The sequence below is a fragment of the Triturus cristatus genome, chromosome 4_2 (genome assembly GCF_964204655.1).
Source record: "Triturus cristatus chromosome 4_2, aTriCri1.1, whole genome shotgun sequence".
In the NCBI taxonomy this organism is placed as follows: domain Eukaryota; kingdom Metazoa; phylum Chordata; class Amphibia; order Caudata; family Salamandridae; genus Triturus; species Triturus cristatus.
The window spans coordinates 124115419-124259597 of record NC_140586.1 but is presented as its reverse complement, the minus strand read 5'-3'; the positions used below and the strand labels follow the sequence as shown (position 1 = coordinate 124259597).

General features: G+C 42.9%; 1 pseudogene; it reads right to left on the bottom strand.

Moving 5' to 3' along the window:
• Nucleotides 1-90818: 90818 nt before the first annotated feature.
• Nucleotides 90819-143667, bottom strand: LOC146833136 (butyrophilin subfamily 3 member A3-like; annotated as a pseudogene).
• Between the last annotated feature and the right edge of the window lie 512 nt (nt 143668-144179).

Genomic DNA, 144179 nt, shown 5'->3' with positions numbered 1-144179 from the left:
TTGTTGGGTGTCTTAACTAGAGTGACCCCCCCTGGCATCTTATGCTTCCCTATATTGTCCTAATTTTTTTTAGCTCTACTCACCTGCCTTAAGTTACGAGCCACCGCCACCACCTCCACCCACAGCCCGATTTTAGTACTCACAGATACTCACAGCTGGCTATTGCTTCACTATTGCTCAACCTGCTCCACTTGCTGTGCCTTACTGTGCCTTGGGGTGGCTCTTCAACTCTCATAAACCTCTCCCATCACCATCCGATATCCGCCGCTCTAGACACGAATGGCACAGCTGGTATAGTGACACAGCACCAAACATAACCAAAGTCACAAACCCCACTGGGTTTTTCACAGATCCCACAGCCATTGGGAATCAATGTGAGTCTTGAGATGAACAAACGCTTCAAAGCTTTTAAATGCTTTAAACCAGAGACTAGGGGCTGGGAGGAAGAAGCTCACTTCTATGACCCTCCCCTATACGTTAGAGCCATACAGAACTCCTGAAAAAGGGAAAGCACACTCTAGGACAAACCCTGCCACACCGCTCTGCCGCACGTTTCTCGCCCTGACTATCTTTGGAAGAAAACTGTAGCAGTGCAACCCTAGGGCACTTGCCAGCACGCTGCTCCTTCCTCCTGACGTTTCCTATGCCTTCAGCCGCCATCTCCCTGACCAACCCCCTGGAGATAAGGCAACCCCGTCAAACCGTTGTGGTTCTTTTACGCCAGCATATCGGCTCCTTGTGATCTCCTCGCAATGCCTGTGGGCAATTCACTCAACGCCTGTGGGCGCCAACAAGCACGACAGAGCAGGGGAGGGAGACAGCTTATATGTCATAATGCCATAGTGTATTATTGTTTTACCATTCCAAGGTGGCCATTACGTTTAGAAGCATTATTGTGGCCACGTTGGCTCAGCACAACAGTGAGAAATTATACACTTTGGCAAACAAAGATGGCAGCCAACTGCAAAGTTTGCAGAACAGCCATCTGGAATGGTATTGTGCAAAGTGTATCGTTATTTTTACCACTCCAAGATGGCCAACAAGTTCCTTCTAAATGTGGCCTCTACACTGGAACTTAAAAAAACAATGATACACTATGTAGAGTGCCATTGCAACACAGCCACTCCTTGCTATGTTTACTTTTATTTTTGTACTGCACACATATACTAGCCAAGTTTAGGTGGTTGCATGTTTTCTTTTTTCTACTTGTATTCTTTTGATTTATTTTCCATATGGTAATTGAGTTTGTGTATCTTTTTCTATTGTGGATGGGTAATCAGAAGAATGTAAGAATGAGTAAGTGGGTGGATGAATGTATGTATGAGTGAAAGTAAGAGTCACAGAGTGCTTATACAATAATTTATTGCATACCTAAACTCACCATAAACAGAAGAGACATTTCCTGTTCCAAGCCAGACCTACTGGCATTGCCAATGCTTGTTTACAATATGTGTCAGGGTGCTTCTTCACTGTATATACAAAAAGCACAGGTGCACCACAAGTGAACTCAGACACAGAAGAAAACAGATCTTTAAATTCGTGTCCACATGCATTCTTCAAGTATCTTCTTTATTATGGTAATGATTAAAATACGATCAGGGTGATCAAAACACGGCCAACGCGTTTTGTCCTTTACAAAAGGACTTCTTCAGGGCTGTTTTAACAAAAACATATGTACAAACATACGTATATACAAAAGGAATATATACAAGCAATGACAGTTTGACAGGAATACAATATTAAGAAAGAGGGAAACAATCAGAGAGCAATTGATCCTATACGTTATGGTTATATGCAACGCATAGGCAATAATTAAACTCAAATCTTAAAATTTTAAAATTCTGAATGTTGGATTGCATTACATTATTTCTTTTGCCAGTGACTTATGTAAACTTAGCTCTTATATTTCTATAATGGCAATAATAACTTATGGTTTGTCACTTACTCTCTAACAATAGCAGTGAACAAGCGTTGTATATAACTATAACTTATTGAATCAATTGCTCTCTGATTGTTTCCCTCTTTCTTAATATTGTATTCCTGGCAAACTGTCCTTGTTTTTATATATTCCTTTTGTATATACTTATGTATGTACATATGTTCTTGTTAAAACAGCCCTGAAGAAGTCCTTTTGTAAAGGACGAAACGCGTCGGCTGTGTTTTGATCACCCTGATCGTATTTTAATCATTACCATAATAAAGAAGATACTTGAAGAATACATTTGGACACAAATTTAAAGATCTGTTTTCCTTCCGTGTCTGAGTTCACTTGTGGTGCACCTGTGCTTTTTGTTCAAACTGTGATATTCCAGTATTGGAATTACATTGTGACAGTGGGTGTTTGTTTCGGTGTGCACACAATATGCTGGGTAGTTCCAGAATCTTTGTATAATAGATAGGGATAGCAAACCAGGTGCTGTGGCCTACAGGGTTCCACTGTCTAGCTTTTCCCCCTTTGCTTCTTCACTGTATTTTGAAACTTTACCAGGGGTGGTATTTAGGCATCATCGGCGCCATTGACCAACCATGATCTATTGGTTTGGATGATGGGCATGAGCCACTTATTCAGCACTAGTTACCGTCCCAACATCTGAACTTCTATTACGTTGAAAAAAGTTAGGTTTACACATTACTCATAATGGTGTTTTTACAGTGTCAGTAAGTGCTACAGAATAGGCTCCCTTTGGTGATAGATTTGCAACTGCTAGACGCATAAGGTTAGAGAAGTGCCTCTTTGACTAAACTTTTTGGGCCTTAAGAGTTTTGGGATTGTTCAAATGGGTGATTTGAGGTTGAGACTGGGACCGCAAACCAGCCCTGGCTATTACGTTGGACCGGTCCCCACGGGTGGGTTGCTGGTGGAAAACACTGCTGCTGCGCTTTTGTTACCAGGGGGGCAATTTTGCAGTGTCCCCTGTAAAAAAATGGCCCCCAATCCATACGGCCAGTCCGGCCCTGGGACAGGCAATAAGATATTAACCCAGTCCTGCCAGGAGACTCTACCAACCCAACAGGGATAAAAGGCGCACAGGTTTAAGAAACCCTAATCAGAATGAGGCAGGCCAAAGATCTGGTCCACAAGAGGCCTTTTTCGCACGTCATCCTATAGTAATGGGCCTAGACGTAGAAGCAACAGGATAATACCAACAAGGAACTGAGAAAAACGGGAACATATGCACGTTTTTCAGAACGGGGTTGTATATTGCTTTGCCAACTTTAATTTGGTACATGTTTTCTAATTGTTTGACTCTATACTTGAAGGTTGCCTTGTAGGAAAGCACAAGGTCCATGCAGTAGGCCTAAGTTGGGAATGGTGACAAGCCACTGATAAAGGCTACAGGCATGATTGGTTCTCTAGGGTTGCCTGGAAGCAGAAGCCACACGACAGAGCAAATGAGTAACAGAGAAATACGTGGAAATATGCAGGCTCCGCGAGGTTGAAGCTTAACTGAAATAAAATGCCTGGGGCACGAAAACTTCCAGGTCCGCAAATGAGTAAGGGACTAGTGACCAGTGCTATATTAAATTTAGAACAAATGAAATATGTTACATTGAAGGCCTTTGAACATAGAACAGAATTAAATTAGAGGTTTTAAAAATGCTTGTCCTCAGCAAAAGTTGTTGAGTTAGCAGGGAAAGGTAAGGCACTAAATGTAAGGCCAATGAAAGGTGTGGGATTGAATGTAAGGCCAATGAAAGGTGTAGGAGTGAATTTAAGGCCGATGAAAGGTGTGGGGTTGAATTTAGGGTCAATGAAAGGTGTGGGAGTGAATTTAAGGCCAATTAAAGGTGTGGGGCTGAATTTAAGGCCATTGAAAGGCGTGGGATTGAATTAAGGTTAATGAAAGACATTGTGTTGAGTTAAAGGTGGATGAAAGGTACCCGGTTGAATTTAGAGTCAAGAAACGGAGCGTAGATCTTAATTTAGAGGCAATCAAATGTGTTGGACTGAATTTTGATGGACGGCGTGGGGATGAATAGAGTTGATGAAAGATGTGGGAATTGCTGCATTTCAGGACGTGGAACAATATAAGGTATCATTTAGAGTCAATGAAAGGTGTTGATTGAATTTCATGATGGAACAAGGAGGGGAACTGATTTCAGAAACATCAAGGATATGGTATTAAACTGATGGCTCAGCAAACTCTGTGACATACATTTATTGACAGTGATAAGTGAAGCATTCCAATAGGAATACAAAAACTGTTGGACTGAATAGAGTAACAGTGCTGGGTTGCCTTGGGATAATAAATTGCATTTTCAGTTAACAAAAGGGAAGAGAAAATGTGAAAAGGCGCGCCAAAACAACAATGCTTCTTCTGTGTACCAGTGGATGACTATAAAATGCTGTAGCATAAAAAACTGTTACCTCACAAAGTAAAAAATAGGGAGTGAAATTGGAGTTCTGATAATAAAAAAATGTGTAATATAATTTTTGTGGGATAACCCATAAGACTCAAAAAGATAAGCATTCTAGAAACTGCGATGTTGAAGTGAAGATTTTTTTCAAAATTGTTGTGGCTTTTCTGTAACAATGAAATGTTTCAGATGAAGAACTTCTCATAGAGGTCACTCAAGGAAAAATCAGATGTAGACTATACAAAGTGTCTCCTATATGGGGAATCATGGGCAAAAATGTGATCTGCTGACAAAGCCTGTATCTCTCTGGTGAAACGTCTAGTGTATCCTCTTGAACTGTAAGAAAACTAACAATAAATTGGTGCATAGCTTTTGAGATATTGAGTACCCTCTTTGCCCCCACTAGGCTTCCATCCAGCTTGGTTGGCCAGTCACACAAAAGTAGACACAGTCTAGTCAATATTTCACTCTGTGAACTAGACTTATCACTGGCAGTAATCCTGGCATTATTCAGCAATATTCACAGCACTGCATTCCCTCTCTGATTAAACTAGCGCACAATGAGATATTGTGTGGCTGTCTTCAAGCCCGTATCAAATGGACTATTCTTAGTAAAACGTTTTGAGAGAGTAGTATGTACTCAACTCTATACCTTTACAGAATATTATAACTTAATGTTAGACCAACAGTCCGGCTTCAGACCAAAATGGATTGCTGTTTGTCTCACAGACCAGACAGAAAAAGTGTAATCTACCTACCACCTCTCACATCACCACCTCACACACAATACTGTGGTGTTCGTCAGGGGTCCATCATATCTCCCCTGTTCTTCAACATCTACCTAGCCCCCCCTTACCAAATCTCATTAAATTGTACAACCTCGACTGTTACAACTAAGCAGATGTCACCTAAATCATTTTAAAAATGGATAGACCGAAGATCTCTACAATTCAAAACTTGATGACTGCCTCTGTGCCATACACACAAGGATGATGGATAGCCATAAAGCTCAATACTTCAAAGACAGAGATTATGACTTGTGGACAATGGCAAAAGTATCAGTCTACTGACATATAGTCTAAGTCACTTCAAACCACTCAAACAACCATGAATCCAGACCTATCCTTAACGCCACATGTTAACAAAATCACAAAAAGTGCTTTTCACACAATGAAAAAAACTAAGTTGCATTTTCTCATGCCTTGCATAGCAGCATAAACTGCAAGCCATCCTCACACGAGTAACCATCTCCAACGTTGACTATGCCAACACCTTATACCATGGTGCACCCACATTCATCATATGCAAAATACAACTCAACCAAAATACTGCTGTAAGACTTCTTCTCTGTTCTCGCCCAAGAAAAAGCATTGTTCCAAATCCTACAATCGCTCCATTGGCTACCAGTAGCTAAAAGGTCTCCTAAGGAAAAGGGCCGCCATGCCTACAAGTTAAATTCAAGCAATACAAACCAAACAGAACGCTGCGCTCCAGACTTGCACCACTTATCAGCACACCCCATAGAAGGCAGTGCTGTCTCAGTCCAAGCTGCCAAGCTTTCGAACTCACTACCAGGCAACACTGGAAGCACTCAAGAGCATATATACTTCCGAAGACAGTTGAAATAAAAAGATGGCTATTTCCTAGATAACATAAAAAAACAGGGGAGATACCCTTGTGCTAAGAAAAGGGATAGGGTGAATACATAGGAAAAACAGAGGTCCCCAATCAGTATGCATGACTCTACAAAAGACATGTACACATGCATATGTAGAGTCAGATACATATTGAAAATGAGGAATGGTATAGGACAAATTCAATGGGGACAAGCCATATGAGAATGTAAATAACATAATGTTTCTGTTCTGCAGAAAACTGTGCTGAAGAAGGTGAATGATTACCAACTCACCGAAACGCAGCGTCTATTTTCTGTTTTCTTGTATAATGTATTATATATGATTGTAAATTGTATTTTAACATGAAATGTTTTTAATCGTATCTGTATATATATATGGAATACATTTTTATATGTCCCATATAGTTTGTCAATAATTTTCATTTGATACTGACTCTTACAATTGAAGACTGTATGATTGCATGTAATTTTTGTTTTTTAATTTTTGATTCTAATCTTAAATCATAGTATTGATTCTTGTTATTGAAGAGTATATGATTATAGGTATTCCTGACTCTAACTTAAGCCAAAATACTGTATAATTTACATGATCCAAATTAGTTTGCATACTGATTAGGGACCTCTGTTTTTCCTGCGTATTCACCATGCCCCTTTTCTTAGCACAAGGGTATCTCCCCTGTTATTTTTACTTTACGTACAGCTTGTCAGCTGGAGAGTTTTTACGTCTCTCCACCCATGAACGTGGGACTAAATGGAAGGATTGAAAACCTATGGTTTTTCGGAAGATCAATTTAATAAGATCATAAATGGTACCTCCAAGAATATCTCCACTATTACATTAGACAATAGTGATGAGGAGCAATGGAGAACATTATGGAACCTTAAAAAGAAAATAATAAGAACTGAACTGCATGCAGACTTTCTTATTGAATATTGCAAAAAGGGCATCATACCCAAGGGTTTACAGGTGACTAATGAACCTGGTGTTTTTATTAAAAATCAAAAATTTATAGAGAACTGGACATTCATAGCTAACAAATGTAGCCGTAATTGGATGTTACTGATAATAGAAACAGCCCATGAAGTTTTAATTATAGAAAGAACAGAAATTGAGGCAATGGAGCTGAAATTAAAAGAAAATACAGCTTTAGAAGAAGCCAAAAAAAAAGTTGGATGAAATTCAGAACGATGTCTCTTGATATAGGGAATATCTAGTTAATAAAAAATCAAATAAATTGAGGAAAGACATTTCCAAATACAACTTTGAATATGTCTACCCATATCTTCAAAAAGACTTTTATGATAGACCTAGAGAAGAAATTCCTAATAGGAGACCATGGCAACAACCAACAAGAAATTTTCCTAAAAAGAATGTTCGGTTTTTTGATACCTCATACACCAGTTCGGACTCGGACAGTGAAATTCAACAGGAGACTCCACCCCTAGCTCAAGTAGAGAAACATTATCTTTTTTAGAACAACGGCAAAAGAATTAGGGGAGAGGGTTTGGCCTAACGGCTATGTCGCTCGACCTCGGACCTGGGGAACGGGGTTCGAGTCTCGGTAATGACGCTGAACATCCTGTGATTCTGGGCAAATCACTTAATCTCCCCGTGCCTAACAAAGAATGAATGTGTGTCCTAATGTAACTGGTGCTATGTAAAGCGCTCTGATACCTGATTCGATTCGGGTCAAGTTTGCGCCATATAAAACTCTACAAAAAATAAAAAAATAAAATTACACACCAGCAAGGGGAAGAGGCCGGGGGAGAGGGAACTTTCATGTACAAAATCAGTTCCAACATCGTCCCTACACAAGGAGCCAGAAAAAATGGGACTAGAAGATAAGGCCCCAATTATAAATCTCTCACAGAGGACACTATCACAGGATGAGGTTAATGTTTTGGAGAAAGGGTTGGAATACGCCATTGCCTCTCAAGTTGATAGATATAACCTAGAGAGAGTTTTTCAAAGTTTTGTTAGGGAAATTAGATTGAATGCCTTCTTTGAAGGCAAAGAAAGATTACCTACAGAGAGTCAGGTCTAAAACCTAAATCAACCTGGACACCCCAAATACATCTTGTTAATAAAGATATAGAGGTGTTTGAACGGGTGGTAGAAAAAAGTATAGACGGTCTACGTAATAAGAAAATTTGGGTTAACAATAACCTCAATTCATGTGAACGTTTAGCACTTAAAAATTTGGAACAATGCCATAGCCTTACCATTAAACTGGCTGATAAGGGCGGGAGTATTGTGGTGATGGAAACTGCACATTATAACAGTAGAATGCATACACTTCTTAATAACAATCAGAAATATAAAAAATCGAATAGAGGTGAGTGGAACGCTTTGATCCTTAAAGTCAACAACCCTTTGAGTTTTGCAAGGGAAGATTGCATTATCTGTAGTGATGAATTCAACTTCCTTAACGAAGACAACCATATTATTCCTGCTCTATATGGGCTCCCCAAAGTGCACAAAAATATAGACAATACCCCTATGAGACCCATTGTCTCCAGCATTGATTCCCTTACCGAACCGCTAAGCAAATACGTGGATATCTTTTTACAGCCCTTAGTGGTACAACAAAAAGCGTATATCAAAGATACGACCTCTATGATTCAGAAACATGGAAAACTTGGAATACAATCCTGCAATACAGTGTCTCGTGACTTTGGACATAGAGGCACTGTATACTAATATCCCCCAAGATAACACTATACAGATGATTGAAAAAATCTTTAGGTACGAAGAAGAGGACTTGTCTCCGCATGCAACCTTCACCGTTGAATGCGTGACCATTATATTAAAAAATAATATCTTTTTATTTGGAAAAGACTTTTATAAACAAATCAAGGGGACCAGCATGGGAGCGACCAGTGCTCCTAGTCTGGCCTGTCTATATGTAGCCCAATTTGAAGAGAAACACATCTTCAATGTATCGGCCTCTTTCTTTGAGAACATTTCTCATTGGTCCCGATACATTGACAATGTGTTTTTCATATGGACAGGTACTTGTGAAATGTTGGTAGAATTCGTCGATTGGATAAATCTTGGAGATGCCAATCTGAAATTCACCTCCACTGTGAATAAACATGACTGCAAATTTCTGGATATCAAAAGTAAAAATGCAGATGAGTTATTGAATGTGGAACTTTTTACTAAACCCACTGACCGAAACACGATGCTTCACTATAACAGCAATCACCCTGCCTGTCAAAAGGACAATATTCCATTTGGACAATTTTTACATTTAAAACACAATTGTACAAGTATCAAAGACTATGACAAACATGCTGACAATTTAACGAAAAAAAGATTTGAGCAGAGGTTACCCTAGGAAATTAGTGAAGCATGCATATAAAAGAGCTAAATACTTTAATAGGGATTCTTTCTTTGAGAGTAATCCCAAAAAACAGGCCTGAGACAAATTGCCCCTAATCTTTGTCACTAACCACAGTAATGTGAGTAACAAAATCAAAAATATTGTGAACAGAAACTGGCATCTTATTACGAACCTAAGGAAAGAGATCTTGCCTAAACCTATGTTTTCATTCAGGCTTAACCGCACTATTAGGGACTGCTTGGTGCATACGCATAGAGACATTAATGATAACAAACAGCCCTGCTTACAAAATGCCTCTTTGCCAACGGGCACATTTGCATGTAGTGGCTGTAACAACTGCAACAATATTATAAAAGGACCCACTATGTCTCATAATGGTGTCAACCACAAATTTAAAAACTTCATTAATTGCCACACTAAAAACCTGATATATCTCATCACGTGCCCTTGTCACCTAGCTTAAGTAAGCGAAACATCAAGAGAAATAAGGATTCGAATTAACGAGCATAAATCAGCAATAAGAACAAACAAAAAAACTGCCCTCCTGGTAGAACATTGATTGGATAAACACCACAAAATTGAAGATCTGAGGTGGTGTACAATAGATGTCTCGTTTTAATACCTTCAGAGAAGGACTGAACAGTAAGGAAGATTGGGAGTGACTCATTTGACTTCTCCTTCAAATTCAATAGTCTTGTAAATTTCAGTCACTGTGGTGTAATAATAAAATATGTGTACCAATTAAGATACCAAGACTATCGGATAAGTGAACAATAGATGGTACCCTATATCTTTTTGGATGAAACGCACCTTCTTCCTAGATGGCCGATTTTTTCTTACGGCCGACTATGGAGTACATAACGTCTTTAGATCAGGAGAAGACACAACTAATTAAATACTCTAGATCCCCTTCCTATTAAAAGGAGAATATCTGAGACTAGTAGGGGATGTCTTAAATAAGGTTTTAATTAATATGGTATTCCTTCAATGCATACGATTTGTTTTTTTAAATATGGTTTTTCATATATCGTGTTAATTATTTTTCTCTCCAATTATTTACCAATTCCGCGATTTTATTTAGGAATTCCGTGATTACGTTAGCACAATATGTAGACTTTGAACCTCAGACGAGTAGGTATGCAATGGATGAATGGTACTGCATACTTTCCAGGCTTGAACGTATATTGCTCCAAGATGGCCGATCCATTCACGGTCTTTTGCAGTGATATCACTCTTCTGTTTATATATAAACGTAATTAATTAAATGTTTTAATTGTGGTCCCCAAAAGAAAATCCTGATTCTCTCAAATTAAACTGTAATATGAGATAATATTCTGCTGAGACAGGAGATAAAATTAACATACATACTGAAACTGGAAATCGCCCGGTTTAATTGATGCCACGTGACCTAAAGGAACTCTGAATCTGACACAAATGTGTATCCTGACCCGGAAGTTGTTAGTTGGTGCAGGGAGGTCAGAGTATTTTTAACAGGTAAGTGTGATGGCTTTACGGCGTTTTGTGACGCACAGCACGAGCTAAAATATATTGCTATAGATAACGATTAAATGTGCAGATAACTCTCGGGCTAGTGCTTATTTTAAAATAGTGTAAAATGATAAACAAAAATGAGGGAATAGTTTACATCTTTAATAAATTGTATAACATGGTAAACAATACCGCTTATACTGATTAAACAAGCGGGACATAAGTAAGACACATAACTTTCTGACAAATCAAGATGTGTCAGGATACTGGCTGAGCAAACACATGAGTTTCTCAGTAGGGTCATTAAAGCATAGATACCTGTCTGAAACTAAAGTAAATGTACGCATTGTGGGCTATAAAGGCTTTACACGTACACAACGCCAAGAATGGCTGAGTGAACACATGATCACTCGAGTAAGGTTTTCAAATTGCAGACATGGATTTGCCATTGCCTATAACTAAAGCGAATGTACACGTACCTGGGCTAAATAGAACCTCAAAGAATGAATCCATGATGCAAATTTTCCGACCTTGCACCACATTGAATAGTAACATAGCGCCTTTCTTTTATAGGTTTTAAATCTATTTGTTGCATGAATATTACAGCAACGCTATCAGGTAAAATCACAGATTCTTTACAAAGCATTAGTTGCAGCTGGTTGAGAGAATTAGTGTCATTATGTTTCTCCTTCCTCTATCCCTCTCTCCACTATAACAGCTCACCATCCGTATCTATGAGAAACCGGAGGATGATTTTGGTTTTAAACTAATACCTCCAATCACGGCACATCTGTTGGTATGCATGTACCAGTTTTCCTATCCTTGGGTAAGCCTATTAACAATAGATCTATTATATCTGGCCAAACTGTATAGTCAACTAGGGAGTAATGTTCTTTTACTAATTACCCCCATTAGATATCGTTTTTAACCCATGAATAACAATACATCGGTGGCACCAACGAACCTAATAAATGTCTGTTGATCTGTAGATTGAGGTATGTATAAGCACAGATGGATGCCAGGATGGGGGAAGACATATATATATATATATATATACTTATATTACCAACTGGCGGTCGCCAGTAGGTAGTTATAGTTAGGACCAATTTTCCATAGGAAATCCGCAACATTCTAGTTGGAATAACTTTGGCGCCCGTTGACGAATCTTCGCGAAAGTTTCAAAACTTTTGGCCAGCTCCGGTCCGCTCCTATCCTGAAAGTCTCGGGATGATTCATGTAGTGGGGGCTGAGAAAAAAGGGGTGTCCCAAAACATGTTTGCCCCATGCAATTTCCCATAGGACCTTTAGCCTCAGCTACAGCCCGGACTGCTGAACGGAATTACACCAAATTTGGCATAAAGGTAGACCTTGGTTTAGAGTCGTGCCTTTTGCTTAAATGCTATAAATCCGTTCAGTAGTTCCTGAGAAAATCAAAAGTAAAATCACATATATATCTGGGCGGAGCCTAACCACAAATCTCATTGTGAGATCTGATTGGCTGTCAGCACTTCATCCAAGAAGTGTTGGCAGCCATCTTGGGACCAATATGCATGATAGCACCTCATTAAAAAGCATTGCAGTTCATAGAAGGTTCTAAGAATTTAGTTACATTATAAATCATTTGTTGATGGTACCATACTCATTTTAGGAATTGTGGTATGTTCTAAGGTGATTTTACCATGTGAAAAAGCCTTCTGCTGGGATATCATGAATCATGTTTGAGAGAAAACTATTTTCTCATGCTTTTCCCACAGAGGTTTGGAAGGTGATCTATAAGCTAAACTGAGAGCATATTTTCTTTAAATTCACATTATCTTTCTCAGTCATGGGAGAATGAAGTCTGACATTCTCAGTAAAACATGTACATCCAACAAGGGCAGAGACTGTCAGTTGATTCCTTTGTGTTCTACTGCAGCTTCCCAGAGTGTTCCAAAGTACAACTAGAGCGCTAACAATCCTACTTATGATAAACGTATGGCACACCTGAAGCCATCTTGATTGGAATAAAGTGGTAACTCTTAAAACATTTAATTTAAAAAGGAACAAAATGAGGGGGTTCATTTTGCCATAGAAAGTATGATTAGTGCTGCAGAAAGAAAAATTAGGGCACATTTTGAGTGACTTCTCAAATCCTCTTCTATTTCATAAAAAAATTCTGACATGCAGACTGAAACATGCACTTTCAATACCAGCAGCAGACTTCCCTGGTGAGCAGTAGCTTTACTACAGTGATCTAATGAGCAACTAGAGTGCTAACATTCTGAATTTATGGCAAATGTGTGACACATTTGAATGCCTTCTTGATGGAATCAAAGTAAAAAACTGAAAGTATTCCTACTGAGGAGACTGTAGTAAATGAGGAAATTAGGAAACTTCATAACAAATAAGTCTCCCAAGATGGCCACCAGAGACAAAAGAGCCCAAATGTAGCACAAATATCACCCAGATGTAGCCCAAGCATAGCCCAATGACAGAATGTCCCAGAGTGTTTTAAAGAACAACCAGAGCGCTAACAGTCTTACTTATGACAAAAGTATGGCACACCTGAAGCCATCTTGATTGGAATAAAGTGGTAACACTTAAAACATTTAATTTGCAAAGGAACAAAATGATGGGGTTCATTTTGCCATAGACATTATGATAAGTGCTGCAGAAAGAAAAATTAGGGCACATTTTGACTTCTCAAATCCTCTTCTATTTCATAAACAAATTCTGACATGCAGACTGAAACATGCACTTTGAATACCAGCAGCACACTTCCCTGGTGAGCAGTAGCTTTACTACAGTGATCTAATGAGGAACTAGAGTGCTACCATTCAGAATTTATGGCAAATGTGTGACACATCTGAATGCCTTCTTGATGGAACCAAAGTAAACAAGCATTGAAAATGCAATAGGTCTCGCCCTCGTTTAAGTTAAAGCAATTCTGTTTGTAATTAGGTGGCTTTTTAGCTTTGCTTTTATTAGTGTTTTTCAAACTTTCAAGTACATAACATGCATATATGTATATGCTTACATCTTTGGCTCAGTATATTTTGCCTACAAACATTGTCAAAATACGGTTTAAGGGTTGAATGACAATCAATGCAATAGCCATCTCGTATGAAGGACAGCGATATACCCACTAGCCAGGGTGTCATACAACAACTTTGCCTTTTTTATGGATATATTCTTATATTGTTATACAATGTGATTGCCACGGTGAGATAGATTGCACACTCAGTCTAGCACCTACACGATAGGACGCACTTTAATATGATAGTATTACCCACTAACCAGGGGAGTTTGAGCATAATTCCACAAGGATACATAATGCTAACATGTTAGAATGCACAGGACAGCTCCTATACAAATTAATGAATTATTGTTGGATTGATGAATATGTACTTGTATACATCTACAATGTATAAAAACAGCAGTGCAATGTTACGATGTGATAAGACGCTACAAGATGGCGCACGAAATGCGGCAACTTTGCCTTTGTATGGATACATTTTATATTCTTATATTGTTATATAATTTGATTGCCACTGTGAGATAGATTGCACACTCAGTCCAGCACCTACACGATAGGTTGCACTTTAGTACGATAGTTTTACCCACTAACCAGGGGAGTACGAGCATAATTCCACAGGGATACATTACGCTAACACGCTAGAATGCACAGGACATCTCCTAGATAAATTAATGAATGAATTTTTGGATTGATGAATATGTACTTGTATACATTTACAATGTATAAGAACAGTAGTGCAATGTTACGATGTGATGAGACGCTACAAGATGGCGCACGAAATGCGGTAACTCGCTGTACAAACTGTGAAGTCCTCTTTCTATGTTTATGAACTACGAACACGGAAGTATATGTATTGGCATACTTTATTGAAAATCACTGTGTGAACAAGCCACTACGGTGGCGAAACGCGTCACGGTGGGTTTATGAAAAGAATAAACTCCCACTTGGATATGAACTAAGGCCTGGTTTACTGTGTCAGAAGTTTTTGAGAGCACGAGTGGGATCCCGTTCTGGAAACATATGTATATGTATATGTATGCATGCATTTATATTTGTATTTATATAGATATGCAGATTATATATATGTTTATATATGTATGTATATATATATATATATACACATACATATATATAAATGCATATGCATATATATATATGTGCATATGTGTGGTGTAGAGAGAGGTAGACAGGTAGAGGTGTAGAGGTAGAGCGGTAGAGGTAGAGAGGTAGAGAGTAGTAGAGAGAGAGGTAGAGAGGTAGAGAGTAGAGGATGAGTAATAGAGAGTAGGGAGTAGAGAGTGAGTAGGAGAGAGTAGTAGAGTGAGTAGTAAAGAGTGAGTAGTAGAGAGTAGTAGAGAGTGAGTAGTAGAGAGAAGTAGAAAGCGGGTAATTGAGAGTGAGTAGTAGAGAGTAGTAGAGAGTGAGTAGTAGAGTGAGTGGTAGAGAGTAGTAGAGAGTTAGTAGTAGAGAGTGAGTAGTAGAGAGTAGTAGAGAGTGAGTAGTGTAGAGTGAGTAGCAGAGAGAGAGTAGTAGAGAGTAGTAGAGAATGAGTAGTAGAGTGAGTAATAGAGAGTAGTAGAGAGAGTAGTAGAGAGTGAGTAGTAGAGTGTAGCAGAGAGTGAGTAGTAGAGAGTGAATAGTAGAGTGAGTAGTAGAGAGTAGTAGAGAGTGAGTAGTAGAGAGTGAGTAGTAGAGAGAGAGAGTAGTCAAGAGTGAGTAGTAGAGAGTAGTAGAGAGTGAGTAGTAGAGAGTGAGTAGAAGAGAGAGAGTAGTAGGGAGTAGTAGAGTGTGAGTAGTAGAGAGTAGTGGAGTAGTAGAGAGTGAGTAGTAGAGAGTAGTAGAGTGAGTAGTAGGGAGTAGTAGAGAGTGAGTAGTAGAGTGAGTAGTATAGTGAGTAGTAGAGAGCAAGTAGTAGAGAGTGTGTAGTAGAGAGTGAGTAGTAGAGAGTAGTAGAGAGTGAGTAGTAGAGAGAGTAGTAGAGAGTGAGTAGTAGAGAGAGTAGTAGAGAGTAGTAGAGTAGTAGAGTGAGTAGTAGAGAGTGTGTAGTAGAGAATGAGTAGTAGAGAGTGAGTAGTAGAGAGAGTAGTAGAGAGTGAGTAGTAGAGAGAGTAGTCGAGTAGCATAGAGTGAGTAGTAGAGTGAGTAGTAGAGAGTAGTAGAGAGCGAGTAGTAGAGAGTGAGTCCTGGAGAGTGAGTAGTAGAGAGTAGTAGAGAGTGAATAGTAGAGAGTGAGCAGTAGAGAGTAGTAGAGTGAGTAGTAGAGAGTGAGTAGTAGAGAGAGAGTAGTAGATAATGAGTAGTAGAGTAGTGGAGAGTGAGTGGTAGAGAGTAGTAGAGAGTAGTAAAGTGAGTAGTAGAGAGTAGTAGAGAGTGAGTAGTAGAGAGAGTAGTAGAGAGTAGTAGAGTAGTAGAGAGTGAGTAGTAGAGAGTGAGTAGTAGAGAGTGAGTAGTAGAGAGAGTAGTAGAGAGTAAGTAGTAGAGACTGAGTAGTAGAGAGTAGTAGAGAGTGAGTAGTAGAGAGTGAGTAGTGGAGAGTGAGTAGTAGAGAGTAGTCGAGAGTGAGTAGTAGAGAGTGAGTAGTAGATAGTGAGTAGTAGAGAGTGAGTAGTAGAGAGTAGTAGAATGAGTAGTAGATAGGGAGTAGTAGAGAGAGTAGTAGAGAGTAGTAGAGAGTGAGTATTAGAGTAGTAGAGAGTGAGTGGTAGAGAGTAGTAGAGAGTAGTAGAGTGAGTAGTAGAGAGTAGTAGAGAGTGAGTAGTAGAGAGTGAGTAGTAGAGAGTAGTAGAGAATGAGTAGTAGAGTAGTAGAGAGTGAGTGGTAGAGAGTATTGGAGAATAGTAGAGTGAGTAGTAGAGAGTAGTAGAGAGTGAGTAGTAGAGAGAGTAGAGAGAGAGTAGTAGAGAGTGAGAAGTAGAGAGGGAGTAGTTTAATTTAAAAGGAACACAATGAGGGGGTTCATTTTGCCATAGAAATTATGATTAGTGCGAAAAAAAGAAAAATTAGTGCACATTTTGAGTGACTTCTCAAATCCACTTCTATTTCATTAAAAATTTCTGACATGCAGACTGAAACATGCACTTTCAATACCAGCAGCAGACATCCCAGGTGAGCAGTGACTTCTCTACAGTGATGTAATGAGCAACTAGAGTGCTAACATTCTAAATTTATGGCAAATGTGTGACACATCTCAATGCTTTCTTGATGGAATCAAATTAAAAAACTGAAAGTATTTTCTGCTGAGGAGACTGTAGTAAATTAGGAAATTAGGAAACTTCATAACAAATATGTCTCCCAAGATGGCCACCAGAGACAAAAGAGCCCAAATGTAGCACAAATATCACCAAGATGCAGCCCAAGTATAGCCCAATGACAGAATGTCCCAGAGTGTTCTAAAGAACAACTAGGGCACTAACTACTTATGACAAAAGCATGGCACACCTGAAACCATCTTGATTGGAATAAAGTGGTAACACTTAAAACATTTAATTTGCAAAGGAACAAAATGAGGGGGTTCATTTTGCCATAGAAAATATGATTAGTGCTGCAGAAAGAAAAATTAGGGCACATTTTGACTTCTCAAATCCTCTTCTATTTCATTAAAAAATTCTGACTTGCAGACTGAAAGATGCACTTTGAATACCAGCAGCAGACTTCCCTGGTGAGCAGTAACTTTACTACAGTGATCTAATGAGCAACTAGAGTGCTACCATTCAGAATTTATGGCAAATGCGTGACACATCTGAATGCCTTCTTGATGGAACCAAAGTAAACAAGCATTGAAAATGCAATAGGTCTCGCCCTCGTTTAAGTCAAAGCAATTCTGTTTGTAATTAGGTGTTTTTTTAGCTTTGCTTGTATTAGTGTTTTTCAAAACTTTCATGTACATAACATGCATATGTATGCATATATGTATATGTATATGTAAGCATGCATTTATATTTATATAGATATGCAGATTATTATCTACTGGCGGTCGCCAGTAGATAGTTATAGTTAGGACCGAGTTTCCATAGGAAATCTGAAAATTCTATTTTGAATAACTTTGGCGCCGGTTGACTTATCTTCGTGAAATTTTCAAAACTAATGGGGCGCTCCGCTCAGCTCCTACCCTGAAAGTCTCGGGGTGATTCGTCAAGCGGGGGCTGAGCAAAAAGGGGGGTCCCAAAACGCGTTTTCCCCATGCATTTTCCCATAGGACCTTTAGTCGAAGGTACAGCCCGAACGGCTGAACAGAATTACTTGAAATTTGGCAAAGAGGTAGTCCTCAGGTCAGGCATGTGCCTTTTGCATATATGGTGTCAATCTATTCAGTAGTTCCTGAGAAAATAGCAGTTAAAAGCATATAAATATCTATAGCCGCGCACCGTGCTCGCACCGTGCCGTGCGCGAGCATAATTCTGATTGGTGGATTCATGTCAGTCAACATTCGAATCGGTCGAAATCAGGAAGTGTCAACCGCCATTTTGTGTGTGACAGTGAAAAAGAAAGGTGGAAAATGTGAAAAGGGGGCAGGGTACAGAGTTCCTGAGCCCCTAGCTTTTGTCAGGGGGTCCCTGAAGGACCATGAAGGGTGAAAAAATCGCGGGGTGCGCGTATGGTGCGCGCACCGTACGCGCACCGTCACGAGGTGCGCGCACGGTGCGCGCACGGCAGAATCATAAAAAATAGAATTAAAAATCAAATTTAAGTGTTTAGATGTTAGGTGGCTCTAAAAAGAGCCGTTGTGTTAATTGAGGGACAGAGGGAAAAAAAACATGGCAAAAATGATAGGGTGCCGCACGTGTGCTGCTGTATCTTGCTCTCTATTAGGGGAATGCTAGTGTCCCCATAAGAGAGAAGAGCATTACATGCATTGCACCATATATGCACCCTCTTAAACAGAGGGTGTATATCCAGAGGAACCGAAGCAGGTGAAGCTGCCGCCGCAAATGAAGTGCTCGGCTGAGCTGCTGCGGATGTGCTCGGCTGAGCTGCTGGAGGGTTTTCTCTAGCAGCTCGAGCATAAGCCACAGGATGTACATCTCTAACGTGCCTGATCATAGTGAAGATACTAAAAGAGTATTTCTTTTTAGGATCTCCTCTTGATAAGACACGATCACAAAGAGTGCAGGTGACTTTTTAGAGCATTCACCTTCTTCTGCCCATCTGGAAATGTAAAAAATTGCCATATAAAAGAGTCTTTCTGTTTCCTTTTTCTCTGTCTCACAAGAGTCTCCTGCTCACTCCCTGAAGATGACTGCTGCTCTGCCATTCTCAAGTACTGGAGTACTGGAAAAGCTGCTCAGCTCCTTCTCCCAGGGAATCAGAAGTAATAATGAGGGGAGTGGGTGTGGTGTTGGAAGTTTCTGGAACTGAAACTACTATAAACCAATGAAAAGTGTTGTTTCTTAATCACATGACCTGAAACTACTATAAACCAATGAAAAGTGTTGTTTCTAAATCACATGACTTGCCGTGCGCGCACGGTGAGCGCACGGTGCGCGCACGGAGCACGCATGCATGCGCGTACGGAGCATGCGCGCATGCGCGTATGCGCACGGAGCACGCACGCATGCGCGAACGGATGAAGCGTGCATGTGCGTACGCGCACGGAGCACACACGCATGCGCGTACTGAGCACGCGCTCATGCGCTTACGCGCACGGAGCACGCGCGCATGCCCGTACGGAGCACGCGCGTACAGAGCGCGCGCGCATGCGCGTAAGGAGCACACGTGCATGCGCGTACGGAGCACACGTGTACGGAGCACACGCGTAGGGAGCACGCACGACGTACGCATGCGCACGTGGAGCACGTACGCATGCGCACACGGAGTACGTACGCATGCGCGCACAGTGCTCGCACGGACAAAAACCCTTAAAAAAAAATAAATAAATTTTAAAGTGTTTATAAGTTTATAGAAGATATTAACTATGCTGTTCAACTCTTTCCAAATCAAAAAAAAAAAATGAGCCATTCCATATTACAGGATAAAGTTAATCTATAACTATATATATAGGTAGCTTATTGTAAAATAAATATTTAAAAAATATAATAATACATTCATAAATTAGCATTGAAAAAACCTTGCAAATTCACTTAAAAAAACCATAGGTTTCACACACGTTATAGTTAGGAATTAGCATTTAAAAAACCCTCCAAATTCACTAAAAACACCATAGGTTTCACACACGTTATAGTTAGGAATTAGCATTTAAAAAACCTTGCAAATTCACTGAAAAAACCATAGGTTTCACACATGTTATAGTTAGGAATTAGCATTTAAAAAACCTTGCAAATTCACTGAAAAAAACATAGGTTTCACACATGTTATAGTTAGCTGGACATTTCACTCGTAAAAAAACAATGAAATTCCCCCGTTATAGTTAGTTCAGCTAACTATAACTCGTGCGCCCGCAATCCACTGCTGATGACGTCACATATTACATCACTCATGACATGGTCAGTGACATCACTCATGACATCACTGATGACATCTCAAATGACATCACTGATGACATCACTGATGACGTCATCCATGTGATAAATTACCACATCTTCTCACACCCTAATATAACCTTTGATACACCGACTCAAAAGTTCCATTCTCAAAACCATACATACTGCAATACCAATAACTACGTACCCACTTATTAACTCTTAGGTCTACATACACCTCCACTCATTCACCTGTACAGTCACTCATACTTACAGTCACAACATGCAAAACTATCATATGCATTTATACACCTGACCTGGTTCTCTGGCTCTAGAGCAGCTCTGCTGGCCTAGTTCTTAGGCTACAGAGCAGCTCTGCTGATCTGGTTCTCTGGCTCTACAACAGCTCTGCTGACCTGGTTCTCTGGCTCTAAAGCAGCTCTGCTGACCCGGTTCTATGGCTCCAAAGCAGTTCTGCAGACATGGTTCTCTGGCTCTAGAGCAGCTCTGCTGACCTGGTTCTCTCCCTCTAGAGCAGCTCTGCTGACCTGGTTCTCTCCCTCTAAAGCAGCTCTACTGACATGGTTTCTCTGGCTCTACAGCAGCTCTGCTGACCTGGTTCTCTGGCTCTAGAGCAGCTCTGCTGACCTGGTTCTTAGGCTCTAGAGCAGCTCTGCTGACCTGGTTCTCTCCCTCTAGAGTAGCTCTGCTGACCTGGTTCTCTCCCTCTAAAGCAGCTCTACTGACCTGGTTCTTAGGCTCTAGAGCAGCTCTGCTGACCTGGTTCTCTGGTTCTAAAGCAGCTCTGCTGACCTGGTTCTATGGCTCTAAAGCAGTTCTGCTGACTTGGTTCTCTGACTCTAAAGCAGCTCTGCTGGCCTGGTTCTCTGGCTCTAAAGCAGCTCTGCTGACCTGGTTCTCTCCCTCTCAAGCAGCTCTGCTGACCTGGTTTCTCTGGCTCTAAAGCAGCTCTGCTGACCTGGTTCTCTGGCTCTAAAGCAGCTCTGCCGGCCTGGTTCTCTGGCTCTAAAGCAGCTCTGCTGACCTGGTTCTCTCCCTCCAAAGCAGCTCTGCTGACCTGGTTTCTCTGGCTCTACAGCAGGTCTGCTGACCTGATTCTCTGGCACTAGAGCAGCTCTGCTGACCTAGTTCTTAGGCTCTAGAGCAGCTCTGCTGACCTGGTTCTCTGGCTCTACAGCAGCTCTGCTGACCTGGTTTTCTGCACTCACAATGCACGCACCCGACTTCGCGAAAATATATTTAAAAATAATATGTTTATTATAAGTACATATATATTATTTTTATGAATATCTAACATAATCTCTTGCCCTAATATGTATATTAAATCATATCATTTTGGAACATAAATTTTTTTTGCGGGAGTCACGCACCCAGCACGCCCCAGCACGTATATGACGTCACACGGGACCCGCAACCGCGCAAACATCTCGTACCGTAATGCGCATGTATCGCGAATGCGCGGGAGCAGGAGTCACGGACTGGTCGCATACCAATCGCGCACATCACCTGATATTAAATGTATATGATGTAACTGAAAAACACGCAGCGTTTACACACCATACGCAGATCCTTCATGACTTTTCTAAAATGGCGGCTAGAATGCGCCCACCCACCATGATGTGTACGCTTTCAGTGAAATTTTTTAAAGAAAATAATATAAATATATTAAAATAAAAAGTTAAAACAAGAAAATTAATCAATATTTCAGTTTTCATTTTTTAATTTTTTTTGTGTGCAATTTTCAGAAAAATATATGTTATTTAATGAATAAAATATTTCTAAATAAACAGTTAAAAAACTGTCAAAAATCAGTACAAAAAAATAGGTATAACTACTATCACACTTAAAAATTAGCATTTAAAAAACCTTTGAAATTTACTGAAAATAACATAGGTTTCAGAGACGTTATAGTTAGAAATTAGCATTTAAAAAATCTTTGAAATTCACTGAAAAAAACATAGGTTTCAGAGACGTTATAGTTAGAAATTAGCATTTAAAAAACCCTAGAAATTCACAGAAAAAACCATAGGTTTCAGGGGTGTTATAGTTAGCTGGCCATTTCACTCGTACAAAACCATAGAAATTCCTCTGTTATGGTTAGTTCTGCTAACTATAACTCGTGCGCCCGCAATGCACTGCTGATGATGTCACATATTGCATCATTCATGACATGGTCAGTGACATCACTGATGACATCACTGATGACATCTCAAATGACAAGGGGGTTCTGTAGGGTATACAATGAGTTATTTCATATATGTACAAAGTATCTTGAACACAAATTATTCATGAGACATGAATATCGCCCACGCCTCTATATATGCATCTGGAGATCGTAATTAATCACGTAAAGGCCTTGAATATATATCCACTTTATATTTATAGCAGAATTTATACATTCAGATATGCTTATTTGATGAGGTTTAGAGACAATAATTGTGAACAATAGGTGAAAATTGTGACATATGTGCTCAAGTTCGTGCAATATGTACAGAGTGATTCAAGCTTTATATACAGGGGATAGGACAAGATAATTTATACAATGGCCAGCCTAATAACCATAGGCCCTGGATGCTAATGATGCTTTTTTGTGTAGGGCCGTGGTTGGTCTGAGCCTAGGTGTAGCGTCAACGTTTTTAACACTGTATGGAAATGATATAGGAATAGAGTTTTGTACTGATTGGTATATACATGTCTTTTGTAGAGTCAGATACATATTGAAAATGAGGAATGGTATAGGACAAATTCAATGGGGACAAGCCATATTAGAATGTAAATAATATAATGTTTCTGTTATGCAGAAAACTGTCCTGAAGAAGGTGAATGATTACCAACTCACCGTAAAGCAGCGTCGACTTTCTGTTTTCTTGTATAATGTATTATATATGATTGTAAATTGTATTTTAACATGAAATGTTTTTAATCGTATCTGTATATATCTATGGAATACATTTTTATATGTCCCATATAGTTTGTCAATAATTTTCATTTGGAACTGACTCTTACAATTGAAGACTGTATGATTGCATGTAATTATTTTTTTCTTTTTTTAAATTTTTTGATTCTAATCTTAAGTCATAGTATTGATTCTTGTTATTGAAGCGTATATGATTATATGTATTCCTAACTCTAACTTAAGCCAAAATACTGTATAATTTACATGAACCAAATTAGTTTGCATACTGATTAGAGACCTCTGTTTTTCCTGTATTTCCTAGATAACTGCACCACCCACACCCCGGCAACAGAACCCAGAAAACAGTTGAACCCTCCAGCACAATCCTCAGGTTACAATCTACGAATTGGAAACAACTCAACAAGCAAATTGTTTTTGATATTATTATTATTATTAAGTTTGATATAGCGCCAGCTAGACCCAGAGGCATCAGAGCGCTTTACATAAGAAGAAACAGCAAATGAAGCTAAGATGGGCTGACCTATGGTTTGCCTTGGCATTATATAGTTATGCACCATCATATATAACGGAAATTGGCCACAATAATACTAAGACTATAATAGCAGAGGTCGGCAGCAAACTGAGACCGGAGTAGGTTGAGGAGTTGGGGTGACAGGAAGCAAAGTGATTTGGAAGTACAGGCTGAAGATATGTTGCTTTAAGAGAATGAGACTTGAGCTCTAAAACAGAGCATTGTGGTGTGGGACCATACTCTCATAATCAGAATATCTTCTGACATAAATGCCATGTCCTAAATATTGCTTACAAAAATACCATCCTGTTGGAGCTATTAACAGATTCTCCACACCCACTGGGACATTTAGGACACAATAGTTATGTTAGACAATACGTTTATATAAAATATTCTGACACAACCGTATTGATTACATTTGAATGGCCCGGCCATGCTTCGTCAGCCATCAAATTCCTCCACTAGATGGCAGCAAGGCAGAGTATAACATTTAAGACACACCCCACAGTGCATCCACCGAATCGCCATTGAGACTCCTGAAGTGATGATTCAGCTGAGATCAGGTTAACCTTTTTATTAAAATAAATATATGTCTAGGTTTTTGAGAGAAGGCCAGGTGAGCTAGCACATTAACCACAATGCTGTGCAGTTTCTCACGTTTACAACAGCCGTCTCATCAAGCCAGGGACAGGAGGTCACTTGCTTAGAGTCACCTCCTGTGCTGCCGCCCTTCATTCAAGCAGCTGGCAGGATTTAATGAGGAGTGAATCATCGTCTGGGCAGCCTATCACTCACTTCTGGGATCAATGCATCCTGCTCCTGGAACCCATCACAGCAAGGGGGAGAACTATATGTATGTATATATTTATATCTATATGCAAATATATATATATATATATATATATATATATATATATATATATATATATATATATATATATATATATATATATATATATATATATATATATTCACCGCCGTTGGAGGATACAAGGAATCTATCCTTAATGAGGCAATCTCTAAAGTAGATTTAAAACCCAGAACTACACTTTTATCTTCCAAGAGCCAGTCGAAAGACAAGGATAACTTGAATAATATTCCTAGACTCATTACGGCGTACAACAGGCAGGAAAGACAGATCAAGGCAATTGTCAAGCGCAATTGGCCTATCATTTTGACAGATGGTGTATTAGCTCCTGTGATGCCAGCATATCCCACGATTACCCATAGGAAGGGCCCTTCCATGAGGGCACAGATCGTGAAACCATTCCCTGAACTAGCTGCTGTGAGTCCTTGGCTACAACCTAAATTGGGGTTCATTAAATGTTCCTCTTGTAGAGCCTGTAAATTCGGAGTGAATACAGACACTTATTCTACTCCTTTTAGCCCTAATTCACTTGTAAAACAGAATTTGCAGTGTATGTACTGACGTGCACCTGTGGGCTTAGATATGTGGGCAGTACTAAGCTGCAGGTGCACGTCAGAATCCTACAACATTTACGAGCCATAGTCAACAATGATTCCTCCTACCCAGTGGCTAGGCACTTCAAAATGGTACACAATAACGATCTAAAGTGTTTGACATACTATGTTATAGCAAATGTACCCAAACTGCGACGTGGGGGAAACAGGGAAAGAATCCTAAGGCAACTGGAATCTAAAATGATTATTGAATTAGATAGTAAGGCCCCGAACGGATTAAACAACACAGATGAGATGTATCATTTTCTGTAAATACTAGAGAGTTACGTTTTTGGGCTTACTCAGTATAGAAGACACATTGTTTCTGGAATATAAATAACAATAATAATAATTTTTATCTAATTGTTTACTAGTCTTTTTTCTTTTTAATTAATCTTTAGGAACTCCCGGAAACATGATTTAGGGTATATGATCTTCGATAATATAGTTAAGATGATTATAATCCCCTTTCCCCTTTTCACTTTGCACATGAAAACATCAAATGGTTTTAGTTAGGTGTTTAGCCCGTATTTTAACTCTGTTGAATGTGGGTTTTAGCCTTCTTTTACTTGATATCATGTTGCTGTGATATGTTTACATGCACACATTTTTTACAGTTGAGTATGGCACTTGCACTTTATGGTGATTCATGGATGGATTAGATAGTTAGTATTTTTAACTTAGATGTGTAACACTGCACTGATCAGTCTGTTCACATAAGATGTAGTTAAATAACACAGCATTTAGGCTGACATGTTTTATTACGACCATAAGATGAATACTGATCTATCCTCTTAAATTGTTGCATTATGGTTATATATTTATATACCTAAGGGCTAAACAATTTTAACATACCTTGAGGGTCAAATATATGTTTTTTATTATATAAATAACTTTTTATGGAACGAAACTTTATTTATTAAACATATTTATTAGCTTTTAGAATTAAGTTTTTAAAATGATTTCTTAATACTAATTTCTCTATTTGGTCGTATATTGTAACATAATTGTTAATTCACAAGCATTTAAGCAGTAATGTTTTAACATGTGTGAAGAAAACAGACTTTTCGCATTACCAGTGTTGTGAAGTAATTTGTTCCACCTTCCATGTCTATGCACCATGTGGTGTGGTCACTCCTATCACTGTTGAGCATTTAAAAATAATGACGAGAGTGCTTCAAGTTGACTTGTGAGCAAGGGCTTCTGTAGCCCGAAACGCGTCAGGTTCGAGGTCGAGAGAATAATAAACGCCATCTAACCTCATTCGACTGGGTCTGCTGTCTCTGTTCGCCATTTCTGGAGGTGCAGGGAAATCTTCTTTGTATATATATATATATATATATATATATATATATATATATATATATATATATATATATATATATATATATATATATATATATATATATATATATATATATATATATATATATATATATATATATATATATATATATATATATATATATATATAATCTACTGCGGTCGCCAGTAGATAGTTATAGTTAGGACCGTGTTTCCATAGGAAATCTGAAAATTCTATTTTGAATAACTTTGGCGCCGGTTGACGAATCTTCGCGAAATTTTCAAAACTAATGGGGCGCTCCGCTCAGCTCCTACCCTGAAAGTCTTGGGGGGATTCGTCAAGCGGGGGCCGAGAAAAAAGAGGGGGGCCCAAAACGCGTTTCCCCCATGCATTTTCCCATAGGACCTTTAGTCGAAGGTACAGCCCGAACGGCTGAACAGAATTACTTGAAATTTGGCAAAGAGGTAGTCCTCAGGTCAGGGAAGTGCCTTTTGCATATATGGAGTCAATCTGTTCAGTAGTTCCTGAGAAAATTGAATTAAGAGCACATAAATATCCATAGCCTCGCACCGTGCGCGCACAGTGCGCGCACCCTAACTTGTGCGAGCGTAATTCTGATTGGTGGTTACATGTCAGTCAACGTTCGAATTGGTCGAAATCAGGAAGTGTCGGCCGCCATTTTGTTTGTTTTGAGTGCGACAGTGAAAAAGGAAGGAGGCGAACGTGAAAAGGGGGCAGGGTAGAGAGTTCCTGACCCCCTAGCATGAGTTATAGTTATCTCAACTAACTATAACGGGAGAATTTCATTGGTTTTTTACGAGTGAAATGTTCACCTAACTATAACATGTGTGAAACCTATGGTTTTTTAAGTGAATTTGCAAGGTTTTTTAAATGCTAATTCCTAACTATAACGTGTGTGAAACCTATGGTTTTTTCAGTGAATTTATATATATATATATATATATATATATATATATACATATATATATATATATATATATTCACTTAAAAAACCAACGGTTTCACACACGTTATACGGCTGAAACGCGTTGTTGTTGGTGAGCGATTAAATACCTAAAACATCAGGGCAGTGTGCCGCCTCATTCCTATCGGATTGATTTACTTTCAAATTTGTGGTTACCGCTATCACGGCAGGCACCGGCATTGTGTGCAGGCGTGCGGCGTTCAGCGGACATTTCCTTGGAAAATTCATTGCAGCCGCCCCAGCCGCTTCGGATTGGATTTCCCGAGAATCAGTGAGATCTTGGAGGATATCGGGCTGTGGCGGTGAGTGGCAGCGGTGTTTTCGTGGGAGGGTGGAACGTTTTCACACCGGTCGGAGGGCTTGTGGGTTTTCGTTTGCTTTTCTCATGTTCACCGCTTTGCTTTCTGATGCCCGCCCGTAATATCAATTCCTCTTTGGACTATCCTGGAGCTTTGTCACGTTGCAGCCGAGATTAAGGCTGTTTCGTTGTCCTACCGTTTTAGGTGTGAATATCGCTTTAAATTATGGACATTTGGGAAACAGAGCTTCTAGCTGTAGCTCTTTCTCTGTTTGACGAAAATGTGGATTCCAACACTACCACATTAAATATTGGAGTCACTACTAATGTTACTGAACCCACCCTAAAACAAAATCTCAATCTTTTGGAAAAGTTGCGCAAAAGGGAGTTAAATAAATGGTGGGAAGTCACCTCTCTCACTAATTACGTGGAAGTTGGGCGAGTACCCAGAGGTTTACGTATCTCAATTATACCTACCTATGAGAATCCAAATCAGGAACTATTGGAGGAATGGGCTTCCTTCATGGTCAAAACATGCAGAGGCATGTTAGAGATGCTTATTAAGTATGCCAAAATCGACTTGGACAAAACAAGGCAAGAATTAGTAGCACTAAGGATTGAAATCGATAAACATAAAGAAGAAAAGTTGGTGATAGAGTTCCTAAAGGCATTAGAGGGGCGATTGAAAATTTATGAAGAAAGCATCAAAGTAAAAAAACATCGAAAATTCCTCTGAGACAAAAAAGATTATGCAGAAGGCAGAATCCTAACATATGCAAAACGTTTCGACTGGGTGGAAAGAGATCAACAGCTTTTCCAAAGAGAAAAATCGAATACAGTTTCAACAGACTCCAGTTCTGAACTAAGCTCCGATATTGAACATCAAACCATCCCTGCCCCTTTGGCGACACGACCACTGACTTTTTTACACGAATTTCAAATCCTCAAACAACAGAAGGATCAAGTGAGCCCCTTCGAGGGGGAGGGAAGAGGAAGAGGAAAAAGCCATGGAAGACCAAGAGGAAGACCAAAAACCAAAAAATAAGATCAAGAATAACTAGAAGGGGTGCTCGTAAGAAATTCTGGCACAAGAACACAGCACATATTGATACTTGTGAAAAAACCATCATCAATCTAACGACACGCACCCTAACATCAGACGAAGAAACACTTCTAAAATTGGGTCTTTCCTTCTGCCCCACAACTGATTGGAACTATGTGGATACAAGAATCGACCTCTTCCTATATATACGAAAATTAAAACTAATGAAACTGTACCTCTTATCCAAACGAGGTGAGCAACGTCCCATTACTATGGTTGGCACACAAGCATCACCCTCTCCATCCTCAAATTTCACTATGAATGATATTGGCAACATCTTAGAACTATACGAACTAGAGATAAATAATTCACAAATCAGTGATGAATCTGAAGGAATCCAATTACAATCCCTAGGATTCTCAGTAGACACTAAACGGAGAAGTGGATTCAAAATGAAATTTAAATTCAATCCCAACCCAGTACATGACAACATCGAATCATTTCATTCAGTATTGATGCATGAACTTATTAGAATGAGGGACAATCAAGATCATCGCATTCGGGATAATCTCACTAGAGGACAAAGACAAGCATTGAAAAATCTACTACAAGATCCTACCTTAACGATTAAACCTTCGGATAAAGGTGGGAATGTTGTTTTAATGAACACTGAGGACTACAAGAATGAGGCTTTGCTTCAGTTGAATGATAAAGACTGTTAGGAAGTTATCAGTTGGAAATACTATGATGAAACGATAACTAGATATCATAATCTCCTGGTGAATTGGTGGCAACAAGATCTTCTTGATGATGATGAATACAAATTCCTAAGGAATGAGAATCCGAAGGTACCATGTTTGTATCTATTGCCAAAGGTACATAAAAGCCTCAAAAAACCACCTGGAAGGCCCATCGTGTCCTCCAATGATGGCCTACTTGTAAATACTTCTATGTTTTTGGATCATTTCCTTAGCTGCATATGTTAGAGACCTTAGATCCTATTGTAAGGACACTATTGCTTTTCTAAAACGTATTCATGACATAAGATGGGAAGAGGGTTTTGTTATGATCTCCCTTGATGTGTGCTCTTTGTACACATGTATTGACCAACAGAAGGGAGTCCAAGCTGTATGTATTATTTGCAATGTCAACCTTTGGAAATGTTAAATCATTCACTAATGCTCAAAGAGATGATGCTTTTCTGTTTACAGGAAAATATTTTCTTATTTGATACTACACTGTACAGACAAAGATCGGGCCCTGCGATGGGCACCTGCTTCGCCCCAAGCCTGGCAAACCTTTTCCTGGGCTGGTGGGAGGAGCTGGTGGTCTGGAGCGACGCATTTGAAAAATTCACTGATCATGTTCCCCTATGGCTAAGATACATCGACGATTTATTTATCATTTGGGACGGAGGTGTAGACTTGGCCAGGGAGTTCATTGATGCTTTATCTGTCAATGATCTGAATTTAAGCTTTACTCATTCAATTAGTCAAACCTCATGCAATTTCCTTGATGTAAAAGTCACCATTGATAACATTAACAATAGATTGACCACTGCTCTTTTCAGAAAAGAAACATCAGGAAATCCACTGTTACATGCCCGCAGTCATCACCCCCCTTCACTGATCAGTAGTATTCCCTACGGAGAGATCTTAAGAGCCCGTAGAAATTGCAATACAGATAGGGGGTTAAATGCTGAGAAAAACACTATGGTCATGAGATTCAAACAACGTGGTTATAGTGATAAAGTTTTGAAACAAGCCACTGATAAATTGGGAACTATTGAACACAGTGAGGTCTTATTTCGCAAAAAGGAAACTAACCCGAATAGGGAGGAGAACATTAGTGATCCCCGTATGATAACAACATACAGTGTGAAATCTGGCAATTTGAAAGCTCTGATGACTAATCACTGGGGCCTCATCAAAGTTGATCCAGTCATTGGAGACAAAGTGGGGAAAGTCCCATTAATGACTTATAGACGACCCCCATCTCTCAAAGACAAATTGGTAAAAAGTTATCAACAAATGGAATCGACCCAAACTTGGTTACATGCTAAGGATGGCTTCCACAAGTGCAATTCCTGCAAAGCCTGTAGAAATACTGTCAGCTGCAGAAGTTACAAGATGCAAGATGGCAGGGAGAAATCTATCAGAAAATTTATTACGTGCACCACGGACCATGTAGTATATCTTTTGGAATGTCCGTGTAATATGCGTTATGTTGGAAGTACCAAACATCAATTAAAAAAGCGCATTCTTGAACATTTAAGGGCTATAACCAATTTGGATTTTAACTACCCCACAGCACGACATTTCTACAATGTACATAACAGCAATAACACATTACTAAAGTTGTGTGGAATTGATAGAGTAATTAAACATATACGTGGTGGTGACAGAGAGCAACAATTGCGTACCTTGGAATCAAGGTACATAATTGACCTGAACACCAGGGCCCCTTATGGATTAAACAGAGAGGAAGAACTTAACACTCATATTGGCCAATAGCTCAGACTGGAATTATTCTGTAACCCAACTGTATGTCCCTAAGTGATTTTATCTTTTTTCTATATTGCTTACATTATGTTTCGTTATATTGGATTCACATTTACTAATATGTCACTTTGGGATACACATTCACATTGGTTAAGACTAGCATTGAGGTTAGGTGGCTATTATGGACATGGATCCTTGATTGTTATGCCTGGTATTATGATATTGTTTTCTGTGGCTTGGTTCTGTTACTGTAATAGTACATATTTGGGCATTTGTCCTATATTTCCTCCCATTTGGGTCATATCTATCACAGTCTATACCTACAGGAGTAGATTTTGAATCCTCCTTAGCCTTGCAGATAAGTGATGCCATTATTGTTTAAGGGCAACATGAGACCAATGCCTCTTTTTGCATATGTCCTTTCCTTTATTCTTCACACTCTATTCATATATATTTTTTTCAAAATATAGAACTTTATTTACAAAGCGTTCCCGTTATGTGATCATGTATCGCACTCAAGTCTATCATGTGTGGAATTGGAAATGGTGGGACTATTTCAATGGCAATGCATTGTATTTCTTCATTTCTAAATGGAGAACCATGGTTAATGAAATTGAAAAATAGCATCCTCGATTATTTGTATGCTCTATGGTTGTTTCTTTTTTTTTTTTTTTTTTTTTTTGTTGAAAATTTTATTGAACAATAAATCAATTACAAGCATGGGCCTACAACCACCGGGGCCGGCCGCTAGATTCAGAAAGGCTCATACAGTACTTAAGGCAGTAGTCGACTCCCGGGGCCCAGTCCCGTACACGGCTCCGGATAGTCCTAGGGAAGCAGGATACATAGGTTTAACATAAATAACAAATAAAAAACAAAAGGCGAGGCATAAGGACAAAAAAGTGTGGGTCAGGCTACCTCCGGGGGACTCTACTTCAGACCTTCAAATAGCTATCAGGAGGAAGGAGTACTGATAGGCCGGGGGGTCACGGGAGAGGAACGTCTATAGTCGGTTATTCCAAAAGTCGCAAGGAACCATCAAGGGTCAGGGGGACAAAGCAATATCGGTGTCCACTAGGGGGGGAGTACAGATACCTCCACGATACGCGTTCCATTGCCCCCAGATTCTACCCCATGCCCCCGGTTTACCACGAGCCACATACACAGTCTTCTCCCTGAACATGCACCAGTCCATGTTCTCCTTCCATACGGACACGGTGGGAGGCCGCTGGGAACCCCATAGCTGCGCTATATCTCTCTTGGCAATCATGTTCCCCAGGGCCGCCCACCGAGTCTGAGCCGCGTTATAATCATTGGGCTCCCACACATTCAGGACACAGCGACGCACCTCTGGCAACAGCGCAACCCCGGTGACTTGTCCCATGACCTCATGAACCCGGCGCCAGTATTCAGCCACCTCGCGGCACTCCCAAAGGATATGGAGAAAGGTGGCACTGAGCCCACATCCCCGCTTACAGAGCCCGTCTTCAGAAAATCCCATCGAGACCAAACGGGGACCCGTCACATACACCCGGTGGAGAATCTTAAGCTGGACCAGGCGGAGACGGGCTGGAATGGCCACTTCCTTGGGGGACGACAGTGCGGACTGCCAGTCCTCGTCGTCCAGTTCCACCCCATCCCCCGTCCACGCCTCCCGGAGGCGCACCAAGAGGTCAGCCCGATTATTGATAAGTTTTTTATAAATTAAAGAGATAGTACTGTCGGGGACATGACCATCAAGTATGCGGTCCTCGAGGGGCGAAGAAGCCGGGATCTTGGTCCCCTCCCCAAAAACCGAGAGCAGGGCATGCCGAACCTGGGCGTAGCGAAAGAACTCCCTTTCCGTAAGTTCGTATTCGCTCTGGAGCGCCGCGAATGTTTTAACCGCACCCTTTATCCATAAGTCTCCCACTCTACTAATACCAATCGTGTCCCAACGTTCAAACCCCTTCGTTGTCCAGAGGCTTCCCAGTCGGTCGGAGGCAAACAGGGGAGTAGCACATGTTAATCGCTCACTCCAGCCCATGGCTGCATTGGCCGCCCTCCAGATCCGTACCGCAATCTTAGTAGGGCCCGTAAGGGTCCGTCCAGCCGAGCTGGAGTAAAGTGCCCTGTTATAATTTCCGCCGGGAAGCAGGAATTTATCCATCTCATACGCCGGATTCAAGCCAGGCGCATACGTGGCATGGTTAATGGCCGATAGCTGTGAGGCCCAATAATACCTGCGAATGTCGGGAAGCGCGATGCCCCCGTCATACCAGGGGAGAGTAAGTTTTGCCAGAGCGATACGAGCCCGTCCGTCCCACACCAGTCTCCTCTGCAGGCTCTCCACCTCCCGAAAGTAGGACACAGGAATGACATCGAAGGAGTTCTGAAGTGCATAGAGGAATCTGGGAAGGGACATCATTTTAAACAGCGCTGCCCGACCCAGCGGGGACAAGGGCAGCTTACACCACCGAGCCGTGTCCTCCCTCAAACGCCGAAGTGGAAGCAGGAGATTCTGCTCATAGCGAGCCACCGGGTCCATCGAGACGTATATTCCCAGGTATTTAAAGCCGGACAGAGATAATTGGATCGGAAGCCGAGGCGGCAAGAGAGGAGGGTCGCCGGAGATAGGATAGACACAGGATTTAGACCAGTTGATCGTTAGACCCGAATTTCTCCCAAAGGAAGTCAGAACATCGAAGAGAACATTAAGCGACTGCCGCGGCGAGGTGAGATACAGGAGAATATCGTCTGCATACAACGAGACCCGATCCTCGAAGCCCGGGGCCCACCGAATCCCTCTGAGCGAGGGCTCCCAGCGGAGCCAAGCAGCGAGCGGCTCCAAGGCAAGAGCAAAGAGCAGAGGGGACAACGGGCACCCCTGCCTCCTACCCCTACCGAGAGCGAAGGGCCGAGAGACCCGACCATTAACCACCACCTGAGCCATGGGTCCCGTGTAAAGAAGCTTCACCCAGCCAAGAAATCCTTCCCCAAAGCCGAATTTGGTCAAAACAGCCCAGAGGAATGGCCACTCGATGGTATCAAAGGCCATCGTGGCGTCTAAAGAAACCAGCACGGCCGGTTCGGAGAGGTACGCCGCCCTGGCGAGGGCGCCGTGAAGACGCCGCAAGTTAAGAGCGGTGTTACGGTGAGGGATGAAGCCGCATTGATCAGGATGAATCAGATCGCAGATAACGCTCAACAAACGATTGGCAAGGACTTTGGCCAGGATTTTAGGCTCTGCGTTTAGCAGTGAAATAGGCCTATAGGAGGCACAGCGGTCTCGTGGCTTACCGTCCTTGGGGATCACGACTATCGTAGCCAGACGCTGGTGGTGAGGAAGGGAGCCTGCCTCAAGGGATTCCTGAAACATACGACGGAGGAAGGGAGCGAGTTTATCCGGGCGCAACTTATATAGTTCAATAGGCAGACCGTTGGGACCCATCGCCTTGCCCGAACGAAGGGACCGAATCGCAGATGCAATTTCATCTACAGACAAGGGGGCGTCCAGCTGCTCACGGTCTTCGACGGACAGGCAGGGCAAAGCAATATCCCTCAGCAGAAGGCAAGAGTCTTCCTCGTCCCTATCAGTCACCGGGGAGTACACGGCCCGGAGGTGGTCAGCAAAACATTCCACAATCTCGCCAGGCTCAGTCAGACACACTCCATCCGAGACACGCAGCTCCGGGACCACACGATTCACTCTCTCCTTCTTATCCAGCCACGCAATCAACTTTCCCGCCTTGTCCCCGGCATCATACAATCGACCCTGCTGCTCCCTATACATCTTTTTGGCAGCGTCAGTGACAAGATACCTGTATTCAAACTGTTTCAGGCTGAGGGCATGGAGCCCGTCCGGAGTGACACCCGTCTCCAAGGCCGACTCCAGCCCCGAGATGTCAGTCTCCAGCTTCACCACTGCCTCACTCTTATGCTTCTTAGCCACCACTATCTGGGAGAGGGCGTGTCCGCGGATTATGGTTTTAAAGGCTTCCCACAGGGACCTTGCGGACGACACCGACCCCTCGTTTTCAAGGAAGTATTGGTCCATAGCCTTAACCAGACTGTCGCGAGTCGTAGGGTCTCGCAGGTACCACGGGTTGATGGGAGCGATCCGCCCTGCAGACCGCGACTCGGTGTCAAAGAGCAACCACAGCGGGGAATGATCGGAGATACCCCGCGCCAGGTGCCTAATCTCTCGTATCCGACCAGTCTGTGCCGCGGGCATAAGGAAATAGTCTAACCTAGAAAGACTCCCATGCGCCCCGGAGTGAAAGGTGTACTGACATTGGTTCGGATGCATTAATCTCCAACTATCTACCAGACCGAAGGTCTCCAGCAGTCCACCAAGCCATGCCTGGGCAGCGGGGAGGGCCCTGGGTGGGTGACGATCCAGGTCACCCGAAACCACCGAATTAAAGTCCCCGCCCATAAGCAAAAGACTATCCGGAAGTTCAAGCAGCATTCGACCCAAGTCCGCAAAGGTGGAGTTCTGGAGGCCCGGGGGAACGTAAACTGAGACCAAGGAAAGGGGCTGCCCCTCCCACCTTCCAGTCAGACACACATAGCGCCCTCTGTCATCCGAGATTACCCTAGTGATATCCAACGGAAGTGAGGATCGCAGGAGAATGCCCACCCCCCTGGAACCAGTTGTGAAACCAGAATGGGCCACGAGGCGGTATCCCCCCCTGTTCATTGCATGACAAACATTACCAACCAGATGCGTCTCCTGGATAAACACCACATCAGGAGTCAGACGGCGCAAATACTGCAGTACTACACCCCGTTTGATACGGTCCCCCAACCCATTGACGTTCCATGACATCAGCCTCAACCCGTCCCCCCCCATCCCCTCCGATAGATCAAAGGCCCCCCATTCAGTAGCACAGTTCCCGAATCTGGACAAAAATCAGTACCTCGCCCTGCAAACGAAAAAAACACAGCAAAACAACCCCTCCCTCCCCCCAACCCCCCCCCAAATCCAACTCCCCCCACCCTGCACCCCTGCGGGCCAGAAAACCCCCCCAACTTGCAGTGTGCCTGTCGCCCTCCTAACCCCATTCTACGAAAAGACCCCGGAGGAGGAAAGGGACCCGTCCCCGCCCGCCCCCCACACAGGTCCTAGCGAAACAAAATGAACAAAAGAAGTAAAACCCAGCTGAACAGTGCAAAATGGCAGATTCAAGGACCAAAAGTCACTCCAAAGGGGACCCGTCACCTTCGGCGCCTGCAGAGGGCCCGGGACGGCCACCTCTGTCCGGCAGCGAGTCCAGCCAGTCACTCACGGCCACAGGAGAGTCAAAAAAGGCAGTCCGATCCTCATGTTCCACTCGGAGTTTTGCAGGGTAGAGCATAGAGTACTTTAGGCCCAGTTCACGGAGACGACGCTTCACCCCCTGGAATCCCATCCGCTGTTTCTGGACAAGTTGGGTAAAGTCCGTATAAAAGTTAATGGATGAGTTCTCATGACGAACCGGGCCGTGGACCCGTGAGGCCTGCAGAATCGCATCTCGGTCTCTATAGTGGAACAGTTTGGCCACGATAGGCCTCGGGGGGGCCCCCGGCCGCGGCCGACCGCCCGGAACTCGATGGGCCCGCTCCACGGCAAAGAACTTGCTTAGGCCTGCAGGGGCCAACTGTTGGAGGATGAGTTCCTCGACCAGGAGGTCAACCGGGCGGTCGTCAGAGGACTCCGGTACGCCTATGACACGGATGTTGTTGCGTCGGGCCCGTCCCTCGAAGTCCTCCAGCCGCCGAGCCATCTGGTCGTTGACCGCCTTAATGTCACCCAGCGCGGCCTGCAGGTCCGACACATCCGCACCAAGGGTGGAGGTCCGCACATCGAGAGCCTGAACCCTCTCGTTAGTTTTGGAGAGGTCTGCCCGAATTAAGGTGACATCGATTGCCACCGTGTCGATTTTACGGGCCAGGGCCTCGTATTGCGTGGCGATGGTTTCCCTGATGCCATCAATGGCGCCCATGATGTCCTGCAGGGAAAGCTCCGGAGAGACGGTCGTGCCACCGCCGGCGGCATCCGGGGGGGGCCGGTCGCTCCAGGGGACCCTCTGCCCTGAGTGTAGCGGTCCATGTTGTTGGCCTGGACCGGTCCCCCGCGGAGGGAGGCCTTAGTCTTACGCCCCTCGGGGCCCCCCTTGCCCCCCATGTGGTCACGGATAACGAAGGGGACCGCCGATCAAGAGTCGTAGGGGCACCGGCACCGCAGACCAGCGCCTCACCAGGGACCACAAGATAGCGGTGCGGGGGGACCCAAGGCGATGGGCACACTAGTGGCAGGTGGAGACAAGGCCTCGTGCAGAGGCCAAGGAAACACCCCGCCACAACAAGCGCCCTCGCAGGCCAGCCCCCTGAAGTCCGAAAGTGAAACCGAAAGTGGTAGGGCGGCCACTGGCACCGTACTGCAGCCGCTGTTGTTCAATTACGACACGGCTCCACGGTTCACCTTCGCCCCGGGCACCTCCGTCGGGTGGGTCCCAAAAGTTCGAACAACGACAACTCAGGATTCCCAGGTCCGATTCGAGTTCTGAAAAGAGATACGTGCTCAGCCGGTCTTCATCTACCAGATTCCATAAACCACATCAGGATATTCTCAGGATAAATTCCGAGGAGCAGCAAGGGTCCGGGGAGCCCTGTGCTCACGCGACCATCTTGGATGCGCGCTAGGCTCCTCCCCTATGGTTGTTTCTTATACGATACTTACGAAGTAACTGGTCTATGCCTATATGTTCGCAATTGTGCGTTACAACCCTTTTCTATTTCCATGATCTGACATATAAGAATATGGAGGATGTTAAAAATACAATTATGCATTTAGAATGAAAGGTATTATTCTTTCACCTTTAATTTTCTTTTCACCGTGTCTCACTCTCTATCTTTAAATTGAGAATTATGGTTGAAAAAACTAAAATAAGTGTTTTCGATTATATGTTTTGTGTTTGACTTCTGTGCGATACTTACAAAGTAACTCGTCCATGTCTATCATGACGTTGATTGTTTAAAAATGCCTATTTGGTAACGCTTTGGCAACTTGACAAAGGCTGTTTTACGGCTGAAACGCGTTGTTGTTGGTGAGCGATTAAATACCTAAAACATCAGGACGGTGTGGCGCCTCATTCCTATCGGATTGATTTACTTTCAAATTTGTGGTTACCGCTACCACGGCAGGCACCGGCATTGTGTGCAGGCGTGCGGCGTTCAGCGGACATTTCCTTGGAAAATATATATATATATATATTCACTGAAAAAACCATAGGTTTCAGGGGCGTTATAGTTAGCTGGACTTTTCACTCGTACAAAACCATTGAAATTCACCCGTTATAGTTAGTTCAGATAACTATAACTCGCGTGCCCACAATGCACTGCTGATGACGTCACATATTACATCACTCATGACATGGTCAGTGACATCACTGATGACATCACTGATGACATCTCAAATGACATCACTGATGACATCACTGATGACATCATCCAGTGAATGTGTGTTTTTCTGAATATTACATATGTTTTATATATGTATATCTCAAGGTCGATGGAAGAATAAATGGGTATATAAGTGTCTAAATCAGTGCTTTCCAAAGTGTGTGTCCCGAGACAGTGCTGTGTCACCTCTAGTGTGTGGGTGTATCGCGCTGCGATGACGTCGGCCGGCATATTCAGGCTAATCCAGCTTGCATGCAGTGACGCAGTGCAGTACAGCGACGACGTACGGAGAGGAAGGAGAAGCGTTAGGCGAGCGTGAGGCCTTGTTCCCTTTTTCACAGAGACACCACGGAGCTGCCTCTGTTCCCCAGGCACTCGGTAAGTGAAATCTTTGTTATTTTGAAACTCCATTTAGGCCTCCCGGGATTGCAAGTGGGTCGGATTTCAGAACACCCTGTAATTATAGTTGATTTAAAGACCGAACGACCCCCACCCCCTCCAGCGTAGATTTATGCAGGTCAAAGCTGCTTGGCTCCTGGGTATTTTATCATTCTCGAGCTAACGATGCAAATCCAGCTTTTTTAGCCTTTGAAATGTAATTGTAAAGCCACAAATAAAATACATAACGAGTCTCCGGGAATTTTCTACATTCTTCCGATTTTTACTTGAAGTGTGAAAGGGAGCCCAGCAGGGCCGGCTTTAGGGCGGTGCGACCGGTGCCACCGCACCGGGTGCTGGCTTCCTAGGGGCGCCTTATTGGAAAGTTTATTCTGCTTTTGAAGCACCTGTTGCAGCGTTTCTTTCCACCGGCAATTACCAGGCCTCACATAAATGTCAAGAAAACTCGTGATTAATTATCTTCCTGGAGAGAGATCAGCATTTTGTATAGTTGAGGTTTTGACCTATGTGAAGTTAGTGCAGAGGGTTAATATGCCTGCTGCAAAGAACGTGTACCAAGTAGATTACAGAGTGCTTATGATGTATACAGATCAGCAGGTTACTGCTTTCAAAAGAGGCATCCTTTGGTTACTTGCAATTTATAACATAAAGTCCTAATATAGAATAGTGAGCTATTAACTTTCATCCTAGAACTGCATACAGACTGCAAAGTATACATTATTAGAACATTGATTAATGTAGCAAAAAGGGTTAATTTGGCGAGAAATCGATTTCATATTATTAAACAAAAACTCCTAACTATGCTGTTTCTTTTTCGACTGTGCGTTTGTGCTTCTCCACACCAAGCACTCTTTTTTTAAGTTTAGAAAGCTTTATTAAATATCATAAACCAAGTAAAACATCAGTACAAAAAAAAAATAGACCAAGGCAATGTAATAGAACAATGGGAAAAAAAAACGTAATCGTACAATCTGAAAAAAGTGCCATAGAAAGATAGAGAATATACATATGTAAAAAGCATTTTAAGGTTTTGAGTAATGGGTAGGGAGGGTAGAGAAGAAAGGAGGAAAAAAGGAGGGGGAGGGGGGAATAATGTAACCATTATACAGAATAAACATCATATAAGTATAGTAAGCTAATAAATGAATAAACATATTAGGAGAAGCTGTATCAATAACATGTGCAAATGAAAAAAAAGGAATAAAAACAGCTATTTAAGGAACAGTTTGGGAAAGAAAATTAGTTAATGGCAACCATAACAAATCCTTTTTGATCAAAAGGGGTACAGTAGTGGCAAAAGCACGATCCATTCGGTGGTGATGACATAATAGATTCCACCATGCATTATATGAGATCTTGGAGGCATCTTTCCAATTGGTCGTAATTATCTGTAGAGTAATGGCTATATACAAGTCAATAAATTTACGAACATTAGCAGAAACATTCCATATAGGAGCCATACCACCTAAAAAGATATGAACAATCTCAAAAGTGTGGTCAGTAGCTAAGATATCGTTCAGTTTAGACCAAACACGGGACCAGAGGGATTTAACCAACGGGCAGTGAAAAAACATATGCAAAAAGTCACTATTCTCAGAGGGGCAAGACCAACATTTTTTAGAGTCAATCAATTTAAAGCTATATAAATCAGAAGGGGTAAAAAAAAGTTTATTATAAAAAAAATACAGAGTCTGTGTGGTACTGGCAGAACGTGAAGCAGTGTGCAACTTTAACCATAAAGAGTTCCAAACTTGGAGAGGAAACTCTTGGGCTAGGTCCAATTCCCAGGAGAGTTCAAGCTTGGACTTAATTCTTGCTACAGGAGAACAAAAAAGTAACTTGTAAATAGCAGCAGCTTTAAGGGGAATAGAGAAGTCCGGGAGAGGGAAAATGGTTGAACCAGCAGTGGAAAGTGAAGCGCCCTGAGAAATAAAAAGATCTAAAGAGTTCTTGAGCAAGGAATACTGAGAGGAATGAACATTAGAGAGGTGAAAAGAATCTCGAATATCGGAAAAGTCACGCAGGGAGTTATTAATAAGTAAAGAATCGAAAGTAATGATGCCTTTATCTATCCATTCTTTCCAGAAAAGTGCTCTGTGATTAATCATAATGGATTTGTTGTACCAAATTGGGATTGAGGAATGGAATTCCAACTGCGAAAGGGAAGAGCGAAAGACAGAGAGGGAGAGTGCCTTAGAGTGTCTAAAGATAGGAGTAAGAAAACGTTGTGGAGGACGAGATAACCGGGTAGCCGTAACGAATGAAAAAGGCGAGAGCTGGGCAAGTTCTATAGCGCTCCAGGCTGTTAGAGGGGGGTCAGACAAGTCAGATAGAAAAGGCCAAATCTGTTTCAGAGTAAAAGCTGAGTGAAACCGAACAATGTTGGGGAAATTCACTCCACCCAGATCTTTAGGTTGCTGAAGACGAGAAAGAGAAATCCTTGCCTTACGTTTATTCCATAAAAAGGAGGTAAAAATACGATTAATAGTTTTAAAAAAATAGAGTGGAAGGGAGATTGGAAGCATTGAAAGGTAAAAATTGACTATAGGGAGGAGCATCATTTTAATAGTGGCGAGCCTCCCCCACCAGGATAAAAAAAGGGGAGACCAACGTTCTATAAGGGAAGAGAGTTTTTTGACAATATCCTTCTGGTTAAGCTTTACCGTATCTCTAATGGTGCTGGCATACAGAATACCTAGACATTTAATGTTAGCTGAGTTCCATTCAAAACCCGAACCCTGAAACATATGAGGAAGGCAAAATTTATTAAGTGGCAAAACCTCAGATTTATCTATATTAAGTTTATATCCAGAAACCAGAGAGTACTCTTGTAACAGAGAAAAGAGTGCGGGCAAAGAGGTGGACGGGTTAGAAATATAAAGCAAAATATCGTCAGCATAGGCCGTAAACTTAATATCCATGTTACGAAATTTGAAGCCAGCATACAAAGATGAACGACTAATTTTTTCTAAAAAAGGCTCTAGCGCAAGAATGAAAAGAAGAGGAGAGAGAGGACAACCCTGTCTAGTGCCTCTATGCAAAGAAAAATAAGAGGATTGAGACCCGTTAACCCAAATAGAGGTGGAGGGAGCAGAATATAGTAGCTTAACATAACGAATAAAGGGAGGACTAAAGCCATGCCAACGCAAAGCACCAAACATAAAATCCCAACAGACTCTATCGAACGCTTTCTCAGCATCTAAGGTAATGGCAGCGATTGGGAAGTCCATCTTTGAGGCCAGGTGAATGATGTTAAGGAAGGTTCTCGAGTTGTCAGTGATGGATCTACCTTTCACAAACCCAGATTGATAGATATTGATAAGATCAGGGATAACCTTGTTAATACGAGAGGCCAAAACGTTAGCATAAATTTTACAGTCCGTATTAATCAAGGAGATGGGTCGATGATTTTTGCAGAGGGAGGGATCTTTATCTTTTTTAGGGATTAAGCATAGCATAGCCTGAGTGAAAGAACCTTGAGATCTCCCTTGAGCCGCAAAGGAAGTAATCAAAGAAAATAAATGAGGTAAAAGAATATCCTTAAAATGGAGATAAAAACGAACCGTGAAACCATCTGGGCCCGGGGTTTTATCCTTGGGAAGAAGAATAATAGCATTAAGTGGCTCCTTTTCTGAAGGAGGAACGTCGAGTGAAGAGAGATCCACAGACCTATCCGAAGGCCAGGGGAGGTACTGAAAAAAGGAGTCTATTTGAGAAGGCGAGGGAACAGATTCGGGCGTATAAAGTGTAGAATAATATTGAACAAAACAATCAAGAATTTTGTCATCAGTATGCTGAGAAACTCCATGCGAATCGGTAATAGTTATTATTTTAGATTTTTGTTTTTTAATTTTTAGATAGTTAGCGAGAGACTTACCAGCTTTATTGCGCCTGCCATACATTTTGGAATGAAAATTGAGGAGGGTGGTACTCGCAGAGTCCCAAGAGTGCTTGTTAAACTGCATTTTTGCTTTGATGAGAGAAGAGAGTGATTCTGAGGAATTAGTGGTGAAATAGAGATGCTCTAGGTCTTTAATTTGTTTAAGAATTTGGGCTGACTTAGAAAGAGCTGCTTTCTTTTTTCGTGAGACAAAAGCAATAATAAAACCTCTGGCAGCAGCCTTGAAGGAGTCCCAAATAGAGTGAAAGTGAGGAGTGGAGTGAAGATTATTTATAAAAAAATCCTTTGCAAAAAATGTAAATTGCTCAACAAACTGTGAATCTAGGAGGAGCGAGTTATTGAAGCGCCACCGCCTAGAGGTGGGAGTAGGTGAGGGAAAGTCCAGATCAGTAATAACCGGAGCATGGTCAGATATAAGAATTGAGCCTATTTCTGAATTAGTCATAAATTGGAATGAATGCTGTGTGAGAAAAATATAGTTTATACGGGAATGTGAGGAGTGTACTGGAGAAAAAAAGGAAAATTCTAAGGTATCGGGATGGGAAAGTCTCCATGAGTCAATAAGACCTCTGGAGGAGATAGCATTAAAAAAGGACTTTTGCATTTTGTTGGGGACATATCTGGTGTGTGATTTGCGATCTAAAAATGGGTCCATTAGTTGGTTACAATCACCACCTACAATCAAATTATCACTCGCATGAGAGGATAGAAGTTTAGAGAAGTCCCTCCAAAAGGTCAAATCTACCCCGTTAGGGCCATAAACATTACAAAAGGAAAATTGTGTATTATTAACAGTAACATCTAAGAATAGCCATCTACCACAAGTGTCATGGGATTCATTGTGCAATTGAACAGATAAGGACTTATGAAACAAAATAAGAACACCATTTTTACCATTTGCTGCTGGAGAACAAAATGCCTCTCCAACCCATTGTCTACGCAATGACGATAAGTCTTGAGAATTAAGGTGGGTCTCTTGTAACAGTGCAACATGACATTTCAACCTTGCTAAATGAGATAAGACACGTTGTTTTTTAACAGGGTTGCGAACTCCTTTAACATTCCAAGAAATGACACGAAGACCATTCATTTGTGCAAAGAAAGTAAGGATAAGCCGAAAGGAGTATGGAATTTAGGACAGACAAGAGAAAGAGAAGCAAACTGAGAAAAAAAATGAAATGCACAGGTGCCTGAATAAATAGTAAGGGACAGAAAAATTGGAGCAGACAACAGCCGCAAATACGTAGGTGAAGATATAAAAGAGAAGAAGGAAAAAGGAGTACCATGAACAGAAAAAGAGAAGAGGAAAATATGGTGTGTATCAGATAGTGAAGAGGTTGCCAGACGAATAGAGATGACAGGAATAAAGAGGTATGAGGAATGGGAGGACAAACAGCAAAAGGAGGGAAAAAGCGAAAAGGAGGGGGGAAAGGATAGGGAGAAGGGTGCAGGGGTACAGAAACCCCCAAAAAGCATCAAAAGGAGGGTGGCAAAAAGCCAACAAACTTTAGCCACGGAAAACAGTTGAACAAAAAACATTACTGTGAGAGGGGGGCGACGAAGACCAAAACAGCCGCGCAAGAGAAGCATATAAGAGAACAAACCACCGTAGAAGTATAAAAAGAAACTGATAGACAAAAGACTATAAATCGGAAAACTAGAACAATATAGAAATCAAATAGGACAAGCGAAGGAACTTACCAAACATCTAGGGAAAGAGACGGCAACAGAAGGGGTAGACACTGTAAACGGCGGGATGGGACAAAAGGATGACCATGACAAGAAAACCACAAAGGGGAATCCTGCAAAACAAAGGAAAAAACAAGGAATGAGCACAAAAAGTACAGGAACTAACCAACTTCTAAGTAAACATTTGAGCAACACAGGATAATCCTATACTTTTAAGAAGAAAAAGAAACAACTAGGATTTGCTCAGTTCCATAAGTTCTCCCTTGTGGGTATGAATAAACTTCCGCAGGTCAGCAGGATCCTCAAAGCTATAAGTTCTTTCCTTATAGGTCACTTTGAAAAAACAAGGGTGTATTAAACCATAGCGTGCGTTCATAGATCTCAAAGCCGGTCTGAGGTCCAAGAATTCCTTTCGGCGGGAAGCCGTAGGCTTGGAGACATCCTGAGTGAAAAAGACCTTGTGCCCAGACCAGATCATTTGCTTATGTTGCTTGGCGGCCTGGAGAATCATCATAAGATCTGAGTAGAGGAGGAAATATGCTATGATTCCACGAGGTTTAGATGCAGAAGATGCATTTCTTGGCCCCAGACGATGAGCACGTTGTATATTAAAATCTGAGGATTTCGGGAGGCCAACAATTTGAAGAACTTGGGATTTAAGGAATTGAATCATGTCCGACCCCTCTGATCCCTCAGGAATACCATAAATGCGCAGGTTGTTGCGCCTATTGCGGTTTTCCAAATCTTCCGCCACTTTCTTGAGCTGGCCAACTTCTTTGGTGAGAGCGTCAACTTTAGTGACAACATCCTGTGCATCACTAATCCTCTGCTCCACCTCAGACAGTCTCGTATCCATACTAGACCACTTATCATCTAACCTCTGAAGCGTGGCAGCAGTGTCCGTGATAAAAGGACGAATAAGGCGCAACTCCTCCATAATATCCTCAAGAGTGAGAGGCAGTGGAGATTTATTTGGGGAAGGCAGGTCTTTTTTGGTGCGTTTAACCGAAGGGTTGCTTGAGTCCTTCCTTCCCCCAGAAGAGCCTCCGTGAGGCTTGGTAGAGTGTACGCCCTCCATACTGACAGTGCCGCAACCAATTATGGCAGAAATAAACAATGGCGGAATACAGGCAGGACCGCAGAAAAATTGCGTAGTCAGCAGCAAGAGGAGGAGTAGCAGACGATGATAATATCAAGGTTTAACACAGCGGAGGGTATTGGGACACCTGAGACACCACTGGCTCCCTCTTAGACAATCTGAGGAATCCACAAAGGCCACCAGAGAGACCAGGCGCCAACAGATAATTGCTCAGAAAGAAGGCAGAGGGTGAGCAAACGCAGCCACCGCCGCAATACCACCAAAAAACATCAGGAACCAGGCTTAAAGATTTAGTGGCAGCGAAAAAATAGCAAACAAAACGCTGAAGAAAAAAAAAAAAAAATGGCGGCCGTCATCTGAGGGAAGCAGAAAGAACGCAATTATGGTAACGAAAAGACCGCATTTCGGTCAACAAAACTTGCCAAGGCAGTCCCTGCAATGTCCCAAAGCCGAATCCATGCTCAAAACGGAGCTTCGTTGCCTGGAAGAGGTGCCTTCATGCTCGAATCGGCGTTTCTCGAGCGGAGCTTCTCACCCGGCGGCCATCTTAGATCGTCGCGCCGCGCGCTCCCAAGCACTCTTAAACTATACTGCCTACCAGTATGGATGACATGTGACTCCTACACTTTTAGTCCTTTGGCTTATGTAACATTTCCTATGCACTGATTTACACACGTTTGAATGAGTGTCTCTGTGTTATGTGTGTGTGATGCAAAGTGCTCGGACACCCTACACTGGTATGAGTGGCGCTATATAACTAATTCAATGCATCTGAGAGAGTGTGGTTATGGAGGCTTGATCACTGTTAAAGGGTGCTAGTGAGAGAATCCGTGGTGGAGGTGGTCATTGGGGGGGCGCCAACAAACATTGTTGCACAGGGCGCCACCAGCACTAAAGCCGGCCCTGGAGCCCAGAAGACTTGACATAAAATATTTATAAGTGCCATAATCTGGTCTGTCCAGAAAGTTACATTTTGTGCATGGTCGGCGTTTTTCCCAGAAAAGTGTTTCAACCCTCTCTCCGTAATCAAAGGATGGAGCCTGGCAGGGTGTTCTGATAAAGTCAACGAGAGAGACTAATCACGGCGGTAATTGTGCAGGGATGTAAAGTTACTTGCCATTGGAGTTTAGGGCTGTGAGATGAATGAGATCATTGCCATTGTTTTTAAATTGCAGCATTTATATTTGATTTGATAAACAAAACCAAGACTCTTACTATGCAAAGCGGCAATATCACTTTTAACAACAGAACATTGCATATTACAGTAACGTGGTTTTTTTTCACATTCGTGCTGGCAGCACCTTAGTACAGGTCAAATTTAAAGAAATGGACCATGAGTTTGACTCAGAGTAGCTAATGCTTAGTATTCCTAAGTGTTTGGTAGCATACGTAATGAGCATATTTTGAATGCTAAAAACAAACACTGTAATTATATTTGTTTCCTGAGCCGCTCGTGGTGTGTTTCAGTTCTGAACAGCTCCTGACAAAGCACTGTATTTTATTTGCCACTTCATAGTCTTTTCCCCCCCCCAAAACAGATGTTTAACACATGAACTTTATTCCCTTAACACGTGCCCTTTCCTTGTGTACTTGATTTTAATTTAGGTGGTTTGCTGATATTGCACGAAATTAACAGCCCCCCTCCATGAGCACAAATGAATATGGGTCAGTGGAGCCTCTGGTCTAAAACCATGGCTGCCCTGAAGCCACTGTAACCCAGCAGTAAGTAATTAGCCACCTTTCAGAAAATAAAGTCCTTGCGTTGCGCAGTGGGAGACATGCCCCACTGCCAAGAAATACACTCTTCTGCGTGGCACTTTGCTGTAGCGAAATCACTTCTGCGTGTGCTTCCTGGAGCCCAGAATGGAAAACGAGGAGCATTTCGAATTTAATTCAGTGGATAAGTTTAATTTAATTTTCTGTGCTACTGAAGTAAACTTCATGCAACTGCAACAGGGGAAATAGAGTTTATTCACAACCAACCACATACATGAAGCTCCCTTGCCTGGAGAGCTGCCACCATAGTTGAATGCAGGATTGCAATCACTAATCAAAATCCTGGGCACAATGGCAACAATCACTGAGCAACCTGCCAGCTCACATAACTTTTCTTCTCTCTTTACACAATAAACCGTAGAAAATTAATATTAAAACTAACAAAACCCACCACATTAAATATCCCCCCATAACACCTTCCTCCTACATAATAAACGAAACACATCATTTAATTACACAATCTTGAAACCTGGCAGGCGCATGATGTTGGCTGCATCCAATATCCCACGAATCACCAGCTTAATGTTTCTCCCTTTCCACACTTCTCATCATGCCCTCCATCACTCTGCCATCCACTCCATTCTTACAACACCCCGCTTTTGCCATTTCTGTATCATCCATCAACATAAATCTGCTGCATCTCTGTTCCCCTCATCCCTACCGTCCCATTTTTTCCTCACTACATCATTTCTTTCACAGTACAGTGCCACCCTTCTTATATTCCTTCATAGCGGTGCAGTTCCATGCACACACAACAGCCGGGTCGGACTGGGCCCGAAAATAGTCCTGGCATCAAATAAAAGTGGCCCCCCATCAGGCCCGGCCCCAGGACTTTTTATTTGGGTGGGCCAAGGGTGCATTCGGGTGAGCCTAGCAAACACTAACAGACCTGGGGCTGACCAGGCTTCTCTAATTTTCAGAAGATACTTTACCATTAGTGTGGATCATGTAGTCACAGAAGCAAGCTGCCTCAGTTCAACTTCTCTAATTCTAATCTAGATATTCATTTGTAAAGCTGCGCACGTGAAAAACCATGTTCAAATAACCTGTGTTACATGCTTACCATCCTATGACTGCTCTGTTACTTGTGCACTAAAGTGAGCCTTACTGTATGCTGGATTGTGATGTTTGTGTATATAACTGTAAAACTAGAGTTGGTCAGTTAGCCATCAAGGTAGTGTTGCACTCTGGTTGTTTGTACATTCCGAAAGTCACGTTTCAAGCAAGCTGTTTTTGTTTTTTTTGCTGTTAAGTAAATGCTTTGTTTATATTTCTGACTTTCAAAATTGGTTGAGATTCCAGCTTTGTGTTTACTGCTTGCTCTTCCAGTGTAAATTCATTGTCATATAGCTGGGTCTGAACTGAGGTGGCACAGTGAGCTAAAGAATGATTATGGATTAAACCCAGATCTGTGACTGGGGGTCAGTGTCTGTAAAGTTTCAGCGGTCCGTCCATCATCTCCTTGTGTTTGCTTTGTTGTTTTCTAGACCAATCTTAAGTCCTTTGATATTATTGACTAGATTAGAACTAGATTATTGAAAGATGACAACACAGCTCGGGCAACAGTTTGATTTCCTAACCATTTTTGAGGTTTCGGAAACATGGTTCTCCAACTTAATTACAATTTCCCGTGGGCAATGTTGGCGTGGCTCTTCCACCTTCAATGTCATGTTGTCCGCGTGCCGCACTGCTACCTCATTTAGTTTGACTGTCTCTGATCCAGTCAAAAAGGCTTCAGGATCATAGCGGAAGAATATGTGGTTGTTTATGTGATTATCTCTTGATTGCTTCCTGTTCAAATAGGTAGATTAAAAATGAGACAAATTGTTTTTTAGGAAAGTAAGCAATCTAGTTTGGCGGGGAAGACCATGGCATGGAAATGTAAGGGCCTTCTGATAAAGGATGGAATATAATTGTGGGTTCGGGACAGCTCACTTGGCATCCTGAGTCTCTCAAAGCCAGCGTCAATGCAGTTATTACTTCTGTCACCCCTATGCTGTGAGCTCTGATTTCACATGATTGTCTACTACTCAAGGATACTAGAGAGAATGAGGACTGTAAGCAAGGCGTAAGAATGTTAAACTCCGTGTCTCATGTTCTTCCTATCTCTAGATTTCCACGTTTCTTCATATTCCCGGAAGGCAAACAAACTCCAAATGGATAAGTTTATAATTAGGAAGCGAAAAGCTGGTGAAGATGGCGTTTGCGAAGAACAACATGTAGCAGCTATTGAACAAAGTACCCAAGAATCAACTGAGCGGTCTGTCTCAGCACGTAAGAAGTGTAAGGGGAAAATCTCCAATCCTCGTTTATATAACAAAGCTTATATGAAACTGGGGTTCACATTTTCTGGTAATGAAAACCATCCTTGCCCCCAGTGTTTAGTTTGTGGGGAAATACTTGCAAATGAAAGTATGGTACCAAATAAGTTAAAACGACATTTTACCACAAAACACAGCCATTTGTCAGAAAAACCAGAAGAATACTTTATTGAGCTTTCTAAATCTACAAGGAAGCAGTCTGCATCATTCACAAAGAGAATGAAGACCTCAGAGAAAGCTCAAAAGGCAAGTTCCTTGGTTGCTCAAATAATTGCCAAAAACAAGGAACCACACACTGTTGCCGAAACCACCATAAGGCAATCTTGCTGTGCTATTGTTCGAACAATGTTTGGGCCAGAATTTGAGATAGAAGTTAATAAAATCCCTTTGGCAGATAACACAATTGGAAGACGTATTCAAGATATGTCTGCTAACGTTAAGTTACAAATGAAGGATATTTTCCAAGACGATAATATGGTCTTTGCATTGCAATTAGACGAATCTATGGATGTCAGTGGGTTAGCTCAATTACTGGTTTTTATACGTTTCATTCATAGTGACAGAATTATTGAGCAATTCCTGTGTTGCCTAGAACTTCCCTTGAGAACTAGAGGTGAGGATATATTTGCATCTTTAGATTGCTTCATGATGGAAAATAATTTGCGCTGGTTAAATTGTGTCGGGATATGCACGGATGGTGCACCCTCAATGGTCGGCTCAACAAAAGGTTTTATAGCTTTAGCAAAGAAAGAAAATGCAAATATCATATTTACTCATTGCTTTTTACATCGTGAGGCACTAGTCGCGCAAACCATTGGAAATGAATTAAGAAAAGTTATGGACAAAGTGATTCAAATGGTCAATTACATTAAAAGCAGACCTCTTAAATCACGAATATTTGCTCATATTTGTGAACAAATGGGGGCAAGGTTTAAAAAGCTCCTACTGCACACAGACGTTCGTTGGCTCTCAAGAGGTCGCGTGCTTTGTCGTGTATACGAATTGCGGGAAATTATGCTGAAGCTTTTTGAGGAAAATCAGCAACACGAATTCTGCGATCTAATTCAAGACAAACTTTGGTGCACAAAATTGGCATATCTTGCTGACATATTTGAACATTTGAATAAAATTAACACCAGTATGCAAGGAATAGGAGAAAATATCTTAACAGCAGTAGATAAAATTTGTGCTTTCAGAGACAAAATAAAAATTTGGGAAAGGAAAGTGAAAGAAGGCAGTTTTGAAATGTTTTCCAAAACTGATGAGTGCCAGCTGAAAAATGAGATCAGCCCGCTGATTGTTGACCATTTAACATTGCTCGGAGAGAAAGTTTCTCATTACTTTCCAAATGTTGAAATCCAAGACTATGATTGGATCAGAAATCCATTTCTTGCAACTGGGAACTTTTCACTAATTGAAGAAGAAGAATTAGCTGAAATAAAAAATGATCGAAGTATGTTCATGATGCATGCAGAGGGTGATTTAGACAGCTTTTGGATTCGTGTTACAAAAATGCATCCAAACATAGGTAAAAAAGCGTTACATATTCTCTTGCAGTTTTCTACTACATACATTTGTGAAGTATCCTTTTCAACAATGACAAACTTAAAGACACTGAAATGTGGGTGCTTGAAAATGCTTGATGATGAAATGCGAGTGTCTTTATCAAATATTCAACCAAATATTGACCAGCTGTGTTCATCCTATCAGCCTCATATTTCTCATTAAAATAGTAAGACAAGTGCTGTTGGTTTTTATTCAAATTTTGTAATTCTTGTGCTATGAGAGACAAAAGAGCAATTTGGAAAAGCAAAGCGCAAGGAGGAAATTTTGAAAGGTTTTCCAAAACTGCTAAGTGCCTGCTGAAATGTGATATCAGCCCCCTGATTGTTGACCATTTAACATTGCTCGGAGAGAACCTTCATCATTACTTACCAAATGTTGAAACCCATGAAAATGCTTAATGCCGAAATGCGAAATATTGACCAGCTGTGTTCATCCTATCCACCTCATTCATCTCAATAAAATAGTAAGTGCTGATGTTTTTATTCAAAGTTTTTCATTCTTGCACATATTTATATTGTTACTCATAAAGGACAACATGTTTTGGGAATATATGTGTGTTATATTACAAATCTTATTTTTTTCTTTTAAAAATCAGTTCAGTTCAGTTTAAAAATCAATGAAAGGTTTTCATGAGATATGTTGTGTCCCCATACATTTTGATATAGTTGCAATTTATATGGCATGTAAGTATTTATCCTTCTGTCTTATATCCGGTTATTTTTACCTCAAAGTACTGAATGGAAAAACATATCACTTGTCTTATTTTCTGTTGCCTTTTGGCACGCTGCAATGAGGAAAGCGGTCCCACCTGAGTTCAATGCGCCGAGACCGGCTGATAGGTTGAATGATAGTTTTACCACTCGCAATATCCCCTTCCTGAACGGATTTTTGTATAACTCATATTCAGCAAGGCAACAGGTGGACTTTGTGCATGGTTGAAAGGGTTGGCAGTGCGTGCACCCCCCACCTTTTTGTGCCGTAAATCACTGGGGCATGTGTCAATGTGTGCATGATTATATTCTTGTTTCAGGCACAAACCTAATCTTGCTTACACCCAGTTTTGCCAGTCACTGTCTTTGTTAGAACAGCTTCACAATTGCTTTATTAACCTTCCTGCTTTCTCAAATTTGCTTGGAAATGCACCATTTGGCCACTATTTTGTCAAAATTTTCGCGGGGGGAGAACCCCCCCGGACCACCCTGATGTGGTTTGGGCTCGCTCGCTGCGCTCGCTCGCATTACCGTGTCCCTACTTGAAGATTCTCTAAAAGGTGTGTCACCAACTTGAAAAGTTTGGAAAGCTGTGGTCTAAATGGATGATTTGTTTTTGAAAAATTGATTGTATAACTGACTGATTAAGTGTATTTTAGTGAACACATGGCTTAGTGAGTAATGATTAAATATGTAAATATCTGTATCAGTCTCTCACTTTCTGTATGAGTGGCTGCATGGGTTGGTAAGTAGCTACATGAGTGTTTATATAGGTTATTAGTTGGTTTTTTGAGTATCAGTATGAGTGTCTGAGTGTCTGTATGGTTCGGTGGGGTGTATTGCGTAGTGCATAGGTGCATGAATGAGTGACTCACTGTTTGTATGTGTTGAAGAAAGTATGTGTGCAGGACTGTATGGGTGGATGAGTGTGTGCATGGGTGTGTTAGTGAGTGAATGACTGTCTCAATAGTGTCTTTATGAGTAACTACATATGTTTTAAAGTAGTATATGTGACTATTGGTGTATATAAGTGAGTATATGTGAGAGTGAGAGATTGAAAGAGTTCCTGTATGAATAAGTATGTATTTCTATAAGTGATTGTTGAAAAGACTAAGTATGTGTAAGTTTCTGGAGAAGTAAGTGTGGTGGTATGTGTATAACTGTATGTGCAAGTAAATGGATGTTTGATTCTTTATTAGCATGAGTGACTATGTGTGTGAGTAACTCTATGGATGAGTGGCGTTGTGTAACAGGATGTATAGGTGTATGAGTACATATGATGAGTGAGTACATGTATGAGTGACTGTATAGGACTGTTGGTGAATGAGTGGATGTGTATGTGGATCTTAGAATTACTGAATAGGTTGTTGTAACTGATATTGGTATGTCCATTGTTTTGAAAATTTTAGTTTCTATTTTTGAATGTGTGTATCAAAGGTTATATTAGGGGGAGAGGAGGTCTGCCTCTCAATCACAAGGATGATGTCATCAGTGATGTCATTTGAGATGTCATCAGTGATGTCATGAGTGATGTCACTGACCATGTCATGAGTGATGTAATATGTGACGTCATCAGCAGTGCATTGCGGGCGCGTGAGTTATAGTTAGCTGAACTAACTATAACGGGGGAATTTCAATGGTTTTGTACGGGTGAAAAGTCCAGCTAACTATAACGCCCCTGAAACCTATGGTTTTTTCAGTGAATTTCTAAGGTTTTTTAAATGCTAATTCCTAACTATAACGTGCCTGAAACCTATGGTTTTGTCAGTGAATTTCAAAGGTTTTTTAAATGCTAATTTCTAACTATGCCTACAGAGATAGGACATGTGAAGAAAGAAGAAAAAATGTACAGAAAGAAAAAAATGAAATGCAGAAAGAAGCAACAGAAGTCCTCAAAGACGAAGAAAAGTGCAGGAAGAAGGATAACGTGCAGAAAGAACAAACAGAAGAGCAGAAAGAAGCCTTGTTGCGAAATCATCCTGTACCCTCAACATTTTCAGTCGGATACTGGTGGTAACTGAGTCTGACTAACCAGTCCTAGAGCCAGTGCTATGTTAAAAGACACTCAGAATACAGTGAAAACACCAACATACACTAGGGAACACTATGCGTTGGGGTCCCCCTGTGATCAGCATGACCTCCTCTGTAAGCCCCTAGTATATAATAGGGCAGGGGATTAAAACTACCTCTTAAAACGCGCCACAGGGCGTATTTGCACACGTCACCTCAGGCCCCGTCCCCTCACTTCCCCACTGTATAAACACGCCCTGTGGCCGTTTTAAGTTGGTAGATTAAGTCCCCTTGAATCCTGAGGGTCCCTAGGGTCCAACTAGACCACTAGGTACCTCCAGTAAGCGCCACAGAGCTGCGTTGCAGAGAGATGTAAAAAGGGGCACGGCCTAGACCACCTCTCTGCAACGCAGCGCAGTGGCACTTACTCGAAGCACCTGGTGGGCTAGTTGGCCCCCAGGGTCCCTCAGGATTGAAGGGGAATTATTTCCCCAAGTTAAAACGCACCACAGGGCTTGTTTGCACACGTTAACTCAGGACCCGTCCCCTCCCTTCACCACTGTCTAAACACGCCCTGTGGCCGTTTTTAGTTGGGAGATTAAGTCCCCTTGAATCCTGAGGGTCCCTAGGGTCCAACTAGACCACTAGGTACCTCCAGTAAGCGCCACAGAGCTGCGTTGCAGTAAAAAGGGGCACGGCCTAGATCACCTCTCTGCAACGCAGCGCAGTGGCGCTTACTGGAAGCACCTGGTGGGCTAGTTGGCCCCCAGGGTCCCTCAGGATTGGAGGGTAATTATTTCCCCAACTTAAAACGCGCCAACGGGCTTGTTTGCACAGGTTAACTCAGGACCCGTCCTCTCCCTTCACCACTGTGTAAACACGCCCTGTGGCCGTTTTTAGTTGGGAGATTAAGTTCATTTGAATCCTGAGGGTCCCTAGGGTCCATCTAGCCCACTAGGTACCTCCAGTAAGTGCCACAGAGCTGCGTTGCAGAGAGATGTAAAAAGTGGCACGGCCTGGACCACCTCTCTGCAACGCAGCTCAGTGGCGCTTACTGGAAGAACCTGGTGGGCTAGTTAGCCCTCCAGCGGCCCTCAGGATTGAAGGTGAATTATTTCCCCAACTTAAAATGCGCCATAGGGCGTGTTTGCACACGTCACCTCAGGCCCCGTCCCCTCCCTTCCCCACTGTGTAAACACACCCTGTGGCCGTTTTTTAAGTTGGGAGATTAAGTCCCCTTGAATCCTGAGGATCCCTAGGGGCAAAATAGCCCACTAGGTACGTCCAGTAAGCGCCATTGCAGACAGGTGTAAAAAGAGGCACGGCCTGCACCACCTCTCTGCAACGCAGAGCAGTGGCGCTTACTGGAAGCACCTGGTGGGCTAGTTGGCCCCCAGGGTCCCTCAGGATTGAAAGGGAATTATTTCCCCAACTTAAAACGCACCACAGGGCGTGTTTGCACACGTCACCTCAGGCCCCGTCCCCTCCCTTCACCACTGTGTAAACGCACCCTGTGGCCGTTCTAAGTTGAGAGATTAAGTCCTCTTGAATCCTAAGGGTCCCTAGGGTCAAACTAGCCCACTAGGTACCTCCAGTAAGCGCCACAGAGCTGCGTTGCATAGAGGTGTAAAAAGGGGCGTGGCCTCAGAACACCTGTCTGCAACGCAGCTCCCTGGCGCATACTGGAGATACCTGTTGGGCTAGTTGGCCCTCAGGGACCCTCAGTATTGAAGGGGAATTAATTCCCCAACTCACAACTGGCCAGGGGGCGCGTTTGCAGAGTGCTGCAAGGAGGGGGCATGGACTCCGGCCCGATGCCGGTCTTTTATTTATTTTATTTTTTTAAGAAGGAGGGCTGTGTGGCCCCCCTTCTTTTTCTAATTTACTGGACCTGGGGACCCCATCTCCCAGGGCCTGCACCCTAATCTTTTTTGTTGAAAAAAATTAATTTGGCCCTCCCAAGGCCTTAATCGGCTCCGGGTACCCCAACCCCCGGGTCATGGCCTTTTTTTTTTTTATTCTTTAGGAGGGGAGCTGCGTTGCCCCCCTCCTCAGGCCACTTATGGCCTCGGGGACCCTATCCCCCGGGGCCGGCCTTTGTTTTTTATTATTTAAAAAATATATATATTTATAGAAACACCTAGGACATGCTGGACAAACCGTATTTCCCTATCACCATGACGATTTGCGTGATATTCATTAAAAGGCGACTATGCATAGAATGAATCCACATGGAATGTATTTACTTCGCTAGTGAAGCTCTGACGTGTCTGACGCCCTACCGTGCCTAATCCCGGCGCCCCCGCCGGTGGGTATTCTCCAAGTAGACACCCTTGTTGTTTATTTATACAAACATGAGTAGCTATTGACGGGCACATTTAATATACACGCACACCAAGCCATTCAAAGGGGATTCGACAAAAATTCGACCAAACTATGCAAGAAACCCCCTCACGGTTAATAAAACACACATCCACCGCCGGATGTGTAATACTTTTTATTTTACTCTCTGGAAAGGAGACGAACCTCACTTGAGAGTCACAGCGTGCTCCTGGCTGAGCCCAATGCTGTGTTATACCCACCAGTGCCCGCCGAGTGCCTCACACCTCTGCGTTGTATTCCACCAGCTAGTGCGTATGCTATGACACTCTCTAGCCCATGTGCACTGTAACACCACCCCGTGAATATGTCATGCCACACTTGCCTTCACACGGGTTATATTGCCCCATCTAACGTGCCTTCCTCGATGCCTATGTTATAACGCACAGCGCTATGCCATACATATTACAATCTGGGATCCATATCTTTGTCGCAGTGCATATGCAACGTTACACTCCCCAGCACATATTTTATATTACAACTTTAGAGACTAGTTAGGTTACACAACACTGCCCTGTGCATATTACACTCCAAGGCGCATATCGCATAGCACGCGCTAGTGCCTGTGCTATCTCGCGCTCTCCAATGAATCTGTCATTGCGCACAATGTATTGCATATTATATTTCACGCCCCGGTTCATCTTATATCACACTTTTTGGTGCATAGTTTATACCATATACTATATCTAGTTTTCATTTTCAATCGTGCTCTCAGGACTATGTTCTATATAACACTGCGTCCACCTACCCTTTTCACGAGCATTACATTTTGCGATGGGGGGTGGAGGGTCAGGGGGTGTTTCTGCCAAGTGAGCCCGGAGTCACAGTCACAAACGTCCTCTTCTTCCTGAATAAAAGTGAGATTATGCTGCATACTTGTTCATATTTTAAGTAGTTCGCACAGACTCACGTTTTAAAAACAATACAGTTCCTAATACCCACCTTCTCTGAACAGTTAGCTTGCTGCCCCATCCACCTCCTCCCTATCCTCTGTTGTCTGAATCCATGGACTAGCCTCCTCCCTCCTGCCATGCATAGTCTGATGTGCTGCCACTGCCCTCCATTTAGCATGATGTACCAGTCCACTCCTCCTGCCCTCCATTGCCCAATTCTATGGCACATCATTGACCTCCTGCTTAGCCTCTGTGCTTAGCTTGCTGCCCATATTCTTCTTCCCCCTGCCCTCCGATGTCTTTGTGCATACCCCTGCTCCATCCTTTTTGCCCACCATGTTCCATGGACCTGCCACTCCTATCTACTCTGAGTGTTCTGTTGAGCTGCCCCTCCCCTCCCACCTGCCTAGCATTGTCAGATGACTGTAACCTGTCCCTGCCACCTCCACCCTGCCTGCCACATGCCATGCCCCTATCCCCTTCCTCCTGTCCTCCATGGTCCATTTTACTGCCACACCCTTCTGCCCTCCCTGGTCTGTTGTGCTGCAACTGCTTCTCTTGCCTGCCCCGCGCGGTCTGTTGTGAGGCCCCTTCCCCTGAACTCTCTTGTCTGTGCCCAGGTCCTGACCCTCCCTTCTATCCTCCATGGTCCTTTGTGCATGCCCCTGCACCTTCCTTCTTCCCCATCATAGCCATTGTGCTGCCACTAACCCTCCTGCTTGCCATGCATGGTCTTCTGTGCTGCCATGGCCCTTCCCACCTTCCCTGTGTGGTCAGCTAGCTGCCCCTGACCCCCTCCCACCTTCCCTTCATGGTCTGTGTGTATGCCATCATAGTCTCATTGTTGCTCTCCATGGTGTGTCTTTTTTCTAGTGCCCAACCTGCCTGACCTCCATGGTCATCTTTCTGCTCCTGCCCTGCCCCCTTGCCCCCAGCCCTCTGTTTCCATGTGCAGACCCCTATTCCCTCCCTCTTGGCTTGTCTGTTCCATTGTAATGCCCCTGATCCGTCCCTCCTGCCCTTTATGGTCTGTTATGCTGCAGCTTTCTCTCCTGTCTGTTCATTATGGTCAGCTAGCTACCATTGCCTCTTTCCCCTCTGTTCTCTGTTGTCCATGTGCATGGTCCTGTCCCCTCCCTATTGCTTTCTATGGATTGTTGTGCTGCACTCCCGTCCCGCATGCGCTGTGTGGTGTATTGTGCTGCTGCAACCCCTGATGCCTGCCCTGTAGGGTCAGTTTGGTGCACCTCTCCATGTCCCTCCTGTCCTCTGTTATCCGAGTCCATGTCCCTACCCCAATCCCTCCTGACTACCATGATCCAATGTACCATACGTGCGAACATTTTAAACTTGGTAAGAGGGAGATTTTGAAAAAAAACTAGGGTATTGATTTTCCCCTTTGAGTTACATTGAAAAAGAGGAGATTGTAGACAGGAGACAGATCAAATAAAGCCCATTTGAGCTTAAAAACATTGGACGTTTCCTGGCTGAAACAGGTCTGTTGGCATGTATGGTTGTACTACCACTGCCTCTTCCTTCTGCCCACAATGGTCTATTATATTGCCACAGCCTCTCTTGCCAGTCCTGTATTGTTGGTCTGTTGCCCTTGCCCCCCTTTCCACTGCCCTCCATAGTCTGCTGTGCTGCCACTGCCCTTCCTGCCTGCCCAGTGTGGTCAAATTGTTGCATCTGCACTCTCCTACCTGACTTCAATTTTCAGAGTCCGTGCCCCTGGCCTCTGCCTCTCAACAGTATCCCAATGAACCACTAGATTGCTAACATTCTATATTTATTACAAAAGTGTGGAACGCCTGACGTCATCTTGATGTAATCCAAACTGTAATACCTAGAGTATTTCCTTTAGAAATTACATATATGAGAGGGTCTTATTTGCATCAAAATTATGGTTAGTGCTCTAAAAAACTAAAATGAGGACATATTTTCTGAGATTTCAAATAGCGACAAAGAACTTTTAAATTATTTGTAATCATTATGTTTTTTTATCCAGTTAATCACTTGATTAAATGTTGCACCTAGGGGAGAGGATGTGGTGTTACTTCCAGAGCTGCAGACTTTGCAACTGGGGAACCAGGTTGGAGTTTCTGCTTCAGCTCAACATTCTGTGATTCTGGTCAAATCACTTAATCTCCCCAAGTCTACAACCAAAATGAATTTGATCTTGTGTGATGTAACCAATGCTCATGTAAAGCACTGCAATACCTGACAAGTCTGCACTATATAAAACTGCAAATACACAAAAAATAAGTGTTTTGCACACTTCTGTCATTGGGCTACATGTGGGCTACATCTGGGTGATATTTGTGCTGCATTTGGGCTCTTTTGTCTCTGTTGGCCATCTTGGGAGATTTATTTGTTATGAAGTTTCCTAATTTCCTCATTTACTGCAGTCTCCTCAGTAGGAAATGCTTTCAGTTTTTTACTTTGATTCCATCAAGAAGGTATTCAGATATGTCACACATTTGCCAAAAATTCTGAATGTTAGCACTCTAGTTGCTCATTAGATCACTGTAGTAAAACTACTGCTCACCAGGGAAGTCTGCTGCTGGTATTGAAAGTGCATGTTTCAGTCTGCATGTCAGAATGTTTTTATGAAATAGAAGAGGATTTGAGAAGTCAAAATGTGCCCTAATTTTTCTTTCTGAAGCACTAATCATAATTTCTATGGCAAAATGAACCGCCTCATTTTGTTCCTTTGTAAAGTAAATGTTTTAAGTGTTACCACTTTATTCCAATCAAGATGGCTTCAAGTGTGCCATACTTTTGTCATAAGTAAGACTGTTAGCGCTCTAGTTGTTCGTTAGAACACTCTGGGACATTCTGTCATTGGGCTATACTTGGACTACATCTGGGTGATATTTGGGCTACATTTGGGCTCTTTTGTCTCTGGTGGCCATTTTGGGAGACTTAACCTTGCTCTAATAATCCACACCCAGCCTAAAAATTTGGCCACAGCAATTACGGTGGGTTCACTCGTGTCATATCTCAGTAATCTTAAGGCCACTGACCCCACTCTAATGCCCATATTTCGGCAAATGGGTTTAAGCCATTTTGCTCTTGGGGCGGCGTAGGCTGGGCATTCAAAGAATATGTGTCCAATCGTTTCTCTACGATCGATACACCAGTGACAGGATTCGGTCTCCTCCCCCTTCCATTTTTTAGTAAATGATCTGATGGGTAAGGAGCTGACCCTTAGCTGGTGATAGAGTTTCCTGTCACTGTGCTTACAGATAGTATCCCAATATTCTTCTAATAGGGAGTCACTTTTACACACCAAGAACATACCAGTCAAGGAGGTAGCCGAGATTTGACTAAAATGTTTCTGCTGGATATGAGACCAATACAAACTTTTAAATAGTTTTTTAGAGGGGAAAGGATTATCAGCAGGGTCAGACCACAAGGTTCCCAAGCCCATGGACTCCAGGAGCAATCTAACTTGTTTGAACCATGCTAGGTTTCCCGAACCCAAGATGGAACGGACATCCAGGATAGCCTTAGCATATGGGGCTAATTCCGGAGTAGTCCAGATTCTTCTCCATAGAGCCACTGGTTTAAACAGGGCAATATCTTCTATTGAAGTCACTCAAAATGTGCCCTAATTTTTCTTTCTTCAGCACTAATCATAATTTCTATGGCAAAATGAACCCCCTCATTGTGTTCCTTTTTAAATTAAATGTTTTAAGTGTTACCAGTTTATTCCAATCAATATGGCTTCAGGTGTGCCATACTTTTGTCATAAGTTAGACAGTAAGCGCTCTAGTTGTTCTTAAGAACACTCTGGGACATTCTGTCATTGGGCTATACTTGGGATACATCTGGGTTATATTTGGGCTACATTTGGGCTCTTTTGTCTCTGGTGGCCATCTTGGGAGATTTATTTGTTATGAAGTTTCCTAATTTCCTCATTTACTGCAGTCTCCTCAGTGGGAATACTTTCAGTTTTTTTTATTTTGGTTCCATCAAGAAGGCATTCAGATGTGTCACACATTTGCCATAAATTCTGAATGTTAGCACTCTAGTTGCTCATTAGATCACTGTAGTAAAACTACTGCTCACCAGGGAAGTCTGCTGCTGGTATTCAAAGTGCATGTTTCAGTCTGCATGTCAGAATTTTTTTATGAAATAGAAGAGGATTTGAGAAGTCAAAATGTGCCCTAATTTTTCTTTCTGCAGAACTAATCATAATTTCTATGGCAAAATGAACCCCCTTATTTTGTTCCTATGTAAATTAAATATTTTACGTGTTACCACTTTATTCCAATCAAGATGGCTTCAGGTGTACCATACTTTTGTCATAAGTAAGACTGTTAGCGCTCTAGTTGTTCTCTAGTTGTTCGTTAGAACACTCTGGGACATTCTGTCATTGGGCTATACTTGGGCTACATCTGGGTGATATTTGGGCTACATTTGGGCACTTTTGTCTCTGGTGGCCATCTTGGGAGATTTATTTGTTATGAAGTTTCCTAATTTCCTGCAGTATCCTCAGTAGGAAATACTATCAGTTTTTTACTTTGGTTCCATCAAGAAGGCATTCAGATGTGTCACACATTTGCCATAAATTCTGAATGTTAGCACTCTAGTTGCTCATTAGATCACTGTAGTAAAGCTACTGCTCACCAGGGAAGTCTGCTGCTGGTATTCAACGTGCATGTTTCAGTCTGCATGTCAGAATTTTTTTATGAAATAGAAGAGGATTTGAGAAGTCAAAATGTGCCCTAATTTTTCTTTCTGAAGCACTAATCATAATTTCTATGGCAAAATGAACCCCCTCATTTTGTTCCTTTGTAAAGTAAATGTTTTAGGTGTTACCACTTTATTCCAATCAAGATGGCTTCAGGTGTGCCATACTTTTGTCATAAGTAAGACTGTTAGCGCTCTAGTTGTTTGTTAGAACACTCTGGGACATTCTGTCATTGGGCTATACTTGGGCTACATCTGGGTGATATTTGGGCTACATTTGGGCTCTTTTGTCTCTGGTGGCCATTTTGGGAGACTTCTTTGTTATGATGTTTCCTAATTTCTTCATTTACTACAGTCTCCTCAGTAGGAAATACTTTCAGTTTTTTACTCTGATTCCATCAAGAAGGCATTCAGATGTGTCACACATTTGCCATAAATTCAGAATGTTAGCACTCTAGTTGCTTATTAGATCACTGTAGTAGTGCTACTGGTCACCAGGGAAGTCTGCTGCTGGTATTGAAAGTGCATGTTTCAGTCTGCATGTCAGAATTTTTTAATGAAATGGAAGAGGATTTGAGAAGTCACTCAAAATGTGCCCTAATTTTTCTTTCTGCAGCACTAATCATACTTTCTATGGCAAAATGAACCCCCTCATTTTGTTCCTTTTTAAATTAAATGTTTTAAGAGTTACCACTTTATTCCAACCAAGATGGCTTCAGGTGTGCCGTACGTTTGTCATAAGTAGGACTGTTAGCGCTCTAGTTGTTCTTTAGAACACTCTGGGACGCTGCAGTAGAACACAAAGGAATCAACTGACAGTCTCTGCCCTTGTTGGATGTACATGTTTTACTGAGAATGTCCGACTTCCTTCTCACAAGACTGAGAAAGATAATGTGAATTTACAGAATATATGCTCTCAGTTTAGCTTATAGATCACCTTCCAAACCTCTGTGGGAAAAGCATGAGAAAATAGTTTTCTCTCAAGCATGATTCATGATATCACAGCAGAAGGCTTTTTCACATGGTAAAATCACCTTAGAACACACCACAATTCCTAAAATGAGTATGGTGCCATCAACAAATGATTTATAATGTAACTAAAGTCTTAAAACCTTCTATTAACTGCAATGCTTTTTAATGAGGTGCTACCATGTATATTGGTCCCAAGATGGCTGCCAACACTTCTTGGATGAAGTGCTGACAGCCAATCAGATCTCACGATGAGATGTGTGGTTAGGCTCCGCCCAGATATATATGTGATTTTACTTTTGATTTTCTCAGTAACTACTGAACAGATTGACACCATTTAAGCAAAAGGAACATGCCTGACCTGAGGACTAGCTCTTTGCCAAATTTCAAGTAATTCTGTTCAGCCGTTCGGGCTGTACCTTCGACTAAAGGTCCTATGGGAAAATGCATGGGGAAAATGCGTTTTGGGACCCCCCTTTTTTCTCAGCCCCCGCTTGACGAATCACCCCGAGACTTTCAGGGTAGGAGCTGAGCGGAGCGCCCCATTAGTTTTGAAAATTTCACGAAGATAAGTCAACCGGCGCCAAAGTTATTCAAAATAGAATTTTCAGATTTCCTATGGGAACTCGGTCCTAACTATAACTATCTACTGGCGACCGCCAGTAGATTATATATAAATATATATTTTTATATATATATATATATATATATATATATATATATAGTCAAAGCAAAATGGTCAGACCTACGGCGCGCTCTTGCTGCTGGTGCGGCATATATATATATTCACTGAAAAAACCATAGGTTTCACACATGTTATAGTTAGCTGTACATTTTACTGATAAAAAACCAATGAAATTCCCCCGTTATAGTTACTGTAGGCAACTATAACTCACGCGACCGCAATCCTCTGCTGATGCTAATACTGTATTTAGACACTTATTTGCCCATGTCTTCTTCCATTAAATTTTAGCTATACATATATTACAAATATTTTTTTTTCATAAAGACACATATGTCATCAGCAGAGGATTACGGTCGCGTGAGTTATAGTTGCCTACAGTAACTATAACGGGGGAATTTCATTGGTTTTTTATCAGTAAAATGTACAGCTAACTATAACGTGTGAAACCTATGGTTTTTTCAGTGAATTTGCAAGGTTTTTTAAATGCTAATTCCTAACTATAACGTGTGTGAAACCTATGGTTTTTTCAGTGAATTTGTACGGTTTTTTAAATGCTAACTTACTTTGCGCCATTCGTGGCGTGCGCGCCCACTTAACGCAGTTCGTTCCGTGCGCGCACAATGAGCACGCGGTGCGCTTCGCGCACCGCGCGCCCACTTTACGCAGTTAGTGCCATGCACGCACGGTTCACGCGGTGCGCTGCGCGCACCGCGTGCCCACATTCTGCGAGATGGGCCATGTACGCACGATGCGCTTCGCGCACCGTGCGCACATGGGGGACATATTATGCGCATCGTTGTGAAATGTTTTGTTTATTAATTTCAATTGTTTCATAAGCCTTGCACAAATGGTGCCCTTCGGGCACCATTTGCACATGGGGTGGGGAGAGTGTGGATACTTTTTGATTTTTTTTAAAAAAATTTACCGTACGCGTACGGTAAGCGTAATCGGCGATTTTTCGAAAAAAAAAAAAAATTTTTTTTTGGCCTTGTGGGTTGTTTGGGGGCCCGTATATCATTGTTGGGTGATTATTATTTCAATATACTGCCCCTTTACCCATTTTTGGGCTTCATTTATGCTGCCCTACTCAGAGTGCGAGAGAGAAAATGGCGGCCGCCTCTTCCTGGTTTCGGCCGATTCGAATGTTTACTAAGATCTAACAGCCAATCAGAATCGCGCTCGCGCACGTCACCGTACGCGTACGGTAAGCGCACCGTAAGCGCACCGTAAGCTGGCTCAGATATATATATTGATTTAAAGGCTATTTTCTCAGAATCTACTGAACAGATTTACACCAAACCTACAAAAGGCACTTCCTTGACCTGAGGACTACCTCTCTGCCAAATTTCAAGTAATTCTGTTCAGCCGTTCGGGCTGTAGCTGTGTCTAAAGGTCCTATGGAAAAATGCATGGGAAAAACGCGTTTTGGGACCCCCCTTTTATCTCAGCCCCCGCTTGAAGAAACCCCCCGAGACTTTCAGGGTAGGAGCGGAGCGTAGCGCCCCACCTATTTTGAAAAATTTGCGAGGATTCGTCGACCGGGGCAAAAGTTATTCAAAATAGAATGTTGCGGATTTCCTATGGAAACGTGGTCCTAACTATAACTACCTACTGGCGACCGCCAGTAGGTAATATATATATGTATATTCAGCAAAGAGAGTCTGAATGTATTCAGTGTAGTCATTCTATGACCATTATTATGACCAACATTAAGTCCCCTTTCTATGTCAGTGGCTGTCTGTCACAGTTATTGATTCTGAAAATCTGGTCAACCTAACTGCAAGTCTGCATCATGTATGTGTGGGTAAGAATGCTCCTGGCTAGTGCGCAGGAGCGGAGAACGGAATATTCCTAAGCAGGGGCTGCCCACACAAATGGAACAAAGTGTGGGGACCCTGGCACAAATACCGGGGATACTAGACTACTAGGCTACGGAAGCAGGGGGGAGGGAATGACCCAGGGATAGAAACATGATACATGTAATTGAATGACCATCCATTGAAATTGATTATGTATTGGTTCCGTCAGTGTTAAGGATGTACAAGTCATGCTATGATGCAATGAGCTTTTGTTAAATTAAAGAATTTTAAAAAAAGAATGCTCCTGGCTGCCCCCAGGTGCCTCTTCTCCATCTACTAACCCCTTTTATTTCACTAGCGTTCTACTGTTGCCCACGTGAGCCACCTTCATTTGTCGCAGATTTTGCTGTGTACTAGTGTGAGCTGTATTACAATTTGGCGGGGCATGTCTATCTGTTGGTTGCCAGTCACGTACCTTTAAAGTCTTTTCGAAACCAGCTTACCTATTGACCAGATTTTTTTTGTTGCAGTTTTATATAGCGGGAACTGGACTCGAAGGTATCAGAGCGCTTTATGTGAACACCAGTTACATTACAGACGGACACGTTCATTTTAGGCACGGGGAGATGAAGTTATTTGCCCAGAATCACAGGACGTTTGAGCCTCCAGACAGACTCGAACCTGGATCCCCAGTTTCAAAGTCGGTCGCTCTAGCCGTTAAGCCACGTTGTGCGTCCACAAGGGTTGAAAAAACAATGGCTGCCTGACCCTGAGCATTTACAGTGACCCAAATCGAATCCACCTTTAATTCAAAAGTAGAAAATGGCGCGCTGGCCTGGCATCTTCTATCTACATTATAGTGCAGGTAGGTATATGTTATTGAAAGGGTAATCATGTCAAAAAGAAGTGAAGGGCGTGTAGGCAGGCGCGCGAGCTTGAAGGCATTGTTTCATAGACAGAAAACAGGTCGTATGGAACCAACTGGGGTTGGCAGGGGGGTAGGCTTTAAAAGGGCTGGTCGGCTTGTCAGCCTGGGCTGCAGCCAGATACCCGCTGGGCATTCCTTCCTCTTGGGTGGACGGCGTGTGCAGGTGGGGGAGAGTTTCATGCCGAGCTCCGGTGTTTTTCCCGCATGCCATCGCCTGACGAAGCTCATTCTTAAGTCAGGCGAGCAGAAAAAATGCCCTTCGTTAATAATTACCGAAAGTCACGGCCAGTGCCCATCTAAGTACCCGCAGCATGCCAAGGCTAGTTTCTCGAGTTCTGTGAACCCCCTGCCCTCTTAGGCTGCCCCTCCTTGTCAGCTTTGCTGTGCTGCGCCACAAGGCCTCAGATTTCTATATCTAGTGTTGCTCACTGGTATGACCACTTTTGCTCAAATGTAACTGTTCTCTTTTGCTTTGCTATAAACTAATTGTTCAAATGTTAACTGTTCCCGTAATAAATTGTTTCAAAAAGTGTCATTTCAACCAGTTTAGGAAAAACGTTTTAGTTTTGTGAGGAACAACCAAAACCTCTGAAACCTTTAGGGTGTTTTTGGATGAGATGGGCGGGATTTTGTGTGGGTACCCCTACTTATATTTGAATATTATGTGTTGCAAGCATACTTTAAAAAGTTTGTTTTATTTGCCTGATATGCCAGACACTTGCTCGGATGTTTGCCAGACCTTGTATAAATAAACACGCGAGTGGTACTTCCGTTTGTGCCAATTGTGTCTCCAGCACATGACGTATACGCGCGTCATCAGGACATACACTGGATACACTTTTTTATGATGGGCAGACAAGGAGATCAAGCCAAAAGACATTTTAACTGTTGATATATACTTATTGAACATGACATTTTATGTTATGCATTAAACATATATATTGCTCAGGTGAAATTGTAACTGCTTTTTAGATCATTTAGCTTGAGAACACTGAAAACATCCGAAATACTGGCTATCAGGCACAGATGTCATTGCAATGTAACACATTTTACACTTTTAGGTCTTACCTACCTCACAGCACATGGGCTGTCTGTTGCAAGACATATTTTTAGACTACTGTGGGCTTAAAGCCCGCACATAGCGTACCATTGGTTAGCTTTATTATTGCACTTATTTGCTTGCTTCTTATTTGTCAATTTGTGTGTGCTTCCCTTCCTCTTCTTGTGTTTGGCCCACATCTGGAGCATGAACGCATTATGTGTGTCCTTCCATTGCTCGCTTTCCAAGCCCAATTATTTTTATTCAAGCACTCCATGAGAGTGCATATGTTTTCCAGCTGTCTTCCTCATGCACTTCTCTGCCCGCCACACTCTGTGTTCCTCGGCCCACAGCGCCACGCCACTTTCTCACCTGTCTCTTTTCTCCTACTCCCATCCTCATTGTTGATTTCGTCCCCACCTACCCCCTCCGTGTTGCTTCCATCCCTCACCCAAGCCCTCCATTTTGCTTCTTTATTATTATTATTTTATATGGCGCACAAATCATCCCCAAGGGGATCTCTCGGCGCCTGGGAGGCAGGCGTCTAGATGCAGAGAATTTCAGTTAAATGGCCAAGTCTTCTGCCCCCTCAACCGTGTTGCTTCCACCTCCTACATGTGCCCTCCGTGTTGCTTCCTCCCCCATGTTAGAGATGCAATCCAAAGGCGAGGCCTAAGGGCTTTGCCAATGATTGTATTATATTTTATTTTTACAGGTTTATATAGTACAACTTGGATGCATTAGAGCTCTTTACAAGAGCACCAGATTACATCCCACAAGGTCACGGTCTTTTTATTATTTATTCTTATTCATGGAGAGATTAAGTGATTTGTCCAGAATCACAGGATATTGAGTGGATGCTGGAACTTGAGCTTAGTTCCCCAGTTTCCAAAGCCCGCAGCACTGGCAATTAGAACACATCTCCCTCAGAACGAAAACTTAAAACTAAAAGTCAAGTCTGAAAGACATAAGCACACACACGAGCACCCAGAAACGTGACAGGCATACTTCATGCACACACACACAAGCACACGCATAGGCAGGCATGAAAGTGCAGCAAAAAGAGGTATATATTGTGCACACATTCAAAATTCCAGGCACATCATTAGCTACAAAAGCATGCTGTTAAACTGCATTCAAGCCCATCTCAGAAGTCTTAAGTTGTTTATGGAAACATAGAAATATAGTCTTTGAGTCACAGAGGTGGGTGACAAAGGGGATCCCTGTGCACCCCATGAAAATAAAAGCTAGAGCGCACATGCACACATTGTAAATTTAAATGATTTCATAAATAGGGATCCACTGGAGATGATGGGACAAACCAAAACTAAAGACTAAACTGGTGCAGAAACCAAAATCGTGAGATGGTATACACTTGACCTTCAAAATGATACACAAATGTAAACTTTCAGACCTGAGCAAGTTGTTTGAGAATGCTTGCCTCCCATGCCAGAACATGGGAGTGAGGAATTAGACGTCAGAGACGAGCACAACTTGGTAGCATTGGTTTAGCACTGAGCAAGACAACAGCTGACGATGCCACAGTTACACTAGTGCAATATTTCTGAATTCCACTTCACCAACAGGAACACAGACACACAAAGACACAGAAACTCTCAAACATGCTCACAAACAGGTACAGAGGTGGCACACAAACACAAAGGCAGGCAAACACAGACAAGCAAACACATACATAAACACACCCCGAGCCACACTCTGATACACAGACAGGGACACACAGGGACACCGAGGCAGGCACACAGGCAAACCCACCCACCCACAAACCTGCCACTCCGCAAACACAAACACACACACGTGTACGCATACCCTCAGGTACATTATGAAGCACAGGCAGGCACACATAAATACCAGCATTTGAAATGCGCGCAGCTACCCCCGGATGGGTGTCCCAGCCCTGGGGGCCGTCAGGGAGATTAAGCAAGCTATTGCCCAGAGTCACAAGGTGCTGGGCTAACCTGCCGCCGGTGCTGGGGATCGAACCATGAGCCCCCGTGTTCCGGAGTCAGCCACCCTGGCCGCTGCGCATCACCTACCACACCGTTTGGCTCCCAAACCATTCACGTCACCGCACAAATCCTCATTTCTCCTGTTCCTCTCTAGGCCCACTCTCAGCTTATGCAACCCACCATGTGTACTAGAGTTCAAATACCACTTTCTTTCATACATATACATTATGCATTGTTCAGATGACCTTGGTGCTAAATGGAAACAAAACTAAATGCACATAAAAACATAGTTGGCACCACAATGTATATTTTTAACATGATCTACAAAATAAAGACTACAGATACTTGAATCTTCGGCCCACAAATACAAGACATTTCCATAAAAAACAAAGCTCAAGGGATTGTGGTTGTAGTCAAGAATTTGTGGACCCAGCCAACTGGCAAAAAGTGTGGCTTTGGGCAATAGCATGTACTATCATTTGTCAGAGCATCACAAAGATAAACACATTCTAAAAGATAAATGAGGAGACAACCAGGGTAGCTGCTTACCACAAATTTGAGAAATATTACTACAAATCCTTTCAACAGATTTTTCACGTTTATTATTTTATTGACCAGATTGTCATGAAAATACATTCAGTATGGGACTCAAACTTATATGTTACAGCTATGAACTATCTCAATCAATTCAGATAAAATGATAATAAAACGTAACAAAATATGACACTGTGGCAGGCGCCACTGTGTAGTTATGGCTCAGCCGCACGTTCCATTGAAACGGCGTTTTTTGATTTCCATATAACCTTTGACCCTGCGGATGGATCTGCACTGCATTAGGCAGTTGCTTAGCTTAGTTAGCAAGGGCTTTACATGTCAAATGTCATTCAGTTCTGTGTAAAGTAAAAAAAAGTAGTGGGAAAGTAAAAAAAGATGTACTTTCCAATTTTAGCTCTCATTGGAAATTTAGCATATCTTGTCAGTAGAATAGCCATTTGTTGATTTGGTTATAGCTATTACACCCTTGGACAAATATGCATAACATTCGGTATACAGTTAGGATCCCATTCACAAATTGCATTTTGTAGTGTGTGAAGCAGTACCACAGTAGTACTACATACGTCTTACAAAATGCACTTCACAAACCTATGGGTGCAGATCACTTTTTCGCTTTTCCTGTCTTTTGTCTGCAGCGATCTCTTCTCTGCTGTGGGAGATTACCGCACATCTAAGCGTACTGTTTTGTAGATAATGTGAGAGAGAGCGGGGGGGGGGGGGGGGGAATGAGGTAAAACTACAAAAAAATGGGTGGGGTGAAGAGAAAAATAGGAGGGCTTTTGAAGGGAGGTCTTCTAATAGAAATAACACGCATCCACAAAGTGTAAGATCATTGTGATTCACAAAATACACTTCTAAAGTAAATACAGCCATGATGTTGTAAAACAGGCTTAAATGCCCTCCAGCCCAGCCTTGGATTTAGTCAAGCACCACATATGGCCAATTGCTGGCACTGAAACACACCTCCATAGAAATGTAATGGCTGTAGGGAAGGCAGGTAATTAAACTAATGCCATATCTGAATTAATGTGTATAGATAGATAAGATAGATAGATAGATAGATAGACAGACAGACAGACAGACAGACAGACAGACAGATAGATAGATAGATAGATAGATAGATAGATAGATAGATAGATAGATAGATAGATAGATAGATAGATAGATAGATAGATAGATAGATAGATAGATAGATAGATAGATAGATAGATAGATAGATAGATAGATAGATAGATAGATAGATAGATAGATAGATAGATAGATAGATAGATAGAAGCAAAAACAATAAGCAAGACATTCTGAGTAGTTCCTAAGTTTAAGTGGAGAGCCGCTCCTATGTATAAAGCACCTTAAAACAGCACGGCACTCTGAATCTGCACACCTTACATGTCTGTTTACCTAACAGAGTTTCTAAGCATAGGATTAGCACAGTGCCATCCGCGCCGAGCTACAAAGTGACTAAGCCTTTAGCCATTTGTTCAGCAAAGTAGTTAAGCATAGCATTATCACAGTGCCATCTGGCCCGAGCTGAAAAATAACAAAAGCCTTTCCCTCTCCAGGCACTTTATTACAGCTTTGGATTGGTAAAATACCATCCAAGCCAACCTGGAATGAATAAAAGCAACACCTGAAACGTGTTTTACTCCAGTTAGAGCTCATCAGAGAGGTATACCGTATAGCTCTGTCCAGACAAAAGGAGCATACAGAATAAGTCAAGACACAACCCTTTCAGGCGTAGAGTGCTGCATAAATTAAGCAAAAAACATAAGCAGGGAAATCAGGGTTGTTCCCAAGTTTAGGTGGAGAGCAGTTCCTTTATATGGAGCATCCTACAATACCACTGACACTCTGAATCTGCTCACCTCAAATATCTGTTTCTCTAGTAAAGTTATAAGCACAGGATTAGCCAGTGCCACCCATGCCGAGCTGGTGAATATATTTATATATATATATATATATATATTTATATATATATATGGCTAGCAAATGGAGAAAAATTATGCCGCACTCCCAGGAGTTTAAATAAAAACAATTCTTTATTCTTGCACCGGCTTCTTTTCAGCTGATTTTAACAGTTCCATGACGCGTTTCGTCTTACGACCTCCTCAGATGGTTACTGCTTGCAGCTGTTGCTCATGTCGTGCTTCTTGTCTGATGCAGGGCATTATGGGATGTGTAGTTCTTGCTAAGTGCATATCTCTATTATGCTAAGTGCTTGGTTGCCCATAAGTAATCCTTGCTTATTTAATAAGACATTTCTTTGTTTGTTAAGTTCTATGCTGACTCCTAGACCCTTTCTCCCCTTTTATTCACGGGCCGCATCGGTGCGCTAGAACCAAAGATTCGAGCTTCACCTTTAGTAAACAATGAGGCTCTTCTTTTGAAACGGAGCCCTGCCAGGCGGAATTTGCTTTTATTCAAACTCCTATGAGTGCGGCATAATTTTTCTCCATTTGCTAGCAATACTTTGGGGGTGTGGTCTACCCTTATATGCCGCACCAGCAGCAAGAGCGCACCGTAGGTCTGACCATTTTGCTTGGTCTATTTGTCTGCTAAATAAATCACTGCTTTGAAAAAGCTTCTATGTGTCCGAGGCTGCTGTTAATACGACAAGGGAATAACAGCGTGTATCAATATATATATATATATATATATATATATATATATATATATATATATATATATATATATATATATATATATATATATATATATATATATATACATATATATATTTACCCATCATCTAATCATTTGGAATATTTTTCCGCTAATAGATCTTTTATAGATTTGTTGATTGACTAAAACATTTTCTTAAAATTAAAAAGTTTTTGATATCTTCTTAAAAAAAAGACTTTTACATTTTCTTATGATATATTATGTTCTTAGATATGGTTATTTTAAGATAAGCACGAGTCAAGTCAAGTCAAGTCATAGAATTTGTATAGCGCACTACGTACCCAGAGGGTTTCAAGGCGCTTAGGAAGGGGAGGAGGGTTATTTGTCAAATATCCACGTTTTAAGCTGCTTTCTGAACGCTAGGTGGTTCTGGGTGAGGCGAAGGTAGGCGGGGAGTGAGTTCCATGTTTTAGCAGGCAGGTATGCAAAGGATCTGCCTCCCATGGTGGTCTTGTTGATGCGAGGTATAGTGGCGAGGGCTTGGCTGGAAGATCGTAGTTGGCGGGAGGGGGTGTAGAAGGACAGTCGAGAGTTGAGGCAATCTGGTCCGATGTCGTAGAGTGATTTGTGTGCGTGGGTAAGCAGTCGGAAGGTGATCCTCTTATTGACGGGTAGCCAGTGGAGGTCTTTAAGGTGATCAGAGATGTGTTCGTTGCGAGGGATGTCTAATATGAGCCTGGCTGATGCGTTTTGGATTCGTTGGAGTTTCTTCTGGAGCTTTGCGGTAGTACCCGCGTAGAGGGTGTTTCCGTAGTCCAGTCGGCTCGTGACAAGAGCGTGGGTAACTGTTTTCCTTGTTTTGAGGGGGATCCAGCGAAATGTTTTTCTGAGCATGCGAAGAATGTTGAAGCAGGAAGAGGATACGGCGCTGACTTGTCTGTTCATTGAGAGTGAAGAATCCAGGATGACGCCTAGGTTCCGTGCGTGGTCTGTCGGGATGGGTGCTTTTCCGAGGGCTTCAGGCCACCAGGAATCGTCCCATGCAGAGGGGGATGTACCTAAGATGAGGACTTCAGTTTTGTCTGAGTTCAGTTTCAGACGGCTTTGTTTCATCCATTCGGCAACTTCTTTCATTCCTTCGTGTAGGTTAGTTTTGGCGGTGCTAGGGTCATTGGTGAGAGAAAGGATTAGTTGAGTGTCGTCCGCGTAGGAGATGATGTTGAGGTTGTGTCGGCGTGCGATGGCCGCGAGGGGGCTCATGTATACGTTGAAGAGGGTGGGACTGAGTGAGGATCCTTGAGGGACGCCGCAGATGACTTCAGAGGCCTCGGACTTGAATGGAGGAAGGCGGACTCTCTGGGTTCTTCCGGTGAGGAACGAGGTGATCCATTCAAGTGCTTTTCCTTGGATTCCGATGTTATTGAGGCGTTGTAGAAGGGTGCTGTGGCAGACTGTATCGAATGCTGCAGAGAGGTCGAGGAGGATGAGGGCGACTGTGTCTCCGTTGTCCAGTAGAGTTCGAATGTCGTCTGTTGCTTCGATGAGGGCGGTCTCAGTGCTGTGTTTGGCTCGGAAGCCGGACTGTGAGGAGTCGAGGGATTTGTTGGCTTCGAGGAAAGCGGCGAGCTGGTTGTTGACGGCTTTCTCGATGACTTTGGCCGGGAATGGAAGAAGCGAGATGGGGCGGTAATTTTTGAGTTCGGTGGGGTCCGCTGTTGGTTTTTTCAGAAGGGCAGTGAGTTCGGCGTGTTTCCAGTCTTCTGGGAAGGTAGCGGAGTTGAAGGAGCAGTTGATGACGTCTCGGAGGTGCGGTGCTATGACGGAGTCTGCTTTGTTGAAGATGTGGTGAGGGCATGGGTCTGTGGGGGATCCTGAGTGGATGGAATTCATCAGGCGGATGGTGTCCTCAGTGGAGATTGGGTTCCAAGCGTTAAGGGTGTTCACGGGGGGAAGGTGGTCAGCAGATGGTAGGGTGGGTTGGTTTCCGGGTTGGTTGTCAAAGCTGTTGTGGATGTCTGCAATCTTGTTGTGGAAAAAAGAGGCTAGGGAGTCGCAGAGGGTTTGAGAGGGGGTGATGTCGTTGGAGTTGGCCGAGGGATTGGAAAATTCCTTGACGATGTTGAAAAGTTCCTTGCTGTTGTGGGCGTTGTTGTCAAGTCGATTTATCTACATACTTTATGGAGACCATAGGAGTATAAGTCAAACAGAAAAATGTGCAATATATGAGAGAAAATTTTTGCATTTGAAAGATCATACATTGTTAGTAATTATGATTGAAAAACAATGGTTTGCTTACAAAAGATACATTTTTGAATGGAAGACTAAGATTGTCAGATGTTTTATTAACTGTCACACTGTTAATTCTAGGATATAAACTCATTTTTTTCATATTGTACTTTACAGATATTTTTAGACAGGAAATATCTTCTGGGAATAGATGCAAAACTTAATATGACAAAAAATCAAAATATATAAATATAATATTTTTGTAATATATTTGTTGTATACATGTATACAAACAATTGAAGGTTAACAATATGACAGATTACAACAAAACTGTTTGTAACACGTTCTAGTCTTTCTGACTGATGCAAAAAACAATGACAAACGAATTGGGTTATGGGCACTCTAAATGTTGGCTAGACATGTATATTCTATGACCCAGTTGATGGCAAAGGCCGACACGCGTTAGCCATTCGGTTTTCTGGTGAACCAATAAACACGGAGATGATAACCATCTGACTGCTGTGCCATCTCCAATTTCTCTTACCTTGAAGCAGGAGGTCAGGAATGGGGTTTTTGAATATATATATATATATATATATATATATATATATATATATATATATATATATATATATATATATATATATATATATTCACTGAAAAAACCATAGGTTTCACACACGTTATAGTTACGAATTAGCATTTAAAAAACCTTGCAAATTCAGTTAAAAAACCATAGGTTTCACACATGTTATAGTTAGCTGGACATTTCACTCGTAAAAAACTAATGAAATTCCCCCGTTATAGTTATTGCAGGCAACTATAACTCACGCGACCGCAATCCTCTGCTGATGACGTCAGATATTACATCACTGATGACATATGTGTCTTTCTGAAAAATAAATAATAGGAATATATGTATAGCTAAAGATTAATGGAAGAAGACATGGGTAAATAGGTGTCTAGATACAGTGATGTAATATCTGACGTCATCAGCAGAGGATTGCGGTAGCGTGAGTTATAGTTGCCAGCACTAACTATAACGGGGGAATTTCGTTGGTTTTTTACGAGTGAAATGTCCAGCTAACTATAACATGTGTGAAACCTATGGTTTTTTAAGTGAATATATATATATATATATATACATATATTACCTACTGGCGGTCGCCAGTAGGTAGTTATAGTTAGGACCACGTTTCCATAGGAAAACCTCAACATTCTATTTTGAATAACTTTGGCGCCGGTTGACGAATCCTCGCGAATTTCTCAAAATAGGTGGGGCGCTACGCTCCGCTCCTACCCTGAAAGTCTCGGGGGGATCCGTCAAGCGGGGGCTGAGATAAAAGGGGGGTCCCAAAACGCGTTTTTCCCATGCATTTTTCCATAGGACCTTTAGAACGAGCTACAGCCCGAACGGCTGAACAGAATTACTCAAAATTTGGCAGAGAGGTAGTCCCTAGGTCAAGGAAGTGCCTTTTGTAGGTTTGGTGTAAATCTGTTCAGTAGATTCTGAGAAAATAGCCTTTAAATCAATATATATATATCTGAGCCCGCTTACGGTACGCTTACCGTACGCTTACGGTAAGCGTACGGTGGCGTGCGCGAGCGCGATTCTGATTGGCTCTTAGATCTTAGTAAACATTCGAATCGGCCGAAACCAGGAAGCGGCGGCCGCCATTTTGTGTATTTCACTCTGAAAAAAAAGAGTGAAAACAAGGAAAGGGGGCAATGAGGAGAGTTACAGACCCCCTAACAATTGTAAGGGGGTCAAAGAAGGACAGAAAAGTACAAAAAAAACATTTATTGATTTTAAAAAAAATCACGGGGTACGCGTACGGTAAGCTTACGGTAAGCGTACGGTAAAAAAAATAAAAAAAAATAAATGAAAAGCAGATTTAAGAGTTTAGAAATTAGGGAGCTCTAAAAAGAGCTGTTGTGTTTATGAAGTCATTTTTTTAGTGGTACCTACAAGTAAGTACCGATGCAGAGTCTAAGGTTCAAGAGGAAGACTCTGTTCCCTTCATCATTGAAGTGCACACCATCTCCTCTATAAATGTCTTGCATGTCATAACGCAAGTTGTTGTGGTAAATGGCACCCATACCATAGTCACGGAGGAAAGCAGAAACAGATTTGTTGACGTGCTTTCTTGCTTTGTCAATCTGTGGACAGAAATGATTGGACCAGTTCCATTTTTGCCTTTGGCATATGTTGGAAAACACAAAGGCAGTTTTAGGGAAAAGTGTAAACAGTTGTGCAAAGGTGTCCTTCATAAGCATTTCCAGACCTACCCCAGTCAAAGTGCCTAGGTCATTGCCACCACAGTGCACTATTATGAGGTCAGGGTGTTGGATTTGAATGAAGGATTTCACCAATGGCATCAATTGGTGCCACTTTAACCCTCTCTGACCAATCCATTTAATGTCTACATTTGGCAAAGCAAGGTCTCTCACCATATCTGTTTTCTCTGCAAACTTTTCACTCCAGAAGACATAGCTGTGCCCTACAATCCACACTGTGAACATCTTCAAAGGAGAACTGGATGCACTCAGGAGGTGTCTTTCAGTAGAATGGCAATATGAAAAGAAAGACAGTTTGGAAATGGAGGCATACATATTTTTTTAAAACAAAAAGAACTGATTGGCTGTTTCATACCATTCCAGAATAAAAACTAGGCTGTATGTGAAAATTAATAGAAGCATGTTTTGTATTGGTACAAAAAAATGTGTAACCAAAGAACAGTACTATGGATTTGCTGTTAGGTTTGAAAAGTCAAGCACTCTTGCTCTGTGGAATTGAAACATTGTGTGTCGAACTTCTGACCTAACTGCACACAGCAGTGTTCCATGAGCTGTTGCTATGGTAGCAGGCAGAAGTCAAGTTGGGGGAAGGGTACTAGGCAGAAGTCAAGTTGGGGGAAGGGTACTTTTGGAAAAGGGTTCGTTTTCAACCAATAGAAATGTGTGAATACATGTGAAAAAAAGGGGGAAGCACTGAGATTTGAAACTTACATGTATATGTGTGGAAAAATAGAGGGAAAGTTTGCCATTATCTGGTTCTGCTGAGAGGAGAGAGGTGAACACAACAGAGATCCTGGCTCTGATAATTTGCTGTTTGAGTGTCACATTTCTTTCACAACTAACTAATTTTAAAGGTGAGTTTACAGTTTAAGAGGGGATGTATGTGGTAACTTAAGAAATGAATAATAGAAATGGGAATTGTTTTTGTTGTAGTTACACATGGTGGTTTCATAATGTGTCAGTGTGTAAAAGTGATTTACACTTGCCCCGAAAAAAAAAAGAGCAGTAAGTGTGCTTTCAAATTGGCAAAGAAATTTCGTTTTGGGACTAATGTGAAAACATGACTCTGTGTGCATAGAAGAATTATAGGCAGAGATTTATTGCGTCTTGCTCTGGTGATTTCACAGTTGCATTAGATGGAAAGGGGGAGCGAATTATTGGGGGAAGAAGCAGAGGCTTAGCACACACCCATGTCCTTGCCGTGTATAGTCATGCACAGTATTTACAAGCCAGTGGGGTTTTCAGGTTTAAGTCTGTAATGCAAATACATTCAGCATCACTAAGGCTGGTTGCCCTTGCTGGAGTGTAGGCAGTCACAGAGAATGCACATGGTGGTGGTCTGAAAAAAAACCAGCTTGGACACGTGCAATTAAATAAATCAAAAATAGTGGTTTCATAATGTGTCAGTCTGTAAAAGTGATTTCAAATTGTAAAAAGAGATTTTCACTTGGCCCGAAAAAAAAAAGAGCAGTAAGTGTGCTTTGAAATTGGCAAAGAAATTTCGTTTTGGCACTAATGTGAAAACATGACTCTGTGTGCATAGAAGAATTATAGGCAGAGATTTATTGCGTCTTGCTCTGGTGATTTCACAATATTTTTAAAATTATCATTTGGCCTAAAGGAAAGATAACCAATTGTAATGTGGACTTTTTTAATTTTTAATGCAATTTTGAAAAACCAATAATTTAGAGATAATCGGTAACTTCTGCACATTTTAAATTTTGGAATGCTATTGGACTGCCATTGGAAATTTTTTCAAAAATGATTTAAAAAATTACTATTTGGCCATGTGGAAAAGTAAGCAATTCTATTGTGGACTAAATAAATTATTCAAAAAATTTTCGTGAACCAAAATGTTACAGAGAATCGGTGAGATCTGGACAAATTAAACTTTAGAATTTTAATGGATTTCCCTTGGAAATTTATTCCAGGAAAAAAAAAAAATACTATTTGGCCTAAAGGAAATAAAATCAGATGTATTTTGGAGTTATTTGAGATATAATATTGTGATTATACTTCTGAAACAAACATATCAGACGGTATTTTAAAGAAAAAAGTATTGTTTTTAGATGATATTTTTTTAGAATAATATGCATTTCTGTAATGATAAGTTTAAGTGAGAAGAGATTCTGGGCTTTTTTAATACAATCTTTGAGATTGTTAATTTTTTTTGCCCGCTGTAAAATGATGAATGCAATTGCTTTCACAATTTATAGTGAAATGCAATATATTCTGAAAACAGCAAAAATAAGGCAAAAATATTTTTTGGTAAAAAATGTAAATATGTGTACTGTATTATAAAATGGTTTAAAAATATTAATACTTTTTTCTTTTTTTTCAGATCGATATAGAAAATTTTCGGAAACTACAACCATTTTAAAAACTATTTTTTAAAAAAACAAATGAATAAATATTTTTTTGAGTGAGTATGGTAAGTCAATAATAATAATTGTAGTCTCTCAAGGACCTTGTAATGTGATAAATGATTTTTAGTGTTTTTTTTTAAAAATAAAAAAAAAGGTACGCGCACCGTACGCGTACGGTAAAAAAAAATAAAAAAAAGTTTTTAAAAACATATGTAAAAAAAAGATGAAAGATAAGGTTGGCTCTTAAAAGAACCGTTGTGTTCATGCAGGGACAGAGGAAAGAAAGATTGGGAATATTAGACGGTACGACAAGTGTGCTGATCTATTTTACTGTTCACCAGGGAAACACTGGTCTCCCTATAAGTAATTAGATCGTGACAAGTGGCGCACCGTACTTCAACCCTCGCAAACCGAGGGTTAATTTCCAGAGGGCCAGCAAAAGGAGATTCTCCCCCCACAGATGAAGGGCTCACCTGACCTGCAGAAGAAGGAGTCAGCCCTGCAGATGATGGTCCAGGCTGAGCTGCTGTGGATGTACTGGCTCGTCTTTCTGAAGAGTTACCTCCAAAAAGATGACCATGTGTCCTTCTGTGTACATCCTGGAGGTGTCTCTTCATGGTGTGATTCCCAAAGGAATACTTCCTGTCAGGATTACCTCTAGAAAGTACACGCTGACACAGCCTGCAAGTAACTAAGGGTGCATTCACCTTTTGCTGGCCTTCTGGAAAAGTAAAATAATCCCAAACATAAGAAGGCTTTACTTTCCTCGCTCTCTGCCTCAAGACAGTGCTGCTGGTGCTAGCCTCACTCTCAGAAGGGCTCTGCTGTTCTGCCATCGTATCCCAAAGACAAACCAGCTCCTTCTCCTAAGGGATCACAAGCAGAAATGAGGGGAATGGGTGTGGTGTAGGAGAGTTCTAGAACTGAAAGTAGTTTCAACCAATCAAAAGTTGTGTTTCACGATCACATGACCTACCGTACGCTTACGGTACGCTTACGGTACGCTTACGGCAAAAAGTACGCATGCGCGTAAAAAAGACACGCGCTTCCGCGCATGCGCATAACAGTCACTCCCCGGCACTTCCGCGTAACGTGCGCGTGTGGCGTAAGCGCGCACGCGTCCCACGCGCAGTACGCGCGGCTACGCAAAGTACGTAACTATACGCAAGCAGCGTAGATAGATTACGGACGTTGCGTAAACCGTACGCTTACCGTGAGCTTACGGTACGCGTACTATAAAAAAAAAAAAAAAAAAAAAAAAATCTGGAAATAAATTTTACATGTTTATTTTAAAAAATATATATAAAAAAAATATTTAAGGATTTTAAAAATTTAAGCATAGTCTTTATAAAAGGTAAGAAAATTAAATTAAAAATATGTTTGAAAAAAATGAAGAATAAAAAAAAAAAATAGCATTTAAAAAACCTTGCAAATTCACTGAAAAAACCATGGGTTTCACACACGTTATAGTTAGGAATTAGCATTTAAAAAACCTTGCAAATTCACTGAAAAAACCATGGGTTTCACACACGTTATAGTTAGGAATTAGCATTTAAAAAACCTTAGAAATTCACTGAAAAAACCATAGGTTTCACACACGTTATAGTTAGGAATTAGCATTTAAAAAACCTTAGAAATTCAGTGAAAAAACCATAGGTTTCACACATGTTATAGTTAGCTGGACATTTTACTCGTAAAAAACCAATGAAATTGCCCCGTTATAGTTAGTTCAGCTAACTATAACTCGCGCGCCCGCAATGCACTGCTGATGACGTCACATATTACATCACTCATGACATGGTCAGTGACATCACTCATGACATCACTGATGACATCTCAAATGACATCACTGATGACATCACTGATGACATCATCCTTGTGATAGAGTGGCAGACCTCCTCTCACCTTAATATAAGCTTTGATACACACATTCAAAAATAGAGACTAAAAATTTCAAAACAATGGACATACCAATACCAGTTACAACAACCTCTTCAGTAATTCTAAGATCCACATACACATCCACTCATTCACCAACAGTCCTATACAGTCACTCATACATGTACTCACTCATCATATGTACTCATACACCTATACATCCTGTTACATAATGCCACTCATCCATAGAGTTACTCACACACATAGTCACTCATGCTAATAAAGAATCAAACATACATTCACCTGCATATACAGTTATACACACACCACCACACTTACTTCTACGGAAACTTACACATACTTAGTCTTTTAAACAATCACTTATAGAAACACATACTTATTCATACAGGAACTCTTTCAATCTCTCCCTCTCACATATACTCACATATATACACCAATAGTCACATATACTACTTTAAAACATATGTAGTTACTCCTGAAGACACTATTGAGACAGTCATTCACTCACTAACACACCCATACACACACTCATCCACCCATACAGTCCTGCACACATGCTGTCTTCAACACATACAAACAGTGAGTCACTCATTCATGCACCTATGCACTACGTAATACCCCCCACCGAACCATACAGATACTCAGACTGATACTCAAAAAAACAACTAATAACCTATATAGACACCCATGTAGCTACTCACCAACCCATGCAGCCACTTATACACAAAGTGAGAGATACACTTAATCAGTCAGTTACACAATCAATTTTTCAAAAACAAATCATCCATTTAGACACTTATATACCCATTTATTCTTCCATCGACCTTGAGATATACATATATAAAACATATTTAATTTTCAGAAAAACACACATTCACTGGATGATGTCATCAGTGATGTCATTTGAGATGTCATCAGTGATGTCATGAGTGATGTCACTGACCATGTCATGAGTGATGTAATATGTGACGTCATCAGCAGTGCATTGCGGGCGCGCGAGTTATAGTTAGCTGAACTAACTATAACGGGGCAATTTCATTGGTTTTTTACGAGTAAAATGTCCAGCTAACTATAACATGTGTGAAACCTATGGTTTTTTCACTGAATATATATATGTATATTCACTGAAAAAACCATAGGTTTCACACATGTTATAGTTAGCGGAAATTTTACTGATAAAAAACCAATGAAATTCCCCCGTTATAGTTAGTGCAGGCAACTATAACTCACGCGACCGCAATCCTCTGCTGATGCTAATACTGTATTTAGACACTTATTTGCCCATGTCTTCTTCCATAAATTTTTAGCTATACATATATTACAAATATTTTTTTTTCATAAAGACACATATGTCATCAGCAGAAGATTGCGGTCGCGTGAGTTATAGTTGCCTGCACTAACTATAACGGGGGAATTTCATTGGTTTTTTATCAGTAAAATTTCCGCTAACTATAACATGTGTGAAACCTATGGTTTTTTCAGTGAATTTGCAAGGTTTTTTAAATGCTAATTCCTAACTATAACGTGTGTGAAACCTATGGTTTTTTCAGTGAATTTGTGCGGTTTTTTAAATGCTAAGTTACTTTACGCCATTCGTGGCCGCGTGCCCACGTTACGCTAGATGGGCCATGTACGCACGATGCGCTTCGCGCACCGTGCGCACATGGAGGACATATGATGCGCTTCGTTGTGAAAGGTAATATTTTAATTTTTCACATCTGTGATATACCATGCACAAATGTTGCCCTTCGGGCACCATTTGCACATGGGGTGGGGAGAGTATGGATAATTTTTTTAAAAAAATTTTTTTACCGTACACGTACGGTCGGCGAAATTATCGAAAAAATTAAAATTCCGTTTCTGGCCTTGGGGGATCTTTGGGGACTCCCCCAACATGGCTAGGTGCTTAGAATCTGTCTAAACAGCCCCTTTACATGTTTTTGTCCTTTGTTTTTTAATCCCCACTCAGAGTGCGAGAGAGAAAATGGCGGCCGCCGCTTCCTGGTTTCGACCGATTCGAATGTTTACTAAGATCTAACAGCCAATCAGAATCGCGCTCGCGCACGTCAACGTACGCGTACGGTAAGCGCACCGTAAGCGCACCGTAAGCTGGCTCAGATATATATATTGATTTAAAGGCTATTTTCTCAGAATCTACTGAACAGATTTACACCAAACCTACAAAAGGCACTTCCTTGACCTGTAGACTACCTCTCTGCCAAATTTCAAGGAACTCTGTTCAGCCGTTCGGGCTGTAGCTGTGTCTAAAGGTCCTATGGAAAAATGCATGGGAAAAACGCGTTTTGGGACCCCCCTTTTATCTCAGCCCCCGCTTGACGAATCCCCCCGAGACTTTCAGGGTAGGAGCGGAGCGGAGCGCCCCACCTATTTTGAAAATTTCGCGAGGATTCGTCCACCGGCGCCAAAGTTATTCAAAATAGAATGTTGCGGTTTTCCTATGGAAACAGGGTCCTAACTATAACTACCTACTGGCGACCGCCAGTAGGTAATATATATATATATATATATGTATATATATATATACATATATATCCAAAACAAAATCGCCTGCTAAGGAAGGGCCCATAAACAGGTAGGTTTCTGCCAAAATCTTTATTTGCAGGATGCACACGGAGGCGGAGTAATCTTGTTAAAAATGATGCCGCCAAAATTGCTGTTACCTAGACCACTTACCCGGAGCCCCTGAGGAAGTGTTGGACATGAAACACATTGGGCTGGGTGTGCAAATTTCTATGGACAATGCCGTTGTTTTCCATGAGTGCTTGCTGCAAATAAAGATTTTGGCGGAAACCTACCTGTTTATGGGCTCTTCCTTAGCAGGCGATTTTGTTTTGGATCTAATACGGCTTGCCTGAGCCGTGGAAGTAAGCCCTGGTGTCGGAAGGCACTCCTGCAATTCCGTCAAACGGCGGGATTTCTGATGGAACAGGTGCCGTATTTGGAGGGTTATTCAAGCACTTGTGGTGCTTCAGGACATTGCCACACTCCACTTGGACTGAATAGTTGATACTACAGTTGTTCCACGTACGGCAGCTCACTGCAGTAATCCGGCGGCACTACGATTCCCATATGGCCATGGTGATGGTCACGCCCACGGAGGTGGAGTAATCTTGTTAAAAATGATGCCGCCAAAATTGCCGTTACCTGGACCACTTACCCGGAGCCCCTGAGGAAGTGTTGGACATGAAACGCGTTGGGCTGGGTGTGCAAATTTCTATGGACAATGCCGTTGTTTTCCACGAGTGCTTCTTGCAAATAAAGATTTTGGCGGAAACCTACCTGTGTATGGGCTCTTCCTTAGCAGGCGATTTTGTTTTGGATCTAATACGGCTTGCCTGAGCCGTGGAAGTAAGCCCTGGTGTCGGAAGGCACTCCTGTGATTCCGTCAAACGGCGGGATTGCTGATGGAACAGGTGCCGTATTTGGAGGGTTATTCAAGCACTTGTGGTGCTTCAGGACATTGCCACACTCCACTTGGACTGAATAGTTGATACTACAGTTGTTCCACGTACGGCAGCTCACTGTAGTAATCCGGCGGCACTACGATTCCCATAAGGCCATGTTAATGGTCACGCCCACGGAGGCAGAGTAATCTTGTTAAAAATGATGCCGCCAAAATTGCCGTTACCTGGACCACTTACCCGGAGCCCCTGAGGAAGTGTTGGACATGAAACACGTTGGGCTGGGTGTGCAAATTTCAATGGACAATGCCATTGTTTTCCACGAGTGCTTCCTGCAAATAAAGATTTTGGCGGAAACCTACATGTTTATGGGCTCTTCCTTAGCAGGCGATTTTGTTTTGGATATATATATAACTATTCTGGTCTGATGGTCTCAGATTTGGGGACCTATCGGGACCTCTGTGAATTGGGGGAAGTAGCACAAACCAGTGGATCCAGCACGTCCCCCTTGGAAGCGTGTGCTAGACCCATGACGCCGTTCAAAAACAAATCAAAATTTGTGCCAATCATGGCGAGAGATTTTCTGGATGCATTCAGTGAACATGTAGTCAATCAAATCAAAAAACTCAACTACATTGTCAACAGACCGGACAGAAAATATACCAATAAAGAAAGAAAATATAATCAATTGATTTCCAAACTACAAAAGGAAAACATTGTTATCAGGAATTCTGATAAGGGGGGAAATATTGTTTTGTGGCCTATGGAGGAATACATGAACGAAGCTCATACTCAGCTTAATGATGAGGAATGTTACAAAAAAAAGCACTCCTGCCAAATATAAGAGCACTCAGGAAGCACTTTTTAAATACCTTTTGGCATGGAAAAGTCGGGGACTCCTTAGTGAGGATGAATATAAATTCCTCAAAAGAGAACATCCTTCGGTCCCTGTTATCTATTTTATACCCAAGGTACACAAAAACATGAATAAACCCCCTGGCAGACCTATTATCGCGGCCTGTGATGGGCCATTGGAAAACCTATCCAAATATATCGACTACTTCCTGCAGCCATATATGAAGAACTTAAAATCATATATCCAAGATACATGTGACTTTTTAAACAAAATCAACAATTTGAAATGGAGCACAGATTATCTGTTAATAACGTTGGATGTGTGCTCATTATACACATGTATCCGTAACAAGGATAGCCTGAGAGTGGTCGAACATTTTCTGTGCGGCAGATCTATTGTATAAGCCCAGCACACTAGAATGCTTTTGGATATGTTATTATTCTGTCTGGATAACAACCTTTTTCTTTTTAATGGCCAAATGTACCAGCAGACGCAGGGTGTGGCTATGGGGGCCAGTTGTTCTCCCAGCTATGCCTGCATCTTCATGGGCTGGTGGGAGGAACTGGTCCTCATGCGCCAATTTGAACATATTTACAACAACAACGTGATTTGTTGGCTAAGGTTCATTGATGATTTATTTATTGTGTGGAGGGGGACTGAGAATGAAGCAATTGAATTTATTGATCAGATTAACCATAATGATATCAACTTAAGATTCACTTTCACCATCAGTAAGCAAACAGTGTCTTTTCTTGATGTGCAGGTCACAGTGGAGAACAATAGTCTAACCACTACACTATTCAGAAAGCCAACCGCAGGGAACACTGTTCTGCATGCATCGAGTGCCCACCCTCCCCATTTAATTAAAAGTATACCATACGGGGAGATGCTCCGTATACGTAGAATATGCAGCAGTGAGGAAGACATGAAAATCAAGCAGTCAGAGAGTCGTGCTAGGTTTTTAGCAAGAGGGTACAACACAGGAATAGTGGATGCAGCCATAAGAAGGTCACGTTCCAAGGCAAGGGAGGAACTTTTAATATACAAGGCCAATCTATTAGAACAAGGGGTCACTGCCGCCGCTCAACCTGTGAGACTGATTCTTTCGTATTCTAAACACGAAAGACAAATTAGAAATATTGTTAAGCGGAATTGGCACTTTATTCAAGATGACCCAATAATAGGAAGTCGTATGCTTACCAATCCTTCAATCACTTTCAGAAAAACCAAAAGTTTGGGAAACAAATTAGCAAGTAACAAACAAGATGAGGGTCGTAAAGATATGTGGCTCACCGCAAGAAAAGGTTTTTTCAAGTGTTCCACTTGTAAAGCTTGTAAATTTGGCAACAATGTCAAAACATACACTATAGCTTTCTCGTCCAAGATTCGGGAGATTAGGCAACACTTAACATGCAAAACGGAGTACGTGGTGTATGTTTTAGAATGTAGCTGTCATCTGAAATACATAGGGAGCACTAGGTTAGCTGCCCATAAGAGAATACTACAGCACATACGAGCGATTATCAATAAAGATCAAAATTATCCAGTGGCCAGACACTTTCAAGCCATTCACGATAGTGATCCCAGTCATCTTAAATACGTTGTCATAGAGGCTATCCCTATCACCAAAAGGGGAGGAGATAGGGAAGCTAAGTTAAGACGTCTGGAAACCAACTATATATTGGAATTTGATTCCAAGTATCCTGGAGGGCTCAACGCAACCGAAGACCTTTACACATATCTGTAAAATCTGTAAATGGACCCAATCTAGAAAGTGAAATCATGAATTGCAAATTATGTATATTGGTCATGTTCGTTTATAAGATAACTTATTGCTTTTTAGTATTTATACTGTTCTTATCTAAATATTTATTCTGGCTTAGACCTTTTTAGAATGAAATTTTAGACATATAGTTTTTACTTATTGTGTGTCTTTTGTTTGTTCTGAAGGTTTAGAGTTTTAGGATATTACATGGGAATATAAAACACTAACTTAGTTATCTTGTTCCCCTCATGAACCATAGGGGAAATTCAACAGCCCTCTCCTTAGCGTCCTCATCGGCATTAGCTTATATGCATATTTATCAACCATCCTTTGCACATATCCACCCCATTATATTTTGCACTAGGTGTCCATATGGACCAGTACTGCACTATTTGCACTCTTTTTGCGCCTTCTGATTTTATAATACCATCTTTTATTGTTTTTACATTTTTTAAACATAAGGGTATATTGCAATGATTACAGATCAGTGTACCTTCTTACTGCATATATTTAATGAGATTATCTCATGTATATCTATTAGGTAGTCTACAGATTATGATTATAGATCATCATTTATAAGTACTATTATGAGATTGGAAACCTTACCTTAGAAGTATCTCACATGGGGGGAATTAAAAGAAGATCAAAATTAAATTTAAAAAAATTTCTTCATGGGTGAGGCCCCAAGTATATGCAGTTACATGTAAATATTATCCGGGGGTGCATTTGTGAGGTATTTCACACGGGTATTTGGCAAGCACATTTATTTATTTTTCACACACACACACACACACACACATGTTGTAGAAATGGACGACCAGAATACTCTCATAAGGTTCCATTCCTTTTCAGGTACTACACAGGTATTAGCAAATATTATCTATGTTCAAAATTGTAACATTTTATTTTATTGGACCATAGGACTTGTATAAATGAGGTATTTTACTTGTATGCATTTTATTTTTCGCAAAATGTCGAACATATGCAATGTATTAATTTATCGGCATGAATTTGAAATTCATCAGTCTGTTTTCTATGTCCATCAATTTCAGATCATGTGTGTGAGGTTGTTTTTTTCAAGCACTAGCACTTTAAATAATGAGCAAAATACTTTGAGCATTGTCATGTGATCAAGGCCGCTCTGACGGCTGAAACGCGTAATGGCAGGCGAGGAGGAATAAAATATCTCTGAATTCACACAAGGAGGTCTACGTTCGTTCTTTTTTCCTCAAAAATAATTCACTTATGAACAGAGTTTTTCAGTGAATTTCGCAATGTTCACCATAACTCATGTTTCTGTCCTGCTCAGTACACTCTCAAATCAATGGCACATAAAAACATATAAGGTGACACAGAGCAAAACATGGCAGGGGTATGAGGTAAGATGGGTGTTGTGTGCTGCACACCATAACTGGCGAATTCAGTGCTTTTTTGGTTTTGTGTTCACTGAACCATAAAACCATAACTACTCTTTAACTATGCTTTGTTTAGTGTCTATTTATATGTTTCATACAATTTCAATAGTCCAATTTCTTAAACTTTATTGGTGAACCCATACGCCACTGCTCCACTGGATAGGGATGATACAATACATTTTAAATAGCACATACACTTCAGCTTCTGCTTATAATTTCTTCAGAAATCACAATTAATGATTTTCATTACATAGTGACCAAGTTATACATTTCAGAAAGCCAGGCTTTACCTTTTGCTGTTCTTGCAGATTTATAGTTTCACAGAATTAACTCCTATCTATCTGTCAGGGCTATCTTGCGCTACAACTATGTTCCTTGTGCCATCCTTCCGCCTATTTCATTCAGCGAAAGAAAAAATCGTTTATTCATGTGTAGAGAGATTTCAGAAACCAACTGGATTATTTGCACTTTCTCATTCCATAGCTCATTCACAACCAGGCATATTATGAGAAGATCATACAATGATCTTTTAGCAGTTTTACATTTCCAATATTTGTCATCTTCAAATTACACATTTGTAAAGGAGTCCAGTTATTCATAAAAACAGATGCTTGGTTTCATAAGAGGGCATGATTACATTTACTGTGGGGATATCTGACAAGATTCTATACCAGGGCAGACCAGATTTACAATTCTATTTTCTCTTGGAGGATAGGTGTATATAAAGTAGATGCTAGATTATTCTGTCACATCTGAAAAATGTCACCCAATAAACCTGTTCTAATTGCGTGGCAAGGAGGTGGGGAGCGACAGTAGTTCCGACACTTGGAGAATGGGAACATTATTTGGACTTTGCCTTAAGAAGACAGAGAAAATTTTGCGGGCCTGGAAAACTTATCGGGGTTATAAAGGTTCAAATGGCGTTGGAGTGGACCTGTGGCTAACCAAGAACTGTAGACACTGTAAACCACAATATAGGTATATGGAACTGTATTGCAACCTCAATATGTTGACTATTTGTATGTACACGTTTTATGTAAGTACCAATTAAAAAAGTTTAAAAAAAACAAAAAACTGTTCTAATTGCAGTGCTGGTTCTACACAAAGAATGAAAGCACTATTGCTTTCTTCGAAGACTTATAGTCAACCCCTTACATATCCCAGCAGTAAATGGAGTTCACGGAAAATTAAGGTTATGATAAAGCAACTTCAGACATGTCTTCATGTCTCTGATAGTGTAGCGCCTGTAAGTCACATTACCTCTCCTAGCGAACTGCTCATGATCCCACGAATGACATCACATGCGACTCGTGTATTAGATCTTCAGTAAAATTCATGATGACAACTGTAAGTGACTTTCTATGAAATCCCTGACATTAACAATGAGGCAATTGTCTAGAGACTGGATGAAGATATTAATAAATAGCCAGTGACACACTGTGCCAATCATAGAATGTTAGGCCAAACAGTGAGACAGAAACAGGTAAGCTATGTTAAAAACAGAGAAAGAGAGTGGACTGAAAACCAGATTAGATAGTATCACAGAGAACAGACCTGTACGCCATTCTAGGACACTAAAGCACAGAGATGCACATTGATTTTAAACATACCAGTCACTCCTTGAAAGTGCAGTGGAACAGAGGAGAAAAATCTGTGATGATTGAAAGCTCAACAGAAAGGACATAGACACTGACTAGTGTACATGAAAGCATGACTGGCAATCATAGCCATTTCCCAGGCGCAAATGGTAACTTTCAAAATACTACAGTACACAGAGCGATGTTGAGATGGCTTTCGTAACAAGACCTTGATCTGGGCTCTTTTATTTTCCTTCAGTCACCTAAACGGTTAGCAGAGAGCTGGTTAGATCCCAAGTGGAGAAATATGGCTGTAGGGTACGTGGAAGGGGTAGCGAGGAAAGCAAAATAACAGAGTTCACGGCTCTTGATTATGAAATGCAACTCTTCCTGATTCAATGTCCAGCAAAATTCCCACTGTCCTGGGAGGCATGGGTGGACTGAGAGGGGTCTGTGACAGGGAAGTGTATGAGATGTGTATGTCTTCATTCTCTCTGCCCACTGCCCAGTATCCTCAATATGGTGCCACTCTGATGACCCCCCACCAGGTTGCAGTCCCATCACAAACTCCAAGTTTCCATTCCTTTGCATCCCTCACCTGGACCTCCCAATAGTGTTTTCCTGAGGTGAGCCTCTCACGCCCCAGGTCACAGGGCAATTCATTGTATCTATAAGGTGCGTCTTCAATATCTTTTTCAATTTGGGCAATCACACTTCTTAAATCCTCCGATACATGCCAGCGGGAAGCAGTGCTAGAATGCAGAGAAACAACCCCTGCAACAAAGGAACACATTCAATTAGATTTAAATACGCGTATTTTATTACTTAACAAAGAGTACCTAATCTACCAGATCAACTAACAGTGCCATGGGCATCACCACCCCTGACTCTCTTTCCCTGTGCGTAAAACTGACTTAACAAGTCCTTAAGTTACATCTGGCTGCCAGTTGTTTTCTCTTCTCCACCATACCTTTTATCATCACCTTGACTGTCCCGGTAGTGAGTGTCCGCTCAGTCTTTGCTTGATTTCTAACCCACCCCCCAATTCTTACTTCAACCAATTCTTCAAGATTTTGACCCCAGAGCTTGACTCTTGTGCACATCTATCTGATTTAGGCCAACCCCATGAATCTCCATTGCAGCCTTGCCAGCTGATCACTTCCTAGATGAAGAGGCTCATCTTGAGCTGGTAGGTAATGGGGGCATCCGCCAAAAATCAACTAATACCTGAGAAGCTCAACTCATGGTTGTCTTGCCTTATTTAGAGGGGTAACTTCTTTGTTTCTATTGGTTGAACCTCAGCCGACTTGGCTTCCCGAATCCCTTTCTCAATGGCTAGCCACCAAAAAATGACGGAAATGATAGCAAAGGAACACCACTCCAGGTAGGATGGGCTTTTTGCTGCTTTTTTCCTCACCTGGACCTGTTATTTCCAGCATAGCAGTGCCAGGCAGGAAAAAAAGTACAATGTCCCAGACACACTGGGTGAAAATTCTGAGTGTCAAAAATATTACTTTTTGTTAACAAATACATTCTCACATATTATTAGTCTGTCTTTGAAAAAGTAATAAAAATGTGAAAATGCATGCCTTCTGACAATGAGCACTTTTGTCAAAAGTGCTCGCAATGTAAGTGGAGTGAATTTCAGATACACAGGAATCTTGCAAGGTTGACACTATTGCCCTTCTAAACCACTTGGCTGAGAATGGACATAACCTGTCCCCAAATAAGCTATAGTATTGCTTGAAAGAAGTTTTGTATCTTGGTCATCACATTGAGAAAGGTGCAAGAAAGTTTTTGCAAGAGAGAATTTCTGGGATCATGCAAATGAATCCGCCAACAATGCAGAAATAGGTCAGGATGTTTTTGGGAATGGTGGGCTACTGTCGTCAATAGATACCTAACTTTTCCCTTATGGCTAAGCTTCTACTGAGGCTGAAACACAAAGATGTGTTGGATCAGGTGCCTTGAGACAATATTGTCTGGCTGCATTCCTAGAGTTGAGAGAAAGCCTCTATTGCGCTCTGGCGCTGGGAATTCCTGATTAAAAAAAGCGTTTTTGCTCTTTTGTAGTGAATGAAAAGGTTGTGCTCTTTCAGTGTTAACGCAGAGCCATCGGGGAGCTCGGAGACCAGTTACTTACTTTTCATCCACGTTAGATTCAGTGGCAGCGGCGCTGCTTGGTTACCTTAAAGCTGTGGCGGCGACAGGTGCCAGCATAGAAAGGTGAGAGTATAGTGATGTGTCATCCCTTAACTGTGTGTGTTCCACATTCTGTTGAGATTTTGTTAACTAAAATGAGGACACAGCATCTTAAGAAAAGCCGTCTGACTCTGTATGAGCAGATCATACTGGCAGCTGACAATGTAACGTCGAAAAGGGGCTTTGTATTAAATCCTGCTACTACGTTACCTCTCCCAGACACCGAAAATGTGGCAGATGAAGTGGAGCATGACTGTCTCGATGTCACTACACTATGCACCAAGCCTAGACCTGATATACTAGATGAGCCACTGTCCGAATCTGATTACATAATGTTTGTGGATTGCTCATGTTTACAAGACCATGGAGAACATTTGAGTGTTGCTTATCCAGTTTGTACTGTTTCGAGAGAGGTGGAATCCACTTGGTTATAAGGAGTAGTCTCTGCACAAGTGGCAGAACTGATTGCTCTTACTGGAGCATGTGTGTCTCAGATCATTTGAGAGTGACTATATTTATAGATAGTCAGTATGGCATCGGTGTGGTTATGGTATCATGAGGGATTCAATACGACATCTGATTCCTCCATTAGAAATGGTGAACAAGTGAGAAAAGTGTTGGAGGCTTTGCAATTACCTTTGCAAGTCACAGTCGTGAAGTGTGCTGCACATTGCAAGGGAGATGATTATGTAACACTTGGCAACAGATATGCTGATGAGGTTGCAACATGCTGTGCTTACAATGCTTGTATATTTAATGTAGAGTATGTAAATGAGGGAACAGATGAGACCAATTACAACTTTTTGCTTACAGTCACTGATACCTGGGAAGAAGTTAAACGGTTGCAAGAGGAAGGGACAGAGTCAGAACACCAGAGTTGGGTGAATTCAGGTTGTGTTAAAAGGGATGAGGATGAATTCTGGGTTTCAGTGGATGGAAGACCTGTGTAACCAGTTTGTTACCTCCAATGGAATGACATTACCACGGCCCGACATGTAGGGAGAGATGCTATGGTGTAATTGTTTTGGCAGACGTGGTTTAACCAAAAGTTTTGGCTGATGCGTTGTGCCACATCATCTGTCGTTAGCCACTTAATGAACAGTGCACAGCCACAGGCGATTAATAAACTCATAACATTTCTGGATATCACAGACAAACTGCTAAGAAACAAGTCAGATCCTTAAAAGAGCAGTAGTCTAATCATGAACTGCCCTAGCCCCAAAGATAATCTCTCACATAGTTGAGAATCACGTGAGATATATCGCATTTTACAGATAGCACAGGTTTTTTAAGGCTGTGTGGATAGAATTATACCGTTTTTATAGGGCCCAATGTTGAATATTTGCACCACTTGTATCTTAAACCATATGGCAGCAATAGCGAATAGTGAGTATAGTGAGTGACAATCAGGGATCTGAAATGTATTTTTAAACTACTAATGCACCTCCGCGGATGAAACCTGTATGAAGACTGTTTTTGGGTGTTCTTTTGTGACCAGTCATCAACATTTCTGTAACAAATTAGGTATTGATTAGTATTTTAACTTTCTCGGCACCTTTGCACTTTGATAGACTTAGTATTTTAAAGTTACAAAGTTGTGCCACAGATGTATGTGTGTCAACAGAACAATGTAGGGTAAAGAACTGCAGTCCATGAGTCATATATGGAGGTCCGGTGGTCCTTTCAACAGGAAGAAGTTGGACTTCATAGAGATGCTCATGTGAAATAGGTTGAGATATATGCTGGTCGTTGTGTGTATCTTTTCACAGTGGGTTGAGGCTTATCCTACACGCATATGTGATAGTCTCACAGTAGCTAAGTCATTGTTGAGGGAGCATATTCCAAGGTTATTCTTCCAGACTTCTTTGGAATCTGACAGAGGGACACACTTCAATAGCGAAGTGTTGAAGATGCTGTGTGCTGCCCTACAAATTGACCAAAGGCTGCATTGTAGTTACCGACCTGAGGCTTCAGGCCTGGTGGAATAAGTCAATGGAATGCTGAAATCAAGACTTGCCAAAGTGTGCGCTACAACATCATTGAAATGGCCAGATGCTTTGCCGCATGTGTTGATAGGTTTGCACAGCATACCTGATCATAGAACAGGACTGTCTCCTCATGAGATCCTCATGAGAAGGGCAATGAGATTGCCAGCCGTGCCTGCCAATGCATTGGTTAATATCACAGATGACTTGATAATGGACTACTGTAAGGGACTAGCTGACGTGATGCCTGTGTCTCACAAGGTTGAAAATGCTACACCCCCCCACATCAGGAGCAGTGCCATGACCTTAGTCCCGGAGACTGTGTCTTGGAGAAAAAAAACATGTACAGAAGTCGTGCTTGGAGCCTTGGTAGTATGGATCCTATGAAGTAATTCTAGTGACTAAAACTTCTGTGAAGTGAGGAGGTATACCTGATTGGATTTATGCTGCTCTCACTCGGAGCGTTCTGTCACAAAGTAACAGAACCTCTCTGAGAAGAGTCAGTGGTGGTCGCAAGACCACATGAGTAGGTTATTCAAGCTGCGGGTGATCAATTAGTAACTGAAATAGCTCCTGATTAGCCTGAGGAGGATCTTAGAGAACTGGATGGTGAAACTGGAGCAGAAGAAATAAGCCCAGTAGTAGTTGCAGAACCTGATTCAGACACTGACGGAGGGCCAAGTGTTAGGAAACCTAGAGGGGCAGCTGGACGAGGAAGCAGGAGAGGTGGAGACTGGCTCCACAAGGAGAAATTGGTCTTCCAAGTGTTCCAGAAGAAACAGAAGATTCAGATCCAAGTGAATGGAGGTGAAGAGTCAGTACTAAGAAGATCTAAGAGAGCGAAGGTACTGAGTCGCAAATACGCATCTCCTCAATAGACATGCTTCCTCGCAAATGACAGGGAGAAGGAGTTTTGGGAATTATGGGATTACTGTGAAAATTCAGTTGATTCTATAGGAATTTGGGGCCTCATGTAGGTAGCCAAATACCGGTCGGTAACGGCCGATTTTCGGTAAATATGCCGTTACCGACCGGTATTCAGACAAGTGAGATGTAGGAGTCCAAAAACCACTTTTCGGTAAATATGAGGCGGTAAATACCGATTCATAGTTACCGAATTCTAAAATACCGATTCATATTTACCGAATACATTATTAACGAATCGGTAAATATGAAGTGGTAAATATGAAGTGGTAAAAATTGAAAATGACATGTAGGAGCAGTCGGTAATTAAGAAATCCAGGAAAATCGGTAAATAAGAGTCGGTAATTAACACGGATGGAAAGCAGGTGGTAACCATCAACAATGCACATAAGCAATCCCAAAATGCAACAGCGTGGACAACATGGCCGCCATGTACGTCATTGCAAGGCGCCTACGTCTACAGGCAGCAGGACTGAGGGTGTGGCGACGGGAGGAACAAATCTACAGACAGCGCATCACACTATTCCAGCTGACTGATGCAGAGATACATGAGAGGTACAGGCTACACCCCGAAACCATCATGGACTTAATCAGGGACCTTCACCCACTCCTGGACCAGCCAATAAGAAGGGCGCACGCCATACCCCCACATGTGCAGGTGCTCTGCAGCCTACATCTGTTGGCATCCGGCAGTTATCAGGTGGTGATAGCTGCGGTGGGTGGGGTATCCCAGAGTTGCCTGTCACGTTTCTTCAGGAAGTTCCTGGATGCCATGATGCAGAGAATGCACCACTACATCAGCTTCCCAAACACACAGGCTGCACTGCAGAAAACAAAAACAGACTTTTATCACATGGCACAGTTCCCCCATGTCATCGGCTGTATTGATGGTACACACATCCCAATCTGTCCTCCAGCTGACACAGAGCACATCTACAGGAACAGGAAGTCCACCCACTCCATCAATGTGCAGGTGATCTGTGATGCAGGGAACATCATCACAGATATTGTTGCAAAGTTTCCTGGGAGCACCCACGACTCTTACATCTTCCAGAATAGTGGGATCTACACACGACTGAGAGCCGGAGAATTCGGAGAGGGATACCTGCTGGGTAAGTAACAGTGACGCCCCTTGAAACCTGCAAATCAGAGTGTATAGAGGCATGTAACTGATGGTTCCCTTTTACTCATCCAGGCGACAGTGCATATGCATGCCGTTCATTCATCCTCACTCCCTACCTACACCCAGCAACCCAGAGTGAGAGACGATACAACGTGGCCCACAAATCTACACGCAATGTGGTGGAGCGCACGTTTGGACTGCTGAAGAGCAGGTTCCGCTGCCTCCACAAGAGCGGAGGCGCACGCCAGTACAAACCCATCACCTGCTGCAAGATAATTGCCACTTGTGCAATGCTGCACAACCTTGCCACGAAAAAAGGTACAGATGTGGAACTAACATATTTTGAGGACAACGAGGATGAGTCAGGCCAGCCAGAGGGCAGCGCAGCTAGAGTGCCAACTGCAATCGATGGGAGAGAGAGACGGGCAGAGATCACATGCAACTATTTCTGAGTAAGTGAGGGGACACAGCGAGTCGTGAGAAGTCATGACGTAGTTTAATGTGGCACCACGCCATGAACACATGAACAGGCCAATCTGGCAATATGCCATCTATACAATGAGTATGTCCAGGGTTACGTCACCCAATGGCAAGTGGATAAGCAGGGCCACATCAATGTTTGCGCATACGCGCTGCAGTGGTGGATTGCACGGCCTGTGCATCCTCACTAGAGCCAACCCCAAGCCGCCTGCTGCTCCTGCGTGCTTCGGGGACGGGGGGTGTGATGCTGCTGCTGGTGTCGATGCTCTCCGCAGCATCCCCTGCAGCAGTTGTCGACGCCTGACTTGTCAATAGCACCCCTAGTGCACTTGTCACCTGCACCATCCCCCGTGACAGGTCGCTGCAGCACTGTGTTAGGCCCTCCTGCATCGTCACAGAGCGCCGGCAAAGTAGGGAAGTCGCAGTTGCCAGACGGTTGAGTGCCCTGCTGGTAGTGTCCCTTCTCTGGCGTTCCCGGCGCCGTGCTTCGATGTCAGCATCTAATTTGCTGCACAACTGCTGGATTGACTGGGACATGTCCCGAATGCCCGCAGCCATGCCGCCAATGTTTGTGTCCATGTTGACTAAGCTTGTCCTCATCACCCGCATGTGCCTCTGGACTGACATTACTGCCTTTGATTGCAGGCGCTGTTGCTTCAACATTTGGCCCTCGAGCCCCAAGAAGACACCATGGCCGTCAGTGGGTGCTGGTGGACTCTGGACACGCGACCTGCGGCGCCCTCTTGCTCCCGTCTGTGCTGCCTGTGATGTTTGGGGCACAGTGGGATGGCTCCCTTCCTGGGGCCCGGTGCGGTCTTCTGGGCCCATGCTGTCGTCTGACGAGGTGTCTAAGGCTCGTAGCCTGGCTGCTGGACGCCTCCTCATTCTCACACCTGCAAGCGGAGATGTGGCCGGTGAATCGAACATGAGTGGCGATGCTGGCTCTGGTGGTGGTGATGCTGGCTCTCGGTGAGGTGATGCTGGCTCTGTGTGCGGCGAGGCTGGCTGCGTAGGTGGTGCGGCTGCAAGTGGGCCTGCTCCCTGGTCTGCACTCGTGCTGGCTAGAGGTGATTTTTGTGGCCGGTGTGCCGTCTCCCCTGCAGCATGCCCTGTACTGCATGATGTCACATCTGTGGACAGAAAAACAACATTGGCTCAGTATCCCCGAAGGGCTGCATTGCAAGCGTCACAATAAATCATTTCACATTCCAATCTGTCCTCTGTCTCCTTGTGCCTCGAGTGCGTGACATGCCTTGTTGCCCTGTGACATTTACGTCATGGTTAATGTTGCCCTGACTACATCTCCCGGAATGCATTGCCTGTCTGCACTGACACGTGTGGACTGCAGTGTGATTCTCGTGTCACAATGGGGGATGTGGGATAGGGGTAGGGGCGGCTACATTGCTGTGCTTTCGTCTTACCTTGGTGTGTTGCGGCTCTGGCAGAGCTGTCGGCGTCCCCAAGACCCACGACGCTCTCTTGCTCGAGTGTGGCCGCCACCAGCTCCTCCAGTTCGGTGAGGGCAGGTGCCCTGTTGGTTCCACCTCCGGTCTGGCTGGCCTCCTTCTGGATGTCGCCCATCTTCCTCTTGGTCACAATCCTCAGGTCATACCAGCGCTTTTTGAGGACCTCAATTTCCCTGTGGGTCACTCCCACAGCATTGACCTGCGCCTGGATGGCCAGCCATATGTTGCGCTTTTCGGCCTCAGGCACTTGCAGGGATTGCCTCCCAAACAGCTTCTGGTGCTGCTTCACCACCTCCTCCACCAGCACCTGGAGTTCCTTGGGGCTGAATTTGAGCTTCCTCCTCCTTTCCCCTCCGTCTTTCTGTGTGCTCTGGCTGGACATGCTGTTCGTTTCCCGCTCGCACATGCAACTGCTCCCTGCCTCTCCTCTGCACTCCGAGCCTCTCCAGGGTCGGCTAATTATGTACACCTGCCTGGGTGTGGCCACTTCGGCTAATTGTGTACACCTGCCTGGGTGTGGGCAGTTCCTGGTTGGGTGGGCTGTCGTTGCACAGGATTAGCTTTTTCGTCAAGTCATGTGATGTTATTTACCGAATCCGTACGTACCGATTCGGTATTTTCCGATTCGGTAGATACCACCTCGGTATTTTCCGATTCGGTAGATGCCACCTCGGTATTTTCCGATTCGGTAATTATCACCTCGGTATTTACCGAATCGGTGAATTCCGATTCGTATTTACCGACTGTTACCGAATCGGTAACTGTTACCGAATTTTTACCTACATGTAACTTACCGATTCTAATTTACCGATTCGGTACGGCTCGGTATTTAAGAACCGGTAAAATTTATTTACCTACATGAGGCCCTTGATCTCTAAATCAATCTTATTTTTTCACTTCCTTTATTGGCAAGACTGAGTGCATTGAAACATCATATTTTCTATGTAGCTGAAATTCCCTTTTTGAATGCAAATTAGTTTCTTGTGCTAGTTGCTAAACTAAAGAATTTCATTCTTAGACTGATAGTGAATGAAATTGAACTATATATTATCAAAGACATTGCATAATTTGTAGGGAAGAAAAAAGAGAACTGAGGCCAGAGGCATAGCTGAAGGAGCGTAAGGTTGTCCTTTAGAAGAACATAAAGTAGAGCTAAGAAAGTCTCACGAAGAAATTGTATATACCTGGATATTATTTGGACATTGGTTTTGCCGTTTGCACAGGTGGAAGTTGAGAGAGAATACTCTGCATCTGCTATATTCCATCATAGAGTTAGATTCCAAAGTAGAAATGGAAGCCAAAACCAATGTTAATAATAATACTACTTAGTGTGGCTATATCATAACAGGTATATCAATAACTGTAGTTGTGCTAATAATTGTACTTACCGGGTTATATTCAGTCACATATAAGGCAGTAGAAATTAGACCTACTATTGTCGCTACTACATCACATCCTAGAGATAGAGATCAGTGAGTATGGGGAATAGAAGAGATACACACAGATGTGACTAGAGGGGACTATACTTCAAATGTTTATTTTGGGTTGCCTTATGAATATGTAGACACTGTGAGTGCTAGAGATTGTTATGTGTGTACCCAATTACCTGCTTCTGTTTCAGAGGGTAAAACCTGTCACCATATTCCTTTGACATATGGTATTACTTGGAGCCTCTTGTTAAGTTTATTTTATGCACAGGGAGTTTTGACTATTATTTTTGAATTATGATGTTGTTCTTTCACAAGTTCCTCATATCAAACATTTAAATAAGAATCCTTATTTTAAGAGTGCTGAGTTGGCGGGAAAATATTACATGTCACTAAAAACATTAGACACTGCATGTGCTCATAGACATAATTTGACTTGTATATTGTCAGAAGTGGAGAGGAAATGTATTTATTTATTTGAGGATAGGTGGAGGAAATTGAAGTCACAAACGAAAGAAGATACAAGCCTTAATGATCACAAGTGAAATGATGACGAAAAGGAGCACCAAGAGGAAGGGAATTTGCCAGGTTTGGTTTTAGATTGGCAACATAAGGGAAAGATGGGCATACATGTTGATCAAAGTAATATCAATCTCTTGTTTTTAGGAGAAAGTGATTGTGAGCACATGTTTGAAGCTTGAGCTAGGCATCCTTGTTACCTGGAAGGACAAGATCCCGTGATTTCTGGTGTTTATTTCATTTGTGGACAGAATGCATATTTGAAACTGCCACATGGATGGCATGGCACTTGTTATTTAGGTATGGTGTTCCTAAAGATTTATCATGTTGAACATTTTAAAAATCCTGTTTGGGAAAAGAAACCAACATCAAAAAGAGACACTAGTGCAGCAGAAGTAGTAGGAGACATTTTGGTGCTATGATTCTGTCTGTGGGGGTATTTTTTAGTGAAATAAAATTAGAGCGTTGTCTACTATTATGGATAAGTTAGCCACCAGTACTGCAAATTCTTTACTGCTTGTGAATACAGAGACGGTAGCGATAAGGTCTATGGTTTTGCAGCATCATCTTGCGTTAGACCTTCTACTCGCAAAAGAGAGCAGAGTTTGTCTAGATGAAAACAGCTTAAAACTAAATGGTTTTGATTGGTCTAGTCTGATAATCTGATAAGGATCTGATCGTATCTGTGATGGCTTGATCACTATGAGAGGGGAGATTGGAGTAGTATAATTTGGCTCCACTCTTATCTTGATAATGCCACATATATGTGTGTACTTTTGGTCTCATGTATTCGCAATATACAATTATAATCAGTATACGTTGTGCACTAGTATAGAATGTGCAGTAATGGAGTTCTAAATGAGTATCAATCAATCATGGGTTTATAAAGCGCAGCTACTCACCTGAAAGGGTCTCAAGGCGCTGATGCACATTAACAATTTTTCTTTTAGGAACAGCTGAACCATCGGCAACATTAATCTATAGGCTAAGACTGTACTGGGGTCGCGCTAAAATTTATTTGATGCAGTGCATTCTCCATAGGTTAGGAAAGAATGAATCATGAGAGTGTTGGTGTTGTGCCTATAATGTGGTCAGTTGTAAATAAAAGTGTATTCATGCGTGAAAGTGTGATATAGATTAATTACCTTGTATATATTAATGTATTTAAAGGATTGCATGCGTGTTGCACAATTACATGCTTTTGAAAGTAACTTGCTAAGTTACCGTGACTCAGGTGCAGACCAAAGCATTCTTAGTGAAAGAACATTGTGTTTGAAGATACTGAGGAAAGGAAGTACTGCCAACATCAATTAAATTTAATGAGAAGAACAAGGGAGTGCTACCAGTTGGCAATATCTGTCAAAGTGAGGAATCCAAGGACACCTCAGAAGCGAAAACTGAAAAATGAGAGTATTATACCAGGCTCTGGAACACTTCATTGGAAATGGAAATAATGAGGTTGAATAATGTGAGGTCATGTGTCTCAAACTTTCTGTGTGTTTCTTATTAGTGAACTTAACATGTAGTCAGAGAGATCTCTTTTAGACTTCGAGAGGTACAAATCTCTCCCGACTTTTGATTGTGTGGCTTTTTGCTATACATGATCTTTTGCTTAAGCAAGTTCTACATCAGTTCTGAGACTGATACATTTTCTTGCTTCTGGATTCATAGGGTTTCCTTAACTCTTAGTTTACTGTAGAGATACTGCAATTCTTTCCCATCTATGTGGAAAAGGATCAAAACCATTCGTCCACTCATCAGACTTTGTTCTTAATCTTTTGCATTGCAATTACAGAAATATTGATTTGTTCTTTGCTGTTAAGGGCCAATATTGTACATCGATTTGGTCTTCCTTTGATAATTCTTTGTATTTATAGTATGTTTTTGCATCGGATTTATATTACCTTGGCTTTGAGTTTATAATAAATCCTTTTTCAACTTTAAGATACTGACTCTGACTCTTACTGTGTGGTCACATTTGATCACACAGTTTATGGATCTAAAATTGTCAGTAACCCCTTCTCTTCTTAGGCTACAACAAAGGTCCATTGACTTAAAGAAACTTGAAAGGTTGGTCCAAAGCATCATCACGCGTGCTCCGCGGGATGCCTTTACTCACAAGCATGATGGGCCTTAGAAAAGACCCTTGAATGAAAAAACTGACTCTAACTCAAGAACAATAAATGAGAAACTTAGGTATTACTTTTGTGTAGCGCCAGCCAATCAGTGCTGGACACCCAAGCTTGCCATCCTTTGAACACTGAAAGCAGGGGCCAAGTCTTAATAACAATACCAGAAGGAAAGAATAGCGTAGGCAATGTGCATCAATGTCACTTGAGGGCACATTTACTATTTTTTCACACAATTCAGCACAGCAAGGGATCTTGCTGCGCTGTATTGCATGAAAGGGAGAGAGCAGAAATACTCCGTATTTACAAAGATATGGAGCATTTCTGCTCTCTCCTTGCGCGGGAAACTGTGTGCTCCCTGTGAGAAAGTGCCCTCTTTCTTGCATGGTATGCCCCCACATTTTGCTGAATTGCTGATGTACTTTGACTGAGTGTGCCCTGGGCTCCTGCCAATCAGGTGCCTAGGGCCTGTGTTCCTTCCCTAAAAACTGCATTGAAGCCTAAACCCAATTGGCATCTCTAGCCACAGGTCAGCCCCTGGTAAATGGTACCACAGGTACCCAGGGCACTGTGACCAGAGAAGGCCCCTAAGGGCTGCAGCACTTATTGTGCCACCCTTAGAGTCCCTGTCCCCTGACACTCACACACTGCCTTTGCAGACTGAGTGCCTTGGTGCAGAACAAAGTGAAGAGTCAACATGGCACACATCCCTGTGTGCCAGGCCCACAAACCACTGCCCTGGCATACATCAGCCACCCCTCTAGCTGGGTGCCCCATGCCAGTGGTAAGGGTACAGGAGCATGAGCCCTGTACCCCTACAGTGCCCAAGTCCATTCCTGGGCACAGTAAGTGCAGTGCTGCCATTAAGAGTATATGGTGCTGTAAGTTTGTCATTACGAACTCCACAGCACCATAATGGCTACACTGAAGACTGAGAAGTTTGGTATCAAACTTCTAAGCACATTAAACCCACACTGATGCCAGTGTGGTATTTAATGTAAAATGCACTACAGAGGGCATCTTAGAGGTGCCCCCTGAAACTCGACCAACTTCCAGTGACCTGACTGAGTGGCTGCGCAGGCTGCCACCACAAGAGATGTTTCTGGACCCCTGGGTCAAGAGCTTGCTGCTCTCGGGGGCCTGAAACAATGCACATCCTGGGACGAGGTGCCAAGCCTCCTCCCCCAGGATGGGCAGGCTTCACGAAGGAGAAGCTTCAAAGGAATGCCGCCTTTGTGAGCCTCTCCAGACCCTTTTCTGCTTTCAGCAACTGGTCCCCACTGGTTCTACCCCCCATTTTGGGCGGGAGAACCGGCGGGAAAAACAAGTGAGGAAGAGAGGTGTGCCCACCTCTGCCAACTCCACCCCTAAGATGGGGAGGCGAGGTGAAGCACAACCTCGAGTCCCCGCCATCTTGAGGATGGGGGGACCCAGCCAACCAGGTACAGGCTCCTGGCCCCCTCCCACTGGAGAGTGGCAGAATAGGGGGTGTACCCACCCAGGGAAGGGACCCATTGGTCCCTGCCCTTTACCTCCCTGTAACGCTCTTAAATTTAGTATTTAGGGGCACCCTGAACCTTCCTTCCTCAGATCCAGCAACCACAAGAAAAAGAATAGAAAAAGAAGGACGAGAAGCCGTGCAGAGCTAACAAGAGGACGACGCCCACTGACTTGGCCCCAGCCCTACAGGCCTGTCTCCCCTCGAACCTGCTCCTGCAAAACCCCGGCGTGTCCAGTGGACAGCAACCTCAAAAACCCCTGAGGACCTGCCTGCCTTCACTTTCCAAGCTGTTTCTCCTGTGAACACCGGACGTGTTTGAACTGCAGCTTCTGGTGTCAGCCAGCCAGGAACCGCAAATCCAGCCCACTCTGCACCCACCGAACCCAGCCCAAGCTTGAGTGCACAAATACCACGAGGAGGTCTCCCCGGTGATCCTAACCCAAGATCCGGCGACCCCTGACCTGCCTCAAGCCTCCAGACGACGTCTGCAGCCTCAATCCAGAGGACCCCACCTACCGCAACCAGAGCGGGTAAGAAAATTCGACGTCCCAAGGCACCCCTGCACCCGACACCCCACTTCCTTGTGTGCCCAACCCAGCGGTGCCTAACCAACCCTCAACATCCCAACTTACCCCTCGAAGTGGTGGTCACTCCTGGAAGATCCTCGCCCCCAAGCCTGCAGTGTTTCTTTGTCCCGGAGAATCTCCATTGAAATCAACAGGGCACCCGACCTCAAAACAGCACCCTGCACCCGGCTACCGTAGTGCCGCTCGGGGTGCCCCTTTGGTGCTAAATTGGTCCCCAACTTGCCCTGAGCTTAATCCTAGAAGCTTTGCTCCCACAACCCCGTGGCCTGCTTGCCAGCAGCCACCAACCGGAGTCCTGTTGACAGGCTTTAGCACAGTGTAATAACAACCCAGCCTATTGCCTTTAAAATAAGCTTTTCACAATAAGTAAGTCAGGCTGTCTGGCTTTGTTATAACTTTTCATTATAAGCAGATCACTCCTAAGGATTCTGACATAATATTTCCTAGAGAACCGATAAGGCCTATAAGCTTTACCATTGGCTTGACAGTATAACAAATAGAGGTCCACTAAAGTCTGCATAATCTGGCAACCAAAACGCTTACAGTTACGAGATTACAAATAAGCACAGAATTACAGAATAACTTCCCTCAATAGGACCTAACAAGAATCATCACAGTCTAAATCTCCTACTCCCAGGTTATGTCAGAGTGGGTGATCAACACCAAAACATATGTCTAGTACGGCAGTCTTTGAGACTACATTTAACAAAATACCTTAAAATAGAGTGATAACATTCCAGTGTTAGAAGCCTATTGTTTTTTAACATATGCTTTTCATAATAAATAAGCCAGGACTACTGCCTTTGTCATACATTGCCTAATAAACAGACCAGGCCTCTGGCATCTGGCATTGCTTTTCACTGCACACCAATCAGGCCTGTAGGTCTTATGGCTTATCACCATAACCAACTCAGGCATACTGTACTGAGCATAAGCTTTCCCACAGGGCAAGTATCAGATGTACAGTCATAAAATTACAAATGTATACAAATTACAGTTGGCTAAGCAAAATACTATATCTCCTAAGAGAGCTTAACAAGGATTATTACAGTGCAAATCTTCTATGCAGATCCTGCCAATCTGAAAGAAGAAGACGAATGTGAAGAGTCACAATGGGCATGAACCGAAGACCCAGCAACTGACTTGGCGCCAACTCTGCTGGCCTGCCTGCTGACTTCGACAATTGCGCCAAAAAACAACTTGTCCTGCAGTTGCTGTGTCTCCCAAGCCTGGGAGACATGCCAGCACTTCACCCAGGAGCCAGGAACGCCTGTTAAGCAGCAGACCTGCTTCCCTGCACTCTGCATGCAACCCGAGAGATCTGAGAGGACCTCAAGTATGCAAAAACCCGATGCCTAAAGCCACCACTGCACCCGTCATTCCATGCATGAGTTGAAGTGGGCCAATGATGACAGAGCGGTCCCCCAGCCCTCCAGAGACCGAGTCCAATGTGGTTTCATCTCTCCTCTCATGGACTCCCCGACATTCCCTGCAGCCTCTGTACACAGGTGCACTCTACTGCGACTACTCCAGGTAAGGCAAACCCGATACCTAAAGACACCTCTGCACCCGTCACCTCTGAGCCGTGGAGAAGAGAACCAATGTTCTCCCTATATCCCCAAGCTTCATGAGGCCTGAGCCCCCTATTGGTTCAGCCCGACTGGCCCCCCAGTCAAAGCTTGCAGCCTCTTTATGCGATAACCGTTCTCCATGGACTTGCATTGCACACCCAAAGCTGTTTTGCACCCCTGTACTCGGCTGGTGGTGTTCTGCTGGTGCTACCTTGGACCTTGCCCACCATTCAACTTAAATCCTGGAGACTGATCCTGTACGTCACTGTACTCTATGTGAATGCCATACTTGTTCTTCCTCCCATAGGATAACATTGCAGATTCTAAAAATTGCACTGTGTCAATTTTTTTAATACAAAAGAATTTCTATTGCAAAAATGTACTTACCTGATCGAATTGGTTCTGGTGCCTAAATATGCATAAAGATACATGTTATTTTTATAAATTGGTGTGGATCTCCTTCTTGAGTCGTGTGTCTTATATTTATTGACTATTGTGTAAATTGCAGATACCTAACATTCCCCTCTGATAGGCCTAAGGCTGCTCGACTATACTACTCCCTAGAAGAGCAATTTGGGATTGCATAGCAAGCACCTGTCCACTCATAAGGGAACCCCTGGACTCCTTGCATGATATATCTAATTTTGATATATCATATAAAGAGCGAGCTTCCTACATATACTGTAGTAACATTAGAAATATGTTCAAAGTTACAGTAGTCAAAACAATAAAGTGTGTGCTAATAGAGCCTATTGAAGATTGCAGTCGTTCAAATATACTATACACATGGTTTGTACAGGTGGGTTTCCAAAACTCTTGCCTGCTACAGTAGTCTGTAAGATTCAGTGTAACAATATACCTGCCTATAGACTTTAGCACAGTGCTATAACCATATAAATACCTATTGCTTTTAACAAACCCTTTTCACGATAGGTACTTCAGACCTACTTGCTTTGTCATACATTGTTATTATAAACAGATCACTCCCTAAATACCTGATGTCACTTTCCCCAGTGAACTGATGAGGCCTATTGAATTTACACTGTAATTAGGGCTCCCAAATTTTTTGTTATTTATTTTTTTGACATTTCAGTCTGTATTTATCCATGATTATTTTGTGCTCATTATATCTGTATTTATTTACATTTATTTTGTGCTTAGTGTAAATAAATGAAGCTGCAATGGGTGTATTTCTGTGTTTATTGAACCAATAAATGTTTACTCGTGTTTGAATGTCCAATGAATTTTAAGCTATTTACAGTACAATACAGTCCTTTGAAATCCTTTGAATTGTAGAACAGCTTAAACAGCTGTGTTGCTACAGTTATTTAGGCTTCATTAGGGCATCCTTCTCCTTTTTTTTAACTCCCATACCTGTTAGTCTGCACAGCTAGTGACCCAGCATGCATGTCTGACACTAGTGAGTATTGTGCAGAAGAAAACCTATTTTCTGTATTTTTCAATATTTAAAAATAAATACAGACAAGTAAATAGATTGTTTTCTGTCTGTATTTATTTGCCAGAATTAGTAAAAACAGAAAGCTGGGAGCTTTAACTGTAACCAATCCAGGCTTACTGGTATGTGCATAAACTGACAGCCATTATGCATACGGTTATACAGTCGGCCAAACTATACAGAACCCTCTCAACAGGGCCTAACAAGAATCATTACAGTGAAAATCTTCTACTATCAGGGCTTGTGAGAGTGGGTAACCAACACCAAAACACTTGCCTACTATGGTAATCTGTTAGATTACAAGTACCCACATTCCTGTCCACTGCCTGAACATAGAGTGATAACGGTCCATTGGTGGAGGCCTACTTCCATTCACAGATGTTGTTCACAATAAATAAGTCGGCCTTCTGCCTCTGACATAGATTTTCATAATAAACAGGCCAGACCTATGCATCTGGCATAACTTTTCCCTGAACTCCAATCAGGCCCGTAGGTGTTATCATTGGCTTGCCACCAAAACCAACTCAGCCCTGTTAAATTGAGTGTCAGATTGCCAAAAACCAACAAAAAAAGTGCTATGAAAGCACTCTTTCAGTAGTATTCTGAAAGCTCGTTTTTGTTGACTAAATAAGGTCAGGTGACAGCTCTGATGTCAATACATACCTAACAAGCACTGGCAAAGCCAATAGGTCTCGTCTATGCAAGAACTTTTGGCTTGGTCAGTGTCAATGTCTTTTAGTCATGTGTATAGCAGCACAGCTGCTGTTCAGTATGGCCACGTCATAGTGGTTTTTTTCCAGCTGGAGGGGTGGGACAAGCAACACAACACAGGAGGTGTGGAAGGGATGGGCTAAGTAAGACAATGCAGGAGGAGGTTGGGAGAGAAGGGGAAGCAACGTAGACTGGGCAACAGCAACAACATGTGGCGGGTGGATGTGGGGGAGAGACGGCCTGCAAACACATGCATTCTAAAGGAGTGCTGCAATTAAAGGAAGAAAGTAGCTCCTAAAGCGCGAGCTGTGAAAAAGAACATTGGGCAAGGATGAGGTAAATACCACTATACTGGGGTCTATGAATGATACAACCAAAAGGTAAGCAGCGAAGCTTTCATTTCAAGTCTTTTCCACAACGTTGCAAACACAAGTGGTATGTCACACCAGGAACTTAAATGGATAACCCAGTTAGAGGGCGTGTCCATCATCCCATGTGAAAAGCACCGTTAAATGTTATGATGGATCAAGTAAAATTTATTTGAAAAGAGCAAGACATGTTGTTACTGTAGACACAACCAATTACATTAAATGTATGTAAAGCCAGCTTTACGGTAAACAAAAACACAAACAGTTGAGTGTAAAAATGTTGCGGTGCTGAAGCACAAGATTTTTTTAACAATAAAAAGTAGCAAAAGATATTCTATTTAACTACGTTCTCAGTAAGAGCACTTACTAAAAATGCCATTTGAATGAAGGCGGTGGTAAGTCAAATATCAGCGATTTTTTTTTTTAAACGTTGACGAGGGTGATTAATGTTTAAAATGTAAAGACATCCGTATTACTCACCGCTAGGAAGTAAATGTGCGATTCTGTCTACTTTTATTGTAATTGTATTTATATAGCGCTTACTACCCCTGACGAGGCATTGAAGTGCTTTACGACGGGTGGCACACTGCTCTGGGAACCCAATGTTACTGGTTTGTCAGCATTTATTGGTAATAATTTGTTAACTGAATTAATCTTGTGCTTTCAAGGAAACCATTCAAGGAAACCATTTCATGCATTTACATAAGTTTCTTTTTGTCCGAAGAGGGTACTAACAGGACTTAGGTGTGATTATTAGTAGGGGTATGTGAGTTCATGCAGATGGTTGGCTGGATTAATACATAAGCTAGATGGTATGCAGGGGTATTACAAAGGAGTTTGTTGTAATCTTTGAAAAGCGTTGTGGGCAATTTCTAGAAATGCCATAATAGGGATTACGGCAAACGCACACGTGACAGGGTAGGCTGTGTTCCAAGAAAGAAAGAGCACAGGGATGGAAAGTAGAAACTGTAATTGTAGGGGAAAAAAAGAGAAGTGACATTCCGAATTTTTAAACCATGGTCTATTTTCATGCAGCGTTTTAGGAATATAGAGGAGTCACACAGCATGCAATCTGAGGGTGCAACTATGTAGAAAGAACTAAACAACATACATGTGATTTAGGAGCACATGCATCAAAGTTGCATTTTGCGATTACCAAATAATGATTTTTATGAAATCGCTATTTGGTAAGCGCAAAATGCAATGCAACAAAACAGGCCGCAAATAGCGATTCTCTAATTGCGATTCCTTAAGAATCGCAAACGCAATTAGGGAATCGTTATTTGCAATTGCAACTCCAGTGTTTCCTATTGGCCTCAAGGCACATAGGTGAGAATGGTCTTGTATTACCTAAATTGCGATGACCTAATTGGTGATCACAAATTAGGTAATGCAAAAGCAAGGTTGCCAGGGGGCCTAAGGCCCCCCTGAGGCACCCCAGAAAAAAAGGTGAACATGTAAAACACACACATGCCCTAGCCTACAGGCATGTGTGCGCCACATGGCACTTTGAAAAATGAAGGTTTGTGCATTTTTCAAATTTTGCACATGGCTAACATCAACTTCAAGTTGATGTTAATTAGCATTTCCTAAATGCAGACTTTGCATTTAGGAAAGGCTTCTTGCATGTGCATTAGGGAATTGCAAATTGCGATTCCCTATTTGTATTCGCAATTTAGGGAATCACGAAAAATTGTGGTTACCTAAATTGCGAATTAAAAAGATATTTAATGCATTAGTAAAGGCCATTTTGAGATCGCAAATGCCCGACTTTTGCGAATTGCACTGTTTGTGATTGCAAAATAGCTTGATGCAATTGCCCCATAGTGCTCTACTAAATACTTTTGACAGGCGCTAGACTCAGATGAACAGCATGTGCACTACTAGACCGTCACTTCAGCAAGAACACCTAAGCCGTTGGAATTGTAAAGTAATGACTGAATGTGTGCACTGGGATATATATAACCTACTGGCGACCGCCAGTAGGTAGTTATAGTTCGGACCTATTTTCCATAGGAAATCCGCAACATTCTATTTGGAATAACTTTGGCGCCCGTTGACGAATCTTCGCAAACTTTTCAAAACTTTTGGCCAGCTCCGGTCCGCTCCTATCCTGAAAGTCTTGGGATGATTCGCATAGCGGGGGCTGAGAAAAAAGGGGGGTCCTAAAACGTGTTTTCCCCATGCAATTTCCCATAGGACCTTTAGCCGCAACTACAGCCCGAAATGCTGAACGGGTTTACACCAAATTTGGCAAAAAGGTAGACCTTGGTTCAGAGTCGTGCCTTTTGCTTAAATGGTGTAAATCCGTTCAGTAGTTCCTGAGAAAATCAAAATCACATATATATCTGGGCGGAGCCTAACCACACATCTCATCGTGAGATCTGATTGGCTGTCAGTACTTCATCCAAGAAGTGTTGGCAGCCATCTTAGGACAAATATACATGATAGCACCTCATTAAAAAGCATTGCAGTTAATAGAAGGTTTTAAGACTTTAGTTACATTATAAATAATGTGTTCATGGTACTATACTCATTTTAGGAATTGTGGTGTGTTCTAAGGTGATTTTACCATGTGAAAAAGCCTTCTGCTGTGATATCATGAATCATGTTTGAGAGAAAACTATTTTCTCATGCTTTTCCCACAGAGGTTTGGAAGGTGATCTATGAGCTAAACTGAGAGCACATTTTCTGTAAATTCACATTATCTTTCTCAGTCATGTGAGAATGAAGTCTGACATTCTCAGTAAAACATGTACATCCAACAAGGGCAAAGACTGTCAGTTGATTCCTTTGTGTTCTACTGCAGCTTCCCAGAGTGTTCTAAATAACAACTAGAGCGCTAACAGTCTTACTTATGACAAAAGTATGGCACAGCTGAAGTCATCTTGATTGGAATAAAGTGGTAACACTTAAAACATTTAATTTGCAAAGGAACAAAATGAGGGGGTTCATTTTACCTTAGAAATTATGATTAGTGCTGCAGAAAGAAAAATTAGGGCACATTTTGACTTCTCAAATCCTCTTCTATTTTATAAAAAAAATCTGACATGCAGAGTGAAACATGTACTTTTAATACCAGCAGCAGACTTCCCTGGTGAGCAGTAGCTTCACTACAGTGATCTAATGAGCAACTAGAGTGCTAACATTCAGAATTTATGGCAAATCTGTGACATATCAAATACATTCTTGATGGAATCAAAGTAAAAAACTGTAAGCATTTCCTACTGAGGAGACTGCAGTAAATGAGGAAATTAGGAAACTTCATAACAAATAAATATCCCAAGATGGCCACCAGAGACAAAAGAGCCCAAATGCAGCACATATATCACCTAGATGTAGCCCACATGTAGCCCAATGACAGAAGTGTGTAAAACACTTATTTTTTGTGTTTTTGCAGTTTTATATAGTTCAGACTTGTCAGGTATTGGAGTGCTTTACATGAGCATTGGTTACATCACACAGGATCAAATTCATTTTGGTTGTAGACATGGGGAGATTAAGTGATTTGACCAGAATCACAGAATGTTGAGCTGAAGCAGAAACTTCAACCTGGTTCCCCAGTTGCAAAGTCTGCAGCTCTGGAAGTAACACCACATCCTCTCCCCTAAGTGCAACATTTAATCAAGTGGTCAACTGGATAAAAAAACATAAAGATAACAAATAATTTAAAAGTGCTTTGTCGCTATTTGAAAACTCAGAAATTATGCCCTCATTTTAGTTTTTTAGAGCACTAACCATAATTTTGATGCAAATAAGACCCTCTCATATATGTAAAGGAAATGCTCTAGGTATTACAGTTTTGATTACATCAAGATGCCGTCAGGCGTTCCACACTTTTGTAGTAAATGCAGAATGTTAGCAATCTAGTTGTTCATTAGGATACTGTTGAGAGGCAGAGGCCAGAGGCACGGACTCTGAAAATTGAAGGCAGGTAGGAGGGTGCAGAGGCAACAATTTGACCACACTGGGCAGGCAGGAAGGGCAGTGGCAGCACAACAGACTATGGAGGGCAGTGGAAAGGGGGGGCAGGGGCAACAAACCAACAATATAGGACTGGCAAGAGAGGCTGTGGCAATATAATAGACCATTGTGGGCAGAAGGAAGAGGCAGTGGTAGTACAACCATACATGCCAACAGACCCGATTCGGCCAGGAAACGTCCAATGTTTTTAGGCTCAAATGGGCGTTATTTGATCTGTCTTTTGTCTACAATCTCCTCTTTTTCAATGTAACTCAAAGGGAAAAATCAATACCCCAGTTTTTTTTCAAAATCTCCCTCTTACCAAGTACAAAATGTTTGCAAGTATGGTACATTGGATCATGGAAGGCAGGAGGAATCGGGGTAAGGACATGGACTCGGATAACAGAGGACACGAGGGACATGGAGACGTGCACCAAACTGACCCTACAGGGCAGGCATCAGGGTTTGCAGCAGCACAATACACCACACAGGGCATGCGGAACGGGAGTGCAGCACAACAATCCATAGAAAACAATAGGGAGGGGACAGGACCATGCACATGGACAACAGAGAACAGAGGGGAAAGAGGCAATGGTAGCTAGCTGACCATAATGGACAGACAGGAGAGAAAGCTGCAGCATAACAGACCATAAAGGGCAGGAGGGACGGATCAGGGGCATTACAATGGAACAGACTAGCCAGGAGGGAGGGAATAGGGGTCTGCACATGGAAACAGAGGGCTGGGGGCAAGGGGGCGGGGCAGGAGCAGCAAGATGACCATGGAGGTCAGGCAGGATGGGCACTAGAAACAAGACACACCATGGAGAGCAACAGTGAGACTATGATGGCATACACACAGACCATGGAGGGAAGGTGGGAGGGGGTCAGGGGCAGCTAGCTGACCACACAGGGAAGGTGAGAGGGGTTGTGGCTGCACAGAAGACCATGCATGGGAAGCGGGAGGGTTAGTGGCAGCACAATGGCTATGATGGGCAAGAAGGAGGGTGCAGGGGCATGCACAAAGGACCATGGAGGATAGAAGGGAGGGTCAGGATCTGGGCACAGACAAGAGAGTTCAGGGGAAGGGGCCTCACAACAGACGGCGCGGGGCAGGCAGGAGGAGCAGTTGCAGCACAACAGACCAGGGAGGGCAGAAGGGTGTGGCAGTAAAATGGACCTTGGAGGACAGGAGGAAGGGGATAGGGGCATGACATGTGGATAGGCAGGGTGGAGGTGGCAGGAACAGGTTACAGTCATCTGAAAATGCTAGGCAGGTGGGAGGGGAGTGGCAGCTCAACAGAACACTCAGAGTAGATAGGAGTGGCAGGTCCATGGAACATGGTGGGCAAAAAGGATGGAGCCGGGGCATGCACAAAGGGCAGGGGGAAGGAGAATAGGGGCAGCAAGCTAAGCACAGAGGCTAATCAGGAGGTCAATGATGGGGCATAGAATTGGGCAATGGAGGGCAGGAGGAGTGGACTGGTACATCATGCGAAATGGAGGGCAGTGGCAGCACATCAGACCATGCATGGCAGGAGGGAGGGGGCTAGTCCATGGATTCAAATAACAGAGGATAGGGAAGAGGTGGATGGGGCAGCAAGCTAACTGTTCAGAGAAGGTGGGTATTAGGAACTTTACTGTTTTTAAAATGTGTGTCTGTGCGAACTACTTAAAATATGAACAAGAATGCAGCATAATCTCACTTTTATTCAGGAAGAAGAGGACGTTTGTGACTGTGACTACAGGCTCACTTGGCAGAAACACCCCCTGACCCTCCACCCCCCTCGCAAAATATAATGCCCGTGAAAAGGGTAGGTGAACACAGTGTTATATAGAACATAGTCCAGTGAGCACGATTAAAAATGAAAACTAGATATAGTGTAAGGTATAAACTATGCACCAAAAAGTGTGATATAAGATGAACCGGGGCGCGAAATATAATATGCAATACATTGTGCGCAATGACAGATTCATTGGAGAGCGCAAGATAGCACAGGCACTAGCGCATGCTATGCAATATGCGCCTTGGAGTGTAATATGCACAGGGCAGTGTTGTGTAACGTAACTAGTCTCTAAAGTTGTAATATAAAATATGTGCTGGGGAGTGTAACGTTGCATATGCACTGTGACAAAGATATGGATCCCAGATTGTAATATGTATGGCATGGCGTTGTGCGTTATAACATAGGCATCAAAGAAGACACGTTATATGGGGCAATATAACCCATGCGAAGGCAAGTGTGGCATGACATATTCACGGGGTGGTGTTACAGTGCACATGGGCTAGAGAGTGTCATAGCATACGCACTAGCTGGTGGAATACAACACAGAGGTGTGTGGCACTCGGCGGTCACCGGTGGGTGTAACACAGCATTGGGCTCAACCAGGAGCGCGCTGTGACTCTCAAGTAAGGCTCGTCTTCTTTCCAGAGAGTAAAATAAAGTATTACACATCCGGCGGTGGATGTGTGTTTTATTAACCGTGAGGGGGGTTTCTTGCATAGTTTGTCGAATTTTTGTCGAATCCCCTTTGAATGGCGGTGGATGTGTGTTTTATTAACCATGAGGGGGGTTTCTTGCATAGTTTTGGTCGAATTTTTGTCCAATCCCCTTTGAATGGCTTGGTGTGCGTGTGTATTAAATGTGCCCGTCAATAGCTACCCATGTTTGTATAAATAAACAACAAGGGTGTCTACTTGGAGAGTACCCACCGGCGGGGGTGCCGGGTTTAGGCACGGTAGGGCGTCAGACACGTCAGAGCTTCACTAGCGGTGTAAATACATTCCACGTGGATTCATTGTATGCATAGTCGCCTTTTAATGAATATCACGCAAATCGTCATGGTGATAGGTACATACGGTTTGTCCAGCATGTCCTAGGTGTTTCTATAAATATATAATGTTTTTTAAATAATAAAAAACAAAGGCCGGTCTCGGGGGATGGGGTCCCCGGGGCCATAAGTGGCCTGAGGAGGGGGGCAACACAGCCCCCCTCCAAAAGAATTTTTAAAAAAAGGCCATGCCCCGGGGGTTGGGGTCCCCGGGGCGATTAAGGCCTTGGGAGGGGGGCCACGTGGCCCCTTCCCCCAAACATTTTTCAAAAAAATAAATTAGGGGGCAGGCCCTGGGGGATGGGGTCCTCAGGACCAATTAATTAGAAAAAGAAGGGGGGGCCACACAGCCCTCCTTCTTAAAACAATAAATAAGTAAAAGACTGGCATCGCGCCGGAGGCCACGCCCCCACTTTGCAGCACTCTGCAAACGAGCCCCCTGGCCAGTTGTAAGTTGAGGAATTAATTCCCCTTCAATACTGAGGGTCCCTGAGGGCCAACTAGCCCAACAGGTATCTCCAGTATGCGCCAGGGAGCTGCGTTGCAGACAGGTGTTCTGAGGCCACGCTCCTTTTTACACCTCTCTGCAACGCAGCTCTGTGGCGCTTACTGGAGGTACCTAGTGGGCTAGTTTGACCCTAGGGACCCTTAGGATTCAGGGGGACTTAATCTCTCAACGTAGAACGGCCACAGGGCGCGTTTACACAGTGGTGAAGGGAGGGGACGGGGCCTGAGGTGACGTGTGCAAACACGCCCTGTGGCGCGTTTTAAGTTGGGGAAATAATTCCCTTTCAATCCTGAGGGAACCTGGGGGCCAACTAGCCCACCAGGTGCTTCAAGTAAGCGCCACTGCTCTGCGTTGCAGAGAGGTGGTGCAGGCCGTGCCCCTTATTACACCTCTCTGCAATGGCGCTTACTGGACGTACCTAGTGGGCTATTTTGCCCCTAGGGACCCTCAGGATTCAAGGGGACTTAGTCTCCCAACTTAAAACGGGCACAGGGCATGTTTACACAGTGGGGAAGGGAGGGGACGGGGCCTGAGGTGACGTGTGCAAACACACCCTATGGCGCGTTTTAAGTTGGGGAAATAATTCCCCTTCAATCCTGAGGGCCCCTGGGGGCTAACTAGCCCACCAGGTGCTTCCAGTAAGTGCCACTGAGCTGCGTTGCAGAGAGGTGGTCCAGGTCGTACCACTTTTTACACCTCTCTGCAACGCAGCTCTGTGGCGCTTACTGGAAGTACCTAGTGGGCTAGTTGGACCCTAGGGACCCTCAGGATTCAAATGAACTTAATCTCCCAACTAAAAACGGCCACAGGGCGTGTTTACACAGTGGTGAAGGGAGGGGATGGGGCCTGAGTTAACATGTGCAAACACGCCCTGTGGCGCGTTTTAAGTTGGGGAAATAATTCACCTTCAATCCTGAGGGACCCTGGGAGCCAACTAGCCCACCAGGTGCTTCCAGTAAGTGCCACTGGGCTGCGTTGCAGAGAGGTAGTCTAGGCCGTGCCCCTTTTTACATCTCTCTGCAACACAGCTCTGTGGCGCTTACTGGAGGTACCTAGTGGTCTAGTTGGACCCTAGGGACCCTCAGGATTCAAGGGGACTTAATCTTCCAACTTAAAACGGCCACAGGGTGTGTTTACACAGTGGGGAAGGGAGGGGACGGGGCCTGAGGTGACGTGTGCAAACACGCCCTGTGGCGCGTTTTAAGAGGTGGTTTTAATCCCCCTGCCCTATTATATACTAGGCGCTTACAGAGGAGGTCATGCTAATCACAGGGGGACCCCAACGCATAGTATTCCCTAGTGTATGTAGGTGTTTCCCTGTATTCTGAGTGTCTTTTAACATAGCATGGCTCTAGGACTGGTTAGTCAGACTCAGTTACCACCAGTATCCGTCTGAAAAAGTTGAGGGTACAGGATGATTTTGCAACAAGGCTTCTTTCTGCTCTTCCGTTTGTTCTTTCTGCACGTTATCCTTCTTCCTGCACTTTTCTTTGTCATTGAGGACTTCTGTTGCTTCTTTCTGCATTTCTTTTTTTTCTTTCTGTGCGTTTTTTCTTCTTTCTTCACATGTCCTATCTCTGTAGGCATAGTTAGAAATTAGCATTTAAAAAACCTTTGAAATTCACTGAAAAAACACAGGTTTCAGGCACATTATAGTTAGGAATTAGCATTTAAAAAAACGTAGAAATTCACTGAAAAAAACATAGGTTTCAGGGGCGTTATAGTTAGCTGGACTTTTCACTCGTACAAAACCATTGAAATTCCCCAGTTATAGTTAGTTCAACTAACTATAACTCGCACGCCCGCAATGCACTGCTGATGACGTCACATATTACATCACTCATGACATGGTCAGTGACATCACTGATGACATCACTGATGACATCTCAAATGACATCACTGATGACATCACTGATGACATCATCCATGTGATAAATTACTGCATCTTCTCACACCCTAATACAACCTTTTTTACACCGACTCAAAATTTCAGACGGCCATTTTGAAGACCATAGATACTCCATTACCAATAACTACATACCCACTCATTGACTCTTAGGTCTACATGCACCTCCACTCACTCACCTGTACAGTCACTCATACTTACAGTCACTCCGTACAAGAATATCATATGCATTTATACAGATATATAGACACTCACACACTGCCAATCATCCAATGAGGTACTGACACACCTAGTCAGTTGTGCAAATAATTAAACACAGTCCAATTGACTCACCTATACAGTTAAACACACTCAAGTTCACTTACTCATAAAAATACTAAAAAATGTTGACACTCTTATTCAATTACTAGTACAAGCACACACTCATCCATACAGCCAGTCCCGCAATCACACACTCTCACATATAGATAGTTATTTACTCTTATACACATTTCCACTGTGTTTCACATATGTAGTTACTGTCACATGTACAACTGAGATATACATTCAATCACTAACACACCCTAACATACACTCACCCAACCATACAGTCCATCACAGTTGCACTCTTAAAACCATGCACCCATAGAATCACCCACTCACACATCTATGCACAGAGTCACACACACCCCACCCACACATACACTCAGGCACCCATACAGATTCTCAGACAACCAATCAATAACCCATAGAGACACTCATATTGCTATTCACAAAACCATGCAGCCGTTTATACACCAACAGATAGACAGATACAGACATTCACACAGTTTAGTCACTAGCCTGCAGTGGAGTAGTGTGGCTCACTGGTTAGAGGCAGCAGACCCAGAGGCAGAGGACGGCCCGGGACCATGGTTCAATTCCCGACGCGGCAGGGTCGTGGAACATGGCCAGCGGACTAGATAATTCTCGCCTCGGTGCCTACTCTAACCAGGGATCTCACTCGGCAACTCTGGGCATTAGCTTGCCTCATCTCCACAACGGCCCCCCACATTCGCCGGGGTTGCCTGGTATCACCTTGGAGATACCCTGGAGGGACCATCTCACAGGGATAGCCAGGACGGGTTCCCCAGCGGTCTACAGCGCCACGACGCCTCAGGGCAGCAGTGCGCTTTCCAAAAAACACATTACATTACATTACATTACAAGATACATTTAATGACTCACTTATAGAGTCAGTTACGCACCTAGAAAATCATCCATTCACACACTTGTACACCCACTCATTCTTCCACCGGCCGTTCCCTATATATTAAACATATTAAAACTGTTCAGAAACACATACTCAATGGATGACGTCATCAGTGATGTCATTTGAGATGCCATCAGTGATGTATGTCATGAGTGATGTCACTGACCATGTCATGAGTGATGTAATATGTGACGTCATCAGCAGTGCATTGCGGGGGCGCGGGTTATAGTTAGCTGAACTAACTATAACAGGGGAATTTCTAGGGTTTTGTACGAGGGAAATGTCCAGCTAACTATAACGCCCCTGAAACCTATGGTTTTTTCAGTGAATTTCTAAGGTTTTTTAAATGTCAATTCCTAACTATAACGCCCCTGAAACCTTTGGTCTTTTCAGTGAATATATATATATATAAGATTTAAGCAACACTTGAATGAAGCAGTAACCTCATGATCTTAACAATGTGTGAAAATATAAGGGTAAATAATGCAAACATTAAAATTCTGCACTTGCTGAAGCAGATTTCTTTTGATATCCGCCCTTAAAGTTTGGCTCATCATATTAAAAGGACCCATTTGGATGCCTGTGGTTTAGCATGGCATAGGATGAGGGGTGAGAATAGACTTCCCAGACAGTAGACATGTATTGCCTGCATTCCTTTGGGAGGGAGGTGATGATCCATACCGGGAAGTGGAAGGAGTGAGACAGAGCTACCTTTTAGAAATTTCTTGTGGATTAATTATTTTTTTGGGGTTTTTTGTTGCAGATTTATATAGCGCAAACTAGACCCGAAGGTATCAGAGTGCTTTACATGAGCACCAGTTGCGTTACAGACGGACACATTCATTTTTTTTTAAGGCACGGGGAGATTAAGTGATTTGCCCAGAATCACAGGATGTAGAGTCGACCCCGAGGCTCGAACTTTGGTTTCCCAGCTCCAAGGTCAGCAGTCTAGCCGTGAGACCGCATCCTCTCCCCAACACTGTTCTTCCTCAACACTGTACTTTGACAAATAGTAGAGTTGACGGTGAGGTTGAAGCTGTAGTTCCTGTTGTTCAAGGAGAAAAACTATATTGGCCAGGCCTGTTATTTGTCTATCTCTAATTGCTGGGTCAGGAAGGTTGGAGTGAAGAGATTCACACCTCCTTGTGCCTCTGTTGTAGGTGCTCCTGCTTGGAGCCAGCCCCATCACTCCCTGCTGTGAGAAGCATGCTTTACACAACGGCTGTGTTTGGAAAGAGACATGAGAATTGTTCTCAACACTGCCGTTGGCAGGATTAAACAAGCACACAAACTTGACACTACTCAGAGGCAGGGGCGGCTGGTGACATTTGAAAGAGGTGGGGCGTAAAATGATTGTCATACTGCACCGCAGTGAGCGAGCATAGCGAGCGAGCACGAACAACCTAAGGAGGGTTCGTGAGGACAACCCGAAAACATTTTGAAAAAAGAGTGGACAAATGGTGCATTTTCAAGCAAATTTGAGAAAGCGGGAAGGTTAATAAAGCAATTGTGAAAGTGCAGTTATTACATTAATAAAGAGATGTCATATAACAAAGGTAGCTGCTTATTCAAGCTTTCTTTCACCCCATAGTCCATCAGGGTCTTGATACAAGACAGATAAGAGAAAATGCAGTGTGGTCCTCCTCGACCAGGAAGACACTCATATTTCATTGGTAAGAAGTCAAAAGATTGTTCAAATTGAAAACCTAAAATGCAATTCAACAATTTGCAAATACATCTCATGTATTTTTCAACAAGCCATGTTTTACCCATGATTGGAATTGAGAATCACCAAATAAACTGAGCCACTGCAATTAAAATTAACCAAAACTGTGGCTCAAGGTTACATATTGGCAGAAACAGTGTAAAACAGAAACACAGTCTAAATAACTATGAAAGTGACACATAAATATTGACCATGCAACTCAAACTCAGAAATTCCAGATCCAATTCACTGCCAAAGCAGGCCTCCCACGTGTCATTTCATGTGGGCTAAGTGCAGTCTACGATGCATGACTTGCCAAAGCAAATTAACATTCTCTCATGTGTAAAAATTTCTGTAGCAGACAAAGCTTTAAGTTACCCCAAAGCGGGGCAAGATTTTACATTCTAACGTTCAATGGTCTGTTCCAGTGTCTGATTATAGTAGAGATAACTGTGTACGTATGCTGTTAACTATATCTGTCTTACTTCCTATGTCCCTCTTTTTCGCTCTCTAGCTCAACATACTCATTATAACCTTCTCTCTTTCTGCCACACTCTCTCATTCTGGCTCTGTTTAGCTCCATCTCTCTCTGTTTCACCCCCTCGCTCTCGTTCTCTCTAACAATCCATCGCTTCTCTCTCCCACACCCACACTCTCACTCTCTCTCATTCTGGCTGTTCATCTTTCTTTCAATTTCGTTTCATCTCTCTTGCTTTATCTATCAATCTATTCTCTCTCTTATGTTATCAATTACATCCAGTTTAGTTCCCTTACACACCAGGCGTGACATTTTGTTTTACAGGTGCGTTCTGTCTCTTTTCTATTTGCTTTCCATTGACTATCTCCAAGTATCTGTTTTCTCTCTTTCTAGGCCTGTATCGCTTTGTGTTGTTTTATCTCTATCGACATCCATATTTCTTTAGGTCTGTCTTTCTCTTCTTTGCAACCTCTTTCATTCTGTCTATCTCTTGATTTCTCTCTACTGTCTCTAGCACTCTATTTGTTCTCTCTCAGTCCTCCGCAGACACACTCTCTCTTTTGTCACTCGCTTCATATCCTTCAGTCGGTCCTCCCTCCTTGAGGCTATCCGTCCGTTCGTCTATCTGCATTAACTAGCTAGTCATTTATCTTACTATAGAAGCCACCCCCCTCTCCTATACCCCTCCGTCATCTATCTGTAAATCTACCCATCTCCCCTATCTCCCTACACACAGAGGCCAGCTTGTTAGTTTTTTTTTTTTTGTCATTCAGCAGTAGGTATGTGTTTATTTCACTTCCACATTTTGTTCAAGTCTTGCTCTCAAATCAAATAGCAATCACATTTACATCATTTGCAATAAAGCAATGTTTGCTTTCCTAATGCGTGCAAAAGCAAATGCCTTGAGGTTAGACATTATGCTTCTGCAGTACGCTGAACGCTTCTGTTTAAGCGTGAGGTGTTCGGCTGGTCACAAGTTCGAATACCAGCAAGAAACACTTGAATTTCCATCATCCCGATGAGGGTAAACCGAATACCATTAAATTTGACAATGAAGCATGCGTTATTTTTTTTTTTTAAATACAGACCATTTAGGCTTTCTTTCATTCCCTCTAAAGTTTAAAAAGGAAGATATGATTTTTACATCACAGTTGAATTTGAGCGCATTTACAAATCCTGCAATACTAAATTAGGATGTTGAGTCCTGTTAACATGCCATTCCATAAAAAAAAAAATCAACAAAGGTGTTTTGAAAAACAATCACGACATGTGGTAAATTAACAAAACAGAAACTATGGCAAATGAAATCAAATGTACGCACTACCAAGCCTCCCCATGGCGCTTACCTTCCTGAGGGCTTGTTCTAGCCTGCCAGGTTCCTGGTTCCAGGGGTGTTGTCCCGTCAGCAGGGCTTCTATCTTCGCTCTGACAGTGACTACAGGCCCGAAATACCATTCAGATCTCATCTGTCTCCATAGTTGAAGCGCTGAAGATCAAATGACGGCCTCCACAGTCTTGCGATTAGCAGCGCACACACTGTGTTCCAGAAGAGAGGAGGTAACCGAGGTGGCCCCCCACCAGCCCCAAAGAGCGAGGGTCTTATGCAGTCAGAGCAGACGGAGGTGTCTGGCAGCGCAACCGCGTGGTGTCAAGGATATCAAGAGGGCATGGGTGGGCCGGATGCACCCGGGCCGCGGGAAGACACAACAAGCATTTACAATGCAATGGTCTCGGCATTGTTAAAGTTAGAGCTATTGGCATTGCTCATGACATTATTTCCGTTTATGTTTTTTTTTGCAAAACATTTAAAGAAACGGCATTGTTATTTACAACGTCAATAGCTTAATCACTCTCAAATGTGAGACGTATTGCATTTGCACCCACACAGAGCCACACACAAAGCCACCCACACACACAGAGCCACACACAAAGCCACCCACACACAGAGCCACCCACAGAGCCACTCACAGAGCAACCCCCCCACACACACACACACGCAGTAGCCCACTGACCTATTTACATTATGTGGTTTTCCGCGACTGTATAACATCGGCACAGCAGGCTTTGTAATCTGAATATTTCTTGATTAAAGAATACTCAAAACAAATGAACCTCAATATAGATCTCACTATAAAGTGCAAGTGACTATTTACAGAAACATAATTGTCATAAAACAATGGCCAGCAAAAGATTTTTAACCAATCCCACAGTTCTGACCTGAGGTTTCTAAGGCTAAAAAGAAGCATTTAATTACATTTAGCAGCATCTAGAGGATAACAAAGACCCACAGAGGGTTTCTCGTTAGCACGCTGAGCTCACCACTGGTTCAGCATAAGGGTGGCAGGAAAGCAAAGTGGTCTTCAGGCAACACTGCCAGCAACATGAGGATTCTTGGGGTTGAAGCGACTGTGGAAGATCCTGTTGCCGAAGTAACTGATGACATGTTCCTACCCCTTGTCAATAATCCATCTATCTCTGAAAGGCAGATTTAAAGGGCCACCCAATGAGTGATGTCACAGTAGGTCTCTACAGCCAAGCAGACAAAATCTGGAATCCATGCTGCTGGTGATTAACAGTGCTACAGGGCATGATAAAGATAACCCGCCCCCCACAACCCTTATGTTGTATGACCCTTTTAACTAGTGCACTATTAGAACTTGACTTCACAATCGCCATTATGTTTTGGGCGTCCTCTCTTGTTGCCTTGATCATGCATGAGGTCGTAAGTGCGTAATACCTTGCACTGCTCTCGTCTGACATTCGGGCTCTCGGATGCAGCTATCGAACTCTGCCTTAAAATGGAAACATTTATGGTCTGCATCCCTGCTTTCAGGCTGCTGCACTGCCTCCTCTTACTTTTTATTCACCGTTTTGCCTTCAGGGTCCCACGAGGCTCCCTTATTATTTCCATCAATGAACTCCCCAGACCAAATCACCTACTTGGCTCGGCTTCTACACTTCTGCAGGAGAGCGACTCTGCAGCACACACATTTACACAGAATCGCAAGTGCAACTGGCATATGTGATCACTGCTCTGTGCGCTCTACAGAGAGGCCAAGGACTGGATGCCCATGTGTTATGAACACCTTTTGGCCGACTGACAGACACTGAGAAACTCGCGCTGCCTTCACCCTTAACTCAAATATGGGACCTATCTTCACCTAGATGCGACTCAATTCAAAGCAGGCACTATACAAGAGTAATAACGCTGCCTGAAAAAACTACCTTAACACATCCTGGAAGTAAAGCTCTTGGGGGAAAGAAGATATGTAAGGCATGCGAAATATAAACAGCGATGTCTTGCATTACCCTAACTTATTTACACTAGTTGTTCAGAAATCGATCTGATTTTTTGCCTGTAAAGTTAAGGATATGAATACAGTCCCCGAAATTGACCCATTTCAATGTCCGTTTATAAATACTTCCAGGTCCGAGACCAGGCCCACTTAAAGCCCTGCGTTGGCATGTTTTTACCCCTCTTTGTAGAAACGCCGAATGCCATTAATACATACATTTCCAAAAGATTTTTTTGTGTGTTTAGGACGAGGCACAGAGGGGCCGTGAGAGGAAGTTAGACCGAGGAACCGCGCAAAAAAAAGTTTCTTACATCACCCGGGAAACATTGAGGTAGACATTTCCAGAACAGGCGCGTGACAGAGGAGAAATGCAAAACATAAAAATGCAAAAAAGCAATAATCACGATGACCCTTTTAGTGCACCGAGTCCAGTTTATTCGTGCAGCTGTTTCGCTGACCTCCGCATCACCCCAGCAAGATCATTTTCAAAGCGGCCCACAGCGAACACAAGCCAAGAAGCTGTTCCCGGCTCTCTGGAGGGATCCGCGCCCTGCTCCGGACATGAGGCAGAGATTAACAGGGAAGGCGGCACCGTAAATCAGGACGCAGGGGGGTGTTATTAGCCCCACACCAGGAATGACACAACCGGTGTGAAGGGCACACCCCAGTCATATTACAGATCCTTCTCACGCCTCTAGGCACATCCCTGGCCCCACTGCTCCTCTGTCCTCCCAGGCCCCGCTGGCTGAAGTTTACCGTCTTCATCTTGAATACCCAAACGTATACAAGCCGCCGCCTCCGTGATTATTTTTTTTACAGACTTACAGCTATAGCATCGACTCATCAACATGTTCAGTCACGAGCAGCCTTTCTGAAAATGAAAAACACTACACCACGACGCAGTAAAAGTCACTTCCGCTTCCAGGCCGCACCCAGCCCTTTAACTGCTCGTTTACTGCTGCGTCCTGCCTTTGGCCTATGTACGCGCTGTACAAATATCACATCCACACATAGCTGGGAGTCATTATTTACAACAACAAAATCCTACGAGGCACCCCCCTCCGCCCACGCACAGCCCCACACGAGCTCGCCACACGTACTTGCCTCAGAGGAACCGCCTGTGCCCATGAAGGGGCGGGAGCTAGCATGATAGGCAGACCCATCTCTGCAGGAAGTGGTAATGTTCGCCACTCATCATCATGTTCAGTCACGAGCAGCCTTTCTGAAAAGGAAAAACACTACACCACGACGCAGTAAAAGTCACTTCCGCTTCCAGGCCGCACCCAGCCCTTTAACTGCTCGTTTACTGCTGCGTCCTGCCTTTGGCCTATGTACGCGCTGTACAAATATCACATCCACACATAGCTGGGAGTCATTATTTACAACAACAAAATCCTACGAGGCACCCCCCTCCGCCCACGCACAGCCCCACACGAGCTTGCCACACGTACTTGCCTCAGAGGAACCGCCTGTGCCCATGAAGGGGCGGGAGCTAGCCATGATAGGCAGACCCAGCCCTGCAGGAAGTGGTAATGTTCGCGACATCTGTTGCAGATCCAGGCTCTGGATTAGATCATGTGTTTACTTCTCTTCCCGTTTTCACAAGTGTGGATGACACAAGGCGAGCTTTAGAGCAGGAGGAAGCAAACACAACAACTCCGTGATGATGCTAGGGTAGAAAACATCCGACTAGGCCGATTACGACCATCTCTCCAATCCCAGCCGATCCCCAGGGGCATAATATAATTAAACAGAAAATACGCAGATATCTAGGCAGTGACATTCTGGGTTTCTACCGGGATGTAGGTTTCGCAACAGAAGAGTAACCCGAAAACTGCCATGGGCCTAAACAACACACCACTACCTTTCTCCGAGGCAGAGCAGAAATGCCTCGGAGAAACGCAGTGGCATTTTCGGATTCGGGGGCGTGTTTGTCTTTTCTCTCCTCCAGCCATTGGCTGGAGGAGATAATTAGACTTCTTGCAAAAACACGCCCCCCGATCCGAAAAGGACGGGGCCTAATCGGAATGACGGACCTCTTCTCCAATGGCTGGCCAGCATTCAAGAGGCCAGCCAATGGAGAACAGGGGAGAAGAGGGCCGGGTTCAAGCCCCTCTTCTCCAAGTCATTAAATCTCGCGAGCGAGACTGCGCAAGCGCAGCCTTCGCTATCCGAGACCTAAAAACTGTCGTGGGCGCAGCGGGCGCCTTGGTTTCTGGTGGGCGCTACCTGCGTGCCCAGTACTGCTGCGTGCTGAGCGCGGCGTGAACCTCACACGGACTGGCATGTTAACCCCTTCAGTGCCACGCCCTTTCCCCCTCCTGTGCCGGGCGTTGCACTAGTGGGTGGGGTTCATGACGAGATAGTCTCGTCATGGGCACAGCGCAACCGTGCTCCATGACGAGACTATCTCGTCATGGGCACTGAAGAGGTTAACCATAATCATTACACCCACATCCCGCTCAGCGAGGCAATCTGAGAAAGAGAGGCGACGCATATAGCGCTACACTGCGGAGTGTCCTTCTAGGCGCTTTCAGGCTAAAGAGAGCATGACAGACAGTATTTGAGTGGTGCTGCTGTCAGAACGGCTCCACCTGTTTCAAAGCCGTGTCTTTCTTGTATAAAGTGCACAGTATCACGCGCATTTGTTTCAGAGGGCCAGCCTAAAACGAACGCAAACTCTTAAGCCACAAATCGGCAATTTAGTCACTAGGCCACTTTTGCTAACACCAATTGTGTGCACATTTAGCTCGTCGCACAAGTGTAGAAATTTAGCACAAACGTTTGTGCCCATTGTTTTAGAGGTGGGCCAGCCAGCAGGTTTATAGGACGAGCCGTCATTAAGGTAACCGTGGCGATCCAGTACAGAAATACACACGTGATATCTGTAAGGTGCTCTTACACTGCTCGGTCTACAGTACCTCTACTTTAAATTCTCTTGATACACTCAAACAAGATCAACGTTTTTTTTTTTTTTCAGTTCAAAATAAGTTTATTGGGAAAAAAGAATACATTAAAACAGTAAATACGATAGTGATGAAAATGAAGATATTACAAACAATGAAGTAATTAAAGTTTGACATAACATAAGTAATGTGCATGTAAGTCCTATAAACACAATATAATCAAATAACAACGTCTCACAAAAATCAGTGCAAAAAGAAATAGGTATACTTAGTACTAATATAACAGTTATAAATTGAATATTACTAAATCATACATTATCAACATGAAGGAAGTCATGGAGGTTTAGCCACTTCTTGCTGGAAAGGAGTGAGAGACAGAGATCGTCGGGCACTAGCATCAATGAAAAGTGTAACAGGCGTCCATAAATCTAAGCGCTTTGATGCCATGTGCATCGGGTACACATATGTGGTATCCAATCTGTGATTATGGCAAACCGCATATCACCATGCCTGATACGATATTTTAGTAAAATCTTTCCAATTTCTAGTTATTTGTTGGAAAGCAACTGCTAACAGTAAGTCAATTATCTTTACATTAGAATTACACTTCTCCCAAATAGGAGACAAACTTCCCAAGAAGATATGTGAAATGGAAAAGTGATGTGAAGATTCAAAAATCAAATTAATTTGAGACCATACTTTCCCCCAGAAATCATGAACGTATTTGCATGTGAAGAGTAGGTGATGTAAATCAGCATGTGGTGAGGAGCAAGTCCAACATTCAGCTGAAAGGTCAGCATGTCTTGCATTAAAAGTAAGCGGAGAGAGCAGGAGCCTATTATATATTAAAAAAAGTGTCTGTGTGGTACAGGCAGCCCTAGACGACTTCCTAAGTTTAAGCCAAATTTTATCCCAAAATTCCACAGACCAAGAAAGTTGAAGATCTCTTTCCCAGGCCAACTCTACCTTGGTTTTCTCTCTCGGAATAGGTGGACTAAGCAGAAATGTATATATAACAGAAGCCCTGGAGCTATGAAGGAGAAGAAGTCGGAGTTTATCTGCATGGACGGACGCAGGTGGAATAGAGTGGTGAGAGGCTATGCACTGCATACGGGCAATTTGGATAGCCTGTGTCAGGAGAGAATATTTGGAGCGAAAGGATGCAGGCAGGTCAAAAGAGTTACTCCCAAGTGTAAAGGACATAATCTCACCATGAGCGTACAATTGATGCACCCAAATCAGATCCCGTTGTCTCCAAGATTTCCAAAATATAGGTTTATTCTTTATTAGAATATAAACATTGTGCCATATAGTAAGGTTGAGAAAGGAAGTCCAATCAGGATGAGTCAAGGAGGTAGGAGGTGTTATAATCTTAGACGTATGCTTAATTATAGGAGTAAACACAGACTGAGGTTTATGCGTGAAAGACAGAAATTCTTGAAATGAAAATGGGGAAATGAAGGACTGCTCAAGTGTAACCCATAGAGGGCAATTAATGTGGGATTTAGAAAGCCATCTCGAAGCCTGACGTAGTAAGAAGGATTTATGATAAATAGGGAAATAAGGGAAGTTCACACCGTCCTCCGATTTTGGGAGAATCAACTTTGACAAAGCCATACGCGATTTCTTATTACTCCATAAGAAGGAGAAAAAAATAGAGTTACATTTTTTTAAATATTTTAAGGGAATAGACAGCGGGATATTAGAAATTGTATATAAAACTATAGGTGAAAGCATCATCTTTATGGTATCCAATCGGCCCCACCAAGACAAGTATAGCGGGTGCCACTTCGCTGTTAAGGAGAGCAACTTTTGTATGCAATTATCCATACATCGCGATATGGTCCCTGATATTGAAGAGGTAAAGTGTAAGCCTAAATATTTAATGTATTGGGGACTCCATGTGAAGCCGGAAGTAGCAAAGTCAGCCTTAAAAGTATATTTGGGGAGGAGCCAAGATGGCGACCGGAGCAGACGCTTGAGCGCCCGGCTCCGCCGGCCCTTGGCCTCGGACTATCATCCTGATTCCTATCCTTGCCGTTTTTCGAGGTGCAACGTGCGCGACGACGCGCTGACCGCGCCGCCGCTTTCCCGGAGTCTGAGCCCGCCCGGATGCCGGAGTTCTTGGTGCCTTTGTTCTCCGCGCTGGACCCCTGCTCTAATGTGGCCTTGGCCGGCCCCCTGGAAGCTCCGCAGTCACTGGATCCCCGGCGCAAATCTGAGCCCCGCGGCCCCGATCCCCCCTCACACCACGGATTGTCGCCAGACGAGCCGGGGGAGAGACGCCCGGACACCTCCTTCACCTTTCACCTGACGGGCTGGAGCTATAGGGTAAGCCCCGGTGTGGCGGGTCTCCTGCTTCGCTCTGTGGCCCGCGCTGTGGAAGGCTACGGACCCCCTTCTTCTATTGCCTAGTCGGCTGCAAGAGAGTCCGAGGGAGGGGAAGCGACTGCTGGCTTTCACCTGTTGCGGCGCAGACCTGTGTGGAATTGCCTCCTTGTTACGACCCCCCCCCCTGGCCACTGTACCGTTCAGCGGTAAAACATGGCGTTGATTGCCTGCTCGCTGCTGGGGGGCGATGCTCCGGTCTCGCCCGCTGCCCGCTTCGCCCTCCCTCTACCAGACTCCAGCTCCACAGTGCCGTCCCGGATTGCTGCCGATGTGGGGGCGCAGCTTCCGCTGACATGCGGCTCCGTTCTGGCTGCCCTGCGGGACCTTCGTCTGCAATTGTGTGTCGGCTTGCAAACGCTGAGTGAGCGGTTCGACTCCATACTGTCGGCTGCGGGTCGTGAGCGCCCCGTTTGTTCTCAACAAGACGTGGGTCTGCCAGTGCTTCTGTCCTCTTGCGGGGACGCAACGACGGTGTATAACCGTGCTACATTGGTGTCTGCATCTGGCTTTCCCTGCACCCAGTATCAATCGATCTCCTGCTCAATTGTGGACATTTTGTTTCCCTGTTCATTGCTGCCTGCTTTGTTGTTGCCTGCCTCACCGCGTCCGCAAGAGTATCCAGCTGAGCGACACCTGACGTCCCCGAGGAACCGTTCACGGTGGCCTACGGCTTCTTTTATGTGGAACTCCTGTACTTTACAGGCCAGGTTTGGATTTTATATGGTGCACAAGGGGACCTCAATAGATGATCGGCGGCCATTTTGTGACTCTACTTCTCCATCTTCTCCCAAGCGGCCATATTGTCTTTGTCTGCACGGGCTGCGGGGCCTTCATGTGGGGGCTAGTCTAATCTTACGCCCGCGATCGGGCCAGGGCTAGATTGATTTCTATCACCATGGTGTCACGGATGGGCTGGACTGGGACTGGAACTGTCTGCATATGTTGTGCGCACTCGTCGCAACTTGTCTGCCTTCATTTATATTGTTGTGACATGTTATCTTCACACGACCGCCTTTGGGTGTGGTGGGTTTTCAGTGAGTGGAGGCGTAGTTGGCCGGTGGTTTCGGGCGCTCTGAGGTTACGTGGGCTCCTCCTCGCTTTTTTCTTTGTTTTCTTATTTTCTTTACTCTATTCCTACTTTCTCTCTTGTCTATATTTCGGGTTCATTGGGCGACAGGCACTATGCCGGGGGGGGGCAGGCCGTAGCCTCCGCATTGGTGTAGGGTGGGGGGGTAATTTACCTTTTCTTTTTAGTTCTATGGGCCTCTTTCTTCTATGTCTCTGCGCTATACTTGTTTCCGATTCGGGGTCCGGGTGTGGGGTGGATTGAGTGGGGGCGGCTTTGGAGGGGTGCGTATTTACTCATGTGACTATCCTGTTATATAACTGCATCGCCTCACTGTCTGAGATTTTCTGTGGCCGTTTTAATGATGATGCTGCTCCCCCGTGTGATGAAGCCATCTTGCGGACTCGAATCTCCTTGGTTCTATCCTCTACTGACTTTTTCCTCGATAAAATTATTTTGAAAACCTTAAAATTAACCTTTACTTCTCCTTCCCCTGGTGTCAAGGATCTCTCCAGTGTATAACTCCTGAATCGTTGCTAATCTTGACCATTGACGCACAAGGGTTGAAATGTATGTCTCAGTGCTTAACCGTTTTGTGGCTGGCCGGATGGTTGTAGGCCCGTATTTGTCCTTTTCATATGCACAAATAAAGGTTTTTAAAAAAAAAAAAAAAAAAAGTATATTTGGTGAGAGGTAAAATTTCACATTTATCCCTGTTTAACTTATATCCAGAAACGTATGCAAAGGAGTCGACCTCTTCTAAAAAGGCGGGAAGGGAGAGCCGAGGTTGGGAGAGAAACAGAAGAACATCATCAGCATAGGCTGCCATCTTGACGCTAGTGTTTTTGAAGGTGAAACCGTGGATGTTCCCATTTTGACGAATTCTCAATAAGAAAGGTTCTAAAGCGAGATTAAAAAGAAAAGGAGATAGTGGACAGCCCTGTCGGACCCCCCTACCAAGTTGAAAATAAGAAGAGACCCCACCATTTGCGCATACAGCCGCCCTCGGGTTGGAATACAAAATAGAGATCAGAGCAATAATTTTAGGCCCAAAACCAAACCACTCAAGTGTGTGAAAAAGGTATGGCCATTCAACTCTGTCAAAAGCTTTTTCTGCATCTAAAGCTATCGCTGCTAAGGAATGGGGAACCTGAGAAACTTTGGAAAGGACATCAAAGAATAAACGAGTATTATCCGTAAGGAGACGACCCTTAACAAAGCCGGAATGTTCTGCACCCAAAAGATCAGGTAAATGGGATTCCAAACGCGATGCTAGGGCTGTGGAGGAAATGTTGTAATCTATATTGACAAGAGAGATAGGATGATAATTCTTGCAGTGTTGTGGATCCTTGCCATCTTTAGGTATTAGCCAGATAAGGGCATCCGAAAAAGAGCCAGACGAACCTCCTGCCTGTAAGAAAGTGGTTATGAGGGAATGTAGTTTAGGGATGAGTAGATGTGCAAAATGAACAAAGAATTCCACAGTAAATCCATCCGGGCCCGGGGCTTTATCTTTTTTGAGTGTTTTCAAGGCAGTAATAAGCTCTTTCTGCGTAAGGTCAGCTTCTAAAAATGAAAGATCTGGGCGTGTGGCAGGTGTGCAATGGATTTTAGACAAAAATTGAGAGATAGAAAGGTCTGAAGAGAGAGTCTCAGATGTATATAATGTTTTATAGAACTGGAGATATTCTTCAAGGATATCCTCATCTTTGAACTTTAATGTGTGATTTCGATCAAAAATAGATTCTATATTAAGCTTGTTATGCTTAACCTTCAAATAGTTAGCAAGCAATTTACCAGCTTTGTTTTGACCACCATAAAATTTGGCACTAGACTTCAATAGATAATTAGAGGCATTATTAGTTGTATCTTGATTAAATTGGAATTTGGCCTTCATAAGCTCTGACAAACATACCTGGGATTTAGAGGAGTAATAAGAATGCTCCAATCTCTTAATTTGGGATAGTAGGGTATTGGTGATTTGCTGCGCCTTTTTCCGTTTCCTTGAAACAAATCTAATAATAAAATCTCTGGCTGCGGCTTTAAAAGCGTCCCACACCACATGAAAAGGTACACCATCTGATTGATTGATAAGGAAATATTCATCAAAAACAGAACCAAAAGAGGATGTAAATACGGAATCCAAAAGTAGGTAAGTTAGGTTTCACCAAAACATCAAGATGAATAGTGACAGGGGCATGATCAGAAATTAAAATAGAGCCAATGCCCGCTGCCACCAATGATTGAGATATATTATGGGAAATAAAAAAATAATCCAGTCGTGATTGAGTGTGATGTGTCAGGGAATAATAAGAGTACTCCCTCAAAGTAGGGTTGCAAAGTCTCCAAGCATCTATGAGTTTATGTTGCTTAATTGTTTGTGTAAAAAGGTTGTGGGATTTGTGGGGGACAAAGGGGATTGATGAACTTCGATCAAGAAACAGATCAATGATCTCATTACAATCTCCAGCAAGAATGAAATTGTCATCAAGATGTTGTGTAATTTGTTGGGCTAGGGAAGTCCAGAAAGAAGAATCGCCTGCCGTGGGCGCATAGATATTCAAACAAAGAGACTGGAGCACCATCTATAACAAATTTAACAAATATCCACCGACCAACTGCATCTGCACATTGCGACAATATTTTGAAGGAAAGGGTTTAACGAAAGAGAATGATGACTCCATTACGTTTACCATCACCCGGGGAAAAGGGACCTCCCCCACCCATCCTCTTTTAAGCTTTGCAGATTCTTCAGCCTTCAAATGAGATTCTTGTAAGCATGCAATATCAGTTCCCAATTTAGTTAAATGAGTCAAGACTCTCTGTCGCTTAATAGGTGAATGCAAACCTCTGACATTCCACGAGACACATCTTAAGGGCATAAACTAAGCCTATATGCAAATATTAAACACCGATTAAAATAAAACCTTAATCGAATGATGCTATACCAAACAACGAAGCAACTGTAGAAGAAATAATGCAACTGAGATAAAAGAGAAGAAAGAAAGAGAAAGATACAGCGAAAAGATAATACTTGAAATGCAGAGAAAAAGTGCGAGACAGGGAGAGATGCTAACATGAGAATGGGATGAAGGAAAACATTCAGAGTGATATGGAAATAAAAGAAAGAGGACATGATGAGAGAAAAAAGAAAACTGTAAAAGATCCAGGACTTACATACAATCCAAAACACACAAAGGGTGAAGGGATGTGAAGCCACACGGAACAATGTCAGTGGAAAAGAGAAATTAACATAAGAATGCCATGTTTACTGAGTATCAACCTGCAATCAAAGCAACATTTAAATAAAGACTTGTAGTTAGAATAAAGCCATGTGGGAAACAGAAAACGCTTATTTGGCTCTCGATGAAGAAGTATCCATGGAATCAGCATGATAGGAGTAGAGAAAGCTCTTCAGCCTCAATGGGTCCTCATAGGTGGTAGTTTTGTTATTGATAGTCACTTTGAATAAACAAGGATGAAAGAGGCCATATCGTGCACCTATGAAGCGGAGTTGCGGTCTCAATGCAAGAAACTCTTTACGGCGATCCGCAGTTGACTTTGCGTTATCTTGAGAAAAAAATAAGGAGGCCCCTGACCAGGTAATGCGGTTCATTGCCCTGGCCGCAGACAAAATTTTTAGCAAGTCAGTATATTGTAGAAAATAAAGGATCACTCCCCTTGGCTTTCTTCCAGAAGAAGGGGTCGTCGAAGAGGATGGTGCCGGTCCCAGCCGATGAGCTCTCTGAATATTAAGAAGAGTACCTTCCGGCAACTTAAGAAGCTTTGGGATGAATGTTATGTAGAAGGCGATGGGGTCTGTACCCTTCGTTCCTTCAGGCAAACCATAAATGCGGAGATTATTTCTTCTGCTTCTGTTTTCCAAATTCTCAATTTGTTTCTGTAACATTGACATCTGGGAGCACACGGAGTGAACTTTGGAAGTAGAGGAATTTAAGGAATCAACGTTGTGCTCCAATGCAATAACACGTTCTTCCATATTTGACCATTTATCAGAAAGAAGCTGTAATTTAGAATTAGTCTCTTCAACAAACGGGCGCAAGGCCCTGATTTCTTCTAGCAGGAGGTCCATTGTAACTAAAGTAGATTGCTTAGGAGGCGACGGAGGATCCTTCTTCAGTCGTTTGCTCGACGCTTTAGTAGCACCGGGGGCTGAAGGAGCAGTAGATGTTGATGCACCCTTGGGTGAGGTGCTAGTTGAGTCATCCATGGATAGGCAGTTATAACGCGAGCTGGTGCGTATGAAAAATCTTCACGTGGAAGATTGAGGCTGAAAGAAACCTTTAGTTACTCTACCCATAAATTAGAGTAAAGTTTTATGTAAAATGATAACAATGACAGTAGTAACGCCCCTTACAGCAGCTCAAAGCCTAGCACATTACTGTATCATAAAAACACACATATGCGTGGAAAAGCTTAAGACCAAGCGAACATCCATGGAACCATCACAATAGCCCAAATGAAAGCGTTTAAAATGGATAGAGGAGATGAATATGACTCATGTAGAGGCTGTTATATACCACAAAGAGAAGTCAGCAAAAAGAAGTCAGCAAAAGCACGCTAGGAATATAATTCCTAATTGTTATAGAATAACATTGGCATTTATAAACAGTACAAGGTCCACATGAAGAGACAGTTGCAGTTCGTATAGCTGAATAAGTAACTGAGGGTCATTTCATAAAATGATAGGTAGCGTAGAACCCATGTGATGGAATTGTCCATACAGATGAATAAAAAACAAAAAAAATTACAGCCTTGGGCTCTTCAAACCAAATTAGAAGCTGCATGAAAAAGAAATTGTGGAGTCAGGCGTCGCTCCCAGAGGTGGAAACAAAGCATACCGATTTTATAGGTGATTTGGAGAACGCCACGTTAGCGCGTTGAGGAGAGTAACGGCTCTGTCAGGTGAATCACTCAAAAATGCGGACGCGGGCGTGTTACAGCCGTGCGTCGACTTACATGACGAGTAGAATCGCCGACGAGCCACCAAACAGCATTATACAAAGTTCCCTCGACGCCACAGGTAGTCAGAAAGCCAATTCTCCCAGTTTTCAGCTCATGTTTGCAGAAAGAGTTGCGTGCGCGCCGTTTCCGCTCCCGTCAGCGCCGGAGAGCTACGGACCAGCCGCCATCTTCGCCGGGCGCTAGCCACGCCCCCCCCTTTTTTTTTTTTAAACCTGTTGACTGCTTCTTAGAGCCACTCATACCCCCCCTCTTAGATACAAACACATTAAACTCGTAATAAACAAAAGCATGTGTTTGAAGTGCCGTTTTTCGGAATATTATAGCTCCTCTGCTTGTTAGAGTTCCATAGGCACCTCTGGAACCCTTGATCATGGAGTTCGTGTAGTGTACCGCACTGCACACCGTCAGCACCGTAAAACTTCCCATACACTCGAAGACACTCCGAAACGGTGAAAGACTGTCTGTGAGACAGACTAGGAGCCGAGCCAATGTCTGGCGTCGCTCTAAGAGACACACATCGGGCATGTAAATTGTGCAACACAACAAACGTAAACTAAAAATATGATAAAGACGCTTCAAGACTAAAAAACTTTTCTCAAAACAAACCTCCTCCAGTCTGCGAAGTGTCTCTTCAGAACGGCTGGAAGCACTGAGCACAGCAAAGCGCGGCAAGTCCAGCCAGCAGGAACGAGAGAAACTGCGCACAATCCACTTTTGAGCTTCCCGCCGCCTGCCTGCAGCCACCCTCTACCCCACCCCTTCATAGCTCATCATAGGGCAGGCACCACCCCCCTGTGACGAATTGGGAAAGGGATTGGCTAGAGGGCAGAGATTCCCCCCGCCCATTAGGAGACCGGGGGGCCGGGGCTGCTGCAATGAAGCAAGCAACCCTCGCTCTCCTATGGGGAAGGCAGCGGAGTAGTAATGCGCATGATCGGGCTGGTCATTTTTTGACCATACCCAAAACGGAGCATGTGCATTGCGTACTATTACGGCGCTCACAGACAACAACTGCCAGTCACCACCAAGTGGGCGTGCCTCGGGGTGAGGTGCTGCCGGCCCGGAACAGCCGCGCCGCGCGCCGTGCCTCGAGTTTATACAACACACACAACAATCAGATTAGATTGAACGAATGATGAATGGGCCCTGGGGGCATGTGGCATTAGTAGCAGGTGGGGCAACGCCCCAGCGCCCAAATGGACGCACCGCCCATGCTCAGAGGATGATGATCCAAAAAACCACACACTAAAACAAACCGGCTAGCAGGCTATATTTCACATTTTAAAACAGAAAAGTAAGGAGGTGGGCCCACTTGCATGCCGCCACCATGAAGCTTTACTTTTATTATTTGGCATGAAAAGCAAACACACTAATGATCCCTGCATTGCAGTGTGCAGTGGCAGTGATACACCCACACTGGATGCTTAATTCAGACGGCCCTGCCACCCAAAGGCCCCTCCTCCTCTTTCCTGGTGCCCAATGAGAAGCAGTGCAGAGATAAATTTAAAATAAAACAAATAAGCGCTGAAGATCACATGTTGCTGCTGTCTGCCAGACATTTCTGAAATTCATATCCAACACACCGCATGTACAGTAAGATCCCTTTTGCAGCATTCTGTCACCATATACAGCCAGGCATAGCTGTATACTAGCTCACAAAAATATAAAAAACAAAAACCTCGCTAACAAAAATATAAAAACAAAAGCCACAGTTATTTTGGTCGTCTTCATCTCGCACTCGAAACGGCAAAAGAGCATTGGCAATTTCTTTCTGATGGAAGAAAGATCCTTGCCTCTGAAATGTTGTACATTTATTCTTTAACAGGAGGACCACAGGAAGCTAGTTCAGCTATTTTAAAGTAGTTTAAATAATGGTATTGAATTCTGAATAAAGGTACCAGCGGCGGCCGGCTCAGGTAAGCGCGGTGAGGCGAGGCAGGGTGGGAAGCCAACAGACGATGGAATAGGTATTATTCATTTATTTAGTTTTACCTATTCTGTCGTCTGTCAACTTCGTCCCACTCCCACCACGCCCTGCCTCACCGTGCCTCCCTGAGCCGGCCGCCGCTGAAAGATACAGACCTTTAATTCCAAACCATTGACTACACATCTCCACAGACCGAATGAGACGCGGCCCGTTTTGGAATCCACCAAATGCTCTGCGACGCAGAACTACAGTCCTATTGTGTGCTATACAAATGCCAATAAAGGAAACATGAGTCTTGGAGGCGCAATTTGCTCAAGATTATCCAAAATCACAATTTGTTAAGCTTTGCATAGTTTGGGGCATGTGCGTCTCTTATAGGATTTTTTCCTTAACAAGGAGGTTGTTGCTGAAATGCATATGCTCACAATTAGGTGCACACCTTCAATTGCATAACATTCCACAGAGAAAAGAAACGGTATATGGTGTCACTAAAAAGTGCACCAAGGCCAGATTTGAAAAAGAGACACAACCTATGTGTGAACACTCGCAATTTCATTTGGAGGATTGTAAAGGTTAAAATACTTTGCTTGTAGGCGCTATCTGAATTGAAACATGTGCTTGAACTGCTATCAAAACTAGAGGTGAGTGGTAAACTCCACTCCGTTGGCAGAATATTGCCCACAAAACTCCATCAACCATCATGTAGTGGGGTGTTTCTCGCGTGTGAGAAGAAAAAATTAGCGCTGGTTCAATGAAGCTCTCCATCAGAAAAAGCAATGTTGTAGAAGACATGAAAGAAAATGGAGATCAAACTATAATTCCTCCGATAGAGTTGTCTATAAATAGTCCCTGGCCAGTTACAAGGCTACCATTAAGAAGGAAAAATCTGCCTATTTTATACATCAAATTGAAACATCTAAACATTCCTCTAAAGATCTCTTTCAAGTCATAAACAAACTTACCAAACCTCCTGATGATAGAGAAGTAACTACACTCTAGCTTTTTGCGAGAACATGGCTTCCCATGTTTGTAATAAGGTAGAACAAATCTATAATCCGTTTACCCATCTTAGTATCACAGATTTTAACACCAGCCCTTTTCCAGCATCAGATTCCTCCCTTGAACCTAAGTCTTTGGACAAAATCCTTCAACCCAAATTCAGTCAATTCCCTCCTGTTACGGAAGCAGAGGTGCTCAACCTTCTCAAATCTACCAAATCGGGATCACCCCAAGATCCCTGTCCTCCTTCGATTCTCAAAAAGGTACCTATTCCTATCGCATCTTATCTCACTAACATCTTCAATGGGATGTTCAGCTCGGGATTTTCCCTAAACTGTGGAAAAAGGCCTCCATTCTACCACTCCTTAAAAAACCAAATTTGGACACTGATAATCCAGCAAATTATCGCCCTATCTCGAGGCTGCCTTTTGCAACGAAAATAGATGAAAAACTGATTACTTTTCAAATGACACAGTTCGTCCAGGACAATCAGATATTGGACCCTGCCCAATTCGGCTTTAGGGCCGTGCATAGCACGGAGTGGCTCTAATCAAGGCTACAGTTGAAATAAAAACTATCCTTGATAAAGGAGGGTCTGCATCACTAATCCTCCTCGATCTGTCGGCGGCATTCGATACTGTGGACCATGCCACCCTCATTGACCGCCTTGAAAAATTGGGTATCACTGATAAAGCTCTTGACTTACTTCAGTCATTTTTAACAGATAGGGAGCACTCAGTCAGGTTAGGAAACTTTGCATCTAAGCCCTTTTCCCTCCCGTGTGAAGTCCCTCAGATATCCTCCCTGAGTCCCCCAATCTTCAATATTTATGTCATTGAACTCTCCTCTCTGATTAGATAATTCGGGTTTTCACCCACTTCGTATGCAGACGATACACAGATTGTCGTTTCGGCATCAAATGAAGTAGAATTTAATACCTCCCAGTTTCATGAGTGTATGAGAGCAGTCAGTAACTGGGTGAGTAAGCACTGCCTTAAATTGAATTCGGAGAAATCCGAGGTCATTCTATTTGGCAGCAAACCCCAATTCTGGAGCCGAGCATGCTGGCCTATGGAGTTGGGAACTCTTCCCATTCCGGTCCAAAAAGTAAAAAATCTGGGCATAGTCATTGACGAGAAATTGAATCTCAATAAACACATCTCCTCGGTCATCTCCTCTAGTTATAATACTTTGAGAATCATTAAGAAGATTCTCTCGTTCATTCCCCTTACCTCTAGAAAAACAGTGATTTCACTACTAATCCTTTCCAAATTGGATTACTGTAATGGTCTATACGTTAAGGTCCAAAAACAGTACACAAGGAACTTACAAAGTGTTCAAAACGCAGCAGCTAGGCTTATTCTTGACTTGCCCAAATTGTATTCTGTCTCAGCTTATATCAAAAAGCTGCACTGGCTCACAGTGGCTAACCGGATCAAATTCAAGGCACTGTGCCTTACTTATAAAGCCATACACGATTCCGGCCCCAGGTACCTTAAACAATCCCTCTCCTGGTACATTCCCAATCGAGATCTAAGATCTAAAAATACATTAATGATCTCACGCCCTAGATTTAAAAGACTCAAATGGGGTGCAGTTGTTTCTCCTCTGAAGCTGCAGTGCTTTGGAACAGCTTGCCCATAAATATCAAAGCAGCTCCCACGTTACTGAGTTTTAGGAAACTTGTAAAAACTTGGCTTTTTAACGCTTAGCCTCCTCTGCTCCTTTCACACTGTAACACCCCAACTCAGCGCAAAAGACATCCTTGGGTAATTGCGCACTTTAGAAGTTTCCATAACATAACATAACATAACTGCCTCCCGTCGAAATTTCTCAACTCAGGCTGTCGCGGTAGGTCGCTACCGCTCGCATTGAGAAAGCTGCTGCTCGTGTTGAGAAAGCCTGCCGCTCGAGTAGAAAATCTATTTGAGCGGGAGAAAGAAGCAGCGCCCTCTTGCATGCTGCGTGGTGCTGTTTGTGCTGATTTTACAGCACGGAACAAGCTCCTGGCACGAAAAACCCACGCAAGCAGCACTACGAACTGCAATTCCGCCGCTCGTAAAACTCAGCAGAATTCTGCGGAGTAAAACTCTGCGATTTACGCCCACCTCAAATCAAAACTTCGAGCAATCTCACACATCAGGAGAAAAGCCCTTTCAGGCACAAGCGATCAACCAAGTGAGGTAGAAAAATATTCACTGTATAGAACAGTGAAAATTGGCATATCTATTTTTTCTTTTTTTTAAATACTTGTAAAGTTCACCTGGCTCAACCATTATTGAGTAAACACAGGCACTAACATATATGAATATGATCCTTAAGATGTGCCTATAATTATAACTTGAGTGGGAACATGTCATAAAAACATGAATTATGGGCTCCGGCTAATAGACCTTTAAAAACTGGGGTGATCCAGTTCCATGTGCTGTTGGTAAAACTGGCACGATCAGTTTCCCGCGTAAACCTTAATAGATGGGGGCATGCTGCTGTTAAGTAGCACTTTTGGATTATTCCAACTATCTTCGCAAAATAGTGTATGAGGGGCCCTAAAAAAAGCCTGCCATACACTATTTTGAAAAAACGGACACAGATTTGTTTGTACCATTGTTTGGTCATATATTTAGTTCAGGTGCAAAGCTACCCCAATACAAATGTTATTTACTGCTTGGCCACGTCACTCCGTGTCACAATGACAGTCTGTGTCCAGTTCGAGGATTCTGTGTGACAATCCAATGCATTTTGGGTACTGTAGTCTTGGTTTGCTTCTATTGCTCTGATTAGACACTAACACACCAGATGGCAATGATTTGTAAGTGTTAAAGCCAGGACTGGAAACACAGAATGAGATGGCCACCCTCCTTGCACCAAGTTGTTTTTCAAATAGTTAATACAGGGGCACTCATAGTAGGTTCAGGAGGGCTGGATCCAAAGAAGATTTTCAGGATACCCACTGCCCACGTCATTGTATTCCGTGTACACTTATTTTATGTGCAGTTATTTCACATGGCTATGCTGAAAATTACAATACTTCATGAGGGTAAATGCTCAGGTTGGCTTCTACAATTAAGAAACGGTGCAAAGCATTTATTGCACAAAATATAAAAAGACAGATGTGGAAAAAAAAGACAAAAACAAATAGGGGAAATGCTCAATGGGGATGAAATTGGCCTATAAAAGAACACAGAAGTCCACCATTACAAGGTGTAAATACTTACAGGCAGTCCTGCTGATTTACGGGGTGTGGTGGGCGCTGGACTGGCCCATGCAAGTCTTGTGTAGGGACTGACCCTGCAACTGCTCCAATGAGGAGCAGAGTCTTCAGAGAGAACTTGTTTTAAATACAGGTGGCCCAGACAGGATAATTAAAAAACACAGGAATTTGAAGAAGAAAACAGAATAAGGTGTGACTGGCTAGAAAAGGGGATCTGAAACACGTTCAGATTGACCCATGAGCAGTGTTCATGCGCATTCCGCCTATTTGGGATGGCACACTGTTCCAAGGTGTGGAGAAGGGGTAGTTTGCATGTAGTCTTCTTGTAGTCTTCTTGTGCGCAGTCTTGTGTGCTTCTGCTCACACCGGAAAGACGCTGCTCATGTGGGGCAGGTTCGGTGTGGTACCTAACAGGCTGATTGTGCGGAGAACATTTTATCCACTCAGACCGTGGCAGCGCTTCTCTACCTAGACTTTCTCTGTTGTCTGCTTTACATGAAAAAAGAAAAGCACAGAGAGGCAACACAAAGGTAAAACAGCATAAATGCTAAAGAAAGAAAAGATTTTTCCAGAATCTTCAATGACGTCAATCAAGATTTTTTAATAATTGCTTTGTTCAAAACAACGAAGCACCGATGCAGCCAACGCGTTTCACCCTGAATAGAGCTTCCTCAAGGCAATAAACAACTGTACTGCGATTGAATGTATGGTATCTTAACTGCGCAGATGGTGAAGAGACCCGTTAAACCTCAAATTGAGGAAGTGTGAAATGCACTTAAAGTGTATCACTCGTCCAGTCCCAAGCGACAGTAGGGTGTTCACTGTGGTAAGTTTTTTTTTTTTTTTTTTTTTTTTAAATTTCAAAGACCTTTATTTTATCATCACAACATATCACAGCACCAGGCCTACAACCACACGGGCCGGCCGCGTTCAACAAAACCTTCCAGCCGCTGTCTTACATGTACACAGCCATTTGGCCGACAACCCGGAGGTCCGGCGGCACTGTTTAGTGATATACCCCATACGCCTCTACTCCACGATACACATCAATTCAAGGTCCCTGAGGGTCAACTTCCCTCCCCCCCCCTTATTTTCCTTTATCTGGTACTTTCCAGGGTGTAAGTGTCCATAGTCCAAGTGCTAAGCAGCAAGTCGTGATTGCCAAGGGCCTACCAAGCAAACAACTGCAATCCCATATCAGCTCGGGGCACACAGATCGACTGATCCCCCGGACAAGAGTGACCGTCATCCGAGAGGCCATCGAGCCGGGTCACCAATAAAGGGTCAAGCTCTGAGGAGATAGCCAAACCCAACAGCAGCGCATAACGCAACTCCCATCCCTGCGTTCCATCGGCAGTGGCACATATTGAGGCCCCTACAACAGCTCAACCGACCCCTACCCCTCATACGCCCCCGCTCTTGCTCCACAATCAAGCCATTCAACTCCACCACATCCACAGCACCTCAGAAGTTTCAGTTCAGCACCCTACAAATAGCATCCTATCCACTGTGCACTGCCCCCAACGACCAACCCGAACTCTTCAACACAGCAACCCCTGAAAGAGTCGCACCTAAGCAGTTGGAGTAACTGCCAAGACCTCATCCGCCTCCACCGGACTCCCACCTGCACTCGCCGTGGCAGTGGCCACCAAGTATTCCCTTAACGGATCCCATATGTCCCTAGGCTGACTACGCAGCGGTTGTGTGTCAGCATAGATCGTGTTCTGTTCTTGACAATATATTAAATCCTTGAGCCATTCCTTGAATTTTGGT